The sequence below is a fragment of the Ascaphus truei genome, chromosome 8 (assembly GCF_040206685.1).
Source record: "Ascaphus truei isolate aAscTru1 chromosome 8, aAscTru1.hap1, whole genome shotgun sequence".
In the NCBI taxonomy this organism is placed as follows: Eukaryota; Metazoa; Chordata; class Amphibia; order Anura; family Ascaphidae; genus Ascaphus; species Ascaphus truei.
Genome location: NC_134490.1, coordinates 77,470,360 through 77,614,538, shown reverse-complemented (window position 1 = coordinate 77,614,538; position 144,179 = coordinate 77,470,360). Strand labels below are relative to the sequence as shown.

The window sequence follows — 144,179 nt, the reverse complement described above, 5'->3', positions numbered from 1 at the left end:
GTAATAGTGAATATGGCTCTAAACCCTGGTGAGTCCTTTGAGGGAGTATTTATGGTATACAGCCCTCACATGAATCTTGCAATGGGTGACTGTGCCTGTGTTGCTCAGTCACAGCTGCAGATTTATGAAGCAACATTTTTTTGAGCAGAGGCCTGAAACCCATTGCTGCACAATGCATGATAGGCAATTGCATGCACAATGCATGATAGGTTAACTATAGCAGTCTGCGATCCTCTTCCTCTTCCCTCCACACATCAGCTTTTCTCTGTCCTTTTGCCTAGCTGGCAATGTGTTTTTCTATAGTTAGCATTTCGGTAAACTAGCAGGGAAGTAGACTGGACCTTTAACTCCTTCGGTGGCAGGCAATACATTACTAAACAATAGGTTAGCTTTACCTTTGCCAATTAAAGTATTTAAAGATCCAGATCCTCTTTCTTTCATTTTGGATGAATTGCCTTTCTTTTTTCATAGTACATACTTATGGTATGGGAGAAGGAGCGACTCTGTGAGTTCCACTAATCCACTGAATATTGGGAGCCTGGTTCAATTCCCGGTCTCAGCACCTTGTGACCTTGGGCAAGTCACTTTGCCTCAGGCATCAAAATCATAGATTGTAAGCTCATGTGGGCAGGGGCTGTGTCTGTAACAATCCTATGTGCTGTGTACAGCGCACTATACTGTAATTGTGAACCGCTTTGAGTCCCACTGGCAGAAAAGCACTATATTAAATAACGGGTGATGTGAGGTGCAGGGGGGAGAGTGATCTGAGATGCAGGGGGGTATTGTGTCTGATGTGAAGTGGGAGTTTTGTGTGTGTTGGTGAGGGGGAGAGATGGGGGCGTGAGAGATAGAGGGGGAGTCTCACAAGTGTTGATGATGAGGGGTTCTGGGGGAGATATGAGGATGATGAGGGGTGCTGGGGGAGATATATGAGGATTATGAGGGATACTAGGGGAGATATATGAGGATGATGATGATGATGATGATGATGTGGGGTGCTGGGGAGATATATGAGGATGATGATGATGAGGGGTGCTGGGGGAGATATATGAGGATGAGGATGATGAGGGGTGCTGTGGGAGATATATGAGGATGATAATGGGGGGGTATATATGGGGATGATTATGAGATATATGGGGATGATGATGAGGGGTGCTGGGAGAGGTATATGAAGATGATGGGGATGAGGGGTGCTGGGAGAGGTATATGAGGATGACGATGAGGGGTGCTGGGGGAGATATATAGTATGAGGATGAGGATGATGAGGGGTGCTGGGGGAGATATGAGGATGATGAGGGGTGCTGGGGGAGATATGATGATGATGATGATGATTTTACCCGTGCGACCCAAATCTGTTTTCCTTGGAGCTGTTCGGCCCTTCTCACTTTACAAGTTGTGCATGCCTGATCTAGACCTACTGCCTCTTGTGTCTTGTGTCTTAACCAGCAATGCCTGGTTATAATAAATGCAGGATATATAAACCTATCCTACCACCCACCATTACCATATTGTGTCAGATACTTTATTGCATTCATTTATTCATTAGATTATTTTCTCGAGCAATATTGCCGTAAAGCATGTTTTTTTCTATAGCACTATTATGATGTTCTAAGAACTACCTTTTTCATTACAATTTTGAAATGGCTGTTATATTCCCAGCTCAGTTCGCATACACTCTTAACTAGCCCCTAATTAAAACTACATGTTTAGATTTTCAGTGCTATTCACAGTTCGGGTTCTGGAATGTCGGTTTGCCGAGCTACCTGAAACAAATCTTTTATTGTGAAAACAACCAATAGCATAATAGAGAAGTGGTTACATGGCTGACTGCTTTCACTTTAAAGCACATTATTCAGTTCAAGTTACACAAGCCTCAAACTTTAATACTTTATTATGTAACACTAGGTCGTTAAAAAAAATATGTATCAACATTTCTTGCATTCTGATGCTATTGAGGAAATGATAAATCTGAGTTGCAGAACGCAGAGTACTGAGGACTGAAATACTTAGTTAAAGTGATCGAGGGTCGGTAAGGATCTCTAGATAAACCCAATGGACATACAGTATGTTTTTGTTCAACCTCATCTACTATGTAACTATAGAACCCAGCGTGTCCATCTCTCTTGTTTGCTGGAATGTATATTATAGGAATAAACACTAGCTTTATTTCCCCTGTTCATATCTGCCTATCATTCATTTTTCATTGCTCCCGTGCCACTAGAGATGCTATCCCATGTATCCCTGAATCTCTTGTGAATTACAAAAACATTTTAAGGGAGCATGAAAGTATCCCCAACGTTATTGGTCTCGTCCCACTTTTTTGTTTTGTTCACATTTTAATTTCCAAAGGTTTGCAACATGTAATCTATTGATGGGATCCGCCCTGTAGTTTTGTAAATAGTAAGAAAATTAATTGTTTTGCCAAATTTCATAAACGCTAGACGGATAGTCTTTGAGTATCATGATTGTGAATATACAGGCTTTGATACGTTATCTACTTTTTTTTGGGGGGGGGTGAGCTTTTGTCTAGCAAGCAAAACAGAGATATCCCCAAAATATCCCAAGATATAAAGATAGAATTTTAAAATGTTCAAGTGTTGTCTATCTCTGTTTTTCCTTGGACTCCCAAGGAAGAAAAATCAACATAGAAAACCTAAACGTCCTCTTAAAAAGTAACATCAGCAAAGCTGAGCCCCAATATTTTGGATTGCAGAGACTTGTAGTGTTACATTTGACTAGGAAAAGTAAAACGAGCAGTAATAATGGAATAAAACTGAAGAAAAAAATAACGGTTGGAATAAAATATAAACTGAGATCCTGCTGCATTTCTGTTCTGGTTAATCCTTTTAAATTGAATTTTTCGGAAGTTTCAAATGCATTTTGTTGCCTCGCTACTGCGCCTTAAGTATAATTGTGCCATTGCACTTACAATAACATCACCATGGATGATCCTTTTATGGCTTCCAAGAGCTTTGCCTGCTGTGCTTCAGTGGTAAAAGAAGTGTCTTTTGCGTCACACACTCAACCTCTAAACCAGCAAATGAACCACTAAGAGACCACTTCATACCACGGGATGAAAGGCCCACATCAGCATTTATCCCAATAGCAAAAATGTTGACTGCACTATATCTGCCTCATGGAGCCACTGACTGTTTTTCCTGTGCTTTTGAGACTGTTGATGTAAAATGATATATTATTCTGTACTCACGTATATGATATGTAACCGAAAAACAGCACCAATCATCTTGCATTCCCGGTTAAAACCGATAAAAAAACGGAAATTAAGCATTTTTTTTTTAAACCAACTCTAATATAATGTAACAAGCCTTTTTTTGTTTCTATAGCAACCATTTACAAACTCACACCCCCTTCCTCTTCTGAAACAGGCTCTGGCACACCCCTTTTTGATCCCTGCCCTCTCCCTCTCTAGCAGAGCACCAATTGTATCTAGTGACTGCCTGGTCACATGATCTTCCCCACAGAACTTTGCATCTTTGGTCCTCTTCTGCTGCACTGACAGCCATTTAGTGAATTTAGCTGAATCTTCACCGATCGATCACAGGAGAACGGATCGATCAGCAACTTAGCTAATTACTTATCATTGTGTGGATTGTACTGATGCACATATTAAAGGGAAAAAAACAATTATTTAAAAAAACACGGCAGCTTGGACTGCTGCTTTAACAAACTTTTGACACAATATGGACATAAAATAAACATTGTTCCAAAATGCACTTTTCTTTATGTTGACACTTCCCTCCCTCGGTCTACCAATACATTCATTTCCTTTCGGCTGTTGAGCTCTGGACTTTACTCTTTACCTGACAGGAATTGCCTGTTTGTACCATAACATTACATTAGTTCTGTCATTGCACGTTAGGTTTTGAGGTTTGATGGAAAACAATAAACTGTCTATCAGACACGGTCTGGCTGCTGTCTGCATTACAGGAAGAATAAGCCTATGAAGTTCAGAATGCTCTGCCCAGTAGAATGTCATATATGAAATTGCTCCCCCAAGAGTTATCATAACCTACAACGAATATACATTTCTCCAGAACCAATACGTTTCTAAAACGTTGAACAAGCAATAGTGACTGCAAATTAAATAACCACCAGCACTTTCAGTAATAGTGTAACCAACATGTTCCCTTCTGGCAGACATCAGTTGTACAGAATTACACCCGAAGAAGAGACCTGTGAGGTTTTGAAAGCTCTGTACATTATAAATTAATCTGGTAAGAACTGTCATGTTGGACCTGTAAAAGTTAGTACAACCTACAAAGAACAGATCTATACTTCTCCCAGATCAATATGGCTGCTAGAACCTTGAATTACAAAAGGAATCCAACTTCTAGGCAGTTCTTTGCAGAACAAAAAAATGTCTTCAATCATTTCCCAAAATAATAGCCTTTTTTTTTCTTTCTTACATATTTGTACAATTTATGGCTGTGTTATTTCCTGCAAATAATTCTTTATAAAGAGTTTCCTTTCGACTTTGTGCATCAGGCTATTCAGGCTGCAATTAAGGGCGTTAGCCACCTTTTTCATCTTTGTTATTTCAGACTCGGGCATTGGTAGAAAGGAAACAAAACAGAATAGCTGTATTGCTAATGCCCTTCACTTCTGATAACTTGTGTGTGGAAACATACAAATAAGAATAACTTCCTGAAATATTTCATGAAACGTTTGGAAACATGTCCAATTTCACACTGAGCTGAGTTCTAGACCTATTATATATTTTTTTAAACTGTTGCACATGTGCTTTTTAGGTTTTGTTTCTGAACACAGAAATAGACATGCATGAACTCACTGCAAACTAAGGTTTTTATGTTTTAATAAATCCGTTCTGTACTATGAGAAAATACTTGTAGCATTTAAAAAAAAAAACTGAATGACATTTAAAGACAGCTTTAAAGCTGTGTTAACAGCGAGCATTAGCTTATATGGGCTCCATGTAACAATGGTTTTTCAGGCAAAAGGTGACACGGTGTGCTCATTTGCATGTCATTTCCCAGAATCCCTTGCTGCAGTGGAAAAACTGTATGCTGGGTGATAATGGTGAAAGGCAATGTTGCAGACCTGCCTAAGACATGTGAATGTGCTCACAAGTGATCGTTTTATTTGATGTATATAGATATATATATCTATATACTTATGTACTTATATACTTGATGTTGTATCTTCTTATAGGGATATGGTATACGATTTAACATTTTTGTTATGAAAAAGAGTATGCAAAAAAAAAACAGAATCCAGATCTGAAAAACCTGTCGTCGGATTTGAATGAAAAATAGAATTTATTGTGCCATAAACACCAACGTTCTTCTCCCGCTGGCCTTTCTCACGTAGCCACTTTACTTGAGAAAGGCCAGCTGGCCGAAACGTTGTTGTTTATGGCACAATAAATTCTATTTTTTTTCATTCTTTGTCCATCTATTTACATTGGATACTCTGGACGAAATAAAGGTCTTCCCGAGGACTGAAGGAGCACCGGTAAATGCACCATTTCTTTATCCGATATTTTGGTGTGACGCAAGAATTCACACGTTTGTCGGATTTGATATGAAGACGTTCCGTGGACCGGAGTTACGTTAAATCCGACAGTCCGAGCCCCATGGACAGCTCTTACAGACTCCGAGTGGGATAAAGGGGCTGAAATAAAAGTCCGGGGAAATCCGCAGGCCGGTCCTCTATACATACATGTTTGGGTTGATACATAGCAACTTAAAGGAGAAATCCCAGGGCATGGGCGTCCGCAGAATTTTTTTCGGAGGGGGGCATAATTTATAACCGCAGCGCAATGGCGGTCCCGGCAGCGGCACAGATTGGTCCCGACTTGGGAGTGAGACGGCTTTCATTGGTAGGTAGTGTTACCAATGAGAGCCGCATCACTCCCGAGTGCTACCAATGACAGTGCGCTGCGCTTCCTCCTGCGTAGCAGCATAGGCTAGCCTACCACTAGCTGCCTGCCGCGGCGCCAGGGGCACCCACCCACCTCCGTCCCGGTCCACCCAGAGTCTGTTTTTGGCGTTTATAGCACCGTTAACGTACTGTACAGCGCCATAAATGCCAAAAACAGCCCAGGACTGCGAGTGATCCAGGCAGAGCCGCCAACAGAAATCATGGGGCCCAGGACAAATGAAAGGAGCAGGCCCCCCCCGAACCCATAGCGCCCCTCCGCCCCCCGAACCCATAGCGCACCTACCACGAAAAAATATCTTTTAGCGCGCAACTTTTACTTAACTGTTTTCTTATTGTACTACAGAATAAAACATTACAATGCAACCTGTTTATTTTTATATTTTCAACAAAAGACATGTGTCTGCCTGCCTGGGTGGGTGAGTGGGTGAATGACAGTAGAATGACAGTGGGTGAGTGGGTGAGTGGGTGAATGTGGGTGAGTGGGTGAATGACAGTGGGTGGGTGAATGACAGTGGGTGGGTGAATGACAGTGGGTGGGTGAATGATAGTGGGTGGGTGAATGACAGTGGGTCGGTGGGTGAATGACAGTGGGTGGGTGGGTGAATGACGGTGGGTGGGTGAATGACGGTTGAATGACGGTGGATGGGTGGGATAATGATGGTAGGTGGGTGGATGAATGATGGTGGGTGGGTGAATGACAGTGAGTGAGTGGGTGGATAGGTGAATGACAGTGGGTGAATGACAGTGGGTGGGTGGGTGAATGTTGAATGTGGGTGGGTGAATGATGGTGGGTGGGTGAATGACGGTGGGAGAGAGTGACTGGGTGACAGTGACTGGGTGGGTGACAGTGACTAGGTGGGTGGGAGACAGTGACAGGGTGGGTGGGAGACTGTTACTGGGTGGGTGGGAGACAGTGGGTGGGTGGGAGACAGTGACTGGGTGACTGAGTGAGTGACAGTGACTGGGTGGGACAGTGACTTGACAGTGACTGGGTGGGTGATAGTGACTTGGTGAGTGACAGTCAGTGACTGGGTGGGTGACAGTGACAGTGGTTGACGTTGACAGTGGATAATGGTGACAGTGGGTAACGGTGACAGTGGATGACAGTGACAGTGGGTGACGGTGACAGTGGGTGATGGTGACAGTGGGTGAAAGTGACAGTGAGTGACAGTGACTGGGTGGGTTGACTTACCTTGACCGGGTGGGTGCAGCTTGTCGCCGGACACTTCCCCCTCCTGCCCCCGATATCCCCTTCTGCCCCCGATATCCCCGCGGCAGCTGCCAGGGACGGGAGGTGGGCTTGGGGAGGGGGCGCGGGAGGAGGGCTCGGGGGGGGCACGGGAGGTGGGCTCAAGGGGGGGGCCAAGGCCACGGGAGGTGGGCCAGGTGGCACGTGGGAGGTGGGTGCGCGGGAAGCTGGCCAAGGGGGGGAAGCGGGCCGCAGAGGAGCTGGTACTTCCCCCTCCATCCCACGTTGGGAGCGGGAGGGGGAGCGGGCCGCAGAGGAGCTTGGCTTGTACTTCCCCCTCTGTCCCACTTTGGGAGCGGGGGGAAGCGGGCCCTGCTTGACCTGCGCATGCGCGCTGGGACCGCGGGGAATCGGCGCCATTTTTTTAAACTTTTTTTTTTAAATTTATTTCATTAACTGGTGCCCGGCCGCGCAGGGGGCCCGGCCTGACCCACGGGGCCCCAGAAACAGTACCCCTTGTCCCCCCTGTACCCCCCCTGTTTGCGGCCCTGGATTCAGGGGGGGGGGCAAGCGCCCCCCTTTGCCCCCTCCTGCGGACGCCCATGTCCCAGGGGCAATTTTATTTTTTTTGCTATTTTTTTTTTAACGTAGAATTGAAGCAGGGGGTCTCCGGAGCTGAACCCCATTAATTTCAGCTCCAGGGACCCCTCTGCTTCCAGAGATACTTGGGGTGCTGGTCGCCAACTGGGCTAGCTGGGGTTTAAAGCATCCGTGTCATGCAGGCCAATAGGAAGCCGAGCCTGATGACCTCGCAGCTTCCTATTGGCCCGCAGGGCTCGGGAGTTTGCAAACTCCGCCATTACTTGAACCATGCTACCTGAGCAGAGCGGCTACCGGCACCACCTTTCGGAGGTAAATATCTCTTGAAGCAGGGGGTCCCCAGAGCTGAAATTAGTGGGGTTTCCCTGTGAAGCCCCCCTGTTTCAATCCTTTGTATAAAAAAAAAATGTTAAATATTGCACAAAAAAATGCGTCTTTAATTCTGCGCTAACACCATTACCAGTATTTTTTCAGGTTTACACCCAGTTGAGAGGTCTGATGCTGCCATGCGTTCAGGCGTGAAGCTGGATAAATGAACACCAATAGGTGTAATATAATGACAGATGGGAACAACAAATGGAGAATAAAGGGGGACCACAATTGAAGTCGGGGCTCAGGGGCACGATGCTTACCCCTGTCAGCTCATCCATCCTGGATCCTAACTCTCCTTAGTTCCAGCTCCCGCAGCGTGCGTCCGGTCCGTCTAGGACGAAGCGCTGTTGTAGCGTGACACGTGTAGAGGAGGAGGTTGTGGTGTGTAGCCTGTCGGTTTTAGTGTGTGCAACTGTTCAATAAAGACTTTGTATTATTACCGGAGTTGGAATCCAGCCTGACTGATTGCTCTGGCGCCGGATACATTCTTCTATATTGACACCCAGTTGAACTTGGGGGCCAATTTTGATTCATTTCCTTCTTTTTTTGGTACCCAGAAATATTATTTTTTAGTACATACCTTTAACATGTACGCCTAGCGCAGTCCCTTTCTGTGCTCTAAAAAAGCTAGAAAATAATTTTTCACCCCCCGCCACCACCACAGCTTGAGTAATTTCAGGTTCAGGTTCAGGAGCACATCAGCACAATTGAGATTGAGTTTTCCATGTGCCAATTGTGCGCCATTTGGGACACTTAGTACATAGGACCTTATGACTCCTGTGCTGCCACTGTGAGAGATAGATATATATATATATATATATATATATATATATATATATATATATATATACATACATACACACACACACACACACACACACACACACACACACACACACACATACACACACGTGTGTGATTGTATGTTATTTATTTTCCAACATAAAAAGTAAGGCAAATGTAGCTGCACATTGCATGCAAATGTTGAAAATGTGAGGGATGCATCTGAAAAAGGATGGGGATTTAGATGTTTTCTTGTTCTGTATACAGGCATACCCCGCTTTAAGGACACTCACTTTAAGTACACTCGCGAGTAAGTACATATCGCCCAATAGTCAAACGGCAGCTCACGCATGCGCCTGTCAGTACGTCCTGAACAGCAATACCGGCTCCCTACCTGTACCGAAGCTGTGCGCAAGCAGGGAGACTATAGAGCCTGTTACAAATGCGTTATTTACATCAGTTAAGCACGTATATGACGATTGCAGTACAGTACATGCATCAATAAGTGGGGAAAAGGTAGTGCTTCACTTTAAGTACATTTTCGCTTTACATATATGCTCCGGTCCCATTGCGTATGTTAATTCGGGGTATGCCTGTATTGTTGCTTGTTTATAATGATAGATACTGAAGCTTATATCAATATGTCTACTAAGCACACAACCTCTCTCGACTGAATGACTGTCCTTGCGCTTCTGAGGACAGGTCAAAGCTCAGGTTAAACCTCATTGATAGCACTTTAGTCTGATAAGAGCTGAAGAAACACACTGGGCACCAAAGGGATTTTCAATGTCATTTTTTGCACAGTAAGCAGTTCTCAGCTGTCCATCACTAAACCTACATTTTCCAACCTTAATTTTAACAAGTCCAACATCAGCCCGCTATTTGTATTGTGCATATAATCCACTGAGCACAAAGGCTGACCCAAATGGTCTCAGAGCCAAGGCGAGGAATAAAATGTTCTTGGAAAAATCTTTGCATTGCTACAGTATGTTTGTATATTATGCCAATAACGTATTGTCTGCTTGGTGCCAAACGTTCTCTCTGTAGCATGGGGGCATCTATATTCATTTGCAAAACATTTTGTCCATCAGATCCCAAATACCTACAACACTTCATGTGATACATATAGTAACAAAAGAGGGAGTAGCTGGTATGATACCTTTTATTGGAACAACATGTAGTTGATATGTTACAAGCTTTCTAACCCTGAGCCTGTGAGGTCCACAAGCTTGTAACATATCAACTACTTGTTAATCCAATAAAAGGTATCATACCTTCTACTTACTCACTCTCCCTCCTTTGTTACTACATGGTAGAAAGGACCAGCACGGCGACCCAGCCTTCTTTGCTGTATATGATACAGTGATAACACAGAGTACAGTGCTCTGCAATATTCTTCCCTACTACGGAAACAAGGGTTTAGGTTTAGGCACAGTAGCTACATGCGACTGTGCAGACAACACTACACATAAACATGGTACAGGGCTGAACTATTGAAAATATTCTCTGTGGAAGGTTCTTCAATTTCAGAACAGGCTTGTCATTTTTGTACAATGATTTACTATATTCAAGTCAGACTATGCCCCAGTTAACAAAAACTGTAATGTAAATGTTTTAATGTAAGTTGTATCATTTTCTAAGAAACACCTTACAACAGCCTAGAACCAACTAAATGAAAAGCAGTGCAACTTTGGAATGGTTGCAGCAGTCTTAACCCATTGAGATATGATTTGCTGTCTAGCCACAAACCTTATAGGGGTAAATGTTAGAGCACCTGGTTCTGTTTTACTAAACAGTTCTTGGGTGGGTTCTGGCTCCTGCTTTCGGGTTCAGAGCTGCTTACCAATTCTCCCATTAGAATAAAGTGTAATACACCTTAGTGCCAATCTAAACTTCACTCTCTACTGCAGAGGTGGCGAGTGTCTGTGGCTGGCAGAAATAAGAGAAATGTGTGAGTGTTATTAGTTTTCACGGGGGAATTTGTGTACAGTTTTCCTTCATAATAAAGGAACGTTGTTACTGGATTGTGCCACTTTTTAATTGCACTAAATCACAGAAAGCATTATTCTTCATTCATGTAACCCTCGAGGGCACTACCACCCATTTTACCAAGTTTAATCCATAGGACAATAAGAAATGGTATTTATTCCGTGTAGGTACCTGCTATATTTGGAGTTTACCTTGATGGGGTTAGCAGGCTTGAGTCATGTTTTGATCAAAGGGTGCAACTAAAAGCTAAATGGCTCCTTAGTAATTAGACTTAGGTGCTACATGTAGAAATGTCCCTAGTAAATTGCAAGCCACTTTGAGAGGAGGGCTAGAATGACATTTTTGTAGCCCCAAATGAAAGCGCTATCTGCTGAACATTGTGTGGACTGTATTGTGTATGCTTTGAGTGTTAGATTTTGGGCATACCGTACATTTCAAAAGGAATTAAGTGTAATGTATGGTGTGAAAAAAATCTCTTTCAAATGTTTGCAATCACACTAGTAAAAACTGATACATTATTAAGGGTTTAAAGACCAGATAAATCCAAAAGAAAGGAATTAGTAGAAACTGAAATCCACGATACTTCAGTACTTTGCAGTCTCTTTCTGTCATGGGCAACAGTGTTAATTCTTGTACCACAAGTGCAGAACATTAACAAATAAAAATAATTATAATAAGGGAAATAAGTTCCTCTTTATACAATTTGTAGATGACCAAAATATATTGTTCTCTTTAATCTAATACACTGCCACTTAAAAAAAAAAAAAAAAAACAGGAACATAATTTGCTGACTAAGCCCTCTTTACCCGTAAAATGTGTTAATCAGCTAACTCCAGCAAACCAATGTCTGAGACTTATTGTTATGGGTAGTGCACTGGTTGTGATGTCTTTTACTGAAATAAGAGGAATATTGGTGCCCCTTTAAGTGCTACAATGCCCAGTGGCACAGACATTTTGACACTTGGTGATAGCTATTACAGCGATCACACGCCTTTAGAGTCCTCCCATCTTGGCCTGAATTGAGGATGTTTTCTTCTCACGTTCTGATACTGAAGACTTTGTGCTCAGATAATCTTCACAGTTTAAAAGGTATTTTATTCCAGGGAAAATGTGATTGCCAGAGAGGATATTTTAACCTTATGAGAAATCACTGGCGTTTTTGTTCTCCTTACCCTGGTATAATGTATCAGAAGGAGTGTGGCTCAGTGACTCTGACTGTAAATAACGACACTGAGTTTGAAACCTGGTTCAATCCCCGGTGTTGGCTCCTTGTGACCTTGGGCAAGTCACTTTATCTCCCTGTGCCTCAGGCACCGAAAACATAGATTGTAAGCTCATCTGGGCAGGGGCTGTGCCTGCAAAATCCCTGTGTGCTGCGCACTATGCTGTAATTGTGAAGCACTTTGAGTCTCATTGGGAGAAAAGCACTATCTGAAATAAAATTATTACTGGTATTATTATTATTAACTATATAAATAGGATGAGTATTTTGCTAAATTAGAATTTAACAAAAGGTTGACCTCGATGCACTCTTTTTTTTTCAACCAAATCTACTATAGTACTATATATTAGACATGTAAAAACAAGAAACCGGCGCCTCCAAAAATGAATATAAATATAGCCTGACCAAATATAGGGCCTTATTCAGAAAGCCTCGATTAGGCCCTTATCGAGCACTTATCGACCAAAATGGCTACTCGTATTCAGCCTCGATAAGTGCTCGATAACGGCCTGTATCGATGCAAAATTTTATCTCCATCCAAAATTCGCAGACTGAGCAGCGATCAGCCTCTTATCTACCATTTTCTGATGGTTGATAAACTCGCGCGATTCAGAGACCCGCGAGTCAGCTGATGCGGCCTATCGCAGCCCATCGCAGCCCTAAAAGGCGTTCTTCTCCCCAAATCCAATTCACCACAAATTTGTTGGTCAATTGGTGGGGAGATGCCTCGATGAGCTGCGATGGGTCGGGACTTAGAAAAAATCAGGCCCCTTTCCTGCCTCGGATTGATGCCGGGGGTCTCTGGAGCTGATAGACATTAATAGCAGCTCCGGACCCCCCCGGCATGCATCCGAGGCAGGAAACATGCATGTACAGCAACTTCATTACCTTAGCGGCTAACCGCTAAGGCAATGAAGGGGTTAAACACCCGTGCCAGGCTTACTGTAAGAAACATACAATACAGTGGCTAGCAGGGGTGGGTGAAGGGGGAATTTGGCCCTTAGTGGCTGTTTAGGCATTGCGGGGGGATTGCGGGGGGAGTTAACCCCTTCCTTACCTTAGCGGTTAATACCGCTAAGGTAATAAAGGGGGTTAACCCAACCGCTACCCACCCGCAAGGTCTAAACACCCATCCTTCGGGCTACTACCCCCTTCACCCACCCGTGAGGCCTAAACACCCACCCCTGACTGACTATACCCACCCTATACCCATTGAGTAGTATAGTGGTACATCATACCCATATAATAATAATATGGGCATGATAAGCCTCTATAGCACTCAATGGGCACTCTAATGACAATAAATTAATACACAAGACACACAGTAATAAAATGTAACTAAACTCCAAAAAATCACACGTCACTAAATACAAACAGTAGCCAGCTAATCCAATCAATAGCAACATCAACAATTAATTAATTAAACCATTAACCAATCTAAACAATTAATTCCGAAACCAACTCAAAATGAATAGTAACAGTAACCAATGTAAACAATGAATTACTCCAACATTAATGAATATATCCATTAAAACTCCAAAAAATAAATTTAAACAATCTCTGATGTAACCATAAAACATATTAGCTAACATAATATTACATTAAGTACAAGCGAACACCAATCGCAAACCTTTAATTACATTAAGCATGAAAAACAAACAATAACATCCACATAATACATGAAATGCAAAAAAGCAACACCAATACCAATCGATAAATGCCCCCCAAATATTGTCATAATAATGTATTAATCTGTACCCTAAAGAGGTACCGATTAATATATTATCAGTCAATGTGCCTCCCCCAAAAAATCAAAAAACACATCCAAAGATTAAACCTGTAAAAATATTTACAAACATTGAATATATTACTTACCATTAGAAGCGTCACTAAATCCAAGATGGCAGCTGTGTCACAATGTAGTTCAGCCAATAAGAGTGTGGAATTTGTTCCCACGATATGATTGGCTGAAATACCATCTGACGCCGGCTTCGTGACGTCATCTTAAAGGCAAATGAAGCACTGCCATTCTGATTGGCTGGCATCATTCCCTTTAAGTGACGTCACGGCAAAAAAAAAAAATTAAAGTCTGCACATGGTTTTAACAGCCAATCAGGTGGCTGTTAACCATTTTGAGGGTAAATGTGACGTCACAAGCCATATTTAAGGCCGTGACGCCTCATTTGAGCCCAAGAAGCCGACGAGACAACATCGGCTGGGATTTAACATGAGGTATTTTGGATTGACAGATGAAGAAAGAAGATAAAGAAGAACAAGAAATGGTTACAGGTAAAGATAGAAGAAGGTGATTAAAGAAAGAAAAAAGAAGATTGGGGTACCTGAGCCGGATCTTCATGGCGGATGGCATCGGATGCTGTTGGAGGGCTTCAAGGTACGTGAGCTTCCTGTTACCCTGGGAGTCGGAGGGCCACCGCTTCTAATGGTAAGTAATATATTCAATGTTTGTAAATGTCTCTTTTTACAGGTTTAATCTTTGGATGTGTTTTTTGATTTTTGGGGGGAGGCACATTGACTGATAATATATTAATCGGTACCTCTTTAGGGTACAGATTAATACATTATTATGACAATATTTGGGGGGCATTTATCGATTGGTATTGGTGTTGCTTTTTTGCATTTCATGTATTATGTGGATGTTATTGTTTGTTTTTTCATGCTTAATGTAATTAAAAGTTTACGATTGGTGTTCGCTTGTACTTAATGTAATATTATGTTAGCTAATATGTTTTTTTGGTTACTTCAGAGATTGTTTAAATTTATTTTTTGGAGTTTTAATGCATATATTCATTAATGTTGGAGTAATTCATTGTTTACATTGGTTAGTGTTACTATTCATTTTGAGTTGGTTTCGGAATTAATTGTTTAGATTGGTTAATGGTTTAATTAATTAATTGTTGATGTTGCTATTGATTGGATTAGCTGGCTACTGTTTGTATTTAGTGACGTGTGATTTTTTGGAGTTTGGTTACATTTTATTACTGTGTGTCTTGTGTATTAATTTATTGTCATTAGGGTGCCCATTGAGTGCTATAGAGGCTTATCATGCCCATATTATTATTATATGGGTATGATGTACCACTATACTACTCAATGGATATAGGGTGGGTATAGTCAGTCAGGGTGGGTGCTTAGGCCTCCCGGGTTGGTATCGGGTCAGGGTGGGTTAACCCCTTAATGACTATAGCGGTTAGTAACCGCTAAGGTGATTAAGGGGTTAGGGGCCATTAGAATGTATTTATTTTGTATATATGCTTTCTGGCAACGGAGGACAGAGGGACCTGCTGTTGTGGTAAGTATAACTTTATTTATTTCTTTATTTATGTATGCTAATGCAGTGTTTAATAATGGGCAAATAATCTATTATCCATATCTGGATAATAGTTATTTTGCCCATTACTGTACTGTATGGGTTTGGGCGGAGGGGGGGCGTGTATTGATGTTTTTTTTAAATATTTATTAATATACATTTCTTTAATAGTGTAGAGGTGCAGGGGTGTCCGGAGCAGAAATGAATCGCCAGTTTAGGCATTTTCAGAGGCTCGATGCTCTCGCTGGCAGCAACTCGCCCTTTTTGGGCATTTTGCTATCACAGGTAATCGAGCCTTTCTGAATACCGTGATAGCAACACCCAAAAAAACGCCATTTTACATTCCCTGGCGATTTTTTTTATCAACCCTCTCTGAATAAGGCGCATAGAGTCCAATATGGCTGGGAAGAAATCCAGGGAGGGATCTCTTCCCAGCCATATTGGACTCTATATTTGGTCAGGCTATATTTATATTCATTTTTGGAGGCCCCGGTTTCTTGTTTTTATTGGCTGTATTGGTTTGTGTGAACCTTTTGTCTTGGCAGCCCCCACTTTAACTTTTAAAGTGTGTTTATTATATGTTAGTCACCCATGTGTCACTATTTTCACTTGTAGCATTAGCGCTGTTCCCACTGCCCTTCCCTTTTATATATTAGACATGTATATATGTAAATTCGGAGAATGTTTTAAATACGATTTTAGCGTTTCCTTGTGAGTTGTTTCTAATTTTTATGTAGTTTGGTAATGTCCTGGAAACTTGCATGAATTTGTCAGTGGAATTCGAAGACTGGAAAAACATGTATAATTTTTTTTTAACAAGAAAGAACATTAACATACTCAACAGATGACTAATTCAACTTCGGTTTTCTCGAATCAATGAAAACAATCGGCATTGAACAATCTTTCTGATAATATCTCTCTTCTACTTTGATTTCACCGTCCCAATGCATAATGGCAAGAACAGCCAACATCAAATGCAAGCATTGTGTTAATGATTAGTTTACTATGGTCAAGTGCTTAGGTACAGTAGCTTTTTTTTTTATGGATTTCCATTGTAGATGAATGAAGATAATTAACTGGAAACTGTTGCTAGAGAAGTTAGACAGATTAAAACTATAATATTACACAGAACATTGTAAAAAGAAAACATTAAAGTGATTAATCAAAACATCGTTGATGGCCATTTGGTAATGTGTTTTAACAATCAAACAACTGTGGAATGTAAGTTTACTGGTTGTTGACCTTGGGTAACCTGGGGCCATTATGTTGAGTTAACTTGATAAATGAGTGAATGGGAATGTTTACCTGTCATTATTGTAGCTCAAGTTGCTTTCTTAAGACCTCTCCTCTCTGACTACTGTGTATCAGATTAATCGGGATTTTAAATGATTGACATGTGGCACAAGGACCTGTATTGATTAGTAAACAATGTTACTGTGGATGAATTACTAGAGACCTATGCCTTAGTACCTCCATTGAAAATGAATGTGTCTAAAGACTGGGAGTGTATAATCATCCGTAGTATTATCATCAAACTGTCGTATGCAAATATTATACCAATGCAACTTTTCTCACTTGGAAGTCTCTGAGGCAGACTTGCCTTACATGTAGTGAAGTTGTTTTAGGAAATGCATTAAAATATTGATGTGCACCTTTTTAAATATGAATGAAATGTGCTTCACAAATAGACACAACTCATACATAAAATTATATATTGCATACATTAAACTTTCATATCCATACTCGATTTTTGGTAATCATCATGATGCACGTACAAATGGATAGACGCTAAAAGTGACATAATTGTTGTGCTCATGTGCTTGTCATTACCCAGAATCCTTATCTGTACTTGTGGCAATCAGGTGAATGAAGCAGGTCTGGAAGACCTGTGGATGATATGCACATACAGTACACTCATGTAGTCTTTATCGCTGCTATAATCAACAAGGAAATCTATTTTCTTTTTGAATACCATGGTGGTCAGTTGTCAATCTTAGTCATTCTGAAGCTTAACCCTTTCACTGGCCCATAATTACTAAGTGGTTCTATTCTACAAGACACCTTCCAGCACAGAAGAAGTCTAAGACTGCGTTCCCCGTGCCGCGGACCGCGCTCATGCTTGCGAGTGGTGACATCACCAACTCTCCAAGCATCAGCGTTGGAATGTCCTGCAACTTTTATGGTAAGCGCGAGCGGGGGGGCGTGGCCTAAACAGTGACTGCCGCTGATTGGCTGAGGAGGTCAGCGCGCCTCAAAGTCAATTTAATCTGTCCCGGCAAGCCCCCAGCGCCCGCGAGCGTACGTGCATGCTCACGGGTGCGCGCACACCATGTGAGCGTGGCCAGACAGATTTAAATGGATTGTGCTGACCGCACTGAGCACCAAGCGCGGTCAGCGGCAGCATGGACGCAGCATTATGGTGCTGAAAGGTGTCTTTAGGAATAGCACTACTTACTAAATGGGACTCCTAGTTACTTGTTTTCCCCATCAGAGCCTTGATGTGTGTCTGGGCTACAGCAGCCATGCAACTCAACTGCAATTCAGGAAAGGCTTAGGATAGGAAGAAAATGTCTTATGCTTGTGTGGTCCGGCTCCTTAATCTCATATTAAAATGGAGAGTAAATGGTTTGTTAATCAGTTGGGTTTTTTTTAATCTGTGAACACAAGATTAAATGATGCATTAAACAGCTACTTTTCCAAAAGATGCCAAACACTTCCTAATTTAATAGTGTGCAATACGATCAAATATTTAGCTACGCATTAGAACTGCGTCCAGCTAAGAGTCGGGAAGTTTCCATTCGTTAAAAGGCTCAAAATATAGACTTGATTTCATGCCCCAGTGGTCACCCATAATTAATGCCCAACATAGAGAGGCGGGTTAAACACTGCAAATGTATCAGCAAACAGACATCGGCAACACAAAAACCTGTGTGTATATTCCATTGAATCCATTTGCAGTGGCTGCTAATTTTTTTACGACTGTAGCTGTTTACAGATAATTGCCCTCCCAGGGAACAGATAGGACCCATGAAATTATAGATAAATAGTCTGATTAGATTCAGGAAGAAGTGATTAGTCAGCCAGCCACTTATACTAAGTGTGGTTGCTTCACTTAAGAATCTTCTATGATCACAGTGTTATTGTGAGATTACTTTGTTGCTCATAATATTAAACTCCATGGACATCTGTCCTTTTTCACTCTAATCCACAATGTGACCGGGTGTAATATGTTTTACTATAATCATATAGCATACATATTTTAAGGTGTTAGTGGCACCTAATGAGCCATTTTTCATCAAGGGGCATAGTAGGAAAACTTTAGCAGGGCCTCCTAACAGTGGCAGCTTTAGCTATGGTACTGAGTACTGTGGAACACAGATGAAGTATGGGAACATGTCATCCTACCAGGGGAACGTACCTTCAATTGTCAAAGGAAGCCTCAACTCGAGAGTCTTGGAGCAGCAGTGACTGAATATGGGTCACCTATAGATTGTGATACCTTTTATGGACCCAAAATACGAATTCTTCATTGGTGGAGTTACAGTGTACATAGCTGTGCTCTTGAAGACGAGACCTGAAGATTGTGACAGCTCTGTACACTAGAACTTTATCAATTAAGAACTATGTTGGTCCCATTAAAGGTATCACAACCTAAAACAAGCATACACTTCTCCAGGACCCATACGCCTACTAGAACTTTGAAATACCACAGATCACCTGTGTGATAATGATCCATAGTGCCATCTGAAGGCATGGGCTAACAGGGCTGCAGCCCAGGGACCCCAGACCTTTTAAGGACCCCGACCTTTTAGAGGCTGAACAAATACTATGGACCAACATTAAACGTTACATTCGTAGTTCTAACTGAATGCAGCAAACGTTACTTAATTATCACTTTTTTTAAATGTTATGTTTTGTTGTGATTACAACAGTATATTGCTTTTTATTTCATATAGCCTAACTTTGTATTAAAACAAAATATTCAAAGATAATGTTTCTACAATTTGTTATGGAGTAGGTAGTTTCATTGATTTGTCGGAAATGTATTTGAAAAATAACGCACAGCAAAAAACTATAACAGCGCGACAAACTGGAGCCAACGCGTCCTATCAGTGCCGGCCACAGACCGCGAAGGTGAGAGATCTTTCTCACCGGTGAAACTTAGTAAGAATCAGATTGCGCAGCTGCTGCTGCCGCTTCAACCGAGAGTGAATGCTCTCTCCTTGACGACACTCGAATCCGATCTACTTCATAAAATCGAACGTGATGTTATTTGTGACTTTGTAAATTAAACAAAAACAGAAAGAGACACATGTAGATAAATAAAATGTTTGTCTTTGTAGTAATATTTGCAGAATTTCAATAAAAGTGAAACATACTGTATTTGTATTTAAATGTGACCTTTGTGGTTGGGCCCCCCAATTTACACTTAGCCCAGGGCCCCAAAAACACTTTAGACGGCTCTGATTGACCCAGTCCAAATTCTGTATTCCCATTTGCTGGTCTATTGACAAATAGAACCTTCTAGAATATCTATCACACTGGTGACGTGGAGTCAGTTGACAAGCTTGCAAGCTCATTATCTTGCTGTGTATTACGACTTATTATTTTTAATACTGGGAGAAGATCCCCAAATGTGTGTTATCCTGCTCTATAATTTACCTGTAACTAAAACATCTGCAGTTCAGGGTCACAAGGTTTTCAATTGCATGGAAAAAAAATGATGGGAGTTTTTAGTGAATTGCTTTTTTCCAAGAAAAGCAAAACCTTCAGGCTTGGTGATATAAAACTGACACACTGCTTCTCACTGTTACCTATACAGTTTGGTTTTGGACCTATTGGGGTGGTCCTCCTGTGCTGTGCATCACTAGCAGTGCCGGACTTACGCATAAGCTAACTAAGCTACAGCTTAGGGCAGGGGAGCTCAACTCCCGTCCTCAAGCCCCCGCAGCAGGTCAGGTTTTCAAGATGCCCCAGCTTCAGCACAAATGGCTCAATCAGAGGCTCAGTCGAAGACACTTTCAAAGACTGAGCCTCTGATTGAGCCACCTGTGTTGAAGCACGGACTGATTAAGCCATATATGCTGAAGCAGGGACTGATTGAGCCACCTGTGCTGAAGCAGGGACTGATTGAAGTGTGCTTAAGCTGGGATATCCTGAAATGCTGACCTGTTGGGGGGGGGGGGGGGGTTGAGGACTGGTTTTGAGCACCCCTCACTTAGGGACTCACAATATGAGGGGCCTAAAAATAGAAAAAAAATAATGCATTTTAAGTTTTAAAATCGAATGGTAAAAAGAAGATTCTCGATAAATATGGAAATTTTTGTTCAAATATGAGGCTAAGCATCATGTGCATGGAAAGTGACAAATTTTGGTAGCTTATCATTTGAAGACATCATCAATGACTTTGCTCTCCAAAAATCACGAAAGAAAATGTTTTAATATTAAAAGGAATGTGATGTGCAAACACTGATCTTTTTAGCTTTACACCGTCACGTTTGTATATAAGGCCTGGGACATAGTACGGTGAACCTTGCTGAGCCATGCTGAGCCGCGCTGAGCAGATGCACTTACCCCCTGCATCTGTCATCAGCGCGGCTTTAGCAGCCGCTTCCGCATGTGTGCGGAGGCTCAGGTATTTTGGAGAGACAGGAAAATGTAAAATTTGCCGCTCAGGGAAGCGGAGGAGCGGTCACGTGACCACTCACATCCAATGGGAGCGAGGGACTAGCCCCGCCTCCCGCCACGCCTCCGTTCCGCCTCCCGAAATGCCTCCGGCCCGCCTCCGCCCCGCCTATGCACCGCCCCCGAAGGGCGCTCACTGCCTCGCCTGCCAGGACACAAAAAAACTCCAGTTTGAGCAGGCGAGGCAGAGCAGGAGCGCGGATCAGCGCGGCCCGAGGCACCCTGCCCGAGGCCTAACACTGCTCGTATAATGCTTTCATTTCCGTTTCATGTTTATATTTTCAATGGTCCCTACAATCAGAATAAGAAATCTATTTCTAATTTTTGGGGCCTCTTAAACGTGACATAGGTTAGGGTTTCAGAAGGTCAAAGTCCGACCCTGATAAACATTTCCATTTATAAGTGATTAGGGATAGATCTGCTGTCTGACCTACTGTATATGTTTGGAACTTCACACTATACATTATATACGTTACATCAAGTTCTTCAAATTCACTGGCAATGAGGGGTTACACTAATGGATGTTCCGGAGTTAGAACATCGAAATAAAGCCGTGCAGCACTCACCAATAATCACTGGTACTGAGCATGCTTCCCTTGACAAATACATGGAGTGATGCCCAAACCCGGTTGATGTGTTGCCTTTTTCTTAACGTTTTTGTATGTGGTGAAATAAAATGTATTTTTATTTCATATGTAAAGACTCGCTGCCTACAGTTATGCATCTTCGTACAATCCTCTACACTTAATTGGACTCAGCAGCAGCGATTGCTGGTGAGTGCTACCCTGCTGTGTTTGGTTATTTAAGTTCCGGAACATTCCCTGGTGTATTTGTGGGTTCCTTCTGGATGCTACCGGAGCCCCACATCCACCTCTCAGTTACTTCTCTGCCATTATTTTAGTAACACTGAGAGGCTCTAGAAATAAAAACAATGTTCTTTGTGGGTTCTCTTTTATGGGAGACCCTGTTGCTCCCTCTTTCCCTCTCACTTAAATAGATATCAAACACACTTACCAAAATTGGGTATAAATGGGAAAAAAAACCTCAAATGCTTAAATAACGTTTAAAAAAAAAAATTATGAGAGGATACAGTTTTTTGATATTCTATCATCAGCTATAATGTAGTATGCTCCGTCCATTTTTTACATGCGTTCTTTGTATAGTATTAATCATGTCCCCATTGCTAATGGAACTTGCTTATACAAAAGCTCATGGAACTTAGACCCCAGAAGTAAATATTTACAGTTACTATTTACCACTATAAGTCTGTTTTTCCTAATACCTGTAACAGTTTCCTATTGATAGGACATGCTTGTGCCAGAGCTGTATTTTAGTGATTTTTAAGAACCTGATGAGATCAGATAATTGACCAGTGAAGCTGCAAAATTTACATTCAATTAAGCAATCAACAACTTCATGCATCACCTATCAGCTCCCCGCAGTTACCTGCTATCAAATCATTAGTCAGGCAGCAGTTGTCCAAGAAACCACTTCTACGCCTCTAAACCAGCACTCAGGGCTCATTTTAAAAATGATTTAGTCAATTACACTGGTGTGATTTGCAAATAATTGAAAGTATGCAGTAATGCAGATTCCATAAGCAGCTAAGGAAAACTCCCGTTCTGATTTGCCATGTATTTGAGATCACTATTTACCATCCAATTACTTTTATTGCGGTGTGTTCAGTGAAATATTTCCACAATATTGTTATCTTTCTGCTTGAGTTTCCAATTTACTAATGCTTGGTTACACCTAGGAAAGGTAGGATTGGTTACAGTTAGGCGCTCACTAATGCTGCTAAGGAACGCTTGGCCGTTCTACAACGTAAAAAAAAAAGTCTGAAAGAGATACATTTGGCAATTATTGTGTTTTTTTTTTTTTAATTCACGCTGTGTATATAAATATCCAAACTGTGTATAAAAAAACTGGTATGTACTGTAATACTCAATCACACTATTTTTACACGGAATGTATTTTATACATAATATATATTTATGGTAAAAACTAATTCTTGACATTCAAAGTCAGTTGTTTGTAATTTACAATGTAGCTTTGAAAAATACAGTGTTTCTGCAGTGCAGATGTACAGTGATATTTTTTGTATGATTGAACACGTGTCAGATTTTCCAATACTGATAAATATTAATGTAATACCATTTTATATTATGGAATAACAAGTATATCTTATGCCCATGTAATCAGGCCTGCCGACAGCTTTCCCGGGGCTTAGGACTAGAGTTTCGACAGGATCCACCCTCCCCAGTGTCGGCCGCTTTCCTCTCCCCATCCCCCCCCCCCTCTTTCACATCTACTACCTCTCTCCCTCCTGTATTCCCCCCCCCCCCTTCTCCCCATTTATTTCTCTCCCCCACTCTCTCTGTCTTCCCATCCTCTCTTCCTGACTCACTCTCCCCCCTCATGCGTCTCTCTCTTCCTCACTCCCTCTCTTACACCCCCTCTCACACTCCCCCCCCTCTGCTATCACTCAATTACCCCCCTCTTACTCAATCTCGCTCCCTCAATCTCCCCATCCTCACACTCATTCCCCCCTCCCCACCTGGCCACACACACACAATCCCCGCACCCAATACCCATACAATCCCCCCCACACACACACACACACACACACATAATACCCACACAATACCCCCATCCCCAAATACATGCATCACTACCCCCATCCCCAAAAAAATGCATCACTACCCACATCCCCAAATACATGCATCACTACCCCGTCCCCAAATACATGTGTAGCCATGTGTAAAATTGGTGTACATATCTCCTTGATACTGGCAGTAATCGTGGTAAGTATGCAGGTTTGCCAGTAACCATCATGGAGGTTTGCCCTCACACCCTGGTGAGGTGTCATATGTATACAAAGGAAGTGACAACATGCTTTGTGTCCACTATTAGTGACACAGGGGTGAGTCATTTCTAGAGCCTATATAAGACACAGCACTGCCTAAAGTTAGTCTGTTAATCAAGTGTTCTGTTGGTGTTCTGACTCTGTTCAGGAGAGTCATGTGGAGGTCTACAACAGTGTTGCAGTGTAAGATGCAATAGCTGTGAGTCTGTGCAGCTCAAGTGGCAGAGAGACAAGCTGGTGAAACTCCCTTAGGCCGAGTCCATAGAAGGACAGGCCGCGCTGAGCCGTGCAGACGCTCCGCGCTGAGCCCCTGCATCCTCAATGAGGATGCCTTGAGAGGGGGCTCACGCGAGCGTCCGCAGGCATGCTGAGGCGCTGGATTTTTCAGCCGACAGCCAAGCTGTTTTTCAGAGCGCTGTCGGCTGAAAACATCCAATCAGCGCAGAGCAGCGTCAACGTCACGGCGCCGTGATGTTGACGTCGGTGCGTCGCGGGCGATTGGCCCAGCGACATCCCTGCCCCACCTCCCTCAGTCTCCCCCGTCTACGATCGCGCCCGCTGGCTCGCCTGCATGGGCATGAAATCGCGCAGATTTCAGCAGGCGAGCCTCAGCGTCAGCACGTCTCAGCCCTGCTTCCCCCTCTATGGCCCCAGCCTTAGGGGAGAGGTGGAAACAACTCAATTAGGAGAAGGAGAAACCTTCCAGATGGAGTGCAGCAAAGGAATGAGCGGCTGAGTATGACTGCTGTGAGGGGCAGGCTGCTAAAGATGCTAATAAAGATGCCCAGTTTCACAAGACCCTTGCTGTGTATGTGTGGAGTCATTACACAGAATGAGGCACCACAGAGGAGGTCCTCATCAGACACATCCCCCTAGATCCTGATGAGGTGGAGGCGCTGCATCAAATGGGAGTAGGACTCAATCCCCACTACCTCAGATGCCTGTCTTGCTGATATCCTCATACCAACCCAGGGGGAGACTCAGGAGTCCTGTAAGCCAGCAGGTGCACCACACATACATACACATAATGGGGCCAGTAGACCACAGGGGCCAATGTGAGATTGGGGGGGTCTGGAAAGACCGTTACACATGCATCACTACCCCATCCCCAAATACATGCATCACTGCCCCATCCCCAAACACATGCATCACTACCCCATCCCCAGATACATGCATCACTACCCCATCCCCAAATACATGCATCACTACCCCATCCCCAAATACATGCATCACTACCCCATCCCCACATACATGCATCACTACCCCATCCCCAGATACATGCATCACTACCCCATCCCCAGATACATGCATCACTACCCCATCCCCAAATACATGCATCACTACCCCATCCCCAAATACATGCATCACTACCCCATCCCCAAATATATGCATCACTACCCCATCCCCAAATACATGCATCACTACCCCATCCCCAAATACATGCATCACTACCCCATCCCCACATACATGCATCACTACCCCATCCCCAGATACATGCATCACTACCCCATCCCCAGATACATGCATCACTACCCCATCCCCAGATACATGCATCAATACCCCATCCCCAGATACATGCATCACTACCCCATCCCCAGATACATGCATCACTACCCCATCCCTAGGTCTAGTATATTCCCTTCCCTAAGGCCCCAGCTAGACCATGACTCACAGTAGCTTGTAGTTGCTGCAGGGAAGTCCCCTTAGATAGGGACCCTTCCTCATTGTACTGTCTGGGACCAGACCACCTCCGTTGTAAGAGACCCTGTACAGTGATATTATCTATGCCGGAATTCACCCCACGTGGAGGCAGACGCCATCGCAGACAACAACGTTGGATCAGACGGATCCCCTTGTTAATCTGCATTACCTGGGTGCTGGAGCCCTTGGCAGGTACCCAACTAAGTGCAACTAACTAAGTGCACCAACACTTCACGGGATAGCTGTATCTCCTACACTTTTGGGTGGGTCCTGGCATTGGGGGAAAAGGACATCAGCGTATTGGTGCCAAGCACCCTATGTACTTTGGGGACACTCATTGGTGGTACAGGGCTGGGCCTATTATACTTTGTGGTACAGGGTACTGTTATAGTGTGTTCAGTAAAGGTTGTGATTATATACCTGAGTGTGTGTGTGTGTTATTGGTATTGTTCCTGTAAGGGGCTTATCCCACTGTAACGGATCGGGGGACTCGCGCTTCCCAGCGTGTCCCCGTCACCTCCCGTCCCACGGCGCTTAGCCGCCCCACTTCCCTATGTTCCCGCTCTCTCTCTTCCTCCTCTTTACCCTGTCCCTCCGCGGCACGGTCCACACGTCCCAGGCACGCGTTCAGCGCACACGCGCGGTTCCCTCTCTAGGCACGCGCGTTCCCGTTTGCTTGTCACTCATCGAGTGGCACACGCCCCTCGGCGTGTCTCAGTCATCACAGCCCTTGCCATACCTGCCTCCTCCGCTTCCCCTTCCCTTCTGCCGAACACCTCCTCCGTGATGCACCCTCCACGCTCTGGTACACGCGTGGTGCGTGCGCATAACAACCTTACAGAAGGTGCGCGCACCCGTTCTAGAAATCTGCCGTCCCCACGCACTGGCTCCGCCCCCCGTCGGTTGCAGGCTATTACCTTGGATTACCTTCCTGTCTCCTCCCCTGCTCACTCTGACCTATCCTTGCAATTACCCACTCAAACCTCTGCTCCACCTCTCACCCCTATTGGCCCCTCTTCCTATATAACCTCACTCTGTCCTCTCAGTCCTTGCTCTGCATAGCTTTCCTTTAGCTCCTGTGTGTGCAGTGTCTATGCCCAGCTCCCTTGTCTGTTTCAGCTTTGGTTCCTGTCCCAGCCTGGATTCCTTTGGCTTGAACTTGAACTCTGCTTTGGATTTGACTACTCTGCTTTCTCCTGCCCTTGAACCTTGGCTTTCGGACATCACTACGCTGCTCTCTCCAACCCCTGAACTCTGGCACTTGGACATTACCCTCCGACCTCTGGCACCCCGGACTCAGCAAGTATAACGTTAACCCTTACTCACGAGGCCCGGCAACGCTATTACCACACTCTGGGCACGCCCTCACTGGTGTGGGTGCGTGTTATACCCTTACCCACCTCAGTACAGGGGACTGGCCAGGTCTGCGGGCATACAGGCGTTACACCCACCACGATGTGACCCCTTACAGGTGGAGGCGCTGCATCGAGACGAACATGTATCACCCCAGGCACTCAGCGGCGGAGGCTCAGGCCTCCTGTTTGCCAACAGGTAATAGCAGCATTGGTAGTTCCTTCCCTGGTACAGGGGAACAAGGGCTACAGTTACATGTATAATGTCAGCAATTCAATAGATTATAGAAAAATCTGTCCGTGCTGCCCAGTTTAGGATCCAGAAAGGGTAAGAGACAGAATGAATCTTGGAGCAGTGTATCCCGCGCGCTGGGATCAGCTGCTTCTAAGCATTGACCTGCCACTTCCTGGTTTGTAAGTTCCGTATGTTGCAGTCCGACGCGTCTCACTTCCAAATCTTCCGATCTCTAACTCGCAAATGGCAGCTTCACAGGCCAGCAAAATACTCTGTACCACAATGCGTTTCACACACTCATGTGCTTCGTCAGGCGGTAATTAACTTCACCCAATTCCGAATAGATATATTTTCTGCTTCAGCAGAACTCAATTCACCCTAATTGGTCAATTATCTTAATTTAGAGAAAAACACTCATCCCGATTCTGGGCACTTTACAAACATAGTAGCCACAGTAGGGATTATACAAGGGGGCATATTATAAATGTATTACCAAATATGTTAAAAGCTTAAATGGTATACGATTTATATATAGATTTATATTAAAACTATATTATTTAATCGGATATGGGTTATCGTTACAGTATATATTAAGAGCATTTAAGATTCATCAATGACAATGAAATTAAAGTTAATATATATCAAAATGGATATATCCAATTCTTAATTACATAAAATACACAATAATTTAAAAATGAGGAGAGGGGAGGGGAAGGTAATGAGAGGAGGAGGAGGATGAGGGAAAATATTGTTAAAAACCTGGGGGAGGGGGGAAGAAGGGGGGGAAGAGAAGGGGTAAAGTGAGGGGGGAGGGAAAGGAAGGAAAGATGGGCATGGAAACCGGGGGAAATGGGAAATACATGCATCACTACCCCATCCCTAAATAAATGCATCACTACCCCCCCCCCATCCCCAAATACATGCATCACAACCCCATCTCCAAATACATGCATCACTACCCCATCCCCAAATACATGCATCACTACTCCATCCCCAAATACATGCAGCACTACCCCCATCCCCAAATACATGCATCACTGCCCCATCCCCAAATACATGCATCACTACCCCCTTATCCCTAAATATATGCATCACTACCCCATCCCTAAATACATGCATCACTACCCCATCCCTAAATACATGCATCACTACCCCCTTATCCCTAAATATATGCATCACTACCCCATCCCTAAATACATGCATCACTACCCCCATCCCTAAATACATGCATCACTACCCCATCCCCAAATACATGCATCACTGACCCATCCCCAAATACATGCATCACTACCCCATCCCCAAATGCATGCATCACTACCCCCATCCCTAAATACATGCATCACTACCCCCTCATCCCTAAATACATGCATCACTACCCCCATCCCTAAATACATGCATCACTACCCCATCCCCAAATACATGCATCACTACCCCATCCCCAAATACATGCATCACTACCCCATCCCCCAAATACATGCATCACTACCCCATCCCCAAATACATGCATCAGTACCCCCATCCCTAAATACATGCATCACTACCCCATTCCCAAATACATGCATCACTGCCCCCTCATCCCTAAATACATGCATCACTACCCCATCCCTAAATACATGCATCACTACCCCCATCCCTAAATACATGCATCACTACCCCCTCATACCTAAATACATGCATCACTACCCCCTCATACCCAAATACATGCATCACTACCCCCACCCCACCATCCCTAAATACATGTAGCACTACCCCCTCATCCCTAAATACATGCATCACTACCCCTTCATCCCTAAATACATGCATCACTACCCCATCCCTAAATACATGCAGCACTACCCCCCCCCCATCCCCACATACATGCAACACTACCCCAAACCCCAAATACATACATAATTACCCCCAATACATACAAAATATCCCCCATAACATTACCTCCAAAAAAATACATACAACATTACCCGCCAAAAAAAATACATTACCTCAAAATACATACATCATCATCATCTTATCCGTTCAGTCGAGTACGACTCTCGGCCACTCTATGGATCAGTGTTCTCCATGTCTTCCGATTTCTCACGGCTTCTTTAAATTCTGCTACATTCAGTCCAGTATCTTTCTTGATGGTATCTAGCCAGCGAGTTCTTGGGCGGCCTCTTCCTCTTTTGCCACCGATCATTCCAAGCATGACGTCCTTCTCAAGCGACTTGCTTCGCATGATGTGACCAAAGTAGGAGAGCTTTTTCTTTGTTATCTTGGCCTATAATGATATTTTCGGTTTCATCTGCCGAGAACTGCTTGGTTTGTTATTCTGGCTGTCCACAGAATGCGTAGCAAACGTCTCCAGCACCACAGTTAAAATGCATCGATCTTACACCTGTCTGCCTTTCTCAGAGTCCAGGTTTCGCAGCCATATGTTGCTATTGGGAAAAAGATCGCACTGACCAATCTACATTTGGTTGACAGGCTGATGTCTTTTCTCTTCCAGATGTTGTTCATACTGACCATCGCATCTCTTCCAAGGGTCAGCCGTCTCTTGATCTCAGGGGTGCAGTCGCCATCGTGATCAATTTTGGAGCCAAGAAAGACAACATCTTTAACCACTTCAATTTCTTCATTGTTGATCTTGATATTAACGTTCGCAATGTTTGCTGTTGTCATGATCTTTATCTTCTTAATGTTCAGGCGCAGTCCAACCTTCTCACTTTCTTCTTTGACGATAAGATGTTCGAGATCCTTCTTGTTATCAGCCAGCAGGGTGGTATTGTCGGCATATCGGAGGTTGTTGATGTTTCTGCCGCCTATTTTCACGCCAATCTTGGGCTCATTTAGGCCTGTTCGCTGCATTACAGCTTCTGCATACATGTTGAAAGCTGCTGGTGATAGGATGCATCCTTGGCGTATGCGCTATCCGATCATGAACCAATCCGTGTCTCCATATGACTGTAGCTTCTTGGTCTTGATAGAGTGATCTTATGAGTTCGGTCAAGTGTGGTGATACATACATTACCCCCCAAACATTACCCCCCAAAATACAACATTACCCCCCAAAATACATACAACATTACCCCCCCAAAATACATACATCACCCCCCTGAAATACATACAACATTACCACCTCAAATACATAAATAAACCCTGCCTCCCCCCCAAAAAAATGCAACACCTTGTGGATGGTCTTAGGCCTCTGGTTCCCTGGCTCTCCCCAGCTGCTGCAGGCCTCTTTCCCATGCCTGGCTTCCTGTCGGGCCTCCATCTCTCCGATGCCATGTGCCTCTCTCCCACCCATGTGCGTCAGAAGCTGGGCCCGACTTCTGCCCCCCCCCCACCCTCCGCTCCCCATCTTGGATCTCTAAATCAGACCGTCCATGCCCTCCTATACAGCTGCCATTCTCCGCCGGACCACCACACTCCTTGGCTTCCCTTTTATGCTGCGCTACTTGTCACCGCTGGCCCGACCTGTGCTCCCTAAGAGACTGCACCAATAGAATCTGCCCCACCCACCGCCCCCTAGCTCCATCTCTGGTTGGCAGAGAACTGAAGTCTGGAAGTTTTGAGCAGAGTTCAGTACAACATTTTGGGGGAAAATCAGAGATGTAAACTCCCATAACAAATGTAATGAATATCTGAATATGGACACTTTCTAAAGTCATAGATCAAAAAATTTGCAGTTTTCCTTTAATCAATGAAAAAAATCTATTTGCCATTGCACAGTACTGTTTCTCAACTTTCTTCCCATTCCCATCGTTGAAAGGCATTGACAATAACAATAACACCATCAAAGACCACAAAACATCTCTATTCCATTGGCTAGTTACAATAAGGTCAGTAACAATGTGAAATGTACTACCGATGGAGATTGGGGTGACAGATACAATAAATATCTTTAAGAAAAGGTGGGGGGAAGGAAAGGTTTACAGGGATATACCAAATAAGTTAAACATAGGAAGAATGTTTAGCTACTGAGAAATCTGATTGCAATTACTGTCATGAAGGAATTACATTTTCCCCTTATGAGATATAATTGCCATAAGTATCAATGGGATTTTTTGTTTGCCTTCCTCTGAATCAATAAAACTAACTATAGCATCAATTGGACTTTCATTATATACATTTTAAAATGTTATGGACTAAGCATAAACGTTCTAAACTGGGTAGACGTACTATATCATCCTCCGATGGCTTGTGTAAAAATGGGAGGATACATTTCTGAGACATTCTCCGTAAACAATTGGACATGGCTAGGGTGCCCATTGTCTTCTCTCATGTTTGCATTGGTACTTGAGGCTTTGGCTGCCAGAATATCAAGAAATCCAGACTTCTCCGCGGTCAAAGTGGGGGTAAGGAGTATAGAACAGCATTATATCCAGATTATATATATATATTATATATATATATATATATATATATATATATATACGACTATAACAAAACCAAGCATTTCCTTAACCAATTTATCAAAGGAATTAGAAGCATTTGGGGGTTTAACAGGGTTTAAAGCAAATACCTCCAAATCTGAAGCAATGGGGATACATTTTTCCTTCAAGTTCAAGACCCATAGTATTAAGAATCTTTGGATAGAAAAATCTCCTAATGAATGAGAAAGAGAAAATAAGCGTTATCACCTAAACACATTTCTCAAAAGCTTATTCCCAAATCCCCCCTCCCCACTCCTTTAATATATAATTTATTTAATTATTATAAAGTGAAACAAAAAAACCTGCGCTCATAAGTGATCAGTGATGGGTGATAGTGACTTAGAAATAAGGTATAAATTACAACCTGATAAGGGTGAGGTTTTGTGCTGCTGGTCAATTAGGATGGCTCAAACACCAGGCTACATGGAAACAGAGAAAAGACAGCGCAAAAAAACCATAGTGTAGTATATTTAAAAAACTATTTATAGGGTGGGGGTGAGTGTTGCACGTACATCAATAAAAAAGGTTAACAGCATGACATGTTAGGGACATGTTACCACTCGGCGGGGACAGCAGGACACGGACAGATGTATCTTGGACGTCCTCCCTCTAGCTGCTGGTATCCAGGAGCGGTGTATGCAGCTCCACTTTAGGGAGCCTTCCCGTGTGCTGAAGGTACTCCAGCCGGTGGTTCAGAAGGGGTGATCTCCTAGTCGCTTCCTGGTTAGTCCACGCTTACGTCTGACGTCATCTAGCGGCGTCTCTCAGCCGGTCGCGTCTTTAGTGCGTCTCTCCTCAACGATAGCTTATCGAGTGGTTAGGAAAGTCCCGAACAAGTCCCACATAGAACAAGTGCAATAATATATAACCGCAATGGGAGTAGATATAGAAAATGAAGGAACGCGCCCTCTCCTACGCGTTTCGTACTTTCGTACTTCTTCAGGGAATAATGGAGGAAGTTCCAGGGGCGGTTCATATACTCTCAGCTTTACTGTGATTGGCCAAACTGATTGAGTTCAACTCCCCCCACCTGGAGAGACAAATGCTCATCCCGTGGAGGGTCTCAGTCAGCACAGGCAATCTGACATATAGAAATATAAAGGGGTAATAACACTTACAAAAACACATTTATAATCAAATTTAATAGCATGCCATGGTGCATCAAAAAGCGCTAAAAAATAAAGAAACAAGAATTAATCACAGTTCAATTACATATTAAAAAACATGAAGTGCTACTTCCCAATGGTAAAATTACCATATATATATTACTTTAAACGAGTATATATATTTTTTAACAAACTCTTCTCTCTGAACAAATTAAACTAATGTCTAAATCCCATATTTATTCCTAGACCATTTCATTATTTTTATAAAAAATGATAGATGAGGTATGACACCACTATTTTTTAACCCAGAGTTCTCCCCGGGTATGGCGGGGTCAATTTTTGAAACATGGAGATCGAGGGGGATCCATAGGACGTTATGACGTAGACGTTATGGATATGGACAAATCCAAGATCCTTTCTTTCGCCATCCTCAGAGACTGGTATGACCTCCCAAGTGGCGACATTTTCAGGTACCTTCAGATCCAGGGTTTTGTTCAAGGTGGAGGCCTAGCTCCTCCCTTGACTTTTTTCGAGATACTGTGCCCAAGGCTTCAATTTAAAGGGGGTCAACTTCGACCATTTATTCCTCAATCTTTCTCCCTTCCCTGGAAAAAGAATTCCCTTTTATAGCACAGTGGGAAAGAGACCTAAACCAAACCCTGGAACCAGAAATATGGGGGGAAATATTTGAAGCAACAGCCACAAGCTCTATATGTACACTGATCAAATAAAATGCTTACAAAGTATTATATAGATTGTACCTAACCCTGGAATGTCTGGCCAAGATGTATCCGGGAACGTCCCCTATGTGTCCTAAGGGCTGTGGTCAACGAGCCCCGTTTATTCATATGTGGTGACTGTGTCCCAGGGTGGCAGAGATCTGGAAGATGGTACATAGGCTGACGCAGAGAGTTCTGGGTTTTGACTTCCCTCTCGATCCATGGGTATGTCTTCTAAACAAAGCTCAGGAGAATACTGACAGATACCAAAACAAACTTATTAGCCATATAATGACAGCAACACGCTGTGCCATAGCAGCGGCTTGGATAAGCCCGAACCTGCCGGTTCTCAACCAAATAAAAACAAGAATCTGGTACTCTCTTAAAATGGAAAGACTTACTGGGATTCTGGTGACTCTTGCTCAAAATTTCAGAAAGTATGGCAGTCATGGCTGATTTTACAGCCGATTTAACAAAGATTGCACTCAATTGACATGTCTTTTTACAACCACATCTACTATATAACTACAGTATATAACTATTACTGTCTCTGGGAGAGAGAGTCTCCCCATTATATCATATAGGGAGGTCAAAACTACACCTTTTCACTCACTAATACACTGGCCACACCATTACGAGTTGCTACTTTGCGTCAACTGATGTTATAGCTTTAATAAATACCTTGACATTATTCTTCATAAAGAAGTATTTGAACCAGTAACCACTTAGCTTTTGTGTCATTTTTTTGAGGCGCTTTGTTGGTTTATGTCCATAATTAAACAGCATACAAGGAACCGGCAGCACTCATGCTATAAAACGAGAACCCGCTTGGGTGCTCTGTGAGGCTTTGGATAAACAGAACACGCTCACTCACAGTTAACCTCAAAAAGGGAAATTATTTTACTCCACTTTGCGACTATTATCAAGAAGCAGACAAAGGTGGGTGCATACATACGCCCTTACAGAAAACTCCTATAAAAGAGTGATGCACCTAGAAAACAGATGCACGCAGTCACAGACCTCTGGTCAGTAGCAAAGCAACCCACGTAGACACCGAAAGTGAAACCCTAATATGTATAAAAGAAAGACATGTTAACAGTTAATAGAGAAAAGAGTGGCGGAAATACTCTACTACCCAAAAATCACGAGTCAATTACTAATAATTAGCACATCACTCCATGCCATATCATCACGGACGGTGCCCCCCTGGAGTATAGATCATAACTGATACACACACGAAAATGGGATCCCCAAGAGAGATAGGGTCCCAGAAACTCCCAAAAATGGGGGCACTCACGGAAGTGTGCAAAAATATCCAAATGCAATTAATTATAATGGACAGTGGACAGGACATACACAATAAAACTCTAAAAGTACGTAAAACATACACAGCGAGTTCAAACTCTTTGCTAGTAATGATAAAGTGCCTGTGCACAGTCACAAAGTCACCAACAGAGAACCACACGTAAATAGGGTGACTGGAAGTCCCCTTCTGAGGTGTAGATGGCAGTACCCAGGTAAGGTGCCCAAAACTACCTACTGTATCTAATGAACAAAAAAATAATTCATGATACAGCACAGATCTTCAGAGACATGAAATACTGGGGAGTTCTACTTAGCGACAGGGATTTGACTTCGGCCATTGATTCACGAGTACAGATGACCACGAAGAGATCATCTAATTTAAGGGACCAACTTGTACATAGACACTTTAACAGCAAAACGGCATTTAAAAGTAAAACTGTTTGTACGCACCCCTGTGGCTCATGCAAATGTTGCCAATTTACCTCTCCTGTATAAAGCTTTATTGATAGTGGCCATAATAAGGAATATTATGTAAGGGATTTCTTCAATTGTTGTACCTCTTGGGTTATCTATGTACTTACCTGCCACTTGTTATACGTGGGTATGACGTCTAGAGAACTCAGGAAGCGTACTTTATATAGCGTAGGTCCCCCCTGGTCCCCCGTTTGTCCCCTTACCTTCCGATTGGCAGCGGAGGCTGGGGAGAGAAGCAGGGGGTGTGTGGGTGCGTCCGGAGGGGCGTGCGGGGGTGCTGCGGCTGGTGAAGGGACGACCAGTTTGACGGAGGGAACCAGTTTGACTTTGCAGGGAGCCGCCATCTTGTTGGTGTCTGCACAAGCGCAAGATGGTGTGCATGCGCAGGAGCATGTGCGGCGGCCATTACATAGGCGCGCATGCACAGTAGAACCAGTAGTGTGGCGGCCATCTTGTATTAGGATCCACAGGGGAACTACAACTCCCAGGATCCCCTGGGCTGGCCGGATGACGCAGCATGGCTCAGGCAATAGGGCTGATGCATTTAGAACAGTTAGGACAGTTAGAACAGTTAGGATAGTTGGAGACAGTTAGGACAGTTAGAGCCAGCACAGAGAAAGGGAAGGTAGGGTCTGGGTGTCAGTGGCACCCAGTCTAGGTCATATTAACCCACTTAGATCCAAGATAGTTCCCAATCACCTAATCAGATTGTAGCTGCTACAGGGAAACCCCTACATAGGGACATTTCCTCATTAACTGTATATAGTTAGTGTATAGTGCCATTGAAGAAGCCACGTTGTGAAGCATAGCCTGCGGTCTGGGACCAGATCCAGACATACATCATTAAAGACTATTTTATTGCAGCAATCTCCATCGGGAAACCCCTACGGAAAGCAACCGCCTGCGGATCATAGCGGGAGAGGATTTGTCCGAGCGTGGTGTGGGACCCCGTCGCGGTTCCATGGACTCAGCGGCTCGGATGACCTGATCTGGACTGAGACCAGGGAGGTATTATATGCATGTGCACCAATGGCCCAATACACTGTGGGTAGCGCTATCCTACACATGCTCATTGGGGAAGGACTGGTCTGTGGACACTAACAGGTTGAGTGCCCAGACAGTCCAGTACTTTGGGGGTTCCGCCTGGGAGGTGTTACTTTGGGAGATAGAATATTGTATGGCCATATACATATTGTTGTGTCTTGGCCATATACATATTGTTGTGTCTTGGCCATATACATATTGTTGTGTCTTGGCCATATACATATTGTTGTGTCTTGGCCATATACATATTGTTGTGTCTTGGCCATATACATATTGTTGTGTCTTGGCCATATACATATTGTTGTGTCTTGGCCATATACATATTGTTGTGTCTTGGCCATATACATATTGTTGTGTCTTGGCCATATACATATTGTTGTGTCTTGGCCATATACATATTGTTGTGTCTTGGCCATATACATATTGTTGTGTCTTGCTATGTGTCAGTAAATACGGTCGTTATATACCCAGTTGTGTGTGTGTAATTACTGTCTGCATTGGGTTCCTGGGAACAGCTATCCCACTGCGTTAGGATCTTTCCTGGGTGGAGGTGCTGTGTACCACAAACGTGATCACCCCAGGCACCCAGCGGCAGAGGATCAGGCCTCCTGTACACCACCGGTAAAGCACACACACTCAGTAACCTCCACATTTTCCATAGGGTGGTGGAAACTGTGTTACATTTAGAACATGCCTAATGTCAGAAATGCCTATAAAGGTCTATCAAAAAATAAACATCTAACTAGTGTAGCTACACACTTCTTTACTGCACTCAGGGCCGCTGAGAGGGAGGGACAGCTGGGACTCCTGTCCTGGGCCCGATGCATAAAGGGGCCCCGGGTCTGATCCACAGAGGTGGCTTGCTGGAAGGTGTCCTTGAAAGTGCCTGTCCATGCAGCATGCTGTAGACTGGTAGAAGGGAGGTACCCTTAAGGCACCACCGTGGGCACCTCCGTTGTGCACCTTTCAGCAGGCAGCTCGGCAGGCCCCCTCCACAATCCTCTAACATGCCCCCTTAATTCTCCAGGGCAGCCGGTAGGCAGTGCAGTACACTCAGATCCTCTTCTTCCGATATCCCTGTCCCTTCTGTCTCACTCTCACTGCTCTCTCTTCCCTCTCTCTTTTTCCTTGCCCCTCTCTTTCACCATCCCTCTCTCTTCCCCGCCCCCCTCTTTCTCATTCATCCCTCTCTCTCCTTTCCCCCTCTATGTCTCACTCTCCTTCCCCCTCTCTCCCTCCCCTTCTTTCTCCTTCCCCCTCTTTCTCTCCTTCCCCCTCTCTCTTTCCCCCCCTCTATCTTCTCTCCGCTTCTCTCTTTCCTTCCCCCTCTCTCTTTCCTTCCACCTCTCTTTCTCTTTCCCACTCTCTCTCGCCTTCCCCCTCTCTCTCCTTCCACTCTCTCTCGCCTTCCCCCTCTCTCTCCTTCCCTCTCTCTCTCCTTCCCCTCTCTTTCCCTCCCCCTCTCTCTCTCTCCTTCCCTCTCTATCTCTCCTTGCCCCTCTCTCTCCTTACCCCTCTCTTTCCACCTCTCTCTCTCCCCATCGCTCTCTCCTTCCCCCCCCTCTCTCCTTCCCCCCCTCTCTCTCTCACACACTCTATCTCTCTCCACCCCCTCTCTTTCCTCCCCCCCCCCTCTCTCTCCTGTTCCCTCTCTGCTCCCCCCCCTCTCTCTCTCCTTCCCCCTCTCTCTCCTTCCCCCTCTCTCTCTCTCGCTCTCCTCTCTCTTTCCTTCCCCTCTCTCTCTCTCTATCTCTCCTGTTCCCTCTCTCCTCCACCCTCTCTCTCTCCTTCCCCCTCTCTCTCCTTCCCCCTCTCTCTCTCCTTCCCCCTCTCTCTATCTGATTTCCCCTATCTCTCCTTCCCCCTGTCTCTCTCCTTCTCCCTCTCTCCTTCCCCCTCTCTCTCTCTCCTTCCCCTCTTGCCTTCCCCGGGCTCTCTCCTTCCCCCCTCTCTCTCTCCTTTCTCCCCTCTGTCTCTTTCCCTCTTTCTCTTCATCCCCCTTGCATTCTCTCCCCCTTCCCCCCTCTCTCTCCCTATATCTCGTTCTCCCACCCGTAAGGAACACACAATACGCTGTGCGGTGTGGGATTTAATTGGGAGTGGGGGGGGGGTGGAGGGGTGAGATTTGTGGGCATAAAAGGGGGGGTGAGATGTGGAGATTACCAGGGGGTTACCTTCCCCCTCTCACCACTTCCCCCTCCTCTCTCCTTCCCCCACTCTCTCTCCCCTCTCTCTTTCCTTCCCCCTCTATTTCTCTCCCCCATCTCTCTTTCCTTCCTCCCTCTCTCCTTCCCCCCTCTCACTCTCCCCTTCCCCCCTCTCACTCTCGCCTTCCCAGTCTCATACCTTCCCTCCTCTCTCTCCCCTTCCCCCTCTCACTCCCCTTCCCCCGCTCTCCATTTCTCCCCTCTCTCTCTCTTTCTCTCCTCTCTCTCTTTCCCTCTTTCTCATCATCCCCCCCACATTCTCTCCCCCTTCCCCCCTCTGCCCCTCTCCTCTCCCCCCCACTCCATCTTCCACCCTTTCTCTCTCCCTTCCCCCTTTCTCTCCTTCCTCCCCCTCCCCCTTCTCTCCTTCCTCCCCCCTCTCTCTCCCCATATCTCATTCTCCCATCCCTAAGGAATACACAATACACTGTGCGGTGTGGGGTTTAATGGGGGTGGGAGGGTGCGATGTGGGAATTAGAGGAGGTGGGGTGAGATGTGGAGATTACCAGGGGATTAATCAGGGGGGGCATGGTCCTTGAATTTGTCATGGGCCCCAAGATTTCTATTGGCGGCCCTGTCTGCACTGCTGGAAAGAAATCCCAATTCAGGGCGTCACTCGCTATAGTCATCTTCAGTCACCAAAGAGCAAGGCGTGACAATAAATGGGCACAATTATTTTGACGGGCCATGTCCTACTGCCCCTCCCCCCTCCTCTCTCACTCATTCCCCTCCCTCCTCCTCTCTCACTCAATCGCCCTCCTCCTCCTCTCTCACTCAATTCCCCCCATTTCCTCTCTCACTCAATTCCCACCTCTCTCACTCAATTTCCCCCTCTCTCACTCAATCTGCCCCTCCTGTCTCACTCAATTCCCCCCTCCTCTCTCACTCAATCCCCCCTTTCACTCAACCCCCCCCCCCCCTTTCACTCAATTCCCCTTCTTTCACTCAATCCTCTCCTCTTTCTCACTTAATTCCCACCTCTCTCACTCAATTCCCTCCTCTCTCACTCAATCCCCTCCCTCCTCCCCTCACTCGATTCCCCCCATTTCCTCTCTCACTCAATTTCCCCCTCTCTCGCTCAATCTGCCCCTCCTGTCTCACTAAATTCCCCCCTCCTCTCTCACTCAATCCCCCCCTTTCCCTCACCTCCCCCCCTTTCACTCAATTCCCCCCTCCTCTCTCACTCAATCCCCCCTTTCACTCAACCCCCCCCTTTCACTCAATTCCCCTTCTTTCACTCAATCCTCTCCTCTTTCTCGCTTAATTCCCCCCTCTCTCCCTCAATTCCCTCCTCTCTCACTCAATCCCCTCCCTCCTCCCCTCTCACTCGATTCCCCCCATTTCCTCTCTCACTCAATTTCCCCCTCTCTCGCTCAATTTGCCCCTCCTGTCTCACTAAATTCCCCCCTCCTCTCTCACTCAATCCCCCCCTTTCCCTCACCCCCCACCTTTCACTCAATTCCCCCCTTCTCTCTCACTCAATCCCCCCTTTCACTCAACCCCCCCCTTTCACTCAATTCCCCTTCTTTCACTCAATCCTCTCCTCTTTCTCGCTTAATTCCCCCCTCTCTCACTCAATTCCCTCCTCTCTCACTCAATCCCCTCCCTCCTCCCCTCTCACTTGATTCCCCCCATTTCCTCTCTCACTCAATTTCCCCCTCTCTCGCTCAATTTGCCCCTCCTGTCTCACTAAATTCCCCCCTCCTCTCTCACTCAATCCCCCCCTTTGCCTCACCCCCCCCCCCTTTCACTCAATTCCCCCTCTTTCACTCAATCCTCTCCTCAGGGCGTCACTCGCTATAGTCATCTTCAGTCACCAAAGAGCAAGGCGTGACAATAAATGGGCACAATTATTTTGACGGGCCATTGTCCTACTGCCCCTCCCCCTCCTCTCTCACTCAATCCCCTCCCTCCTCCTCTCTCACTCAATCGCCCTCCTCCTCCTCTCTCACTCAATTCCCCCATTTCCTCTCTCACTCAATCCCCCCTTTCACTCAACCCCCCCCCCCCTTTCACTCAATTCCCCTTCTTTCACTCAATCCTCTCCTCTTTCTCGCTTAATTCCCCCCTCTCTCACTCAATTCCCTCCTCTCTCACCCAATCCCCTCCCTCCTCCCCTCTCACTCGATTCCCCCCATTTCCTCTCTCACTCAATTTCCCCCTCTCTCACTCAATCTGCCTCTCCTGTCTCACTCAATTCCCCCCTCCTCTCTCACTCAATCCCCCCCTTTCCCTCAACCCCCCCTTTCCCTCAATTCCCCCTCTTTCACTCAATCCTCTCCTCTTTCTCGCTTAATTCCCCCCTCTCTCACTCAATTCCCTCCCTCTTTCATTCACCCCACAACCCCCCACCTTCTAAGAATTTTACCTTGGTGGGTGGGGGAAGGCCTCCAGTCCCACAGTGAGCTTCGAGCCCAACTTCCCAACCTCCAGCACTGGCTGGGTGCATGGGTGGATGGGGATGGTGTGAGGGAAGCTGAGCAGTGGCTGATACCCAAGTATCACGTGGGCCATTACAAATGCAACCGGTTGGCCATCCCTGGACTAAAGTGTTCAGGAAATAGGTTCACAAAGCTTCAAGACATAGTAGGAGGTTGGAAACACTGCAGATCTGTTGACCCCCCTCTCTGCGCGCTGTCCTGCCTGGTCTATCAGCCTACAGCATAGGGTTAACAGCTGATGACTGAACTTAAAGAAATAAATGAATACATGTAAAGGAATACATTTTAACTATATGTGTAATGTTTGATTGGGGGGTTTAACATTACCCCTTCCTCTCAAAACAAAATCATAAAGAAACAAAAAAAAGGTCAACACACTTTTTTATTATTAAAGAATAGAAAAAAAGATTACAAATGAGAGTAAATTGTAGGGTCAGCAGTGGCTTTCTGTGTCCTGGTGTTTGCTAGTGTTCCATTTGCTTTTAAGGTCACTCTCGCCAGATCTGTAGACTACACTTGATTAAACATATGGATGCTGGTGTTCATTGGGGTCCAGGAATGGAATTGCTAGTCTTGATACATGCTACATGTTGCAAAAAGACTTCTAAAATGTCATTTAGAATATGTAACTGTTTCATAAGCCTATAATATATATTTTCTCTAACTGTGCATGCAATGTCTTGTGTATAATGTATACCCTGTTCATTTATGTAACTGTATTTGTAACCATTTATTATTTGTCTTAACTCTATGCCCGGGACATACTTGAAAACGAGAGGTAATTCTCAATGTATTACTTCCTGATAAAACATTTTATAAATAAATGTGTAAAATAATTTCAATGCATATACGTAGAATGTATAAATTATAATTGTATGAGCATCAGGGGAATATTTGAATACAGTACCTCGAAATGGATGAGCTACAGAGGAATTACTTGAGCCACACACATTAATGTTACCTACAGTCTATATATGTTGGTGTCACTTGTGTTGATGGGTAACATGGCATTGGGACAGTTATAAATCATCTCCTTGATTCATAGCCACAACGTATTTCCATGGAAAAGAACAATGTAAGGTCTGTATTGATGTAAAGTATTGAGCAAAAATGTTTAACCTGAAAAGGTAAGTGGTATTTTAAAAGTCAAAGTACATTGTACAACAAAAATCAATGTCTTATTGGGTTAGAGTTTTGCATATCAAAGGCCAATGAACTCAATGACTAAATATACAAGTACATAAAGCACAAGATTGATCACCCAATGTCATGTTGAAATTGGTGCAATTCTTCCAATCATTAACGTTCTGCTTACAAAAATGTGCGTTTCTATTTGTCTTTCTGCTAAATGATAACCGTTTTCAAGTTGCATCTCCTGATAAAAGAGCAAAAAAACAAGACCCTAGTTGTTCTACAAAAGGTCATAGATGCTGATTCGACATTAAATAGTCAGCCTGCAAACAAATAGGAAGAAAAGGCCTGGATTCCAGAAATAACTAAAGTACTGAATAACAAAACAAACGCATCTACAACTGAGAGGTTCAACCCTTTGGTCTGCGATTTATTGGTTATGACAAATCACATTTGGGGCGATGGAGAGAGACAGATTTGGAAATTGACGCCAGCAGATGAGTTTTGAACCCGTGTCAATGTATTATCAGTGTATCTTGTCCCTGTTTGCCTTGCTGGGTCTGTCTGCAATCTGGGGGAGTGTTTGCAAAGAGCAATAGAGGGGTTTCAGGAGGGGTTGCAGATCCCATTATGCGAGGTATCCCAAATTGCATATAGGGTAGTTTTTTTTTGTGTATTGTATCATTTTTACACTTATTAACTTTTTTACTTAATTATATGGTATATAATATAAGAATTACTGAATAAAGTATGGGTGTACAATAATGTATATTCATACATACCTCAATAATATTAGATAATATATAGTTTTTTATTCCTGTACAATTAAAATGAAAGAAGAAAGTTCCTCCTTTATTTATTTTAATGAATAATTTTAATGAAAATAAAATAAAATATAATATTATATAAAAATAAAAATAAAATATTAATTAATATTGTTGAGGTATGTATGGATATACATTATTGTATTGTAAACCAATACTTTATACAGTTATTACATTATATACCATATTAGTTCACACAAAAATATCAGTTTAATCACTAAAAACCATAATATAGTTTATGATGTGTTTTAGACATTAATATGATCCATTTGTTTGAGAAGGTACCCGGGGCGCTATCCCTATATGGCGTATTAAAGATGTAAAGATGTAAAAAAAGGGGGATATGATACAGCCTGAGAATAGTATTCTTGTGATGTCCTCCTGTGACTCGGAACCCCAGCAGGATCTATCCGGGACCCTTGTTGGCAATGAATACAAAAAAGAATGGGGGAGCACAGTTATAGGAAACGGGCAGTTAATAATATGTCTTACTGAACTGGTGATTAATATGGTAATTGACACATCTATTGAAGTGACAGTTCATGGAGCAGACTCCAAACGCAAAGGGTATACATACATTGATGTGTGTATGTGGGTGGAAAGGTAAGAGAATAAATAACTTACACGGCCTTGTGTAAGTTCTTTCACATCAAGGTTTCTTTGGGTTTCTTGTCTTCTTAGGGTGATGTATTCTTCTGCGGTCGAGACTTTTCTCCTTGGTGCGTTTTCAGCTTTCTTCGTTCGTTGGATATGTCCCTCCAGGGGGGTTTCCTCTCATGAAAACGAAAAAGGAGGTTAGATTAAGGCAAATATACAAAGGCTGCGATATGGGGAAGGGTAATATAGCAGTAGACCATTGAAATGCAATGGTATGATCAAGCACTCACACGGGCCAGTGTGAGTGTTCTCCTATCTTGGTTTCTTATTGTTGCCCGTTAGTACAGGGCTTCAGATATTGTTGTCTGTGGATAATTTTCAAATGGTTGCAGGTAGTGATATATGTGGTGAAAAGGGAATAAAAAGCGATATAACACAATACTCACACGGGCCAGTGTGAGTGCACACTCCTAGTGGTTTCTTTACACTTCTGTTCTTTGTCGTTATATACCCCTAAAACTAATGAAGGGGTGAAGGCAGACTAAATGACACTAAGGTCTATGGGATAAAAACTTTATTTTAATAAAAAAACATACTATAAGAATAAAACAGGTAAAAACAAAGAAACCAAAGGCTTCTATAGGGAAATAAAAGCAAGGGGAGTGATAAGGTGGTTAGTGGTAGGGGGTCTCTCCTTCCGCGTCCGGATGGAGAGCTACGACTGCACCTCTGCCTCCTCTGAATATGCTGTGATAATGTCCCGAATGAAGAGCAGAGCAACGCGTTTCGTCCAGACCAGGACTTCCTCAGGCTCGATAGACTCTATCACTCCCCTTGCTTTTATTTCCCTATAGAAGCCTTTGGTTTCTTTGTTTTTACCTGTTTTATTCTTATAGTATGTTTTTTTATTAAAATAAAGTTTTTATCCCATAGACCTTAGTGTCATTTAGTCTGCCTTCACCCCTTCATTAGTTTTAGGGGTATATAACGACAAAGAACAGAAGTGTAAAGAAACCACTAGGAGTGTGCACTCACACTGGCCCGTGTGAGTATTGTGTTATATCCCTTTTCATCACATATATCACTACCTGCAACCATTTGAAAGTTATCCACAGACAACAATATCTGAAGCCCTGTACTAACGGGCAACAATAAGATACCAAGATAGGAGAAGACTCACACTGGCCCGTGTGAGTGCTTGATCATACCATTGCATTTCAATGGTCTACTGCTATATTACCCTTCCCCATATCGCAGCCTTTGTATATTTGCCTTAATCTAACCTCCTTTTTCGTTTTCATGAGAGGAAACCCCCCTGGAGGGACATATCCAACAAACGAAGAAAGCTGAAAACGCACCAAGGAGAAAAGTCTCGACCGCAGAAGAATACATCACCCTAAGAAGACAAGAAACCCAAAGAAACCTTGATGTGAAAGAACTTACACAAGGCCGTGTAAGTTATTTATTCTCTTACCTTTCCACCCACATACACACATCAATGTATGTATACCCTTTGCGTTTGGAGTCTGCTCCATGAACTGTCACTTCAATAGATGTGTCAATTACCATATTTATCACCAGTCCAGTAGGACATATTAACTGCCCGTTTCCTATAACTGTGCTCCCCCATTCTTTTTTGTATTCATTTATATGATCCATAATATATATCCAGTATAAAAAGGTTTAATTAAAAAATGTATAAAACCAGGCAACGCACAAAAGTCGCATAAATATGCGCGTTGAATAACAGTATCAAGGGCCATAGGTCGAGAGTAGAGCCAGAGATAGGAGCCGGGACCACTAACTTATGGGCAGGCGGGTGACGTAGGCGATGCTCTTCCCCAAGGGATTTAAATTAGATGCCTGGGAGCGCGCGCGAGGCCTCTGTTACTCACCTGATCTCCGGTGGCTTCTGGCGACGCATGGCCGTGGCAAGGCGACGTCAAATGACGCTGTGGGGACACATGACATCGTGATGTCAGGAAACGCTGGTGATCAGGTAAGGGGGGGCCGAGCAGGGGGGAGAGCAGACAGGGAGGCGCTGACTAAAAAGTTTGCGCACCCCTGCATAGAGTGCCTGACTTTTTTTTCTTTAACTTCCTGCCTTTTTTGTTCTGAAAATCTGATGCTCCTTTTAGGAGATATGGCCTTGAAATATTAGGTGTCCGGGAGGTTAACGTGGAACTCTCTGCAGGGCCCAGCACAGAGTAAAGTAACATTATAGGCTATAAATCATGATTTTTTAATACTAAAAAAAAAATTCAAGAGCAGGAAGTGCTCAGGGAGCAAGATGCTAACATTGTATGAGCTAAACTCGTACAGGCTTATGTGGGTTGTTTAAAAGCCACTATGTATACCAGTAATTTAGCATTCTGTCCTTCCGCATCCATGTAATGAACATTTTATAGTTTATAGGTTGTGAAGAAGAAGAATCACAGCGTGAGCTAAAACGGAAACAAACCAAATATCCACACCCCCCTCCCCCCAACAGGTCAGGTTTCCAGGACATCCCAGCTTCAGCACAGGTGGCTCAATCACTCCCTGCTTCAGCACAGGTGGCTCAATCAGTCCCTTCTTCAGCACTGGTGGCTCAGTCTTTGACTGTGCCTCTGATAGCCACCTGTGCTGAAGCCGGGATATCCTGAATGCCTGACCTGTTGGAGGGGCTTGAGGACTGTGGTTGAATACCCCTGATCTAACTTGTAGGGTACCATGTAACCCCATCCTACATCTCTTGCTGAAACAAGCTGAGCTAATTCCACACAAAGTGCCTGAGTTGCTGATATTTTACAAAAAACAGAAAAAAATGTGTTTACAGTGCTAATGCTAAAAATTATGAAAATAATAGTATATTATATTACTAAAGTGATTACAAAAATATCTTAAACATGAAAGACCAGGCTGCCTATGTTCATTTGCCCTGTAGGCAATTGTTTGCCTTTTTTTTTATTTATTTTACATATTTTTTACTATTAAATTGAGACAGTTATTTAGTTATTCATTGTTTGTGTTTAGTATAGAGGCTCTCTAGTCTGTTGTGCTGCAGTGAGATGTGTGTCAGTGTTACACTATGATTGTTCTTTGTGTTTGTTTTTATGTGCTGTGAGACTTCTTTTAAGATTCATCTCAGACACTGGAGGTTATGCACAAAGCAATGATAAATGTTTTTAAGTGAGATAAATGCCTTTATTTCTCAACATTGCGTGCAGCGCGATTCACAAAGCATTGATAACACTACAGTATAGAGCTTAAAAGGCTTTTTATCATCAAAACACAGTCATTGCTAAAAAATTTGCTCCATAAATTGCGCCATAAATCATTTATCTCACTTAAAAACACTTACCACTGCTTTGTGCATAACCCCCACTGATTGGACATTGAAAACTGGACTTTTATTTGGTCAGGATTCACCTATGCTGTTTTATTGGTCTGATATTATTACAGGCGCCGGTTCTATGTATTTTTCTTCTTGATAGTTTACAAAAGCTCATTATTAAGTACTCTCCCAATGTTGTTTTAAAGCTAAAGTACCTAGTCTGTGAGCTTGATGTACAGTATGGCTCCATGTGCTTCAGATACAACTCTCTAGTAAGCTTATGGATAAGGTTGGGAGTCCTTTCCAAACATTAAAAAGTGGTGCAAGTATCAAAGGTGGAAGACTCCTTTGAAGATGCAATACCACTCAGCTGGCCAAAACAACCCGTTTGTAAAGATTTCAAAAACATAACAATCAAATTGACTTTCTGAAACAAACATTTGCTCCAAGCAAAGATCAGTCTGCTTTTGTTTATTTGGCAATAAATGACACCAGTAAATTTCGTACATGGCTCTCAATGGGGAGGGGGGGGGGGTTGTCAGACAGGTGTTTTCTTGACCATTATCCCATCCTGTTTCCTCAGCAAACTCTTATTTAAAACACAGTGACGTCAGACAAAAGGGAGGAGCCAGAGGAAATCAACCCCCCCCCCCCAAATACTTATAGGTGTCAGATTTGAGTAAACAAAAAGTATTATCCTGCCTCATATAACTCCTTAATAATATAACTGCCACTAGTACACACTGGTCCTATGATTCATTAACACTCCAATTATAACCTATAGTAAAATGACCCCTATTGTGGTTTGTAGATGTTGCATGAATATTTGGAATTTTCTTGCATGTGTCCTTAAATGTCCAAATGCTGAATAATGCATACTTTGTCATTTTAATTTGTAATGAAAAAACAATACAGTAAAAAAAAATGTGCAGGAGACATAAACTTGTTATTTGGATATAATAATATGCAGGGTTTTACCTTACATTAGGGGTGCTCAACTCTTGTCATCAACCCCCTCACCCCCCCACCCCAAAAAGGTCAGGTTTTCAGGATATCCCAGCTTCAGCCCAGGTGGCTCAATCAGTCCCTATCACCTGGGCTGAAGCTGGAATATCCTGAAAACTTGACCTGTTGGTGGGGGGGGGGGGCGCGCTTGAGGACTGGACTTGAGCAGCCCTGCATTACATGAATCCTATACTCATATGGTTCCCACAAGTGACAGCAGTTCCATCACGTTTTTCTTCCTATACAGGTATGTGTGTATTATACACAGGGAATGACTTGGCTGTTCATTTTGAGCAGCATGTATCAGAGGATTTTTATGTGTTTTATGCAGGTAAAAGAAATTCAGTGAAATAAATACAGTACATTAATCCAATGACAACACGGTTTTTCTTTATATATTATTACAAATCTGACGTTTCCTTTTTGGGATTACAAAACTAGCATTATACTTTATTTTTTAATAGTCTTTTAACTTTTCTAAAATTAGGTCTGTGCAGGACTTTTGAATTCGTGTCACCCACTTTGCATAACTATTTATAAGGAATGTATGTTTTATCTACATATCCTCTCTATACTTCGTTTTACACATTATGTAGCCTTTTTTATTATTATGGTTATTCTATTGATAAAATGTTCACTTCTCCCAGTAGGTTCACCTGATGTTACTCTGACAATTAAATGTATCATTTGTTGTATATATTCCTAGATATAAAACTCTCAGTTTGACTTCCTCTATTATATTTAACTCATTCGCTGCCAGAAAAGAGCTGCTACATTATGCATTGCAAATTAATTATCATTCTAAAAACTGGACTTGTGCAACTTTTTCTGCTAACATTGGTCATGAAAACAAATAGGAACTCTCAACATACAGACACCAGTCCAATTTACACAAAATGTACCGTTTTCCTGGCATTTTTAGATAACGATTAAAACAGAAAATTGGTGTTTATAAGATTCATGTTTATATATATATTTTTAATTACCAGCATGATTAGAAGACAAAGAAAGATTAATAAAGAAAAAAAAACACATTCTTACCTCCTTTCCTGAAATCTTATATGAAATAATACCATTTCAGATTGTGAGTCGTTTTAAAATATGTATATTCAGCAGTAACTCTGTCATTGCTGAAGGTACCTACAAGACATTATTTTCCTGTTTGTTGGTCGGTTATTATGTAGTTAAGTGTTACAGCTAGGCAGCTTGAGCACTTAATGAGTTAAATCTCTCCCTAGCCAAATAACCTGAATGGTATAATTACTTTATTCCATATCTATCGCATGCTGAAGGGGAGAACTAGAATCCACAAAAAAAATACATTAAAATAGTCTTAACAAATAATACTAATAGGTCTTTTCTGAATATAGCATATCAGAAGATTTTGTTTCACTGCCTTTCAATACATTGAATAGAGAAAAACACTTAAATGATATGCTATGGTCCAAAATAGCATTCATTGAATAAAAGAGAAAATGTACTTAAAACACATTTTATGCTCCAAAATTGCATATATTTACATCTTCCCCTCTACATTATTTGTAGAGGGGAAGATGTATTGTTTGTTGAGGATATAATTTGTTTGTAGTTGTTGTTTTTGTAGTTTGGGTTTATTATATATATATTTAAAAAAATGAAAATGAAACAGTAGGCACTCAACTGGTAGGATAGGGTAGGTGCATGTTCTATAGAAATCAATAGAGAACCAGTGTAACCAACCCAAAGGGAAACAGAAAAACAGCACTCAGGGTATATGCAAAAATCTTGTAATAAGACAAGGTACACAGGCACAAAAATGATATAGCAAAAACAATCCTATAACAGTTAAATGTCTCATATAATAACAGTTAATCTTTTGACACGCTGAAAATATGTGTTTGGTCAACTTAAATACAGATATAAATAGTTACATGGTCCGACAAAGACCCAAGGTAAGACCGAAACGTCCATCCTGTTTGAATAAGTGTTGTATTTTTTTTACTTGCATAAGACCATAGGAGTGCCACGGCTGTTCTTTTTTCCCCATGCTATGAAACTAACACTCACACTCACTCACACACTCACATTCACTCACACACACGATAAATAAATAAAAAATATATATGTTTTAATGATGTAAAAGACAAAATAAAGTCTTACTAGAAGTCTGACTTTAAATAATGTATGTAAATTATTCTTCCATATTTGTATCATTTGATTTCATATATTTAGCTTCACTGCAAGGCAGGTCTTACAAGATTAACTCTTTCTAATCATTGGTTATGGGTCTCTATGCAGGAAATCTGTTTTTATGGAAATAAGACAGTCAGTTTATAAAGCCTGATATATACTGATCAGTGTTTTATCCAACACAAACAGTAAACAAATAACCCATAGGTCAATACCTACCACACACACACACACACACACACACACAAAGGGTTTAATCTGTGGTCAAATTTATAGATGTATTTAAAATGTGTCAACATTTATAAACATTGGGGCAACGATCTTATGTTATTTTTTTTTATTTTTTTTTTAACTATTTATACAATATATAAGCTCTAAAAGAGAAAAGGTAGAGATCCCTTTAGCAAATATATTTTTCTTTAGTGGGTGTATGTAAATAAAAGTGGTCCCTCTGGTTTTTACATTGAAAACGTAGTGCTAGTCCTGGTTTGGAAGTAAATATTGTTACTACGATACCAGTGGTTTTAATTTAGCGTTAAACAAGGAGTTTATTAATAAAAAATAATATATTGCATGCATTTTGTCCATTCAGACAGAAACAATGTCATACTTAACATCATATAAAAAGATAATTATGTGGGGGCTGTTGCCAAAACAGCTTCAATCTATATACATTTTTTACCTACTATTGAATGTTAAGCAGTAACATGTAATTTGAGGCTGAAGAACTTTGTGGATTTTTTTGTTCGTTGTAAACGAATTATCGTTATGTTTTGTTTCTTTTTAAGCTCATTTCTCAGAAGTCAAGCCATTTCAGAGAAATACGATAAACTGTATTGACCACACAGGTCAGTGACTGGCAGTTCTGCATGTTAAAAAAAAAAATCATTCTGATCCTGATTAACCAATATAACAAATGAAGTCATGTTTACATTTAGCTACATCTGTATCTTCTTCTATTGATTCTTTTTAAATAGTTCATTGGATGAGACAAGAGTGTAATACTTATCAATAAAATGGAATTCTCTATTTACCTTGCTTATTTTTAGCACCATGTAAGGATTTGGATAGAAAAGTTATTAATCATGATTTAAGCAATCACTTTTTTATCACGTATATTTAGGAATGAAGAAGTCTTTTTTTCTAACCTCCAGTTTTATTCTACAGGTTTTTCATCAAAAATTAAATATGCTTTTTGTCATAAACAATTAAAAGATATGTACACATCATATAAACAAAGTGAGAAGCATGGGTCCACTGACAAAATGAAATATATTATATATACACACACAATACAAAACTGTATTAACACCTTTTTCATATGAAAAATTTGGCTTATCCAAAGGTTGCATCACATCTCCCTTTATACAAAAAAAAATTAAGTATTCATTTTTTGACCATTTCTAAAATTCAATTGGGGCTAAAAAAAAATATGCTATTTGAAAAGTTAGTTGCACCAAACTGAAATACTTTGAGAACTAATTATAACAAAAAGGTAGATTTTAATACAGATATTCCCCATAGACCACCTACAACCTAAGTTATTGCAGGTCTACTGTCATTTATAATAAAGAATAAACAGTTATTAAAACCATAAAAAATCTTCAGTATTAGGTGATGAGGATAATTAAGGCTTTCCTCTACACCCATCTTCTGAAAACCCCTTGCTGATGTAAGCAATGTTTATATAATGTACAAACATATTACAGTCATAACTCTTAAGTTAAATACACAAACCTGAAATAAAGATTTGACCATCAGTTGACTAAACACTATATACATTGCAATCAATGTACAAGAGAATGTCCTTCCCATTTCCTTACCCCATGTTATGTTTGGGGGTGATAAGTCCAGCTTCTATTAAAGTGCAAGCTGAGTTGAAGTTCTTCATGAACACACATTATCAGTGTGTACAATTGTAATATCCTCGGTCACCTTCAATGTCCACTTCCTGGTCAGAATCCTCAGATATTTCAGATTCAATGTTTTCTTGGGAGGTTGGAGACAGGGAACAACGTGACCCATCCAGTGAGGAATCTTTGTCCTTCTGCTCAGCACTCAGACAGGTATCCTCCTGTCTCTCTTCACAACCATTCTCTACACTTTCCGTTTCTTCTTTTTTGTTTCCCTGAGGGTTCTCCTAAAATAGAAATTTCCGTTAACATTTTAAAGAACTGCTAGCCCACACAGCAAATACTAGTAAGCCCCAAACCGACAATGTAACTGCTGTGTCCAAGCATGAACAACAGGGTGCTTAAGCCAGTGAGTGCTGCCAATACTAGGGAATAGGGTACAACACAACTCCTTACACTACAGTACCAGTACATGAGTACTTCACTATCAAGTGACACATTTATACTACCAACTAATTTTTTTCCATTTACAACTTTAGAAAGACATTTTCTTTTTAAAAACAAAATTAATTTATTTTAAAGTCTAACATCTTCCTATCTTTATTTTTTTTAAACCACTTCCACCTCTTGCCTTATTTTCTTTTCTATGACCACCTCTATTACAAGGGCCATTACTTTCAGGGCAATATCTGTATATTTTGTGTTTATTTTTGTGGGCACAGATTATTTTGTGTACATCTCATAAAATGGCACATTTAGGTTGTTGTACATAAGCAGCGGTGATATAACAAGGTTCACCCAAAGGTCCCCTATTAATATATGTGACAAGTGTGACCAGCAAATAATGTCTGAAAATAGACTTGTGAATTCCCCATATGTCCTTTACAACATAAGAATTTGTAAGTATGTAAAAAAGGGGTTTGGTCAAGATTATATGTTCACATCTTTGCAGTATTCGCTTAAAGTAAAACACTTGGGGTATTTTTTTTTTAATTTGAGAAACTCCAGTTTCTATTGTTAAAATGATACAAATTATTTAGTGTAAAAGGCTTTCTTACCCCATTGATCATTTTTATGTGATTTCTAAAACCATAATCTAACTTTGTAAAAGCTTTTTTTTTTTAAGGCTGCTTCAATAAAAGTATCAACCTCCAGCAAAAACACTTCATTATTTCCCCCCAAGATAAATATTCAGTGCATGGGGTAGCCAAATTCAGTCCTCTAGGGTCACCAACAGGTCAGGTTTTCAGGATATCCCTGCTTCAGCCTTCTACTAAGGAACCTGCGCTGAAGCAGGGATGTCCTAAAAACATGACCTGCTCGTAGCCCTTGATGAGTGGAGTTGGTCACTCCTGCCCCCGTGCAAGTTCAAATCTGGATAACAAGTATTATACTGAAAATCTGAGTGCTACAAAACTGGACCGATCCTGGCACAGGCAAAAGCACAGCGATTGTTCAATAATAAAAATATACACATTGCAAGCAACTGGATGTCTTTATTGAACCCATTGGCAGTGATAGGAGCCTGGAAGCAAGGGGTTAATAAATCCGGTGCTGGTTTGGCATGAGTACAGCCCAAATTCAATTACATCATGCTTAATTACAATTCGATTTGTATAAACACATACAAATCCCCCATCATGTCAATTAGTCTAGACAAATAATTATGGGGAAATATCAACATTATACACGTGTGAAAAGGGTAAATGTGACAGCCAATCTCTGTTTACTTGTCTTCACTGAAATATCAGTTTTATCTAATTGTGTAATTAAAAGGATTAATAGATGTTCTCCCAAATCCATTCACTAACAATTACTTTATCTCTGCTGTGTTAATTAGATAAACAACATATGGGTTCACAAAACAATTAGTGCCGAGTTTTAATAGCTGCTGTGTGAAAAACACAGGGAATAGGCGATATCCCATCCTATTTAGAAGCTTTTAACATTAGTGCTGCATGGACAGCTCCTCCTGGATATCTGCATGACTATTTGCCTTTAGAATGAAGGTGAAGAGTTTAAACAGCCACCCAAATGACTTTGGCATACAACCTGGAATAGGTGATCACGTTAAAAGATAAGTTGATTACACTGGGTATCTGTATAGAAACTAAACTACGGGCAGTACCTGCTTCAGGCGCCTCCACTTAGCTCTTCTGTTCTGAAACCAGGTTTTGACCTGCAGGAAAGAATGAGGGTTATTACAGCATGGAAACATATTGGGCTCGTCTTTTCTAAATATACATCATGCTGCTACAGTGGAGCAGAAAGTGTCACCTATTAAGTGACAGATGCGGAAGTGTGTGTGTGTATTTATACATGTTGTATTACATTTGAAATCACAATACATACATAAGAATAGTATGTTATATGTATAATATTTACAATTTAATTCGGTCATTAAATATAAAGATATAAATAATTAATAATCCATTAATTACGAAATATGTTTCTTAATCTTCATATATTCTATATTATTATTGAAACCCTTGATTGCTAGGGCACAGCATTACTCCCTGCCTGAGTGTGAATGCTATGTCAGGATTACTCCCTTCATGAGTGTGAATGCGAGGACACAGCATTACTCCCTGCCGGAGTGTGAATGCTAGGACACAGCATTACTCCTTGCCTGAGCTGAATCCTAGGACAGCATTACTCCCTGCCTGAGTGTGAATGCGAGGGCACAGCATTACTCCCTGCCTGAGTGTGAATGCGAGGACACAGCATTACTCCCTGCCAGAGTGTGAATGCTAGGACACAGCATTACTCCCTGCCAGAGTGTGAATGCTAGGACACAGCATTACTCTCTGCCTGAGCTGAATGCTAGGTCAGGATTACTCCCTGCATGAGTGTGAATGCCAAGACACAGCATTACTCCCTGCCTGAGTGTGAATGCGAGAGCACACCATTACTCCCTGCCTGAGTGTCAATGTTAGGACACAGCATTACTCCCTGCCTGAGTGTGAATGCTAGGACACAGCATTACTCCCTGCCTGAGTGTGAATGCGAGAGCACAGCATTACTCCCTGCCTGAGTGTGAATGCGAGAGCACAGCATTACTCCCTGCCTGAGTGTGAATGCGAGAGCACAGCATTACACCCTGCCTGAGTGTGAATGCGAGAGCACAGCATTACTCCCTATCCAAGTGTGAATGCTAGGACACAGCATTAATCCCTGCCTGCGTGTGAATGCTAGGACACAGCATTACTCCCTGCCTGAGTGTGAATGCGAGAGCACAGCATTACTCCCTGCTTGTGAATGCTAGGACACAGCATTACTCCCTGCCTGAGTGTGAATGCTAGGACAGCTTTACTCCCTGCCTGAGTGTGAATGCGAGGACACACCATTACTCCCTGCCCGTGTGTGAATGCGAGGACACAGCATTACTCCCTGCCCGAGTGTGAATGTTATGACACAGCATTACCCCAGTGCCTGAGTGTGAATGCTAGGACACAGCATTACTCAGTGCCTGAGTGTGAATGCTAGGACACAGCATTACTCCCTGTCCGAGTGTGAATGCCAGGACACAGCATTAATCCCTGCCCGAGTGTGAATGCTAGGACACAGTATTACACCCTGCCTGAGTGTGAATGCTAGGCCACAGCATTACTCCCTGCCTGAGTGTGAATGCGAGAGCACAGCATTACTCCCTGCCTGAGTGTGAATGCGAGAGCACAGCATTACTCCCTGTCCGAGTGTGAATGCCAGGACACAGCATTAATCCCTGCCCGAGTGTGAATGCTAGGACACAGTATTACACCCTGCCTGAGTGTGAATGCTAGGCCACAGCATTACTCCCTGCCTGAGTGTGAATGCTAGGATACAGCATTACTCCCTGCCTGAGTGTGAATACGAGGGCACAGCATTACTCCCTGCATGTGAATGCGAGAGCACAGTATTACTCCCTGCCTGAGTGTGAATGCTAGGACACAGCATTACTCCCTGCCTGAGTGTGAATGCGAGGGCACAGCATTACTCCCTGCATGTGAATGCGAGAGCACAGTATTACTCCCTGCCTGAGTGTGAATGCTAGGACACAGCATTACTCCCTGCCTGAGTTGGGTTTGTACCTGTCTCTCACTCAGCTGCAGCATTTTTGCTAGTCTTTTCCTCTCTGGCGGCGACAGGTATTTTTGAGTCTCAAACTTCTTCTCCAGTTCAATCGTCTGGTCGTTTGAAAATCGCACTTGGCCTCCTTTTCTTTTGTGAAGCGGCCGCTGGATGAAAGGACTCCACAAGAGCGGTTTACCTTAAGAATAAAGATATCATCATTTCAGTTGTTATTATAAGAGGGTACTCTGCAAACCAATATACAAACAAACAGCATACTATATAACACAAGATGAAGTCCAGGGCACTGACATTCACCAATCTGTGAAAGATTTATTATATTCCAATCAACGTTTCGGCCCCCAGAAACCGTGATTGCAATATAATACGTTATACAGATTGGCGCATGTCTGTCCTCTGGACTTTAGAGTGAGTGATATATAGATATAGATAACAAAAAACATCCATCATACAGTGTAAAGTAGTAAGGCCTATCTGAGACGTGAATGTACCCACAAGTAGTATTTTTATTTGAGATAGAAATATGTATTTTCTTTTTGAGTGATATACACACACTTTTTTTTTTATTATTATTTATTTTTACTCTTTGGTATTAAATAACAAATTGAACATACGTGAAACATTTACCTAATAAACAAATGAATTAATTCGCTAATAATTATGTAATTTTAAAACCATGCATTAACATAAATAAAACACATGTACACATAGTATATGCACACTCAATGTATATAGGACATGGTTAAAACAGTTTTTGTAGCTGACTATTTTTTATTCTGCTGTTGAAAGGTATTACCTCTTTGTCTCACCACCCCTGATTTTACAGCCTATGTGCAGAAGACCAGTAAAAGCCACCCAAAGATCTATGGCCACATTTCCGTCAATGTGTTTCCTGTTGGTCTATATCACACACACACAAACGTGTTTCCTTCTGCTCTTTACAGTAATATCACACAAGCAGCCTACTGTAAGCAAATGTTTGCCTAAATTGTTTTAATTAGATATAAGCCATAATGTAATCTGATGCATTAGGGGAGCAGTGAATATTAGACAGATGATATGGCAATAAAGCAATATAACAAGGATATAAAATCTCTATTTCCTTTAGGCTCCATTCCAAAAAATATTCTGCCAGTTTACAGTTTGTAAATACCCGTGTCTCATGAACAGGCCTGATTGCTATTTTTAAACTCCATCATTTGAGTGTTTTATTTCTGGTATATCTAATTATTCTGGCTTGGTATAGCTATAAACAGGCTTTTGCATGAGGTGGAAGTTTCTGGTGCACATTTATCATTTAAGGCCTGAACAAGAGTTTAGCAAAGTTTTACTATGAGAAGGCCTGTGCACTTTCTGCTGCAAATGATAATATAACATGAATGAAGAGGCAGACGTGAAATAAAATGTTGCATCTTTAGTAAACTAAAACAGGTACAATACCCACCCAACAATATGATATAAGCTACATTTTAATTCATAATAATTTATATATTCTATATTATGTTATAAATGGGAGATAATATATATAAATATATATTATATATACACTATTAAAGTATAAAAAAACGTGCGCACACACACACACACACAAATCTATACACACGGTGAAAAATGTATTGTGTCTTGCCCAATTTTTGTTATCACATTTGAACACATTGTAATAATATTAGCTATTCGCTATTGTTATGATGAATACATTATTTTTACTATACAGTTAAAGCTTGACACAGCTTTAACCCAGGCCCTGGGGTTTGTGGTTTCCCTGGCTGCCTGTGTGAGCCTGTGACACTATGTGTGTGCAACATTGTGTCAGTGTCAGCTGGAGCAAGAACCCGCCTCAGAAAAATAGGAAGCAACTGGTGATTTTAGCCGCTGCAACGTCTCATCCCACAGAGGAAATGAACAATATCACACAAACGGATCCTGGCTATCAGAAGCCGAGTGTTTCCTGAATTTGTCTGTATTGAGGATGTCGATAAAATAATCAGCAGTGTGCACGGTTCCCGAGGAAGAGGCAGCCAGGAAAACCCTCAGCAGCTTCTGAGACCAGATTTACTCATATCAAGAGCTCAAGATTTCCTGTATGAACGGAAAGGGGTCAGCCTGCATCTCCCAGACCAGGTCCAGCCTGTTATCAGCAAGTGCCCAAACCCCAGCACTGCTTGTTCTGCATCATCCCGAGGGACAGCACAACATAATGATCAGGGCATACATGCATGGCCTCAAACAAATGACACTGTCAGTGTACGTCACCAGCTGCATGAGAGAGATATATGAGCATACAAATGTGTATGTGTGTGTATATATATATATATATATATATATATATATATATATATATATATATATATATATATATATATATATATATATATATATATATATATATATATATATATATATATATATATATATATATCATACATACCATTTGAATAGTAAATCAATAAAGTTATTATTTATTATAGTATACACACACGTCACCACCTGCATGGTATAGAGACACATATGCATCATACATATGTCATCACCTGCATGTATATACATTACACAAATATCTACACCTACGTTGACATCCAGTGACAGTTTCATTGCAGCCTGCGTTGCACTATGACAAGCTCTCATGCATTCCGCAAGTTATTATCATGTGAAACCATCTGAAATACTTTCTGATTGCTAAGAGGCAACTGTTGAAAGCAGTTTGCATGTTCTCATGTGGTGCAGAACTGTGAAGAATAACTAGGTAGAGATGTCAGATTTGAGAACTCTGTCACCGGACAGCAGCATTTCATAGGAAAGGGTTTTTTTTGAGCAGCTACAGGCTGCGGTCTCTCTAAGTTCAGTGCTAAGAAAACTGTCTAAACCAAAACAGCCACAGAAAATTTTCAATTCACAGAAACCAACAGCCCTGAATATACTAAAAAAAAACTGCATGGTATTAGACAAGAAAAAGCAGTGATTCATCACAACAGGTAATTAAGGAAATGCGGTTGATTGCAGAGAAAGTTAAGACAAGGGTAGGTACTGTATGTGTAACTTACCCATTGGGTCGTGCCTGATGAGGGCATGAGTGTATTCACCCATGGGCCTGGGGAAGGAATACAGAGGGCTTTGGAAGGGGCTGGCCCCATACGATGCAGCCAGGGCAGCTTGGTGGGAGAATGCAGGGTGGATGGGTGTGGGTTCATAGATCGGCGTCCTGTAGGTAGCTACCAAGCTGGTGAAAGAGGAGTTGGGAGAAGGCATGGTAGGGGTGGGCATGGCTGGGCTCCCATGGGCTGTGGCATTCCTCCCCAAAATGTCATCGATGTAGAAAGGCGTGGGGTGCACCGGCTGCAGGGGAGTGGGTGCATACAGGGGCACGCTGACACTCATCGCAGAAGAAGTAGGGTGCTGGTATTGCATGATCCCCTTCTTCTCTCTCTCACTCTCCCCTCTACTCGTGTTGCCAACGTGATCCTCTCCCCGGAGACTTTAACCCCCACCAGGGCGCTGGAGATCTGGCTCTGGGAGCAGCCAGGCTGGCCCTTAAGAAGAGGAGATAGCCCTGCACTGCCCGCGCGCACTCACCCAGAGCCACAGTCCCCCTCCATGGGCTACTGCTGCAGCTGCTGCTGGCGGTGGGAGGCGCCCTCGTGGTCTCCAGCCACTTCCTGCCCTGTCCTGCCCGGGATCTGATAGGCGGGGAGCGGGAGCCACGCCCCCTTCTTGGCACAGTGCGGGTGCAAGTCAATTCCCCAGGGCGCCAATCAGCAGCGAATCTGCAACGTGATCTGCTGGGGAGAGCTGGGAGATCGCAATCAGCGGCCTGCATTTAGGTATCCAATCTGTCAATTAATTACTGGAGGCTGAAGAACAACGCAATGCATGCAAATTGTGTGTGTACATATATGTATATATTCATTTTTTATTATATATATATATATATATATATATATATATATATATATATATATATATATATATATATATATATATATAATCTGTTTTATTTGTGGTTTATGTGTACAGATCAATGTTTGCCTTTATTTCCGTTATTTGTAAAAAAAAAAAAAAAAGTATATATTTACATATGTTCAGTACCATGTCGTCAGATACACCTCCTTTAACCCACATGTGCTGTTATCTCTCCTGCACCTACATCCCATGCTATGTAATGTATTCTTTCGAGTGTCAACTCTTTGGTACAATTATTCCGTTTTCCCAATGCACTTACATCTGTGACCTCTGTCGTGCATAAGTATTAGCCTGCATCTTTGTACTCCCAGTGTGCTTATACTGTGTTTGTGGTTGGAAATGTATACTGTAATGATGAAATAGAAACACATGAGGTTATATGCCCATGTTTAATGACTATATTGCTTTTAATGATGTGTTCTATCACAGGCATATGCTAACAGTATGCCAAGGCAGGAGTGCAGGCAGACAATGATTGAATTGTAAGTGAATCTGGAGTCATAGTCTCCTTGGTTATAGTGGTCAAAGGTATAGTTTATGCTTTGCAAACAGTCTCAGCAATAAAGTTGTAAAAGGAAGAATAATTGTTATATGCTTTTTCAAGCAAAGTGCACAATTAACAGTGGCCTCCTTTCAAGTTCAGTGTCAATTGTCTCACCCATCTCTTTCTGTAAAATAACACAGATTATTTAAAGCACTCACTATATTTAGCCCTGAGAACATATATTCTTTTTTATATTTTAATCCTAATGTTAGATGTTTAGAAGGTAATGGAGATTGTTCATCTTGGTCTCCCGGTTGCAGAACTGGGGCAAAAAAAACCCAGCTTTATTAAGAAAAAACGTTATTTGAAACCAATGGAATTTTCCTTTTACATTTGGTTTTGCAGCCGGGAGACTTGATAAGCGGCCCCATGTGTTCTGATTGTGTAGTCATTGTCATCAATTAATTGGAAGGTCATTTCATATCTTGAACCAATAACTACAATGGGTAATAATTATCATTAGTAATAATATTATTATTATTATTATACCTATTACAATTGCTTCGATCTAAGTTCTACAAAATAAATCGATAAAATCATAGAAATTAACATTCCAGAAACGTACAAAAAGAATGGGTCAGTTCTATGAATGTTTCAAAACTCTGTAATTATATCTATTGTATTACAAAATAAATAAAAGTACAAAGTTTAAAAAAAAGAATGGGTCAAATTTGCTATAATTTGACGTGTATGTTCAGGATAAAAACAGTTGGAGAGTGTGTATGTGTATATATATATATATATAGCAACTGTAAATTTTCCTGTATATTCATTGGCATGTCTATATGCGTGTGTGTGTGTGTGTGTGTGTGTGTGTGTGTGTGTGTGTGTGTGTGTGTGTGTGTGTGTGTGTGTGTGTGTGTGTGTGTGTGTGTGTGTGTGTGTGTGTGTGTGTGTGTGTGTGTGTGTGTGTGTGTTTTTTTATATATATATATATATATATATAGCAGAAAATAGCCGTGTTAGTCTAGTTGCGATAGTGCAGAATAAATGAGTTCTTCAGTATTAGGTGATACCTTTTTTATTGGACTAACAATTCATGTCATAGGACAAGCTTTCGAGAGTTCTCCTCTCTTCTTCAGGTCAAGCAATACTGATATAATATATATATATATATATATATATATATATATATATATATATATATATATATATATATATATATATATATATATATATATATATATATATATACACACACACACACACACACACACACCTCTTTCATTTGGTAATTCTCTGGCATTATGTTATGTGAATGATACCCCACAAACGATAAGCAGGACTGGGGGGGGGGGGGGGGAGGAGTACCAGATTTAACAAATATACTATTTCTCTTTGAAAGCAATGTGGTCTTTTTCTTTCAGAAATCTGGTACCAGTGTATTTTCATATTTGCTCCACTTTTTAACCCGGGAGATTTTAGTAGATGAATCCATAAGAGTTAATTTGATTTTGGACCATTTCAACAGTTTAAGTAAAAGTAGAAGTGATAAGACATTATTTGATTGAAATCAGCATACATTAAATTGCATTTCTGACCAATCTGTCATGTCACATCTCTCATTAATTATTTATATGAGTTTTACATTAAATGTGGCGTTACCCCTAGACATAAAACTGGTTCACTAATCCAAAAAGGCAAATGTTTTCAAAACACATCCTTGGAAGATGAAAGATGTCTATTTTGTGACAACAAGTCTTCTGAAGTATGTGTTGATGTTGGGACATTAACAAACTTTCCACTAATTGATTACAATGAGGCACCCAGAAGACAGAAGTAAACCTTGGTGAAGTGGCCTCTTCAAACATTTTATTCAAAAGGACTTGAAGATCTTACATAGGAACAATTTTGTGAAGCCCAAACCACATTGTCTAATTGGACTGTTAATAGGTGGCCATGGAGTGTCTGAATGAAGCATCATCATCAAAAGGGTATTATACATGCAGTATTTATTTCGTGTTAACTGTTTTATGGCTGCACCAGACAATGATGTCTATACATGCTTATATGGGTTGAAGTGTTGATCAAACTATTTAGCTGCTGCTCATTAGAGTCTGGAGATAGCAGGAGAAAAGGCAGATAGTAGAAATGGTGCAATTAAGACACTGGAATTGAGCAGACAAACTTCATTTAATTAATATCTGAACTATGTTGGACTTCTAAACACTTATTCAAACAATACACATGACATATAAAACACATCTTCATACCTACTATTTACACATGATGTTTCATTAAATGTGTCTTATAACTAGAAACATAATTGTTATATGATCTTTCACGTGTATAGCAAGATCGGTGTTGAATCTAAATAATATATAGAGTGAATTTCTTATTTAGGTCCTTAACTTTCTTTAGAGTAGAAATGTAGAAGTCGTTAATCTTCCATTGATTCTGTTGTTATTGATACCATATTTATTCATCTATTGTTTATGCATATATAAATAGGTATAGGTATATAAAGTAGGTATTGATTAAGACAAAGTCATAAACCATGCTATGGGTATATTAATTAAAAAATATATGTTGTAGATGGTGGAATATCATAAACTGTCTTCATGTGTTATTAGTGTTCACAGGGTGATGCACTCAGCGGACTTGTGGAAAAAGGGAATAAAGATGCATTTGGTGATCGTTTCGGTCCCCTTGCAGTTATGCTGAGAAAGGCCCGGACCGAAACGTCATCTCCAAATACATCTCTATACCCTATTCACAAGTCCACTGAGAGACACTGCTTCTCTTCGTCTGCATTTCATATGTTATTATGCAGATGAGATTTCCATACTTTAAACACTTCTGCGTTATCTGAGCCATTCGAAATTATTGACATGAAACAGTTTACCAGTAGTAATATTTTAGTGCTGGGATTTCCCATCTTCTGAGTTCCATTAAATTAAAATATAACCCATGGCAGCTTTCTAATACTAATAGCTGATTTAGTAACTTTTGAGACCTAAAGTTGAGTCATAAAGGTGCAGTTCTTAGACTATATGTCTCCCTCTCTCCCTCTCTCCCGAAGAGTACTTGCACTCACAGGTCTTGAAAAGTGTAACTGCACGTAGGTTCTATGCTTCGGACCACAACAGGGACCTTTAAAAAAATATATATATATATATTTTTTAAATATACACACACACACACACACACACACACACACACACACACACACACACACACACACACACACACACACACACACACACAAACACACACACACACACACACACACACACACACACACACATCTCATGTTATATCATTAGGCGTACATGAATCATGATACCCTTTGCTGTGATGAGATTAAGATTGATCTGCAATGTGGATTTCTAGCTATACAGACAGCGAGAGGTGGCTTTATTTCAACGCTTTTCTAAAGGCAATAACCATTTCACTGGAAATTTTAACAGCCCAGTTGTTACATTCCAGCACCAATGCATAATCCGTTCAACAACAAGAATGGAGCGTTTAATTTCGCAGCGCCAGTAACACCTGCTTTCAAGTGGGTTGTGAGACCCCAGTGTTCACTTCTCTCTATTTGAAACCTATAAAATCTATATGCATGCAATGTCACAGTTATTGAACTACATATATTTTTAATATTGCTCGAGTTGGTTTTGTAGTTAATTGTATTATGTTTATAGCCATACTGGGCTCTATATTTTTTCTTCCACATTTCTCTTTATGATTTTTCTGTTCACAGAGTCACAACTAATAAAATACACCAGTTGTGCCCTTTTATATACAGGGTGAGGCAGTTCCAATATTTTCACTCTGCTGGATACTGGAACCAATAAAATGCATGAAATTGTAATTATTTTTTTGGATTAGGTAGACGTTTTTTTCCGGCAAAACTTGTTTGCCCTTTCTATTGTAAAGGAGTGTAACAAAGGAAATTGTTAGGCATTTTCTGCAAGTGACATTTTTTATTAACTTGTTTGCCCTTTCTATTGTAAAGGAGTGTAACAAAGGAAATTGTTAGGCATTTTCTGCAAGTGACATTTTTTATTGAGTGAAATGGATGCATTTTATGGCTATTCAAAATTATTTTTATCCTACCGGCATACTGGATTGAAAGTGGAAATACATTTAAATAGGTGAGACTGTTTTATTATAAAGCGTATATACAGAACAATAAACATCCATTCATTTTCATGCTTTAAGGAACGAACTCCATATGGGACTTCGTGTTTGGTATACACAGCAAGGGCCTCTTGTAATTAATAAAAGGACACTTTAGGGTATCCATACAGTGAAGTGATATATTATTTAATCTAAATATTTATATAACCATGCTGTTAATGTGTTATACGTTTGAGAGTGTCAGTCATAATGATTTCATGCATGTACACATTCAAATGTTTTATGGAATGGAGACGTATCTCTCATGGTGTATGCATGTCGTGTGTGTGTGTGTGTGTGTGTGTGTGTGTGTGTGTGTGTGTGTGTGTGTGTGTGTGTGTGTGTGTGTGTGTGTGTGTGTGTGTGTGTGTGTGTGTGTGTGTGTATATATATATATATTATATATATATAAATATATATATAATACATATATATATATATATATATATATATATATATATATATATATATATATATATATATATATATATATATAATATTATTGTGGCACACCACTGAGACTGTCCAGATGCATTGACTGCAAAAAGATTAGGAATAAAGAAAAATAATAGCAGCTACTCCAGGACTTGTTGAAAAAGTGACAAATATTTATTACAAAGGGTCAATTTTTCTGCCCTCCAAGGAGCCTTTTTCAACTATGGTTGGCACATGCATATACATATTCCTACACTTATAGGATGCTCTATTATATTGGACATAGGTGTGTGTTTGAAACTTATGGAAATAGACAGACGAATAGCTTTAGTAAGAGGGAGTATTATGAACCTAAGCTTCCCCACAGTAAATCGGATGCAATACTGATGCAAAACACAGCATCAGATTTATGGGGGGACTGGGGGGGACAATTCTAAGAAAATTAGCTTTTTCCTTTAAGAACAAGCTGTTTTTAGAGAGAATGCATGTAACTCCATGATCCATCTGAGGCACATTGAATTATCTTCATAAATCTGATGCTGATTTTAAGAACAAAGTTATATTGCAGTTAATGAACAGGACCAGCTATTGCTGTGTAGTACTTGAGTACAGTATATTTTCTGTAAGGAACATGATGTTGAGTTTGCACCAGCCGTGCAACATATGCAGTGGGGATGCTTTGATATATGACCCTTTACTTGTTATAACGCCCTTGCTGGGTCCCAGAGACCAGTGGGTAATTTGTACTTTATAATAGAAATGATATAAGGGATGGGGACTGGAACTATACATACCCCAGCCCCCCATGGATTTATACATTGTGACATTATGGTAATGTATGTTGCTGATTTCGTACCTATAACCAGCTGATCTTTTAAAGAGCTTGGGGTGGTGACAAGTATCTTTTTTTGATTCTAGACATCTTTAGTACATATAGTAATTCCTTATGCCCCAGCTCCATATTAGCTTCCCATCTAAACATACGCTGTTACTGTTCATTCATCTGAGACGTTAATTCTATTGTGAAAAGTTTACAACAATACCAGTATTTTATCTTTTGTAGATGCTGTTTCTTCCCATGGTGATTGCCCAATCGTGTGTACATGTTAATAAAACATTATGCTTGGACTCCAGAAATGTAATTGGTCATAAGAGGAGGACAGGACTAAATGGGCCAAGCAGCTGTTCTGCACACCATTCTCATGCTGAGCCAATAACCTGCAGCCCTTGTTACTGCTTCTGCCTATACAGATGTAATGAAGTCTTATGTAAAACACCCAATAAGCACCTCACCCAATCTCAGTGCCTCATTTAGCCAACTCACACTGCTGCAGCACAGGTGCAAAAAACATCAGTATTCTTTATTAAGGAACATGTTCAATTGAAAGCAGTGTAACATTTCCTTTTATAAATCTAATACTGTTTCATACCAGTATTGCACAAAGTCTGCAGCAACAGGAAGTCTTTATAATCAATTAGCCTAACCCTATCAGGTACACACATTTCAGCCAGTACAAACCTGAGTGGCACATGGTGGGATTTGTCAGTATCCCATTCTCCCTATTTAGTGATGTATATTATAATATTTTTTTTAAAGCATTATATGCATTTGATTATACTTATTAAAATAAGGAAACTGGGCTCCCTTAAAACTTTAAAAAAAAAAAAAAAAGGTAAAACAGGATAGCCTATTTCTAATAAACATGGGTGAAAATACATTGATATATTTGGATCTCTAAAAATAACTGCTTCCGTTATTGTCATTGTATTGGTATTATTTACAATTAGAGCATACAGTATAGATGTAGAATTATAATAGGAGACACTTTTAAGAGAAATTCAGTATTTTACTATTGGAATCCATGGTACCCAGAACTTGCAATCTGAGAGTGTGATTAAGTGTTTATGAGAGAGAGAGAGAGAGAGAGAGAGAGAGAGAGAGAGAGAGAGAGAGAGAGAGGAGAGAGAGAGAGAGGAGAGAGAGAGAGAGAGAGAGAGAGAGAGAGAGAGAGAGAGAGAGAGAGAGGAGAGAGAGAGTGAGAGAGAGAGAGAGAGAGAGAGAGAGAGAGAGAGAGAGAGAGAGAGAGAGAGAGAGAGAGAGAGAGAGAGAGAGAGAGAGAGAGAGAGCGAGAGAGAGCGAGAGCGAGCGAGAGAGAGCGTGTGTGTGTGTGTGTGTGTGTGTGTGTGTGTGTGTGTGTGTGTGTGTGTGTGTGTGTGTGTGTGTGTGTGTGTGTGTGTGTGTGTAATACCGGTTACGCAATTGATTTAATGTTGCAATAAATAATTATGAAACTGATGTACAATAACACATTAGATTGTGCAACCTTTTTTTCTCATGAGGTAAAATGATATGCGGCAACATTTTATTCAAATCTTCCTGGGGGGAGGGGGGATAAAAAAAAATATATATATATATATATATATATATATATACATACATACATATATATATATATATACACATTTATATATTCCCATTTTATACTCACTCTCTCTCTCTCTCTCTCTCTCTCTCTCTCTCTCTCTCTCTCTCTCTCTATATATATATATATATATATATTGAGACAGTATAAAATTTGATTACCTTGTTGGTAGAGAATTACCCATGTGTTTACATCACGTTTTATTACAGTTCTCGTGGTATTGCTCATGTATATAATCCCCTCTCTTCCTCACAGAGGTGTCTTGTTTGTTTCAAGGGGGATCTTATCCATTTCTGGTCTGTGCCAGGTAAATACACAAACAGTACACATACTGTATAGTATCGACTTGTTTTAATACTGAAGTCAGATGAATGTCAGGTGTAGTGCTGCTTTTCAGATGGTAGAAAGCACGAAATAGTTCTGAACTATTATGAGGACTAACTGTGGTCTAACAAGGATGAATTCTGTATTAAAGTATCGCATTGTACATTATTTTATTATGATCATGATTATACCAGTCCCAATTATAACACAGCACATATCAACCCTGTTAACACTATTGGACCTGCTTAAAGCTCATATCAATTTCGATGGCTGCCCAAAGTGCATTTCTTACAACATTTAGATATGTTGAAAACAAGATTCTTTTGAAAGAAACAGCATCCATTCCTACATATAAAATGATCCATATATCATATGACATTTCATTTCCTCCCCCCCCCCCGTATTTGTTCCCATCTCCCTCTCTTAAAGATATGTATTTATTTACGTTTATTTATTTCGTCTGAAATGCATCACATCACCACAGAGTTAAAAGTACTTTAACTTGCCATTAATGTTGGAGTCATGAACAGATCAAAAGCCCCCAGTTAATGTGTACCTTTTAATTTAGTTTATTAACATGCTAAGAATGTCTGGGGTGTATAAGAGTTCTGGATGCTATTCTACACGTTTTGTAAATGGACCTCATTTGAACAAAACCACCCTTGGTTAGTATCTGCTGTATTAGTGAAAGTATGGCATGTTCTAATGGCTGGACTTGTGCTGGAGTTATTGTAGGTTTACGACGAGTTCCACTGTATGGTGGATGGAGAAAGCTGTTTATCTGGCTGTGAAAGGAACACTTGAGGACCGTCTTACTCCATCTCTAATGATGTTGGACAATACATCTTCTTTGTCTGGCTGGCGCCGTTTCTTGTAACCTTGTTGACTTTGTTCTTTAATTGCTGTTTTATCTCAGTCTAACAAGAATGAATAAAACAAAACAAACACACAGACACCACATCAAGGGAGATTACAGCGCTGGCTAGACCAGGTTTGGCCATTTTGGGCATCTATGAGGACATCAATGAGCCTTAATGCTTTTAGGTGATGTCAGTCACTAATCATGATTCATGTTGAAATGGAAATTATCAGTCTCTAAATACAGCCATCGCTAGATTTCTTAGCTGAATTTTACATTTATAGCACTTCACAAAACCGAATTAAAAAATATCATCTCACCTTTGATTATTCAAGGCTACTAGGTGAGTATTACCTTATATACCCTGACTGCGCCCTCTGCATGGTTTGGTTTCTGAATAACAAACACATCATTATTCCTCATTATCCAATATAATCTTTAGTATAGCAAGAAAGTATTGCATTGCTGAATACACATTCCTGTGCCTTGTTTAATAATTGATCAACTTCACTGTCTACCAGTGGAAAAATATGAAATTGTATGGCCAATCAGCATGCTGTGAAGTCGTTTACGTTATAATAACTGTTATCTCACTATATATTAAAAGTGGAAATCGTTTTGGATATACCATAATTACCAACAGATTAGTCAGCAATGGTATCATGGAACGTTTGAGTGTTCTGTATCAGTTCTTTGACTCAATCTCCTAAAGTAAACTGATCCGTTTAGCATTCCCCTATTGAGTTCCTCCTCCCTACAGATAAATTCAGCTTTGGAAATAATAGTCTAAGACAAACAAGTAACTCCAGGTGTGCCAGACTGAAATCATGGACATCGGATGAGGAAGAGTGGTCACTGAAAATAATAGGATTGTGCTCTGATAATCAGAAAAAGAACTAACATATACAATCAGTGGATCGTTAGAATAAATTGATTACACTCTACCTGGCGTCCTAATTTCTACCTGAAAGCTCCAGTTAAATATGAATAACTTGCCAGTTATCTCACTGTCTGCATGTGTTATCTGAGCTCTGTGATACAGCCTGGGATGGCAAGAGCCCCGTTTGTTAACTTAGATCCATTTGGAGAAGACCTTTTAAAATGAGGATAACTAAAGATTATTATGTAAACAACTCTATCTCGTAACATTGGATATATTCACAAATGCAGTTTACAAGATAAAACTGCAATGACAAGAACATTTGGCAATAGGTTATTTTATAGGATTACAATTGTGTTTCCTATTTAAAACAAGCGGATATTGATTTTCCCCTACACAAATAAAATAGCCAAAATAAATACACTTTATATGTCATCCATTGCTGCTGCATATGTTTACAGTTGGGTTCATGGAAGTCATCTCAATTTAATTATCCTTATCATCATATTAAATAATACATTATTTTACGCTACAATGAATATCCCTTGTAAAAATAAAAGCCTTCAATAAAACCAAGCATGCTAAACGTTTAAATAATAATATTGGTTACAATGTGCAAAACGATGAAACAGCTTCAGCAGATTTGTTATAACACACACACACACACACACACACACACACACACACACACACACACACACACACACACACACACACACACACACACACACACACACACACACACACACACACACACACACACACACACACACACACACACACACACACCAGAAATTGGATTTTGTGTAACATTGTAACATTGTATACTGTGTATTTCCCCCACATACTTATGATTTGATCTGATATAAAAAGTGGCTTGTTTTTCAAGTTATTTGAGATAATGGTTAGAGACATTGTAAATGTGGATGCTATATGTTATTTTGTTGGTGGGGGGAAAACCAGAGTTGAAGCCTATAAAGTAGAGATGAAATATATACATGGTGAAAATTGTGTTAAGTAGTATCCCTACTTTTTCTATATTTAGAATAAAACAACAATGTCCTATGAAATAAAACATATTACAGATGTGACAGCTGACAACATTGGCTAAATTATTCAATATATTTATTGTAATACAATAATCAATAAATGTACTAAACACTTAATACACTGCATTAAAACTAATTCATACGTTAATAATGGACCTCTATGCTTTTGGTATTTGCTTAATAAATGATTGGATAATTCACTATTGTATAATTACTAAATTCATGGTCCTATTTTTCTTGTAGAACCAAATGCTGCCACCTAGAGACAGCTAATAAAAGCTGTTCCACCCAAGTTCTGTAATAACTTTATTATATTATGAAGAATTGAACATTGTCTTGGAGTTGCAAAATAAATATTGAACCAATATTTACTTATGTAAAGAGGATAGGTTTGAACCCGCATCCACAGGACATACAAATAAAGGTAACAAAGAAGCTGACAAATCATATTCACATCAATAATGTCAGCGGTGCTACTGGGCAAATGGAAATATGTAAGAACAAGAAAAGAAACCCAAATTGTTGCACTCTGGTTTACCATCAATCAATCAATCAATATTTTCTTATATTGTAAATGTTGTGTAGCCCTGTGTAATTTTGGGGTTACATGCCTCTCTCCTCCTGTGCAATAATCCCTGTTAAAAGGGCAGGTTTGCCAGGAGTAATCATGAGGTCTGCCCTCATCCCCAGTGATGTGTATTTTGTAGTGAAGGAAGTGACATCATGCTCTGTGTCCACTTACAGTGACACAGGGGTGGTGCCTACTGGAGCTATATAATATGCATCACTTCCTGAATTTAGTGTGTGTGAGTGTCTCATCCCACTTGAATGAGACTGTCTGACCCAACACAGTGCCAGGGCTCTGGCAAGGATTGCGGCCCTCCTATGGGGGAGAGGTGGGCAGTCTATTCCTCTTACTCTTTTAGAGAGTAAGGGAAGAGCAAGGACAGCTTCTAGGGCCCTGACTAGGAGTGGTGTCCAGGGACTTCCTTGAGGTGGGTAACCTTTATGATGAGCGTCTAGAGACCGGCCGCAATGATGGGCAGTCTGCCACTAAAGATGACAATAAAGAATGTCCAAGTTGAAAGAACCTTCTTGCCTGAGAGTGGAGTAATTCAGGGAGAAGCTGCACCCAGAGGTTCTCTTCCAGAGACTCCTCCCTGCTGTCGTGGGGACCTGGAAGAGATGGAGGCACTGTACCAGAAGTGAGTAGTTCTCAGAATTACCTCACGAGCCAGTCCTGATGTATTTCTCCATATCACCGCAGAAGACTTAGGAGTTCTGTAAGCCAGCAGGTGCACCACACTATAGTACATGTAACATGGGGCAGTTTCCTCACGTAAGGGGCCAATATGAGATTGGGGGAGGGGGGAGGGAAACACCGTTACATTTTTGGAGGCGCTGCTGAGATCATCAGGACTGGCTTTAGCTAGGCGAATGTAGGAAAGGAACATGTATGCTACCAGGAAAGTGATGCGGAATGGAAGGGAGCCTAGGGGTAGTCAGGGGTGGGATGTCTGCTCGCAAAGCACACCCTAGGGCCCTGTATGGTGTAAATTAGATCTGGAGACAGGGCTATTGCTGTTCTACTCACCTTGAGGCAGCTAGTCGTAGGATGTATTAGGGCAGCGTTTCCCAAACTTTTTTTTCCGTGACCCGGTTATTTTTGAACTTCTCCTTCGTGACCCACAAAAATGTTATCGCCTATACTGGCCTATAGGTAAAATAAAACAGTTATGAATGTCCATACAGATTTCATATATTCTCCCAATCCCCTCTATTCTCTCTCCCCCCCCCATTCTCTCTCTGACCTGCACAGACGCACACAGTCACTGGCCTACAGACACTCACACAGACAGACCCACACAGACACAGACACTGCTGGCCTGCACAGACACACACACACAGCCACTGATACACACACATACACAGCCACTGATACACACACTCGCTGCGACCCGGCAATTTTGGTTCCGTGGCCCGGTGCCGGGTCGCGACCCACCATTTGGGAAACGCTGCATTAGGGGGTAGCCTGGTTAACGCGGGTCAGGAACTCCTGGGAGGGTCTGCGCTAGGTGTAGCCAACAGTAGGTGACGCCCTAAGTATTGCATAGAGAAGCCCAGAGTACTCTAGCCAGTAACCAGACTACTAACCACAGAGCACACATACTGGACTGATACCGTGTACAGCATACACCAGAAAGAGTTAGCCTAGCCTGAGGTAGTGCAACACAACTGAGTAAGACACACTTGAGATACATGTAGAGGTGCGCTGGCATACTTTATTGCATCGAAATGGCAACTGCCCAGCAGAGGAGCACCATGTGCGATTGCAAAGAAAAAGTAAAGATGGCGACTATAAGTGATGATGTCCCGCGCGGTGTGGAGAGTCCAAAATGGCGGTTCGCGCCAGAGATAGGAAGCGCACATGCTGTGTGGACAGCGGAGGAACCGTGTGCGGAGACGCCTATACTGAGTAGGCTGTGGAGTGGCGTGAAAGCTGTGGCCGCACCTTTGTTGTCCTGCCTGAATTCCCGGGGTGCAACCCTGGAGGATAGCTGTGTGGACATTGCAATTATGTGTGAGGAGGCTGATGGAGTATCTGATTGCCAGATGGTGATTACTACTCAAGTCACAATTGCTGTTAGTAGGGATTGCAGAGCGATCCAAAATGGCGTCTCCCGCTTCCCTGGGAGACCGCGTGGGCTGTGTGCAGAAAATGATTTTGCAAGAACTTGGTCGGGAGTGGCGCGAAAAAGAGAACCCCAACCTGATCGGGGAAGTGGCGCGAAAGTTGTGACCGCGCCCTCCTGGGATGTGACAGGCTCAGAGCCGATTCTGGGTTATGACGTGAAGCTGTGGGACCCTCCTCTAATCTCCACCAGAGGGAGGGGTCCCTGCATCTGCCAATGGAAGACTGAACTGACTGAGGGAGGAGCCGGATGTGCGCTTCCTGTCCCTCAGTTGCGAAGAACTGGTGAGCAAGAGAGACTGTTGTGCCGTGTGTCTCCCTTAACCAGTGCAACTACTAACTGTGTCATGGCGGACTTTGACATACACCCTTATCAACTTCCAGGAGGCTTCCTGGTAGTGAAGACGGGTGATAGAGAGATTCTGCGGTGCCTATGTATGCAGTGTAGGCTACCGGGCGGAGAAGCCAGCACCACGGCCAGATGCCCTCAATGCGGCATCCATTACTTGTGGGCCGTGGAGCCGTTCGTGCCTGGGCACGCGGAGGTGGGAGGAGATACAGCCACGCTGACGGCTGGGGCCTTGCCAAAAATCAAGAAAGAGGAAGTTGATCCCGGAGAATGGGGATCGCTATTAATGATGGTGCCCAAGAAGGATGGCGCTGAGGCCTGCAACCGCAGAGAGAACCTGGAACCTCGCTGTCAGTCCCCTGCGGAGGTACCCTTACCGTCATCAGCGTCCACCTCATCGGACGATGAGAACGGAAGCCGTGCATCGGTGGTGATGTGCCTACCGGCGGGCCACTACAGCGGTGCTGAAAAGAAGGAAGAGCTACTTACCAGTGATCTCGAGGAGTTGAGTATAGAAATTCCCCGACAGCACGCGCTGGTGCGACCGGAGCAGCGAAAGAGTCCCACGGCCGTGGCGACTCCCAGCGTGTCGGAAGAAGAGGATCCCATCGCAAGCCAGCGGAGTGGTGAGATACCCTCTTACCTCCCACAGGCTCCGATGGAGGCGGCCGAAGTGAAAGGCCCGACCAAGGCCCAAGTGGAGCTGAAGGGCGACGTCGAATATCCAGCGCTAGACGTCGAGATGGAGGAGGAAGTTCAGGTGGGGGACCCCACCCAAGATGGCGTGCCCTCACGAGGGAATGATGACGTCACTTCCGGTGGCCACAGCGGAGCCGACCGGGAGCATCCGTCATCACAGCTGATCAGTACCAGTCTGTCCCAGCAAGAAATGGACAGGTATCGGCAAGCGGTGAAGAATCGAGGCAACAAGAAGAGTGGTGAGCCTGCTCTGCCCAACGTCACAACAGGTCGCGGCATAGCCAAGCTGTTAATTATGATACAACAACATAAGAACACTTCCCCATTCCCTTTGCCCAAGGCCACTGCCCCTATCCCTGCCCCTGTCACGTCTCCCTCTGGGTCCCGATCGATCCAAGGGTAGTCTGGGGAGTCACGGGACACGTCGGAGGAACGGCCTGGGTCGGCCATGGACTGGGGGGACTGTTTTACGTCTGATGAGGGGTCGGGGAGGGAAGGAATACCTGCTGTGACACCCCCGAAAATGAATCCCACAAATTATACCCATATTGTAAGGGTAAGGCCAAAACGTTATGGGACTGCCACCCATTCAAATACTACATCTGGTATCTCTTCTGGTGGAGAGACCGAGGAGTCTGAGACTGCGTTAGCAGTAAAGAAGCAGTCCTCGGAGCATAGCACCAAGTGGTGGGCTCCGTTGTATGAGGGGTATTCTGAGTGGTTGGACCGCACCAGATTTATCTTAATGCGGGGAGATGTAGTTGATCACTGGTGGGATGTGGGTGAATACTCGGCTGAGGAAAGCCATGAGGAGTTAGTGAGGAGGTGGGATGAAATCCAGAAGGGAATAGTCATCCCAAAGGGGTCATCTATACTATATGATCTCATTGCACCTGAGGAACCACTGTCATGGGTCCTGCCAGGCAAAGCTGGGAATAAGAAGCTAGTGAGGATAAGCAGGGCTGAGAGGGCTATAGTAGTGAGATATAAGCAGTCTCATGGATTGGAGTATCCTTATGTTCCCGAGCCTCTAATGCAGGAGATAGAGGACAATAGGGGTACCTGGCTAAGGGAAGCAGTGGAGGACTACCTCAAGTCAAAGTCTAGTTACTCTGAACACAGAACAGTGTCTAGGATATGTTATTTGATGAGGGTTTGGAGTGTTGGGCGCAACATTTACATGCATAAGATGGAGTATAGACCAGAAAATGGGCCGCCTAGATCATACAGTATTACAATTATTGATCACAACGGGCGAGGTAAAGAAGCCTGACCCCAGACATTACTATTGAAGTTTGGATTCTCCTAGGTAGTAATCCTAGTAGTATCCTATCTGTAGTAATATGAGTGTTCTGAATACAGTAATGCGGTTATGGTGATTAGGTATTATGTTGAATTATGTATGGTGTGTGCCAATGTATTTTTGTATTGATGGTATTGTTGTTTCCTGTATGTTTTGCAGTTGCCGTTTGAAGGAAGGCCCCGCAAATTTAGGACCAAGTGGGGACCATTGGATCCACCAGAGGGAGATTGTAGCCCTGTGTAATTTTGGGGTTACATGCCTCTCTCCTTCTGTGCAATAATCCCTGTTAAAAGGGCAGGTTTGCCAGGAGTAATCATGAGGTTTGCCCTCATCCCCAGTGATGTGTATTGTGTAGTGAAGGAAGTGACATCATGCTCTGTGTCCACTTACAGTGACACAGGGGTGGTGCCTACTGGAGCTATATAGTATGCATCACTTCCTGAATTTAGTGTGTGTGAGTGTCTCATCCCACTTGAATGAGACTGTCTGACCCAACACAGTGCCAGGGCTCTGGCAAGGATTGTGGCCCTCCCTTATGGGAGAGGTGGGCAGACTATTCCTCTTACTCTATTAGAGAGTAAGGGAAGAGCAAGGACAGTATCTAGGGCCCTGACTAGGAGTGGTGTCCAGGGACTTCCTTGAGGTGGGCAACCTTTATGAAGAGCAGCTAGAGACCAGCCGCAATGATGGGCAGTCTGCCACTAAAGATGACAATAAAGAATGTCCAAGTTGAAAGAACCTTCTTGCCTGAGAGTGGAGTAATTCAGGGAGAAGCTGCACCCAGAGGTTCTCTTCCAGAGACTCCTCCCTGCTGTCGTGGGGACCTGGAAGAGATGGAGGCGCTGTACCAGAAGTGAGTAGTTCTCAGCATTACCTCACGAGCCAGTCCTGATGTATTTCCCCATATTACCGCGGAAGACTCAGGAGTTCTGTAAGCCAGCAGGTGCACCACACTATAGTACATGTAACATGGGGCAGTTTCCTCACGTAAAGGGCCAATATGAGATGGGGGGAGAGGAACACTGTTACAGTTGTTTCCAAAGTAAATACATGTTTGTTTGTTTGTTTTTTTCTAATACCAGAAGCTCACTGCTAGGCATCACTGGATGAATTATCATTTTGCTGCAGGAATATTAACTTTGTATTGATCAGAATACAATAAAAAGCTATTTTTTGTTCTGAAAAATCACAAAATGTGATAATTCCCAATAAGTATAGTTATCAATGTCATCCAAGGGGGAAAATAAAAAGCTGTGATAATACTGGAGAAAGTCCCAGGACCAGCAATATTACAGAAAATAACTGTCCCAAATATCTCAGTTTACTATACCATTTAATGTATTAATTCCTTCACTGCCAGAGGCCTGCAACTCCTTGAGCTGCAGTGCCCGGTAGGCCCCTCTGGTAGCAGAAGGGTTAATGCTATAATTACTAGAGCCCATACACTTAGATCCGCTTTAGTGGATTTTCAAGTATGAATGGAGCTGGAATCTTTCCAAACAAGGGGAAACACGGTTTTACAGGTTATTGCAGGGCTCATAGACTGGAGGCCCATGACGGACTTTATTGGAGCTCTTGAACTCTCTGCTCCTGCTAATTTCATAATAGTTGCTTAGGGGGCTAAGTACAGTCTTACACACTGAAACCCACTCGTACTTTCAGATAATCTAAATAAACATGGTTCCGGTTATATATGCATGCAAAATGTTGAAAAATAATCATTTTCAAGTCTTTAAACGAATCTAAGATGACATTACAATACGCTTGTGGTCCTTCTACTCCTACATGTCTTCTGATCTGGCCCCTTTGGGAAACTAGTTGAGCCCTGCTGTATTGAGTAGGGAGTGTATATCACTATGGACCAGAGTCACAGAGCTCCGTTAAGTGAGTTCACGCTACATCAACCTAACTTAAGGCATAACGCGTCTTCGAAGTTAAATAACGGTAGGTTAAGTCCTGTTTTTCATCCGGAAAGGGCATTGCATTAACTATAACAGACGTCAGGGATAATTATATGCACAAGACACGTTTCCTCTAACAATGTCTATCCGCAAAGGTCCTTCAGGGTTACCGCAGGGATTTAACATATCATTAGTTATCATAAGTAAAGGGCATAACGCCCATCCAGACCCTGAAATGCGTTGGAGATAGATGGATAGATAAATAGAGAGAGACTTATATACATTGCCAGAACTCTCTCTCGTGTTTCAGGGTCTGAATGGGAATAATGCCCCCTTTAGGTAAGATGTTCAGTGCCATGTTATTTGAAGATAACACAAGGTTGTGCTAAATTAACTGATGTTAAGCATGTGTTAATAAGATGTAAAATGAATACAATATAATTTGCTGTATTGAGATATATGTCCACCTTAGGGGAAATAACACCTGTTACTGATTTGGGTAACATGATGTGATGAGTCCTGAGTTAATGCGCCTCTGACCATATAAGTCTTATTCACACAATATTTTTTGGACTGTTGTTTAGAGCAGCAATTTACACTTTTTTATTTGGTGAGATAGTGGATAGGGGGAGTTTTACTCGCTTGAATCAGGGGGTTCCCCAAAAGTTGATCTGTGGTCCTTACCATAGCTGCACTATACAAGAACATATTATTATTATATTCCTATTGTTTTAAACTTGGATTGTGCTCTCTTTCTATCAAGGACAGTAAAACTGCTTTTCTAAGTAAAACAACATGCTTTTGTTTTGCAGTAAGTTCACGTGGTTGCTAAGACAACATGTTTAATCAATAGCTTTCCCCAACTCAAGGAACCTTCAAAAATAAAATGCACTTGTCCCAATCTAAAGCCAACACTTTGCATTCCCTGCGCCTGTTTTATGCTGGATGGGTTGGAATCAAAGCCCCGACTGCCTATTTCTTTCAGGATAGATGTATCACCCTTCCCTATAACGTTTATAGGTTGGCAATTGGTGCTGGAAGTAATATCTTATGTTCCACATAGAAATCTCAGTGTGTACATGCTGTTGAACTTGACTAATGGTGGCTTGATGATTAGGTACCTCTTGTCTTCCACCTGATTACATCACCTATTGGGGCAATCCACATCTCTTTGTCTGATCCAGACAAACATTCTCTCTTTTCTAATTATTACTATATATATTTTTATATTATGTGGCGCAAACCATATATGCCGTGCTTTACAATGGGAGCATACCGATGAATTAAAAATGCAGGGGTTACATATACAATTAAGTATAGGAGCATTAAACATGAGTGTAACACAAGGAAAAGAGAATACAATTGAATGGGGCAGAATCCTTTTTTTTAATTATTAGATAGTTACATAGTTACATAGTAGAAAAGGTTGAAAAAAGACGTACGTCCATCAAGTTCAACCTATGCTAATTTAAGACAACAGATACTTTATCCTATATCTATTCCTACTTATTGATCTAGAGGAAGGCAAACAAAAAAACCCAGATATCTAATGATATCTCATAAGGGGAAAATAAATTCCTTCCTGACTCCAAGAATTGGCAATCAGATTAATCCCTGGATCAACATCCTTCCCATGTTTACTTATTAGGTATATCCCTGTATACCATACCTTTCTAAAAAGATGTCCAAGTTTATTTTGAGCAAATCTATTGTATCTGCCATCACAGTCTCCATGGGTAATGAATTCTACATTTTAACTGCACTTACTGTAAAGAACCCTTTCCTTTGTTGCTGGTGAAATCTCCTTTACTCCAACCTTAAGGGATGGCCCCGAGTCCTTTGTACTGCTCGTGGGATGAATAGTTCTTTTGAAAGCTCCTTGTATTGTCCCCGAATATATTTGTATATAGTTATCATATCCCCTCTTAGACACCTCTTTTCTAATGTAAATAAATCTAATTTAGCAAGCCTCTCCTCATAAATTAGATTGTCCATCCTCTTTATTAGTTTGGTGGCTCTTCTCTGCACTCTATCTAGTTCCATAATGTATTTTCTAAGTAGTGGTGCCCAAAATTGTACTCCATATTCAAGGTTTGGTCTTACTAATGCTTTGTAAAGGGGCATAATTATGTTTGCTTCCCTTCCAACTATTGCCCGTTTAATGCAAGATAAGATCTTGTTTGCCTTTGCAGCTACTGCATGACTTTGGGCACTATTGCTAATCCTTCTGTCTACAAGCACTCCTAAATGCTTCTCCATCAAGGATTTCCCCAATTTATCCCATTTAATTTATGTCACCTGTTTATTCTTGCATCCCAAATACATAAATAAATATATTCATGTGTGGTGCTAAAGACTGTATACAGGATAATAAATGTAGTATGATGATGATTATTCATGTGGGATGCCTGGAGTATGTATCTTGATTAGGGTATGGTACTGGGTGTGGTATCCCGGTTGGTAAACCAGCATAAGCGGCACTCAATAAATCCAGGAACCAAAGTGCTAATTGTCACCCCAATTGAATACCCAAATACCTTTAAGGAACATAATAACCATGTAGCAAGCAAAAACTCACAGGTCTGCTGCAGCGTCCATGATAATCCATGTTCCAGGCAATCTTGGTGTGCCTCCATCCGTGTAGGTTAGATGCAATAGAAAAGAGAAATGGCAGAGCATAACCGGAAATATCGAAAAAAGTTAGGAGGAAAGTGCGTTATCCATAAATGGCAAGGCCCTGATAAAGTGCTCTGTGTAGCACGAAACATGTTGGTAGGGTAATGCCTTGCCATTTTTTCCATTCTTGACCATTAAATATTTTTATGGATAACGCATTTTCCTCTTAACTTTTTTGGATATTTCCGGTTGTTCTCTGCCATTTCTCTCTTCAATTGCATCCCAAATGCATAACCTTACATTTATCTGTATTAAACCTCATCTGCCATTTACCTGCCCACGTTTCCAGTCTCTCCAAGTCCTTCTGAAGAAAAATTACATCCTGCTCTGATTCTATTACCTTACACATTTTAGTATCATCAGCAAAGATGGAGACTTTGCTCTCGATGCCAACCTCAAGGTCATTAATAAACAAGTTAAAAAGCAGGGGCACCAGATCCGATCCCTGAGGTACTCCACTCACGACTTTAGCCAAATCTGAAAAAGTTCCATTTATGACAACCCTCTGTTGTCTGTCCTTCAACCAGTTTTCAATCCAGGTGCATATATTATTACTGAGTCCAATTTTCTTTATTTTGTACACCAACCTCTTGTGTGAAACCGTATCAAAAGCCTTTGCAAAATCTAAGTAGACCACATCAACTGCATTACCCAGGTCTAAATTCCCACTTACCTCCTCAAGGAAACTAATAAGGTTAGTTTGGCATGATCTATCTTCATAAATCCATGCTGACTATTACTAATAATTTTGTTTTCCATTAGGTATTCCTGAATATTATCCCGTATTAAACCTTCAAGTAGTTTCCCCACTATTGAAGTCAGACTTACAGGTCTGTAATTCCTCGGTTGTGATCTAGCTCCCTTTTTAAATATAGGCACCACATCTGCTTTACGCCTGTAACGCTCAGGCTGCCCGCAAACCAGATAAGACCCCGGTACTGAGGTGGAAGGGGATGATACCACACACCCACAGTAGCGGAGAGTAGCCCGGAGTGTGGTAAGGAGCTTAGCTGGACCGGGGGCAAGAAAAGAGAGTAGTGGTACTTGCCAAATCCTGGGTAGAATGGTCGTGTCCATAAGCCAAAGGTCTGGGAGTGGAGAGAGTTGCGTGGTCAAGTGTCCGTGTGCCTGGTCCGGGGATAGGGAAGACAGCGTAGTCAAAGTTCGTATAGCCAAGTCCGAGGGGTGGAAAGTGCAGCGTCGTAGAAAAGTCCGTATGCCAAGTCCGAGGGGTAGAGAAGTCCGCAACGTCGAAATCCAAAGCCAAGGTCAAGATCCAGAGGGGGTACGCAGACAATCCAAGGTCAGGAACATCAAGGGCTGAAACCACAAGAGAAGAGCCTAGCAGAAGCAGACAACACAAAGGGCACAGGAGCTATGCAGAGCACTGAGAGAATGGAGAGTCAGTGCTAAATAGTAGGCAGGCAACTATCAGAAGGAGGGTGGCGTGGGGGCGCGACCCGGGGGCTGGTCCTGATAGGAGGCAGGGACCTGGGAGGCTGTAGTGACCCAGGGACTGGGGAGCGCGCCATATGCAGGCACGATAGGTGGGGCGGAGCTATCTTCTGCGTGCTGGGGGTAAGTAGCGCGGACTGATGCGCGCGACCCGGAAGAGGAGGGGGAGCCATACTGGAGAAACCGGTAAGTGCGGGGGACCGCGGGGGTCCGGAGCGGCGGCGTCGGCATCTCAGGGAGCACCAGGTAAGGGGACACCGCGGGTGGTAGAACGTGACCCGCGGCTCCTTACAACGCCAATCTTGTGGTACTGAGCCTGTGGAAATGGAGCCCTTGAATATTAAATATAATGGTTTTGCTATTACTGAGCTTAACTCCTTGAGAACTCTTGGATGTATGCCATCGGGGCCAGGTGCCTTATTTACTTTAATTTTTTCAAGCCGCTTATGAACTTCTTCCTCAGTTAACCAATTTGTCATTAATATGGAGGTTGTGGCTTCCTCCTGCGGCACTACTATTTAAATTGATTCTTCCCTGGTAAACACAGAGGCAAATAATTTGTTTAATACCTCAATTTTTCCCTAATCTCCAATAATCTGCCTACCCATCTCACACTGAAAGTGTCCTATATTTTCTTTTCTCATTGTTTTGTTATTAAGGTACTTAAAGAACTTCTTAGGGTTGATCTTACTTTCTATTGCAATCCTTTTTTCATTATCCATTTTTGATCATTTGAGTGCCCTTTTGCAATTTTTGTTACATTCCTTATAATTCTGATACGATGTCTCTGTCCCTTTTGACTTAAAGAATCTAAACGCCTTCCTCTTCTTGTCCATTTCCTCCCCTACCTGTTTATTTAGCCACATTGGTTTTGACTTATTACCCAAGGGTATACACTGATGAGTGTGCTTTTCTAACAATGTTTTAAAGACTGCCCATTTATCTTCTACATTTTTCCCTGCAAAAACATCATCCCAGTGTATTACTTGTAGATTATACCTCAGTTTATTAAAATCTGCCTTTCTAAAGTTTAAGGTCTTTGTTGAACCCAAGTAATCCCTTTTTTGATAATTTATTTCAAATTAGACCATGCTATGATCACTGTTACCCAAATGTTCCAGGACTTGAATATTTGTTATTACTTCTACATTGTTTGATATTACCAAATCCAGTATTGCCCCTCTCCTGGTTGGTTCCTCAATAATTTGGGTCATATAATTGTCTTTAAGCACCCCCAAAAACCTGTTTCCTTTTGTTGTAATGCTAATCTCATTTCCCCAGTCTATGTCTGGATAGTTAAAATCCCCCATTATGCAAACATGACCCAGTTTTGATGCCTTCTCCATTTGCAAAAGTATTTTAGCTTCCTCAATCTCACAGATATTTGGTGGTTTATAGCATATCCCTACAAGCATTTTCTTTATACTTTTACCTCAACTGCTAATTTCTATCCACAAGGTCTCTACATTTTCCTAATTCCTTCATGAATATCGTCCCTTATAATAGGCTTTAGATCCGGTTTAACATATAAACATACTCCACCTCCCCTTCTATTTCTTCGATCCGTCCGAAAAAGGGAATAACCCTCTAAATTAACTGTCCAGTCATGAGTTTCATCCCACCATGTTTCAGTAATGCCTATGATATCATACTGCTCCCTTGCAGCTATTAATTCAAGCTCCCCCATTTTATCTGTCAGGCTTTAGCATTAGCAAGCATGCATTTAAGTTTTTTTTCAGCCTATACAATTATCTTATCTGCTCCTTCTTTTCTGCGCCCACTTGGTTTAGTCTTTAGAAGTTTTCTAGTATTATCTGTATTTACTATGGGTGTCTCACTGCTTGTCAAACTCGCACTTGCCCCCATTCTACCTCCATACCACCTTGTATCCTCCTCTATTCTATTTAGTTTATCTGTTTCATTCCCCTCCCCCCTCCATCCTAGTTTAAAATCTGAGATGATCCTCAGTAAAGCAGAATCATCCACAGCTGCAACAATGTAAGGCAGTGTGCAGGATACCAATAAGGAACGTGAAATAAGAGTGCAAACAAGCACTTGAACCAGCACAAAACATATAAAGTGGTAAGGGAAAGTACATATGTGTACCAGTGATGCAAAAAGTGATAGAAAAAAGGAATAATATAACCCATATGGGACCAAAGTTTAGCTCCTTCAAGGGTTTATGGCAATACCTTCCAGCAGGTACAAGAAAGATGTTGGAGCGCAAAAATGGCCCTGATATGAAAAAATATAAAAACATACAGTGCAACACAGTATATCGGTGAACTGTGAATCCAAAAAATAAAATCAAAATATTGATATATACCGTTTGGTACAAAAATGACCTACTGCACAAGTTTCAAGTTGCTTTACAAGCTAAATGACCTGAACACGCGAGGAGGACTATTTAATCTGGTAAGGCCTGATTGGCCAATCAGATCAACAGGTAACTCACTGGTCCTTAAAGGACGCAGTGAGAAAAAAATACCAGACTAACAAAAATATAACATAAACCGGTATCAAGTGCAACAGTAAATTAAAATAATGTGCACTAAAATATGGGAGTTAATGTAAAAAAATCCAAATGGGGGGATACCGAGCAGAGCCCCCCGCCTGGCGCCCACTGGGAGGCAAACTCTGAAACCGTCCCAGTGGACTCGGTGTGCGTGTACTCTGCCCGGATACAGGAGTGCACCAGCACCTGGAACATGGCCACGATGTTTGTTGGGACCTCCCTCTCCAAACACTGCTTCCTGGTCTTAGAAATGGCTAGCTTAGCCAATGCCAGGAGCAGGTTGATGAGGAGATCCCCAGGCTTATTGTCCCGGGACACTGGGCACCCAAAAATAAAAAGGTGAAGGGAAAAGTGCAGCCAGAACTGCAGGAGAAGGCCCCTCAAGGAGGATAAGAGGGGCTGCAGTCTGGCGCAGCTAAAATAAATATGGTACATGGACTCCCGCTCGCCACAGATGGGGCAGGTGGCGGGGGAGTCCGTGAAGTGGGCCAAGTACTCTCCCATGCTCAGTGCACCGTGGAGGACTCTCCAACTCAAATCCCCAGCGGGGCGGGGAACCAACTCCGAAAAGAGTTCCATCCACCTGGGCCTCTCGCCCTCGTTTGCAGGAAGTATCCACCTCCAGATGGTATCGGGGCGGGCAACGAGGGCGAGGTAGTACACTGTATGGAGCATGAGAGAGTACAGGCCTTTCCTCGGCATGCCGCGGAAAACATGAAGGGGACATGTCCCTCCCCCAAACTGCTGAGGTTGGGGAGAGAGAAACCTGAGGGGGTTGCCGTGGCTTTGGTCCCACGCAAAGATCCGGAGAGCTGGGGGTGATAGGTGGGCAGGGCTCTGCAGTCTGCAATTCCCCCTCGATGAAGGAGCATGCGTCGGAGTGGATGGCATCTGTAATCTCCTGGATCAGACGACGAGGGACGCGGCAGTAGGCAGACCCATAAGGTGCATGAGCACCTCTGCCCCTACCAGTCCCATCGCTCGTAGTCCAGGAGATCCCCTACTCTGGTCACCCGCGCCAGGAGGAGGAGCAGAAGGAGGAGGAGCAGGGAGAGCAGGAGGAGAAGCAGGAGGAGGTACCTGAGGTACCATGGAAGATATGCTAATGTCTAAACAAAGTATATTTAAATGAGTTACACATCTTAAAATATATCCTTAAAACCAATCAGTTTAAATATCCTTGTGATGAAGGGGGTACCAACATCTGGTTTAGTTCCATGCTGGAGCTGCTGCCATTAATGATAGTGTTGTGGGTTCTAATCCTGTTGGGTCTGACACTGGTACCCCCTTAATTACAAGGGTATATAAACTGATTGGTTATAAGGATATACTTTAGAATGTGTGACTCATTTAAATATACTTTGTATAGCCATTTGCATATCTCCCAGGTTACCAGCACAGCCATCTCTCCTTAATTTATTTGGAGTGAGGTGTGAAAGGACGTAAATACAACTGGAGATATCTATCAGGTTAGGAAGTTGTCATCCTTGTCCTCGTCACAAACAAATCAGTAATAACACGCACAATCTGGCCAAAGCGCAGCTTAGACGCACATTTTTGAGTGTGCAGGATACTACTAGAGAGAAATGGAATGTTATGTTTTCTTAGTCGTTGATTTAAATGGATCGTCCCACTTTGCTCATAAAAATAAATATTTTGTAACTAACTGTCTTAAAAAAAATCTACAATTTTTTTTAAGATTGTCACTTTTTCTTTTCAGCCACTATTGTCTCCACTGTAGAACTATGTAACCCTGCCCCTCAAGATATCTCTATCATTGTTATTCTTCCCCCCACTCCCCTCAATCTGAGGCGCACCAAACAGGAAACCTTAGAAGAAGAAGAGGGGAACACATTTTGCTTGTGACTGTGAAGGGCAAGTTATCCTGAGCCACAGTTGTTTTCCAACTAATATTACAACGGCAATTACTGTAAAATGATTGTAGTTGTCTGCTTTAAAATGTACATCAGTCACCAATATTATACATTTAAACCTGTCACTGTCATTAATTTATTCTCGGGTTGGAACGAGATTTTCATCCTTGTCTTTTAAAATGAAAACAATTTAATAATGTTAATAAAGGTTTGTATTTACCTGTGTAGAACAAATAAAAACCCCACTCGTGGGCACATTCCCACGTCTCAGACAGGTCTGCAGCCCTGCCTTTCCCCCGTTATCTCTTAGCATACAGTGCTTCCACTGCAGCCAAGGATTCTGGGTAATGACACGCAAATGAGTATTTACCTGCGCAAATAGTAACCTGTTGTTGTCAAAGAGGCCAGCAATTCATTAGCTTGCATTGGTTTGCTATCCCATATGCAAGCAGAGTCGTTAAACCAAATACCAGCCGGGCGCGGTCATGTGCTGGGTTCTGCTGAAGTGATCACATGAGCGCAAATACTGGAGCTCTGGTCTGTGGCCGCCGGACCTACGGCACTGAAATATCCATGAGGTTACATCCTAGCGACTGTCCATACTTCACCTGAACCATTATTGTAGAACAGTCTGGTTTATCATTTAGTCCGCAAACTGGGGGGGCGCAATATTTTCTGGGCGGGGGGAGGGGTGCGGAGGTTACAGAGGCCCTGCGCTCTACCCCAAAGCATTTAAATGAAATGCTGGGGGAGCGCGCGCGAGGCCTCTGTAACTCAGTCACCTGGTCTCCGGCGACTCCTGGCGACGCATCGCCATGGCAACGTGGCATCAAGCTACGCCATGGGGTCACATGATGTCGTTCACGTGATGTCGTGATGTCAGAACAACAGGTAAGGAGGGGGGTGCGAGCAGGGGGGAGCAGACTGAAAGGTTTCCGCACCTCTGTTCTAGTACATGGAAAGCAGGTTCATGCAGCAGCACATTTGGTTCTGAATTTACTAAGCTCCGATACCAGGTATCACAGCACGGCCCCACGTTACCTGCCACGGACTTGCATGGGGGATTGCGATTGGGAACCTGGTACTGGAGCTTAGTGAACCCCAATCCTAGAGGCAGAAACTATTTGTAAGCTTTTTTTTCTTTTAGCTGACAGGGGTGAAATGTTGTTCCCTGGTGGAAGTTTCTGTATTAGAAGGTGCACATCCATTTTCTAAGCCATCAGCCTGGCTTTCTTTAACACACTTGGGTCGATGTACTTAGGCAATTTTGGAGAAAAATTGGTACAAATTGAGACATTTTTGCGTTACGTTCTTTATGTTGTAAGGACATTGCGCAAGATTTTGTGCCGTGTGCCTCCAGCATTTGGGGAGGAATTAGGGAGGGGTTACATGACGCACAGATTATGAGACGCATCAAATTGTGTGCCTCTGTGCTTCACTCATTTCTTATTCAAACTCCTTTACAATAATAGGTTGTAAAATAGGAACCCTATCCCCAGAAATCCTCTAGGGAAGCTCACAACAGCGTAGTCAGGGGAGTTTCAACAAGCTTCCCTTAGGTTGCGACTATACACAAAAACGCCCGGGAGTTCCAGAAGACGGGAGTTCCAGAAGGACGGTACAGCAGTTTTACCATACGGGACCAGTGCTCTACTGTCTCACGATACCTCTATGTGTACATAGATTATGTACTAATTGTAAGTACATTTCTAACTTTGTTTCTGTGTGATAAATACCGTTATTGCGATCTATACCATTGGTCCGTTTCTATCTTCCATGCACATCAAACTTCATCCAGACCTGAGTTTATGTCATCTGCATGATTTCCTTATGAAGTTCCCCCTGATCTCGAGTCTACCGCTCTGTTGAAGATCCATTTTCACCCACACGTACAGTGTCAGACATTTGCCTTTTTATATTCTGCTTGCTGTAAGTAGGAATTTCTACAGAGCCAAGATATTCAGTACATTCCACGATGTGTTAATATACTGCACCATTATTGTTTTATCTTTTATTTCTGGTGTGTTCCCGAAATCATCGCTCCCTTCCCACCCCGGACCAAGACTGCTTTCCTCATAGTTATACATATGTTAGTATAATATTAAAATATTATACTTCCTCAATACCAATCAAATCAATCCCTTCCTGGTTTCACAGTCATTGGCCAGAGAGCATGTCCATCATCACACCTTAGGTCAAGGGTTCTCAACTCCAGCCCTCAAGCAGGTCAGGTTTTCAGGATATCCCAGCTTCAGCACAGGTGGCTCAATCAGTCCCAGCTTCTGCACAGGTGGCTCAATCAGTCTCAGCTTCAGCACAGGTGGCTCAATCGGTAGCTCAGACAAAGAATGAGACACTGATTGAACCTCTGTGCTGATGCAGGGACTGATTGAGCCACCTGTGCTGAAGCAGGGATATCCTTAAAACCAGATCTGCTGGGGGGTCTTGACGACTGGAGTTGAGAACCCCTGCATTAGTTATCCCTGAAAGGGGGGGTTACACCTATATAGAGTACTAATATTTGTACTATCTTTAGACTGACTTATGTTATATGCTTATGTATATTAAAATTGTATATATATATATTTTATCTAGCTTATAATATACGTACATTCTCTTTTAGACTCTAGTGGAGTCTGTTTAATTTATCGTGTGCTGAAGACCCTTAGTTTTGTTGATCAAATTTAGTTATAACTCTAATTAGGAAGATTACAACTTAGAATAGCGTAATAGACAGCTCAGAATCTCTGTATAGCAGCAACAACGGAAAGGGCAAAAATGAGAGATGGACAGGACAGTCCAAATCCGTCCCCCTTTATTTTCCCGGATATTTTAGGCCAAATCCGTTCCCCCCACCAAAAACCTCCCACGAATTTGTCGGATTGTTAATAATCCGGACTGATTCCAAAATCCTTTCTTTTCCCCAAATAGATTTGAAACAGGGGGTTTCTGGAGCTGAACCCCATTAGTTTCAGCTCTGGGGACCCCCTGCTTCCCGAGACACACACCTCTGGTGTAGGTGCTGCCGGTATCTCTCTGCCGTTTAACTGTCCCAGTTACGGCTTCCTGTTGGCCCACCTGACCGGGACATTTAAACTGAATAGAGATACCGGGCCCACCTATGGAGGTAAGTATCCCAAGAAGTAGGGGGTTCCCGTAGCTGATATGAATGGGGTTCAGCTCAGACCCCCTGCTTCAAACCTATGGGGGGGGGGAAACAGGAACATTTTAAGCCGCCATTACGGATATCCTTATTTGGGACTAATTCGTGGCCAAAGGAACTGGGCGATCTGGGATGGGTACAAATCCGCGAAAAAGCTCGCGCCAATATCTAGCAATAATCTTTTTTTTTTCCAACTTCAAATTTTTATTGAATTTTTTCATATCAAATAAAACATTGCAAATTTAGAACTTTCAAACGTGGAATAAAAAATATTCTTATCAAAATTGTAACATGTTATCTGTTTGTAAACAAGCAACAACAAAAAAAAGGGGGGAGGGGGATAACAGGTGTGAGATCTCTGCTTCTGTTATTTTACTATTACTCTTATGGGAACTTTCTTCAATTCTTGTGTAGATGACTAACGTTCTTATTATTTCTTATATTTCTGGTTAGTCTTATTAAAAGGTGACCTATAGCTCATTCTTACTCATATTCTCACCCATACTTCCAAAGAGAACGCATTTATCTCCATCATTGCCAGATTGTGGTTCTCTCTAGTCCTGGGATGTCTGTCTGGGCCAACCACGGCGTCCAGACTTTTATAAATTTGGCGCCAGTGTCATTAACCAAACTCGTTAATTTTTCCATCTGGCAAATATACCACATTCTATTCCTAATCTGGGGGATGTAGCAATAATCCTAAAGCTCAAGTATGTGATCAGATATACTCATGCAACACTGGTATTATTATGGTTGTGAGATTTTATGTTTGATTTTGTTGTTGATGTATTTTTCATGAAGGCTGTGTTCGTGTAATTATATATATATATATATATATATATATATATATATATATATATATATATATATATATATATATATATGTAGAATTGCAAGTAGAAAAAATTGGGTGTTTGTCCCATAAAGCAATAATAAACCATACAATACCGTTTGAAGCCCGAGATCAGGAGACAGCACTCTGGTAAGTTTGATCACAAGTTTTTGTATTGAAAAAGACACATAAACCGACGTTTCGGTCCCCCAGTGGGACCTTTCTCAAGGTGGTGGAGAAAAGGTCCCACTGGGGGACCGAAATGTCGGTTTATGTGTCTGTAACAGGGGACTTATCCCTGTTCAGTAATGTTCCTTTAATCTAGCAGTGTGGTAGTTAATTACTAAACATCACCTGCCTGATTAGATTGTTTACAAAAAGCCTGCCTTTGAGACAGGAAGTGACTCTCTTTAGCTCTGACTGAGAGCTGACCTTTGGAGACACCACAATGTCTTGAGTTCTGCCAGCCACACAGCAGAGCTGATTGCAAGACACCCAATAAGACTTCTAAACCTGGATGCTGATATTTTTCTGTGCACGCACGGGTGCGGTTCCTGGTGAGCAGAGAAGCTTACTCTACAGCTGATAAACAGATAAGACTTTCATTATTAAGAGACTGCTTATATCTGCTTATTTTCATGCTATGTGTTTGGGAGGGGAGAAATGCTTAACTAATGGAGATGTGAACTAATTGCAAGGATTTCACTAGAAATACTCCCAAGTGAATGGAAGCTTTGTTCCCCCCTGTGTTTGGATAATTTCCTGATGAAAAGGAAAAGGCACAATAAAGCCTATTATAATGACTCCAATTGTGTACCTCTGTGAACGTCCGTCTAGTGTCTTTTTCAATACAAAAACTTGTGATCAAACTTACCAGAGTGCTGTCTCCTGATCTCGTGCTTCAAGCGGCCTATATATATAAATATATATATATATTATAATATATACTCCCTAATAATAACAGTGTACGATCGAAAAGAGACTACAGTCGTAATTTGTCATCTGTAATGTAAAAGTTCTATGCATATGAATAAATGTATGACAAATAAGTGTTTATAACAATGAAAAAATAAACAATTTACCAAAAACAGAAAAGAAGTTGTTTTTGTAATTTTTTCTGCATTTCCCTATTTCTTATGTGACATTCGATCTGAGTTTTATGAGCTTATTTTGGCCCCTGTGACTTAAATGTACTAAATATAAATGTTGTATTTGTTGTACTTTATTTGTTTCCATGAATGCAGATTTGTGGTCACAGATTAATGCGTGATAGAAATAAACACTTTTACCAAACCGCCAATAATGATGTGCCTGCGGGTTTACATTTTTGATATTTCTTAACTTGGCGTTTGAAATGTGGGCCCCTGTACCCTACACTGAATGGGTTAAAGTTTGTGTTAAAGTAATTAAACCCCTTTTTATTATGAGCATTCACTTCTAGATGGCTCACTGTCCGTATAAAGTCCTTCTAATGAAGACGAAATGCAGTGTGTAAGGTGGTCTTATGATTTTAAATGGGGGGAAATCCTTGGTTACGTTCACACATTTTGGACATTTGTGGCTGATGAAAACGTGTAAAAAGGTATGAAAAGTTACCACACTATTTCCTAGCAGGGAATTTTCATGAAAATGATTTTTATGGGCAAAGTTTAAAAAAAAATGGATTCCAAACCCCCCCAAAAAAAGGTAGTAATTTTTTTGGGCTCTGCAAAATGGCAAATAGCATTAATTCAAAAATGTTTGCAATCTTGAGCATAACAAAAAAAAATGAAGCTCTCTCATCACGCTGCATGTTCCATTTGATATACTGTAAGTGTGAGGAGGGACATTGTTAAAGAGTTTCTCTACGGGAAGTATAAGAACTCATTTTTGTGATCAAAATTACCTCCAACTGTTACCTCTGCATTGTATTGGGATCCCATGTATTTGCCATTGTGTATGTAACATTTACAACCTAATATGCACTCTGCAAAGGCCAGCATTCATCTAGAACAGCGGTGCGCAAACTGGGGGGGCGGGAGATTTTGCTGGGGGCCCCGCGCTCTTCCCCACGGCATTTAAATTAAATGCCGGGAGAGGCTCGAAGCCTCTATAACTCACTTACCTGCTGCCAGCCGGGTCTTCGGCAACGCGTCGCCATGGCAACGCGGCATCAAAAGACGCCGCTGGGTGATGGCGTGACATCACATGACCCCCACACGATGGACAGGAGGAAAGGAAGTGGGGGGGGGGGGGCAAAAGCACCGGGGGGAGTAGGCTGCGGGGGGGGAGCCGCACAAATAGTTTGCACCCCCCTGATCTAGAACATTAAACGAGAATGGTCTCTGGGTAGAATACCAGTAGAAATTTATAGTGGCTGCAGTGACACCTTGTGGCAACATTCAGGTTATTCTGTATTGAGGAATTATACAGTTAGTTGCAATACCTAATACTTTACCTGTCTACAACAGTGCAGACTAATTATTTGGTGGAATTTATTAAAAGTTACCGACTCCAAAGTATCAAAGAAGAGCACCATGACCCTTAATTAATAGACGATGAAGCTGTATTTCCAATGCTAGAAAAGATTTTAGATAATTTTATTAGGATGGACCTGAAATCTCCTCCAGCACGGGAAAATTACACCCCTGCATATTATACAGGGGCTTTGTCTGACCTGCCAGTGAGTACTTGTGCTGCTGCTTCTGGGTTCCCCTGTAGTACTAGCACACGTACCCCAAAGTATAGCGGGCTAGTATTTGGTAGTGAAAGGTTTTTTTTAAACTTATACTTTATTTGAGTTTTTGTAAACGGGGATTGGGGTACAAAAAATAAGAGGGGGACGGGGGAGGGGAGAAACAAAACATGACATTCCAGCCATCAATCAAAGGTCTCCAGTGGTTCACTGTTGCATAATTTTTGGCCAAAGGGATGAACTAAACAAATTGCTAAACAGTTATATAGATTGTCTAAGCCAGGGGTGAGCAAACTTTTTACGTCGAGCTCCCCTATTCACCCTTGATATTAGTGGGGCCCCCTCTGCCTGAAGTAATCTAAATCACATGAAAAAAAATAACTTTATTAATAGTTATACGATACAAACGTGAATACAAATACGTAACAATACTTGCATATTTCAACATTTTTAAAAGAGCAAAACATGACAAATTGTATTTGAGTTATTTTTAAATAAATCAGTGTAGTAGTATAATAATATAATACTGACTGCAATTATTTTGTTATTATTTCAACTCCTAATGCAGTGGTTTTCAACCTTTTTTTGGTTAAGGAATCCCAGAATGAGATTGTCAAATTCTTGGGAACCCCAATCCTCGCCCCCACATCCCATCTCTCACCCCCACGCCCCATCTCTCGTGTCTGTCCCCACTCACACGCTCCGCCTCTATCTTCTATACACACACGCACAACACACACTCTCTCTCTCTTTTTAAGGGAGCTGCTGGCGTGCACCAAATATCCCTGCAGTGAGAACGCGCGCTCTTATCTGATCCTTCCTCTCCCTTCTGTCAGACAGAAGTTCAACGTGACTTCTGGCTCTGACAGGAGTATGGAGAGGAAGGATAGCAGTGACCGGGTGGCTGCTGCTGCTGAGCCACCGGGCCTTGAACAGCTGGGAGAGTAGTCCCAGCTCTCCCCCCTGGTGACCGCGGAACCCCTGAGTGCTCGTGGATCCCCAGTTGAAAATCACTATTCTAATGCATCCTCTTTCTGCCCCCCCCCTCCTCACCCACTTCAGACCCGTCTTCACCCCGTTTTCCCCCCTCCTTCCTCATCCCCTTTCTCCCCCACCCTCCTCATTCCCTTTCTCCCCCACCCTCCTCATTCCCTTTATCCCCCACCCTCCTCATCCCCTTTCTCCCCCACCCTCCTCATTCCCTTTCTCCCCCACCCTCCTCATCCTCTTTCTCCCCCACCCTCCTCATTCCCTTTCTCCCCCACCCTCCTCATTCCCTTTCTCCCCCACCCTCCTCATTCCCTTTCTCCCCCACCCTCCTCATTCCCTTTCTCCCCCACCCTCCTCATTCCCTTTCTCCCCCACCCTCCTCATTCCCTTTCTCCCCATCCTCTTTCTCCCCCTGTGTAGTAATTTTTTTAGGTTCATATTCCAAACCTTTTGTAGAAGCAACAGTGATCTCACCCCACCCTCAAACCCCTCACATCACACAAACCAGTTTGAAGCCAAACAAGCACAGCAGCTTCCTATGGGCCTGTATGATGTGGGAGGTTTAAACCACTATTTTGTTTCCACAGGAGAGGATGGTACCTGTGCTACCTTTATCGTCAAGTGTCTCTGGAACCAGGGGGCTCACCCACAGCTGCAAATAGCACGGTTCAGCCCCAGAGACCTTTTGCTTCAAGTCCAGGTTGGAGGTAAAATATTTATTTTTATTGAAAAAGGTTTCGACTTTTTTTTTTGACCTGCTGTTTGGGGACTTTAACCTTTCAAACACTGTCCTTAGCAGAACAGAATTTTCTTATCCACAGGCTCAGACCATTTCAACCAATTAGAGAACATACAATAGAGATAATATTTATTATGTATCAACAATGTAGATCAATAAATTCATTGCAAAATTACTTTTTTTCCCCCCAAGCTGCTCACATTAAAACTATGGAAATTCATGTAACCAAAAATTAAGTGTTTATATAAAAAAAAAAGGTTTTTATAGTTTAACATAAAGGTGACCGGTAAAAAGAAAACAATGATCCCACGTGCTTAAAATAACCAACATTTCAAAGTATCAACATACAAAAAAAAAAAAAAAAAAACTTAACACAAAAAAAAAAAAGTTGAGCGAGGAAGACAAAAAAACAAACAAAATAACATGAAAAAGAGTATTCTACAGAAGCACCAGCTGCAAATGTTCAGTTCTGTGATCTCAACGGGAGTTTAGATTTGGGTAATGACTGATCTGATTCGTCCATGATTTTAGAGCGATCCAAAACAGTCGAATTTCCTTTGTTTTCTTTTTCTTTTTTGTGTCCTCTCTTTTGCTAAAATCGGGGGGGGTTGGGAAATAAAAAAAATTGTCAAAGTTAATGTGAGATCATTGGTTTCCATTAACACCAACAGAAACATCCTACGACTATTACACATTATTACAAGTCTTATATGCTACATTCCTTTTAAAATAAGTTACAGCAGCAGAACAAGCTGTGCCGGTTTTACATGTCCAGCGGGCCAATAGGAAGCAGTGATGTCATCCGTTGTGTCTTCCTATTGGCCAGCATGATCGGGACATTGCACTGTGATACCGGCACCGCTACAGGTAGTAAGTATCTCTGGAAGCAGGGGGTCCCGCAGTTGAAATTAACAGTTCAGCTCTGGAGACCCCCCCCCCCCCCCGCTTCAATCCTGTACTTAAAGAATTAATTAAAACAAAAACTCAATGCAGCCTGTTATCCAGCTTTAAGAAAAGCATAGATCAGCAAAGCCCCTATAGATTCAGTTATGATAAAATAATAATCCTTCAACTCCATCCCTGCAACACATTGGTCACTGGGACGAAGGGGTTAAGTCAGTATTTCACGTTGGAAATGATGGTTTTACAACCTTTTTTTGCTCTATTTCCATGCACTGGATATCAGGTAATACAGGTAAGAGACATATGGACAAAACCAAGAGCTGCTCTCCTGTTTCATCATTTTTACTAAACGCAAAGCTCAAGTTTACTTTTTCGCATATATTGAGAAACAGGAGGATACAGTCCCAAACCAGCACCTTCTTCAGGCTTCCCACACCCCGTCACGTTAAAATCGACTATGTAACAAAGGACAAAGCTGCGATGCACACCCGAGTGATGGAGGAGGGTTACTTGGACACAAAAATAGCTTTATTGGATCGCAGGCAAAAAGAACACGCTTCGCGCTTACGACGCTTTCCTCAAGGTCCCTTCTGAGCTGCCTCTGTCAGGACTTTAAATACCCTGCTTTCCCGGCAAAGCAGACCGGTCTCCATGTCATCACTCATCAGCTGGTGAGTCATCACTCGGGGTATACAGCAGCATAAAAAAAAACCGTAAACAACTTTATTAACAAGTTACATATAAACAGACAGGAGTTGGCAAATCCTTCTTTATTAGGCCTCGTCCACGGTGACGCTGAGCGGGCACTTGCGCTGGCCACGATGAAACACATTGTTGCAATGTGTGTGGCCAGCGTGAGCGAGCGCCTGCGCGGCGCTTAGCTGCTTGCCGAAGCAAGCACATTTGAATTTGCCGCGTCACATGAGCGGTTCTCCCAATGAGGGCGAACCAGCTCAGTGATGCGTACCTAGCTGGCCACAAAATCGTCTGGCCGAGCAGAGCGCGTGATGTCACCGCGCACGAGCGCCGGCTCCCTGCCTGGCCGCAGCCTTACTCACACATTGAAACAAAGTAGCTGGGAGATGGCAACACACTGTCCCATGACAGATAAAAGCATTAAAAAAACAAAAAAAGGCATAGCTTCTTGAAAAAACTGTGTAGAACTGAAAACAGCCTAAAAAATATATAAAGTAAACTAAAAGAACCATCAAATATTAATTAACTATCATGAATAAACATATGGATGAACAAAAATAAGATGCATTAGATCAATCTGTAACTCAATATAATACCAATACGGTGAAAATAATAGTTAATGCAAATACATAAATCAAAAATTCTTCACAATTTACAATGTCACAAGCATATTAAAAGGTACAGTATATATAGTGCTACACTTATTATATGCTTGTGACAGACTTTGGCACTATTGTGATATAATCTACACTTATCCATGAAAAATGTTGTAAAACAAGTAGCTGATCATAAATCTAAATTCATAGACAAGATATATAGACCTTGGACCGTAGAGAATGTAGGACTCTCAATTAACCGATTAAAAATAATTCAATTTAACAACCCAGAATAAATAAGGGGGGAAAAGAAGAAGGAAGGGGGGGGGAGGGAGAAGGGGGGGGGGGGGAGGGGGAAGGGGGGGGGGAGGGGGAAGGAGGAGGTGTTGTGGGAAAGGAAGAGACAAAAAAAAAAAGCTAAATAAATCACAATTTGAAAAATATATAATAGTCAAAGCAAAAACAAAGAAACCAAAAATAATATTATAAAAAACATATACTAATAAATAGAACTGAAAATCATAAAAAGTGCTAATGTCCCCGTCAGAATGGAGTCCCTTCTGAGCATCCTAGTTCACAAAGTAAAAATCCAATACATTTCTCTACGGTCCCGTTTGCTAACCCTATTACCTACTCTGCTTAATGGTGGAAACACACACACACACACACACACACACACACACACTTCTGGACTATCTTGGGGACATTGTGACATGTTTAGAAACTGGATGATTTATTAAATCACCCTTTTTGATAAGCCAAACATGTTCTTGAATCCTGTTTTTTGGATACCCCCAAACCCATGCTCCACATGAATATTTATGGGCCTGATCCCATCCTAAACTTCATAAAGAATGTGTAAAAGTAAGGAGACCCCAACAGTCTCTTGTTGCTAAAAATATTTTTGAGCCCCAGTTCACTGAACTTTTTCTAAATGGACTATGCAACAGTGACATAGTGATACTTTATCCATATCTATCCCTTTGGGGACTGTCAGGCACATGGAGGCATCAGTAGAATTACCGGTGTAATGTTACAGGTTGATGAATATACCTCATTGTATAGCATGGACATTCTGCATTCCCCAACTCGGATAACTCAGAGTAGTAATATTTCACCCAACTAGATAAATGGCCATACATCTTTCCACCGGTGCCAACTCCAGCAGCCCAAAAAAATTATAATACCTGGAAAAAGGGAACGCCTCCATTTTGTAGACAGGTAACATTGAGATCTACGGACGATGTCTCACAGAAGACATTGTCATCGACAGCTGGCTCTTCTTCCAGAGAATCCTAAGGCAATAAGACATTTAAAAAGAAATAAAGTACACCCGTATTGGAATACACATACAGCACATACCTCAGTTACCTCTGAGACTGGAGGGGGTTCACTAGACAGAATTGTTCAAATAAAAATCGCTGCCCATGTAGTAGACAATATTCCCCTTCGGTGCAAGTAACGTACGCATCTCTTGCAATATAAAGAATGATTACACTGCTAACAAGCTCATTGCTCCTGGAAACAAATTAGAATGGGAACACCATCATTCCGTCTTCAGATAGCCACAACCCTAGTACCCTCCCAAGCCAAGTGCCCTAAAAACTCCAAAAGAAACAAATGCAGGGGGGGGGAAACTAACAGAGACACTGCGTTGAAACTAGTCATCTTTTTTGAAGAGAGAATGTTTCACATTGTTCTCCCACGAGCCCAAAGCTTGGCTGCAAGTAGTGGGTGTAGGGTTGTCACCATGTTAAGCATTTTCTCTGACCATCGCTGTCCCCCACACCAGTAACCCTGAGCATTAGTTTACCTGATCGACCAGCTCTTCTACCACAGACACAATGCTACAGACTGGGGCCTGGAACTCTTGCTGCTGTTTTCTAAACTGCTCCAGAAGGAGGTCTCTCGGCTTTGTTCTTATTAGCGAAGATGGGTATGAATAATCTCTTCTCTGAGGAGTTGTGCCTTTTAAAAAAAAAAAAGGAGGACATTTTACAGAATTTGTTATTTAACAGTTATTGTGCGATAGGTACAGAATGTCAGCCACTCCAATTACTAGACATTTCCATGCTGAAGCGGGAAGACGTAGAGTCAGCTCAAAGTAGTGTATGTTGATAAACTGAAGTTACAGGACACAAAAGTCCGGTTGAATAAATAACCTTACCCATCCCATTATTGTAAGTTTCACTTGTTCCCATCAACAAACCATTTATAATTTAGGAGGGATAGTTAATGTAATGCCTTTAACATTAAATATGCATATATCTACCTATCACAAGTTACCGCAAGGTTTCTCACCTGTGGGGACGTCACTTCTGAGCTCTTCCGTGAGGTAGGAGTACACTTTATTTAGACCCAACTCTGCATGCTCATGGAGCTCCAGTTTCTGATCTCCAAGCATCTCCATGTCATCCTTGACCTGCTCCACCAGGGTAGTCAAAGCCTTCTCCTCAGCATGGCACTGTTTGGTCACTTGGCCAGTAATTTCAGCCACTGACGAACCACAGCTGTCTTCTACATTCTGTGAAGGAAGGGCAAGTAAGATTAAGAAATAATGCCACAGCACGTGCTTGTGTTAACCAGTTGAACATAGAAAGGAGTATCCCCGCCAAAATTAGTGGAAGGATTACAGCACTGAATAGTCAAATAGTCTCAAAAGAATGGTCAACTTGGTCTGCTTTTTAAGAGAGAAAGAGGACGATTGGGATACTATGAATTCAAGAAGACCAGGTAGGTAAATCTGGTGTAGGGAGGAGCGAGAATAGAAGGTGGTCATGTGCAGAGCAGAGATGGCATGAGCGAGTATCAGTACGCAAGGTCTGAGATGTACAGAGGGAAGCTGAAGGTTTTTATTCATACAGTACATATCCTACTGCATGGATACTGAAAGCAGCTGTACACTCACCTTCTGTAAGCTCTGGAACTGTGCTTTGCTGGCATGTAAATAGCACACCTGGTGCTCTGTGAGGGAAAGCACCTTGTTGCTGGCCGTTTCACACCAACGCTCTGTCCCCTGAGATATCGCAGCAATGCCGCTGCTGAGCTCCTCACACTGCCTGGTGGACTCCTCCAGGGTGCTCATGTTAAATCTGGCCAACTGCCTGATATTCACAGCCATGTCCTGAGACTCGCTCACAAACTTCTTGTGATGGGATGAAGTGCGCTCCATCGCGTCTGCAGAAAGCCTTAGGAGGAGAGAAAGGTTTCACTTGCACATCTTATCCACAAGTATTCCCTCTCTCCAAGCAGCAGCAGCTTGGCTCTTCACTCTGGATAAAGATAGTGCCATCCAGTAGTCGTCACCCTTGCCAGGGAATGCTGAAGCCCAAGTCCTATGTACAGTATAATAAGTGGGGTCCCTGGGGTTTACTCACCATTCACTTAAATACGTTGTTTTCTTCCTTCTGTAGCGCGGACAAAGTAGGTAGCAATGTACAAATAATTTTACGGGAACAATGATGTTAAGAGCACAAGTTATTTTATTAAGCCTGGGAAGACTACACTGAATACACCTCTTGGTGGCAGGCTGCCACTTCTAAGTGGAGCTTTAATGCTATTTAAACAATGGATAGGAAGATGTAATGACAGCCTTGTTGATCATATGCAATAAAGCAACATTTTGGGAATATCTTGATCCCGGGGCAGACCTTCATCAAGACACGGCCATGTGAGGGCCATCTATACACCTCCATATACAGCTCTTCCTACATTGATATGCACCCGCGGCAGGAAGATTTACAGTTATTGTGCTCTGTCCCCATAGCAAATATTAAAACAATGTAGGCAATGTTAAGGCATACAATATTACATGTAAAATGACCATCACAACATGGCAAAATGTTACAAATGGCCCTGCTCCCTACATCTACTGAAACAAATTAAACGGTTAAAGACGTAAGTGATAAACAAATAATTTGTGCATAAATCAGTGCAAAAACGATAATGTCTCTATACAAACAATGTGACATCCAGTGTAACACTTTTGTGCACAAAGTAAAAATGTAAGAGAACACAAACAAAACAATGAAAGAAACAAAAATCAAGAGAACATCGGTTGCCGCTCAAACCTTCCCAAGGAATGTTCCCGCGGATCAAAGACGGGGTTTCTACCACATCAGGGGAGCGCAACTAGGTGACGCAAAATAAATAAAAAAGAAAGGCAAACAAATAGTATACCTACAGCACACGGGAATGTGCAGTTGGGGGTAATAAATCCTACTCGCATCTTTCCCCCCAAAAAACAGGCGTATCCAAAACGGTGGCAAATTATTCCATTGCAGGCTGAAGTATATAGAGGCAAACCCCGGTTTAAGGACACTCCCTTTAAGTACACTCGCGAGTAAGGACATATCGCTCAATAGGCAAACAGCAGCTCACGCATGCACCAGTCAGCACATCCTGAACAGCAATACCGGCTCCCTACCTGTACCGAAACTGTGCGCAAGCGGGGAGACTATAGAGCCTGTTACACATGTGTTATTTACATCAGTTATGCACATATATGACGATTACAGCACATGCATCGATAAGTGGGAAAAGGTAGTGCTTCACTTTAAGTACATTTTCACTTTACATACATGCTCCGGTCCCATTGTGTACGTTAATGTGGGGTATGCCTGTAGTACCTTGCAGGGAAGTGAGGAACGGAGAGCAATAGTGCAGACGGTAAAAGTATTTAAGATTAGTAAAAAAAAATTAAAAAAAAGAAGAAAAAAAAGCTTTGAACACTTGCAATAAGATTTTTCAAACACAAATGAGCAAACGATGCACTCCATAGGATTGGAGGCTTTCCTCTCTCCGCCTCTCCTCTCGTGGATGCCGGCGTCTGGTGGTCAAGCCTCCGCACTTTCGGGTACGAGTCCCAGATGCTTCTCCCTCTCTGGTGTAGACGCGTCTCTCTCCTCCCTTCTCCGATTTGGACGAGGGCCACTCATCGCTTTCCAGCTCCGGCAGGAAAACACTCCTGACTAAACTGTAAAGCGGTGAAACGCGTTGCGTGGCTCTCGCCCAGCTCGACGCGCGAGAGAGCGCAACATCCAGACCCAGAAGTGCAGAGGCTTGACCACCGACGCCAGCACCCACGAGAGGGGCGGCGAGAGATTTAAAAGACTTTAGTAGCAATATAAAATACTTTTACCGTGCTCTTCTTTCCTCACTTCCCTGCAAGGTACTATATACTTACAGCTGCAATGAAATAATTTGCCACCGTTTTGAATACTTCTGGTTTTTTTTGGGGAAAGAGGCGGGTAGGATTTATTACCCCCAACCACACATTACTTTGTGCTGCAGGCATACTACACTATTTGCCTTTGTTTTTATTTTGGGTCATCGTATCACAAGTTATACAAATATTAGGAGGTTCCATGGCATTAAATTCTTTTTAGTGATGTCCTTTGCCTAGGAAGGGAGCAGGCAGCTTACTTACGAAGCAGCAAGTGTGAGGATTGTGCCATTGGGACCACTACGGAGGAGCAACAATACACGGCAGCCTCTCGTACACGCAATGCCACAAACAGTCCCAGGGCACAGTAATGAACAGCAACATATTAGATTAACTAGAGAAAGACCATTCTTACATTTCCAGATCGTCTTGCAGCCGACCCACAGAGGTCTGCATCTTCCCTCCATCCACCAGAAGCCCAGAAAAGTTCTGATGAGTCTCCATCGCCAGCAGATTCAACTGGTTTTGTAGAGAACCGATGATGTTATTCACTCCCTAAACAAATATAAATTAAAGTTAAACGTACTGGAACAAAATCACATATACACATATTTATTTATTATTATTATTATTATTTTTTTTAATGGTCTCAATGCAGTTAATATAAAAATGCTCAAGTAAAAAAATCATTTGTGCATTTTTTTTGTTTAAGGTAAACAACTTTACGTATTGTCATTTATAGTTAATCAAAGTTAACGTAAACAGAAGTGTATACAAGGATGGCATATGTGCAGAGGCGGGAGGACACCGTGGTTTGCCGATGAAAACCATCCAAGTACGTAACCAAGGGCTTATAACCAAGATTGAATCAGCCTCCAGTGGTCTGGATCTGGTTACCTCCGAATGCGCAGCCTGTGCTCGCTGCAACTCCTGCTTTACACACTCATACTCCGAGCGAATGCCAGACAGAGCGGTACGAGAATCCAGGTGCAGCTTATGTAACATGATGGAGTGCTCCGTGAAAAAGGAATTAGCTTCTTCTTTATGAGAATCAACCTGAATGGAGAAAAAAGGGTTTTAAATTAAAAAAAAAAAAGCACACACAAAAAAAAAAAAAAAACACTTGACAAATATATCAACCATAACACACATGCACAAAGGACAATGTTGTAGAATTTCCCAGGCACACTGGCTCAGATTGTTTGTTATAAGAACGAATGCCTTTGGTGACACTTGTGGTTTGGAAACAAAGGCACCAAACGTCAAATTGTGAGGTGTGTTATTTTGATTTAGACCACATACTAAAAAAAAAATGAGAATTAAAATCAGTGAAGGGACGACATTAATCGTGGTCGTCATTAACCAAATGTAGGGGATCTGAAGGTCACATTTTAAATTATAACTGAAAGTGTTAAGATTAGTTACAATGAGTCAATCATTAATTCACCTGATCAGCGAAAGCCGAAAAATTCTGCAAGCAGGAGCTTAGATGTGAGTTTAAATCCAGTACAGATGTGACAATGGGCAGCAGATCTCGTGTCAGCGCGCGCTCCAGTTCACACTTATGTTCGGCCTGTTAGGGAAGATAACATTGTACACAAGCGAATATGTTTGTCATTAAAGGCCTCTGGGACATGTAAACCACATGGCATCATAGAATCGGCAGTGGCATTAAACAGCTTTGTATAGCGCTTATTCCAATAGCGGACCCTTTGAGCAGACAAAAAGCCAGCGAAAAACGCAGTATAAAACGTTAGATAACATACGTGGATGCCCAGGCCCTCATCCTGCAGCAATATTACTAGAACGGTTTAAATGTACTTTTTTAAAAAAAAAATTAAGTCACATGAAACTATTTTGAATAGTTCACTTAAAGACAGCTCAGTAGTCAGTGCTTATAGGCTATAGGGGATACGAGACTTGAGTGAGAGGAGTCAATCTAAGCGTGGGTTAGAAACAATTTGTATGGTTGATCTCCAACTTCCAGGTGAGTCCTGCTCACTTTATTACTATAAGATCACATCCATTTCATTCATCCTGGAGGGTTATAAACTACATTAGAAAAAAAAAAAAAAGATGGCAGCCTCCTGGCGGTGTGTTAAATGGACCGTGTGTAATCTGCCTTTAAGTGTATAGGCAGCAAATTACTGTGACCAAGGAGAGAGAAAACAGAAAAGAACCCACCATCAGCTTCTGCAAATCATCTTTAGCCCGAGTGGACAGAGATTCCTGCTTCAATATTTCATCAACACTCCGGCACACCTGTCTACATACAGTTTCCTTTACGGATTCAAAGGATGTGGCAACAGTTGTAGCAGTGACATTTAAGGCTGAGGAACTGGCAGAGAGGAGATCACCTGAAGAACATAAAAACGGGGAAGAGTTCATTCCTATTGCAACCAGTTATGTAGGACAGGGAAACATGCTACCAACACTAACACACGTACACACACACACAAACATGCTACCAACACTAACACACGTACACACACACACAAACATGCTACCAACACTAAATATCCACATGTATCGGGATTAAAAGAAACTGCCGTAAACAAGCTTCAAATGCTCCGAGCAACATTTACTTAGTTGTGTGCGCACGTATGTGTATGTATGTGCACACACGTACACACACACACACACACACACACACACAAAATTCTGGATACCAATAAATACTCCCGATGCCCGAAGCACTTTATTTAGTAACAGAACACATATGCCTATTGTTCCCGCAGCAGTAACAATCAGGAGAATGTTTCCTCATAGTAGGGCTGTTGCAATTTGAAGCATTTTACTAAACATTAATAAAAAACATATTTTGTGAATCAATGATAGATATAGATCACCTTCTCCATACATCCAAGTCTCTGGTTAAAGGAAAGAACGTCTAGGGCCCCAATTCAATATACTGGGGAACGGTTTCTCTGTGCTGGGAAAGATTTTAGTACCATTATTTTGGATGGAGCTGATCTCTTCAGATTACTGAATACCAGCACGAGACAGGTCTGAATACTCCAATACCACTTTGCATTAACCCTACCATGCTGCAAGTTTCACCATAAGCAAATGCTGCACTATATATAGTCCCTTGGCAGAAAATGGGTTAAATATATTTGCCAAAAAGCAGGCCTTCTTACCCACAGAAGCGGTGTAGAGGTTCAGCATTCCCTGCTGTTTCACACTATACTCATCCACCGACTTCTGAATTCTGCTGAACATTTTCTCCATCTGTTCTGCAAACGACTCATGAACGTGAGCATTGTGCTGATCCACAACCTTCTTGCGATCCAGCTTCTTGTGAAGACCAGACACATCATTTGTCGTCTCTTTAACTGTACTGAGTAACTAAAACACAGGAGGGGGAAATACATTTTTTTTTTAAACTCATAAATGTACCAGCTGATATACCCAGCGTTGCCCGGGATTTACCCCCCTTCACAGATGGGTCCCCCCCCTCCTTCACAGCTGCGATCTCCCCTCCCTGCACCACACAAAACTGCCCCCCCTGCACCCCACATCACTCTCCCCTCCCCCTGCACCCCACATCACTGTCCACCTCCTGCACCACACATCGCTCGTCACCCCCCTGCACCCCACATCTGTCCCTCCCCCCTGCACCCCACATCTGTCTCTCCCCCCTGCACCCCACATCTGTCTCTCCCCCCCTGCACCCCACATCTGTCTCTCCCCCCCTGCACCTCACATTATTCCCCCCCTGAACCGCACATCATTGCCCCCCCCCCCCCCCCCCATGCATGACCCCCCCGGTCCTCGCTAGCAGCGGTTTCGGATGTCGCTCTCCTCGAAATGTAAGGTAAGGGATTCAGGGAGGAGAGGGACTCCGTGGTGTGGTCTGGCCGGCCCCGTCCTCCATCTGCGGCCGTAGTGCAGCATGGAGCAATCGGTGCCCGGGCAGGAGTGAGAGAGGGCCGGGACTCCCGTTGGTCTCCCGTGTGGCGCCGCCTCCCGCCCCCCACACCGCTGGCTGCAAGCGGGGAAGCCAGGGGGAGAGTGTGCTCGGAAGGAGCAGCTGTTAGTGTTGTGACCGGGGGAAGGGGGGTTTGTGGTGGGGGAGAGGTGAGGCCTGCGCCGAGGAGCGGCGGCTGTTTGTGGTGTGGCCGGGGGGAGGTGTGTGGGGAGAGGTGAGGAGTGTGGGTTCGCCAAGTTGTTCTCGTAGCAAGTAAGGTTCCAACTGCAAGTGAGATGGTCCTGCTAAGTGAGGTTCCAAATCCAAGTGAGGGCGAGAGGCGCAATGTGCGTCTGTGACCAATGACACAGGGGGAATACACACAAACATTATTTCAGTCTTATAGATATAGATGACAACTATTAGCGTTAAAGGTAGATTCTGTATACTCTGAAATGGCCATTATCGGCCAATAATTCTCATTGTCTGAAAACGGCTCGAATGGCCACTTCAGTGAATACAAACTCCCCCTTAAGAGGGTTGAGGGCCATATGCAAATGATCCGGGCGCTATTATAACTGTTACAGAGTAAAAGTATATCTATCTGGCACGAGACGCCTGAAGTCCTGAATTGCTATTGAGATAACTGCACTGACAAATACTTCCGACAGAAGCTAAAACAATTTCAAAATTCTTCCATACAATGGTCATTGGTTTTTCGCGTGGAGGTCTTGAAAGCACAAAAATGTATTGTTTAAAATGCTAATGAAAGAAATGGTCCAGTAACTAATTTCAGTAAAGCAGGATTCTAATAAGAAGACCTAATTTCCAAAAGGGTTATGCGATACTACGAAGAGAGGTGGGCAGAGATTTAAATCAAAAAAGGGGACAGTGAAGGTTTCAAATGATGATACATAGAAGATACTGTTCGTGGGTAAAGTTATACAAAATATAAAAAGCAGCCAAGTGCTAGTCTCAAAACAGCCTGGTCTAAAAATAGCCACAAATTGAAAACACAAGATAAGGCCTCGGACATGGTGCAGGGAGCGGCGCTGACCTGTGCTGAGGCGCGCTGGCGCTTACCAGTGAGCCCCTGCAGCCGCAATGAGAGAGGCTTTAGCAGGGGCTCGCGCACGCGTGTCTAACCAAATCTATAGTTTCGGCGCTCACGGGAGCGCAGGGCCGGTAACGTGAGCGGTTCGCACCGCTTTCCCTCAGCCTCAGCGCGCCTCCGCACGGCTTCAGTGTCTATGGACTAAGCCTAAGACAGCACTCACGGAGCAGGGGGGTGGGGGTGGCATGGCATCACATGGCTGGTTCGCCCTCATTGGCAGTACCGCCGCCGTGACCAATGCTCGGCCGCCGCACCGAAAAACAAAAATCTGGTCTTTTGGCCAAGGCTGTCGCGCGAACACACACCGCGGCCACTGGGGACCTGGCTTTACAAGGATCAAGAAAGCTTCAATGCAAATGTAAATCTTCATTTATTTAAATACAGTAACAGACGTTTCAGGCCAACATGGCCGTTCCTCAAGGTGGCCACATCTACCCGAGGAAAGGTCACACTGGCCCGAAGCGTCTTGCTTCTTTCTGCCCTATTTAAATAAATGCAGATTTTACATTTGAATTGAGGCCTTCTTGATTCAGTAAGGAGCAGAACGTCACTTTTTGATAGAGTCGTGTTTTACGTTGTTTTTATAATTTAAGGTTTAAAATGGGGAATGCAGCGTTACTCTGTGCAAAACTGGCGGAAGCATCATGGGAATAAGGTTGTGGATGGGGAGTTGCTGGGAGGTGGTAACCAAAAATATATTTATTTTTAGGTTTTTATTATTTACAGTTGAGTTTGCCATGGACGGCAAAACAGAGGACTATGAAGGATTACTTTGTAAAGTCAAGTTTTAATATGAAAGTATAAGTATTAAGAAACGGTGCGCTTGCCGCTTGTAGTAACATATGGATACAGGGCTCCTCAAAGATGGAGTTACCTTGTTAGCCGTATTGTGCAACTTCTGCTCTGTGGTCTCCAAGGCAGACACCATAAACTCCTCCTGAGCCAGCTGCAGCTTGGACTTCTGTAGGTTTCTGTGAGTTTCCTCTAGCACCTGCTCTTTGAACTGAAGCACAGAGGTACATTCTTCCAGCTCCTTCTTATTGTCTGTGAATAGCTCTGTGATCTACCAAAAGAAAGACATGGCACACAGCAATGAAACCACCAATCTGGTGTCAAAATCAAGAGTCAACTGCACAACAGCCAGGAACAATAAGCAGCTTTAATGAGCTTCATTATACATCTCTGCAATAGGGACCACTATGTACAAGCTCTATATCCATCATTGCAAAGGCATGTGATGTGCTGCTGTAGAGAAGTTAGTAAATGCTGCTCGGATTAGTGCAATTAAACAGGTCGGACAACTTACTCTCTTCAGCTCTTCTTCCATAACTGCAATTTTTTCAGTATATTCGTGGATTTGCTCTTCTTGACTTACAAGTTTCCCCTGCATCTGCCTGGTGTTACAGAAAGAATGGGGTTAAGCATTTGGACGTATGGATAAATGTTTGACACAAGCTGTGGTGAACAGCAACTTACTCGTAGTTTTCGGAAGAAAGGTAGACTCCGTTCTTCTCTCTAGCTGCCGCCAGGTCCCTCTTGAGCCGCTCAATATCTTCAGTGTACTCCTGCAAGCAACACAACATAGGCCTTCACGTGTTGGCATTTCACAGATTTCTGCTCACAATTTCTCCCTGCCACTAATACTCCGTGTGATTTGGAGTAACCCACAATCTGTACCTCTGCTGATCCATCAGCTTATGGGTAATAAAAACCATATTACTTCTGAAGGTTATGAATAGGGCCAGGCAGGGATGGAACCAAGCGACGGGGCCCAACCTGTGCAGCGGGTGCGGCAATGGTGGAAGCCCACACAGGTAGCGATTGCGGAAGTTGTGCCCGACTTCCTGTGGGACCTAACGTCCGTGAAAGGACCACCTGGTTGGGCTCTTTCAGGTGTTGCCTGGCAAGGCAACCCACCACAGGTAGGAGCCTTTAAAAAAAAGCCAGAACCCAATTCTGGCTTTTAAACTAAGTGTTGGAAAAGCGTTCCAGTGTATGGAGCATGGGCCCCTAAAGGGTGGAGCCGAAAAGGTAGTTACGCCACTGGGGTAAGGACCATGCAACTAGTATTTTCACTCCATGTGTGCCTGCAGAGGTTAATTGTAAAGCACAAATTCTATACAAACCTATAAGTCGCCGCATTGGTCCTTTAAATGGTGTCACAACTGTCAAACCGGCACTTCACCAGAACCTACATGAATGTGCTTCATGGATACCAGATACCAAGAAAGATTGTGGTGGTAGGGGGACTCCATTATTAGGAAGGAAGATGGGTCAATCTGTTGCCATGACCGCATGAACTGAACAGTGTGTTGCCTCCCGGGTGCTCGGGTTCGGCACACTGTGTATCGGGCAGACAGATTGTTGGGGGGGGGCTGGGATTGACTCCGTAGTCTTGGTACATGTTGGCACCAATGACAAAATTAGAGAAAGATGGAGGGTCCTAAAATTTATTTCAGGGATCTAGGCCAAAAGCTTAAGGCAAGGACCTCCAAGGTAGTATTTTCTAAAATACTACCAGTGCCATGCGCTATCGCAGGGAGACAGTCAGAGATCAGGGAGGTTAATGCATGGCTAAGAAAGTGGTGCAGGAACGAGGGGTTTGGGTTTTTTAGAGCACTGGGACTCCTTTTCCGAGAAGTGCCATCTATATTCTAGGGACGGATTGCACCTCAATGAAGAGGGATCTTCTGTGCTAGGGGGGAGAATGCTAAAAAGGTTGGATGAAATTTTAAACTAGGATGGAGGGGAATGAAACAGATAACGAACTAAATAGAATAGATGTGGAATTAAGGGGTTTTGTAGATAGAATGGGGCAAGTGAGAGTTTGACAAACAGCAAAACACCCATTGCAAATACAGATAATACTAGAAAACTTCTAAAGACTAAACCAAGTGGGCGCAGAAAGGAAGGAGCAGATAAGATAATAGTACAGGCTGAAGAAAAACTGAAATGCATGCTTGCTAATGCAAGAAGTCTGACAGATAAAATGGGGGAGCTTGAAATAAAAGCTGCAAGGGAGCAGTATGATTTAGAGGGTTATTCCCTTTTTCGGAAGGATCGAACAAATAGAAGGGGAGGTGGAGTATGTTTATATGTTAAACCGGATCTAAAGCCTATTATAAGGGACGATATTTATGAAGGGAATTAGGAAAATGTAGAGACTTTGTGGATAGAAATTAGCAGTGGAGGTAAAAGTATAAAGAAAATGTTTGTAGGGATATGCTATAAACCATCAAATATCTGTGAGATTGAGGAAGCTAAAATACTTTTGCAAATGGAGAAGGCTTCAAAACTGGGTCATATTTGCATAATGGGGGATTTTAATTATCCAGACATAGACTGGGGCAAAGAGATTAGCGTTACAGCAAAAAGGAAACAGGTTTTGGGGGTGCTTAAAGACAATTATATGACCCAAATGATTGAGGAACCAACCAAGAGAGGGGCAGTACTAGATTTGGTAATATCAAACAATGTAGAAGTAATAACAAATATTCAAGTCCTGGAACATTTGGGTAACAGTGATCATAGCATGTCTAATTTGAAATAAATTATCAAAAAACAGATTACTTGGGTTCAACAAAGACCTTAAACTTTAGAAAAGCAGATTTTAATAAACTGAGGACTAATCTACAAGTAATACACTGGGGTGATGTTTTTGCAGGGAAAAATGTAGAAGATAAATGGACAGTCTTTAAAACATTGTTAGAAAAGCACACTCATCAGTGTATACCCTTGGGTAATGAGTATAAAAGAAATAAGTCAAAACCAATGTGGCTAAATAAACAGGTAGGGGAGGAAAGGGACAAGAAGAGGAAGGCATTTACATTCTTTAAGTCAGAAGGGACGGAGACATCGTATCAGAATTATAAGGAATGTAACAAAAAATGCAAAAGGGCACTCAAATTAGCAAAAATGGATAATGAAAAAAGGATTGCAATAGAAAGTAAGATCAACCTTAAAGTTCTTTAAGTAACTTAACAAAAAAAAAAAGAGAAAAGAAAAGAAAATATAGGATTTTTTTCAGTGTGAGATGAGCAGGCAGATTATTGGAGATAAGGAAAAAGCTGAGGTATTAAACAAAATTATTTGCCTTTGTGTTTACCAGGGAAGAATCCATTTCAATAGTAGTGCCGCAGGAGGAAGCCACAACCTCCATATTAATGAACAATTGGTTAACTGAGGAAGAAGTTAGTAGGCGGCTTGAAAAAAATTAAAGTAAATAAGGCACCTGGCCCCGATGGCATACATCCAAGAGTTCTCAAGGAGTTAAGCTCAGTAATAGCCAAACCATTACATTTAAAATTCAATGACTCCATTTCCATAGGCTCAGTACCACAAGATTGGTGTAAAGCAGATGTGGTGCCTATATTTAAAAAGGGAGCTAGATCACAACCGGGGACTTACAGACCTGTAAGCCTGACTTCAATAGTGGGGAAGCTACTGAAGGTTTAATACGGGATAATATTCAGGAATACCCAATGCAAAATAAAATTATTAGTAATAGTCAGCATGGATTTATGAAGGATAGATCATGCCAAACGAACCAGATTAGTTCCCTTGAGGAGGTAAGTAGGAATTTAGACCTGGGTAATGCAGTTGATGTGGTCTACTTAGATTTTGCAAAGGCTTTTGATACGGTTTCACACAAGAGGTTGGTGTACAAAACAAAGCAAATTGGACTCAGAAAAAATATATGCACCTGGATAGAAAACTGGTTGAAGGATAGACAACAGAGGGTTGTCATAAATGGAACTTTTTCAGGTTGGGCTAGGGTCGTGAGTGGAGTACCTCAGGGATCGGTACTGGGACCCCTGCTTTTTAACTTGTTTATTAATGACCTTGAGGTTGGGATCGAGAGCAAAGTCTCCATCTCTGCTGATACTAAATTGTGTAAGGTAGTAGAATCAGAGCAGGATGTAATTTCTCTCCAGAAGGACTTGGACAGAGTAGAAAATGGGCAGGTAAATGGCAGATGAGGAAACTAGAAACTAGGGCAGGTAAATGGCAGATGAGGTTTAACAGATAAATGTAAGGTTATGCATTTGGGATGCAAGAATAAGCAGGCGACTTACAAATTAAATGGGGATAAATTGGGGGAATCCTTGATGAAGAATGATTTAGGAGTGCTTGTAGACAGCAGGCTTAGCAATAGTGCCCAAAGTCATGCAGTAGCTGCAAAAGCAAACAAGATCTTATCTTGCATTAAATGGGCAATGGATGGAACGGAAGTAAACATAATTATGCCCCTTTACAAAGCATTAGTAAGACCACACACCTTGAATATGGAGTACAATTTTTGGGCACCACTCCTTAGAAAAGACATTATGGAACTAGAGAGAGTGCAGAGAAGAGCCACCAAATTAATAAAGGGTGTGGACAATCCAACGTATGAGGAGAGGCTACCTAAATTTGATTTATTTACATTAGAAAATGGGTGTAAAAGAGGGGATATGATAACTATATACAAATATATACATATATACAATATATACAAACTATATGTACAAGGAGCTTTCAAAAGAACTATTCATCCCAAGGACAGTACAAAGGACTTGGGGTCATCCCTTAAGGTTGGAGAAGAGGAGATTGCACCAGTAACAAAAGGAAAGGGTTCTTTACAGTAAGGGCAGTTACAATGTGGAATTCATTACCCATGGAGACAGTGATGGCAGATATAATAGATTTATTAAAAAAAAAAAAAAAAAAAAAAAAAAAGGGTTGGACATCTTATTAAAAAGGAAAGGTATACAGGAATATACTAAATAATTATATATGGGAAGGATGTTAATTCAGGGAATAATCCGATTGCCAATTCTTGGAGTCAGGAAGGAATTTATTTTTCCCCTTGTGAGATATCATTGGATGATCTGACACTGGGGGTTATTGTTTGCCTTACTCTGGATCAATAAGTATAGATATAGGATAAAATGCCTGAGGTCTAAATTTAGCATAAATTGAACTTGGACATATGTCTTTTTACAACCTCATCTACTATGTAACTATGGATGAAATGAGTGTGCAAAGCGCAACAACATTGCAGTTCTCCTCAAGTGTACAAAATAATGTGGGTCGGGCTAACCAGGAGAAAGTACTCAGTTATCGGCTGCTTAGTGGTTACAAGTCCCCACTGGCAGACTACCAAATGCTCTCAGTGCCAAAGCAGCCATCACCTTGTGGAGAATAAAACCACGAGAGGCGCTGCTACATATATGAACGGATCTTGAGAACACCTTGGGGGCGAGCTTCATTACCATTTTATTTATGGCGTGACAGCACCAGTCTTAATCTGATCGGTAAGAAATCCTCCACACCGAACGGATACCCCGAGGTGTTCCAAAACAAGTCCGACAGGTGAAGGCAGCAAGTATAAGCCATACTAAAAGAGTAACAGTACACAGAACCCGTCTACCAGATCAAAGGTAATGAGCGCAGCAGAACATGGCTAATTATGGATGCCATTTAAAGAGTGACATTAAAATACTGTTAACAGTGATCATTTCAGCGATGTTACAGTTATTGCAGAAATTACATCTCAGCAAGAATCGTTGTCCAATATCTTACATCTAATGGTTTACAAATGCCAACCCGCGGGAAGACAAAATGCTTACCTTTATAAGTGCCCTTTTGGTAAGTTTCTGATTAACTTCAGGCTTGTTCATTATATTCTTCGCTCTGTGGGCATATTCCAAAGTGCTCACTGTTTCCTGTAAACAGAAACCAGATGGTAAATATAATCCTGTAACATTAACTATGCTTCTAGCAGCAAGAGATTAGGGAATAAATATATCAGCACATTGTCATTTAGAGTGAATAGGATGCCTGATTTTCCAAATCTGAGCCTCACTTGTAATAATTACAGCCGGTCCTCGCTTAGCCGACGGAAGGAGTCTTGCAAACCGCAGTGTGATAACAGACTGTCGGACTGCGGGTCCATGTTAATACGCAGCGGTGAGCGCCGGATAAGCGGCTCAGACGTCGTATAATGTGGCGCCGGATAAGGCATTCAACGGAAAACGGGCCGTCGGATACAGAGTACATTGAATTAAACCCATAATTACCTACATCCTGACTTTGCTAGGGTAGATTGAAAATTATTTTATTTTCAAATCCCCACCATGTCCGGCCCATTTACACATCATCTACCACTTGTGTTTTTTTTAAATATATATATATATATATATATATGTTGCTTCCCAAAACTAAAAATTGTTCTCACGGTTCGGAGGCTCTCAGTTAGCATTGCCTTATTTAAGCAAACTTAAAAATAAATCAGAAGACAAGGCTGTCATTCGTTTTCACCAAAACACGTTAAAGTATCACCCAACACCAGTTTGCCCTCAATATAATCAGTTTTCAAAACGTTAGCGGCGTGGTGGGCAAGCTCTTTATACGTCGACCAAATTACGTACCTAAAACCCCCAGTTTTAATGAATTAAAACAAGTGATCAGGCTGCTAAAAGCCTGCACAAGTAATAAGAAAGGGTTGGCAATTATGAAGTGTGTGTTGCTCGCGTTTCTCTGCAGGTAAAACCAACCTCCAGATTAATGGATGCAGGAGAAACAGTGGCGATGATCGAGGTTTTCGTTCGTCCCCCAAGAGAGTCCTGCAGAATCCTGGTGAGTTTGGATTCTCTGTACGGGATGTGAGGTGCTCTTTCCACCAGAGCGGTGATCACTCTGCCCAAAGTTAACAGAGACTGGTTGATATTTCCAGCTTCACGGGCTCTTTTGTCCACAGCTCCAGAACGGCCAATGTTTTCACTTCCTGCCAGATCCACCTGGGAGGAGAGCAGAAGAGACAACGTGAGGATCAACGTTTGGTCATAATGGTATTTTCATTGAGTACAGGTACTCCAGTGATGCTGGGAAACGAGCCTGAACTTGCCGAGGTTTATCATTCAGTACATTGGACAAGTTACGCTTTTCACATTCTAGTTTAAAGTCTTGGGATTGGCATCCAAGAGGTGATTAGGAGCATTAGTCAAATGTGTCAAGTGAACGATCAATAGTTCTCATCAACACGCAAAAAACTCGATACATTTTAATTGTCTTGGTAAACCCGCTGCTGCAGGACATAACATTGCCCCGAACAGATGGCTCGTCAAAGTGTCACATGATGCCTGACCGGTGATTATAGTTCTGGGTATTTTGGCCAAAGGGTTACACTAAATGACCCTTTTTCAAGAGAATATACAAGTATTTTACTGTGTCTGTCATGTTGAATGTAGCATTGGGCTTCTCTGTCGTCTGTTGTATACATATGCCACGCTCAATAGCTCTCCTTTTTGGACACATATACATATATATTTTGTGGGGGCTCAGGGGTACCCAAAAAGAGCTTGCAGGGGTTGTGTGTGTTTTGTTAACCAGTTCTGGGTATTTAACTGCAATAGCAATAAAAGAGCAACATATTAACCTGTCAATAAAGAACAATGTTTTTGTTCCATTGAAAAACAGATAGATATCGGCGAAAAATAATAAAATGTATGCCGCAAATATCCCACAATGCAATCCATGCGTGGTCAGTGGAAGCTATAGAATAACGGCCTTCTCTTCACTAAAGGGATTAACCTGGTATGAATAGTTGCATGACAGTTGTGATCCACATGCAAAAGCCGATCCATTTTATTGGCCATGGTAAAACGGTTCACGAGAAACAGTCGTAAACCCGCTGTTTCTGGACAGAACTTTGCATTAAACCGACGGCTCATCCAACACCAACATTATGAACTCTCCAACCACTCACTAAAGTTCGGAGCAGACAGGCTTCCAGAGATTAAAGTGAAATACGCACAGCAAGACCGGACAGTGCAACACAACTTACCAAATTCAGCTTTCCGATCTTAACAAGCTCTTCTCCGTCAACTGTCGTTTCCTTCATGTGGATTGTAACAGAAAACACAGAGTGGGATCGGCTGTGAAGGGAAGATTTTCAAAAATTGAAACACCCACTTTAGTTCATTTAAGAGCGGGATTTTGCAGAACTATATTAGGGTAAATCCAGGTCGGTTGAATGAGGAATAGAAAAAGAATGAGGAACACACACACACGCATAAATAAAGTGGGTGGTGCCCCACCTCCTATACACAGATGTAGCAGGTGTAATTGCTGTTTGAAATCCTTCAAACTTATGACAACCGGTCACGGTTTGTGGCGGTTTCATCAGTGCAGTCGCACCAAGCCCCGCGCTTAAAGCTGCAGTTCAGTCAATATCCTGCATGTGTGTGTTTTTTTTTTTAATAAATCAGTTCTGTAGTAAGAAAAAATACTTTTAGCATTTTCTGTTTTAAAAAAACAACAACTTTTAAAGACCAATTTTCTTGTATTCTATTTTAACAGCCATTTGCTAAGGCACTGCCCCTTCATGTCCTGTCACAAGCCCTGGCACACCCCTTTGTCAGCCCTGCCCTCCCTCTAGCACTTGTCAGTGCAGGAGTGCTCATGAATATTCATGAGCTTCCACTGACAGACAAGCAGAATATAAACAGATCCCTTCACTAATTATGTCACCAAATTTCGACCTATCAATACATGGAGAACGAACTGACCTGCAGCTATACAGTTCTTTAGGTAATTAGAGATTGCACACATAAAACTATTGAAGTAAAAAAATAAATAAAAAAATAAAAATAAAAAAAGACTGAACTGCAGCTTTAAAGAGGCCTTGCGCTCATCCTCCACAACATTTAAACGGATTCCCGGGCACAGCACGGGGCATCCAATTGCCTCTTACCTGCTCTCCGGCATTTCCTCCATGACGTAACCCCGCAGATGAGGAGTGGGAGGAGATACCGGAGAGAAGGCAAGAGGCACCGAGCCCTGCTAAATTCCAAGGCAGCCCTGCGCTAACTTCCACCAATCATTTATGAACAATCATTAAAAATGGGTAAAAGAATACAGAGATTTTGTTTTGTTTTTTTTAGGTAATATTTATAGAAGTGAGACATGTAAGCAAGCCTGGTTTTTTTTTGTACCACATCACACTGAAAATAAGCAATAGAAGGAACAGCAAGTCTATTATGTCCCGCTCATTCGGAATATAATTTGTTGTACATGTCGAAAGGGAGCATCAAGATACATAGTACCCAAACATAGTATGCTGCATTACCATGCATCTATACAACAAGCAACAGAGAAGCCCAATGCTACTTCCCATATGAAAAATACACAGTAAAATACTTATTTATTCTCTTGAAAAAGGGTCATTTAGTTTAACCCTTTGGCCAATGCATTGTAAACCTGTGAGCTGCGACAAGGCAGACCCTGTTTGCAAGTCCCAACACTACCAGATAAAATACTCATTTACCTCTATTAGGATTAAAATTCTCATTTACCTCTATTAGGAGGGAGAAAGACCAACATTGGATCTATATCCAGTAAAATGAAAAGGAACCTGCTGACTTGGGAAGTGGGGAGGGGCGGGCTTAAAACCTGGGAGGGACGGGCCACTAACCTCCAAACAGCTGAAAATACGTTAACACAGAACCCCAGTAAGCTCATTTGGGGAACCCCTGAGCCCCCACAAAATATATATTTATATAAGTGTCAAAAAAGAGTGCTATTGAGTGTGGCAAATGTATACTACAAGCGACAGAGAAGCCCAATGCTACATCCAACATGACAAAAATACAGTAAACCTGTGAGCCACGACAAGGCAGTCCCGGCACAGGGGTTCCCCAAATCAGCTTGCTGGGGTTCTGTGTGTGTTTGTTAACTTATTTTCAGCTGACTCAGCTGTTGGAGGTTAGTGGCCCCTCCTTCCCAGGTTTTAATCCCGCCCCTCCCCAAGTCAGCAGGTCTCATTCTACTGGATATAGATCCAAGGTTTGTCTTTTTCCCGCCTAATCGATGTAAATTATCATTTTAATCCTAATAGAGGTATATTAGTATTTAATCTGGTAGTGTTGGGACTTGCAAACAGGGTCTGCCTTGTCATGGTTCCCAGGCTTATAATGCTTTGGCCAAAGGGTTAAACTAAATGACCCTTTTTCAAGAGAATATATAAGTATTTTACTGTATTTTTGTCGTATTGGATGTAGCACTGGGCTTCTCTGTCGCTTGTAGTATACATTTGCCACGCTCAATAGCTCTCCTTTTTGATACTTACATACATATATATTTTGTGGGGGCTCAGGGGTTCCCCAAATGAGCTTGCTGGGGTTGTGTGTGTTTGTTACCATGCATCCAAGCAGAAGTTAAGCAGAACATTAGTTAGCTGTTAACACAAGAAAAATGTCCGCTGTATATCAGCTGCATTGGATAAACAATTTAGCTTCCAACGCTTCTATCAAAGGGTGCACGGTCTTAATATAAAAATAATGACCTGGAAACCACGCACGGCATCAAACAGGCAAGATCAGGGTGATTTGCAAGTGGCAAACAAGGAGGAGCTTTTCCTGCATCTCCAAGTTAAAGCTTGTACCTGAAACAGTGTGCTCCTGTGAGCAGATAAAAGCAATTATGTCCTAAACTTAAAACGACTTACAAGGTTCAGGTGTTTCTACGCATTCAGCATTCAGAGAGAAATGTATTGTTATTCAGTGTCACAGAGACAAACAAAAAAACAAAGCACAGTTGATAAAAGCAGAGCAGGAATTGTAGTTGACGCCCGACCTGGAGTATGCATTCATTAGGGTCGAAGCGGTGGTCCTCTTGGCTGCCCCTCTTTCCAAGATCAGATACACTTCATCTTTGTTATGCACAGTGACTTCTTCCAATCCCTTTATAATGACTCCTCTCTGCCAGGAAAAGAACACAGAAATGCAATCTATTAATAGTTAGTCTATGAGGCCCGACTCACCGGTTGCTGAGGCTTTATTGCAGAGAGGTTCCTATTTAATATGCAGTGTTAGCTGGCAGCTTGTTAATGAAGAAGTGTTACCTTTCACTTCAGAAAGGAGTTTAACACTTTGCTGACAAGAGGTAATGACTTTGCCACATATTGAATAGGCGCCAAACAGAATAAAGAACTGAAATGCAGGTTACTATCTATAGCCCTCTGGCCAATAAGAAATTCCATGTCAATAAAATGGTTGCTGCAAGTGAATAGACCGACATCTCCATGATTCACTGCTTCCCCCTTACTCATTGGCCAGTAGGAAATGTAGTTTAAAGCACATGGGCAGGACGTTAGTGGGAATATCTTATGAGCGGCACAGATCCCAATAGTTAGAACGGCTCGGCCCTTCTTCAGGAGTATTCTTGTTTCAAGAACCATTCAACCCAGAGGTCGCACTAATCCCCCCCCCCCCTTTTTTTATGGCTTAAAAATACACATCCGAAGATTTTGTAGGAGTATGGAACACACACACGTCATCGCTCAGCTCTCCGAGATCACATCCCCACAATGCACTGCACAGAACTACTCAGTGCATTGTGGAGACAGATTTCAGCAGAGCGGTGGCCTACATCTCTGCCCCTGTGCTGGCTGCAAGCCTGCGGTCTGTTCTCCACACACAGTAGCCAGCCCTGTGCGGAAATATACAGACAAGGCTAGTTTAAAGGGGGCCCAGGCATGTTACGGGCTTATACATACGTTAATGTGACCTGACTCAGCCAGCTACATAACTAAGGCCGCGTCCATAGTACGACGCGCACGCTGAAAACAAGAGGCCGCAAGGCAATGCGCACGGACAGAGCGCACGTGCACGAGAGCGACTGATGCTCAGCGAGACAAATTTTTTTCTTTATACCGCGCGGCGGCCTGGTCACGCGCGTGGTTCAGCCAATGAGGGCGAACCGCTCACGTGACGTCACAGGCATGCCCTCAATCGCGCAATCCTACAGACCACGGATCGCTTCTAGCACAGGCGTGCGTGACGTCATGCGTTCTGTCTCACGTGCATGTGCTATATCCGAGGCCACCACAGACCAGCAAAGTGTAATGACTGCAATGCAACAATCCGGATTTACCTTGTTCCGAGGATCATCAAACATTTGCAGCCTCTCGCCAACATCAGGAGATGTGCTCAGGAGATCAAACAGCTCTTCATTGTAGATCTCCAACAGAGAGACTTTCACAGAGAACTCGGTGCCGTTCTCCGAAAGCTTCTCAAAAATCTGATGCAGGGTTCGAGGAATTACACCGGCCAGAGGATCCTGCGAAGAAGCATCAATGTGAACAAAGAGTCAGTCAGTCAGTCACACACACACACACACACACACACACACACCACCACAGCTACACACACACACACACACCACCACAGCTACACACACACACACACACCACCACAGCTACACACACACACACACACCACCACAGCTACACACACACACACACACACCACCACAGCTACACACACACACACACACACCACCACAGCTACACACACCACCACAGCTACACACACCACCACAGCTACACACACCACCACAGCTACACACACCACCACAGCTACACACACACACACACCACCACAGCTACACACACCACCACACACACACACACACACACACACACACACACACACACACACACACACACACACGAAACTGGATCTACAAATAATGTTCTTCAATAAGTATGTAGAGTTACATATACACAGTATGTTTATCATGGTCAACTACATGCTACCAAAGTTTTGTAGCAAGGTGGGATTGCAGTAATTTGGCTAGTGTCAGATTGCAAATAACTAACGGAGCAAGAGTGTGTCCATTGAACACAGATGCAATACACGTAGCAGTGGGAGTATATTTACATTTAAGAAAAGGTACACTAGAGCAGTGGTGTAAAAACTACATTCCTTAGGTTTATGAATTGTTAATATGGCAACAAAATGATTTTGTGTTACAATAATGTAAAAATAAATGCAGCAGTACATGCACTAGCTGCAGCATCACGTATCGCCTCAACTTGTAACCCGTACCCCAAGACTGATTGGCACTTAAATACATTGGCACCAATAGTCAGATTTACAAGCCCGACCAACAAAAAGTATTTTTAATCTTGGAAACATACCTGCTCCCAGGTAAATTCTCCATCAGGGGATCTTTCTCCTTCCATAGTGAAGGTCTTTCCAGTGCCAGTCTGTCCGTACCTAAAGATGAAGATGGGTTTTGAGACATTGATAATATGCTCATTTTAAATAAACAGTGCGTTACTTTAGAGTAAGGCTAAGTCCCCGCTAGCGCTGATCGGGCAGCGCCGACTTACATATTTATATATAGATATATGCAAGTCCCCGCTCACGCGATGCTCGTGCGCGGGCACACACGCTCACCCGCGATCAGGTAAACAAAAAAACTATACTTTCCCGCGCACTCAACTACCCGCAATGCCCCGCGCGCACAAGCAGGACACCCAGCGCGCATGAGTGCGCTCAGCGCCGGCAGGGACTCAGACTAATGCTTTGCAGGGCTAGTAAACTATGGCAACGGTTAAATCAAGATCTGCCTTGTTCGGTACTTACGCAAAGACTGTACAGTTGTAACCCATTATAACTTCATCCAAAATTGGGCACACCACACTTCTGTATACCTCGATTTGTTTAGCTGAAGGGCCAAAAACCTGCAAAATAGCAAAAAAAAATTATACTTACTTCAAATCTTTAATCACTATTCCAAAGTAAGGTAAAGCAAGAAACCTAAGGCCGAGTCCATGGTGACTACAGCCGTGCGGAGTCACGCTGAGGGAAAGCGGGTGCTTTCCCTGGCCTTAGTTTGCGCGCCGTCCGGGGGCGTGTCGGGGGGCGGGCCAGTGACGTCACGGAGCTGGTTCACCCTCATTGGGCGAACCGCTCCCGTGACCGGCCCTGCGCTCCTGTGAGCGCCAAAACTAAAATTGGATTGTCGGCTACGCTTCCGCAAGCCTGCGGGCGCGTGCCCGAGCCCCTGCTAATGCCGCTCTCATTGCGGCTGCAGGGGCTCACTGCTGAGCGTCAGCGCGGGTCAGCACCTAAGCGCTGACCATGCCCGCGGCCCAACCCTTTATATCTATATCTGAGGGGCATTTTTAACACTGGTTGTAATAAATTAAACGCAATCCTACCCCAGAGTCAGTGAACACCAGATATGATGCACGTTACGAAGTCTGACAATAGTGAAAGGATTGTCAAATAGTCGTAAACCTGATTTTACGTATTTAAAAACAGAAAAAGGTAATAAATGTTTTTAAAAAATGCACTTTTCTTTGCAAAAAGTAATGCAGCTATAGCCGCTCAAACCATCACATCTCAGCCACGGCTCACTGACATGAACAAAACTGAAGCATTGTACCAAATACAAAACACGTAAGCGCCATTCAGATCACAGCCAACAAGGTGAAGGACAATATAAGCTGGACTACGGCTGCAGTCCTCCTCACAGTGAAATGACGGATATGTTAGAGCAGTCGTCATCTACTTGCAACCTATTAATCATCATTTTAATAAACAAGATACTGGACGTCCTTATATGATAAATGGACAAGCGGGAAAGGGGGCAGGTTGAGAGACAAATAAAAGCCACCCTGAACATTTGATTCCCAAATGTATTCACGTCCAAGAATATACCATTAAAGGCATAAATAACCAAATGTTATCCCACTGTACCTCTGGCACAAGTTCAATGTGAGACTAAAGGGGCCTGCAGAACCATAACATGATGACAGACCAGGGAAGCTATGGGACATATTATAAACAGACGAGGCGACGGGTGCCCAGGACGTAGTCACTATGTCACAGGCCCTCCAGGGACACCATGACAGTGTAATGCCTAGGGAGGGTGTTTTCAGCTAAGATCCCGTCCTGCGTTTCCATGGGAGAACAAGACACCATCTAACCAGTAAGGAAGACCGCTCCTCTTCCTCCTAAAGGGCCGCCGGCACTACAGGTAAAGTAAGCAGACAATCCTTCACAGTGAGCTCTTCCCGATCCGAGCTCATTGGCGCGAGTGCGAGATTTATAGTTACCATGTCGAACGCATAGTTTTTCTTCCCCAGCTTGTCATTTATTCCTCCTGTCCGGACGGAGACTTCTTTCCGCTGGGTCTCAAACTCTAACACGGAGTGGGAGCTGGCTTTCCGCTCGGCTAAATTAAAGGGCCTGATGGGAGAAAATAACCTGTGTTACACGGCCTCTTTCCAGAATCCCCCCCCCCCTATTTTAGTATTAAAATTGGAAATACAAAAAATTATTAATTGAATTTAAAAAAGTAAAGTGCAAATTAATAAAATAACTAGTAGGATTAGTCAGTTAAATTACATATACACACACTATATACCAGAGTGGGTAGAATGAAGACAAAAACTGTAACGATTGTCTTTAAATACAATCTTTTGCATAATTGTATTATTGTATGTAGAAGGATTACTAAAACTTTACTGGAGCCTCGTGATCCAAGGCCTTATATTGGCAATTCAACATTCAATTCAGCCCTGCATAAGGCCGGTTCTATAGTGCGCGCGCGGCAGTTTTAGTTGACCGAGGTTGGTCAGCCATTCTATAAATGGTGCCGCGCGCGCACGGTAGGGAGCGTGAAACTGGCCGACGGCAGGGGGGGGGGGGGGGGGGAGGCGGGAGGGAGAAGATGAGAAAAATTAAGAATTTGCGCCGCTACCGCCGTTGAAAAATGTGTGTACAAGGTTATTAAAAAAAAGTTTTTAAAGGATTCATTTATTTATTTGAACACACACACTATATAACAGCCCTAAAGCTACATTTCTGAAAGGCTCAACCAGAGCCCATTAATACGACCCAGTAATATGTTGGAGATGGAGCATGGGGCTGACCCAAAAAATGTAACCAATTAGATTTTGTTTAACCCTTTCACTGCCGGAGGCGCCTACAGTCTTAACCCTTTAATGCCACCTTCGGTTATTCCTGTACACTGACATCAGATCCACTAGTGATTATTTCAAGTGTAAATTGAGAATCTTATATTGCGCCGACAAATTGATTTTTAAGCAGGCTCTCCCTGTGCTTGTCTCTCGATTGTATACAGTTATTCCGGACTTATTTTGGGCTTTTCTGCACACCTGGGTTAATCAGGACATTTTGTACCTTTAACCATGCAGTTTGCTGTGCAGTGAATGGGAAAATATGATTTAGACTGTTTTTTAGAGACTCGTGCATAACTGGGAAACGTGCTGTATTCTTCCCCTAGATAGGCATAAGCAGTCAACAGCTTGAGCTGCATATTGTCATCGTGCCATCTGTGCTTAGGCTTTCAGACCAAAATGTTCAGGGCTGTCAGAGATACAATAATTTCTGAAAGTGGTAGGGGATGTTACATGGGCGAAAGAAAGATTTAGCAAACAAACAGTCCCCTGTGAGTATTTATGTAACTGGGACAGTCGTGCTAGCTGAAGGAAGACGGCATACGGATGCAAGAGTCAAGTACGTCACAAGACGAGTGTCAGGTGATGGTGGAGTCTTGTTTACATCTCTGTAAAAAAAACATGTTTTTCAGAAGAGATCTTGGATTTTTTCCTCTCCTCCCTAAATTCAGTCTAGTTTTCCATTCTAAAAAGGTTTATTTTTAATTTTTTTTTAGCTTTCATTTCTTCTTTAATAATAATAAAAAAAAAAAAAAAAAAAACATTATTTCCACCAAGACATTGATTTCATTGAAGATCACATATTTCGTGGTGGGCAAGCACAGGTTGTCAACATATCCCACGTGTTTCACCATACAAGTGAAGAGCTTAATAGAAGTGACCGCCCGTCCTCTTGCTGCTCCTATTCGCGAAGGCACCCCTCCTCCACCAATGTTCACCACAAGGATACCTCCAGCAGCAGACCACTCACTTGCAGAATTAGCTCAGTCCTTACAGGCTCTCTGACATCCAGTGGCTGCCATAGCCCTGTGTGCGTCGGACACATAGCTAGCTGTGCCGGGAGGTTTGTAGAGGTGGGGGAACGAGGGGGACTGCCGGACGCAAGTGCGCGACGCAGTGATACGCGACACCCGGAAGCAGTGCAGAACCCTGCCGTGTCAGTGTCCCAGCGCGCGGGACAGACACACACCAACTGAGGACTCACCTCCAGACCCCAAGCAGACGGTGATGAGATCAGAACTTTATCTTTTAACTGGACTACTAATCTTCACCCATATATGCAAGTTACAACTTGCACTTTTATTGCACTTTTATTGTATTTTTCAATACATGCTCTTCATCTTTGGCGAGCTTCTTTGCTTTTTTCTGACCGTCAATAGTACCTGGTCCCACATTATTTTCCATACACGTCAGCCATGAAGAAAATGCGTAGGGCGGACTGAGCCAACGGTAGAGGAACTGTCCGATACGTTCCGCGGTACACAGCGATTCCCATGCAAAAAAACATCACAGCTGTGTACCAGTTAGGCACAGTCTTTCCAGTGCCGCTCCTGCTGCTTCTACCAACGTTCATATGTGTGAAACACACAGGTAGCTCCATGAACCCACCATAACCTCCTGTATGTAACTGGGGAGGAGGCATCTCCCTGCCACACTTGTTGACCACCTTAAAATAAGTGAACTCATAAAAGGAAAGAATAGCATGGGGTCCGAGAACGGCAGTAGAGGATGAAAGGACAATGAATAGCAGGAAAGGACTGAGAGTTGGGCAAGACCTTGGGGGGCTTAAAGGTTCTTTAATATAGTCCACCACTGAAAACGACCACGGGGTAAATACTATATAGTCTGAGATGGCCGTTGAGGACCTGAATAGGGATGTTCTGATGGAAAATCAGCTCTGCGTGGCTGCTTTGGGCTATATAGAATTTGCCCCTAAATCCACACACATTTTGCATGCAGTACAGAAAATCCAGGCTTGAGAATTGGCATAATTTCACTGCAAAGCTTTGATTTTTAAAGCACCAACACAAAGGGACTTCTATGGCACCAAGTAAAATACATGCACTGTCATCAATAAAACGGTAATAGCACAGAATGGTAAGACTGCAGTTTCTCTTTCAAATACATAACAGAAGCTGAACATTAAACACAATTTGTATAGATCACAAACCCCTGTAATCGGATACGAGGACACATACCTGCATCTTACAACAACCTGGATATTTTTCCCTTTGTCGTCTTTCTTGCTGGACACAGCTGAGCTTTGGGAAGACATTGTCACTTCAAATGTGACCTGTAATACAAATCAGAGAAAAGGTTAAGCTTTTTAGAAGTATTTAGAAGTATAGCACAAAATGGGTGTGTTGCGTAAATACGGAAATCTTTGCCAAGACAGATGGGGCTGTTTACGGACCATCAATAATTGTTGATGACCAAAAACTTTTGCTGCTTGGTGGATCTTATAAAAATGACGGGGGATATGGAGTATTTTAATCAAGCTGGTACTGCAGGGGTTAACATTGGTTAGAAATTGTGTTAATACAATATTTTTCTCATGACAGGTCAAGACCATTCCTATGGCTGTGCTGATCTACAAAGAGGGCTTAATTGGGGGACTATCACTGATGGCCCAGTAAAGGTGAAATATGTAGTTTAGAAGGCTGTGGACGATAGCCAGATCCTAGGCTATCAGCCTGAAAGAAATCCTTACATTCTTGAAATATCCCCTGTGCACCACAGAGAGAGGCGACAAACAAGTCACCACTTAGCTGGAGAGCTATATTAAAAATAGGATATCATGGGATGACATCTATTCTGAAGAATAAGGTACAGATATTCAAAACATTTACAATTAGACTGGTTCAATAAGGCACTTCACGTGTAGGTGGTGGCAAGGGACATTAATTTGCCGCTCAAATTTAGGAATTGCTACATTCAGGCGCCAGATTTTCCAGAGGGGGGGTGGGGGGGGGGGGGGGAAGAGAGACAGCGCGGAGGTTACACACTCTTCCCAAAAGCATTTCAATTAAATGCCGGGGGATCGCGTGAGGACTCTGTAAAATTCCTTGCATGTAAATTGCCATAGCAACGTGATGTAATTTGACGTCAGAGCCGAGGGAAAGGGGGGGGGGGGGCAAGTTTGCGCACCTCTGCACGAGAGGACTACGTTTTGAAGGCTATCTGCAGTATAAATAAATCTATGAATTCTCATGTTCCACTAAAGGCATCACAACCTACAATAAACCTGTAATGTCAAACAAGTACTTTTGTAATGATCAAAGTTTGGAAACACTGTTTCTGATTTATAGCCTGCAGACTATACAACATATTTCTCCACTTGTACCAGACACACCAGCCCTGCCTTATGATGCAGCTTATTAGTCTATTAACAAACAATGCTATTATAATTAAGCCCATTAAATTATTATTTAGTCCGCCTTTGCCTCCACAGAGACCTGCACAATACTGCAATGTACTGTAGCAGCTCCAATTTAGCAATTAAAATATGAAAAGGTACAAACCTAGGGACTTAAAGCAGAAAAATGTAAAGATTCCTATATTATTTTATATTTATTTTTTATATAAATCTGTTCTTTTTTTGTAATGGTTTTGTTAATGTACCGATTATTCTTTGGTTGCTACAGCAACCATTTAGAAAGTCAGATCCACTTCCTCTTTTGAAACCGGCACACACATCTTTTTAATCTTTGCCTTTTGGCAACAAAAGGATAACAAACAGATCTGCTGCTGTGTTCCTAACAACAGTCTGTCTGTTACTCCAAAACTGTAACAATAATGTGCTTTACACACTTCGGCTGTGGCCAGGCAGGGAGCGGGTGCGCTGGTGCTGCGCCCTGCCGGGCGTTTTGAGGCCGGCTAGGTGCGCGCTCGTCTGGGGGCGCGGCCACGACGTCACAGAGCTGGTTCGCCCTCATTGGGCGAACTGCTCACATGACGCGATTGCGAGCGGCAAAATCAAATTTGCTTGCTCTGCAAGCATCTAAGCGCCGCACAGGCGCTTGCTCACACTGGCCACACACATTGCCTCAATGTGTTTGTGAGCGACCAGCGTGAGCGCACCCGCCCGCTCAGCGCCACCGTGGCCTTAGACCTCATCCAGGCAGAGTGCTTGCTCTCGAGTGATCACAACAATTAAAATAAATTGGGTCCAAGCTGCACGGCGCTCAGCTGCTTGGCGACACAAATCAATTTGATTTGGCCGCATCACATGAGCGGTTTGCCCAATGAGGGTGAGCCAGCTCCATAACATCATAGCCGTGCCCCCGCGCATTTAGCGGGCCAGGAATTGCCCAGCGACTGACGTCACGACGCTTGAGCGCCTTCCCACCCTGGATGAGGCTTTACCTTGCTGCGCGATTGGAGCAGAAGTGATCCCTGCTCATAGTGCTGGCGGCGATACGGGGGGCATCACTAAGCTGGTTCGCCGTTGGCGGAACCAGCTCACGTGAAATGCAGCCGCGTCAACGCGCTACACCGCCGCCAGGAGCACACGCACGAAGCAAAGCCGCCACCATAAACTCAGCCTTAATAATACAATGTTACATAACAGCTGCAGCACAAAATTGGAAGGCGGACATTATGTTAGGCACAACACCAGGATTTTGTCCGATTGATAACAGAAGCACCAAACAATTGGCAGCTTAAGTAAGAATGTACAATTATACATCGTCACATGCTTTTCACATTAAAAAAATAAAGATAAAACAAAAAGGGGGGGTGGGAATATAGTATTGCTGCTTTAAACATGAGACGTCTGACAGACAGTAATAATTTTACACACGAAGAACCAAAGGTTTCTGGACACTGGCAGTGGTCATCACAAGTCCTTACATAAGGGCAAGGGCTGACAGCAGCAGGAATTATTCTTTAACACAGGCTGTGTATGTATGTCTTTATTTATATAGCACCAAAAGTGTACTCAGCGCTTCACAGAGACAATACAGAGAATTATAATACAGTTGTGCTGAAAAGCTGTGTAATGCGGCAGGCATACACTTATAGGGGGTCCATGTTAAAAAATGGACAAGAAGCAAAAAGTCGCACACGAAGTGCTCATTTGCATGTCATTACCCAGAATCCCAGGCTGCAGTGGAAGCACTGTTTGCCAAGCGATAATTGGGAAAGGGAGGGTTGCAGACCTGTCAGACATGTGAATGTACCAAAAGTGATATTTGTATTTGCTGTAGAAAAAGCTACAGGCCCTCTTGGGCAACACACATTTAGGACGAATACTGTAGACGTCTTGTTCAGCAGCTTTATTTTCCCACACTCCTTACTTGTAAATGGGGCTGTGTGTAATGTACAGCTATGAAACCAACTAAACAGCAGCAAAGTGATATAAGTATATACTGGGATGTGCTGGCTAGGCAGGTTCATGCACAGAGATGTATGCAGTCGGCAGAGATTAATGTGAAATACTCGATGGGAAAAAGTGCTATAAAGAGTTCACATTATAAACTCAGATAGTGAACAACAAATGTAATTAAAACGTACATTCCAAGCTGAAATGTGCACGGTACTTAGCACGGTAACAGACTTTCGCAAATAAATACTCTTTACCTCCCAAGAGATACAAGTGTAATATAAATAACAGTGTTGGCCTAAGGGCTAATAAGTCAAAAACACCCTTTAACACATCAGTTGTAGCATCAAATGCAATAGGGTCACTTCTACTAAACAGGGAAATGTCACTCAGATTAATTCAGGAGTACTCTAAATCCCATCAATGTAAGGTCACAACACAAGAGTAGGGCCCACACAGCTTCTCCAGTTGCCCACATGTATTTACAGCGCTTTACAAAATTATAACACGGGAAATAAAGTACAAACAGGGATAAGTGCAGCAAGTAAAGATAACATAAGCAAAGAGATCCTGTCCCAGAGAGCTTACAAATCATTCACTGATTGTAGGGCTACATCACTCATTGTCCTATAAAAAGGTTACTTAGACACACTAACCATGGAACTGTACTATTCATTAGGCTGATTTCCCTGTGCTGCTGACCGCACTCGTGCTTGGAGAGCGGTGACGTCACCAACTCTCAAAGCATGCGCACCAACGGGTGTCTGCGCTATTTCGCAAGCGCGCGCAGGGGGGGGGGGGGGCGCGTTGCAGGTAAGCTCAGCACGGATCAAAGTCAGATTTTTTTTGTTTACGCAAGCGCGGGTGAGTGTGCCCACACTCCGCGTGAGTGGGGACATCAAAATTGAAATAGCCAGAAGCAACCTCGCCAAACACCGCGCTGTCAGCGCACTCAGCCTTAGGCACCTGATCAGCTATAATTTATAACAGGGCCAGTGTAAGAGAGTTCAATGCATTTTAACAATTTATCCGTAAAATCTCCATTACATGGGTTCTAGGGTCTTTGCATTCATTTCTGTGTATGAAAAAATAAGTTGCATTGTGCTCTAAACAAAAATATCAGCAAACATAGATGGTGACTATAAATGTATAGCAGATTACCCCTCCAGAGAAAGCAAAAATAAGGCTGGAATGTAAGGTAGCACCCATATACCTGTTAGATGTGTAAATGGGAAATAAAGCCCCACATGCAATGAAGTAAGGACAGTATACACCTGCCGGTGTCCAGCGTTAGTACAACATCATGGTATAAACATGGGGTTTCGTTTTTGTTTCTCTCCCTGTTCGCATTCATTTCTGTGGACTGACATTGCACTTTACATGTCCTTAAGGCATTGATCGCGCCCAGGGACCCTGTGGGAGCGCGCGTTACGCGAGTAATCAGTTGAAACTGATTTCTCGACCGGACATGCACGTTAATGCGAACCAGCTCCGTGACATCAGACACGCCCCTCCACAGCACGTCTACCATGTCCACAAAACGCACCCGCTTCACGCGGGTGACATCACAGATGCGCACGCCTCCGCACGAACAAAGCAATAACATGAGGAACGGAGAAACACAGCTGAAGTTTAAAATGTGCCTTCAAATAAAAATATTACACACATACATATATATATATATATATATATACACACACACACACACACACACATATATATATATATTTTTAAACAAACCGAACTTCCTGAAAATCATTAGATGATTACTAGTCTATGATTACTAACGGTCTCAGCTCTAGTTCAGCGTGTGCCTCAACCCCCAGGACTATCCGGACCCGATGCTATCCTATTGTCACGATAGTGAGTGGTACACCGAGATAAGACACAGCGTCCCGCATGGTAACAGGAGGGCTTATCTGATGCACCCGCTTCCCGCTGAGCCGTGTCTCCGGCACTTCACCTCTGCAAACCTCCATGTAATCGCCGGTGACCCCCACAGCAGGCGCTCCTACCTCTCGATGGCGGCCGCCCGGTCACTCAGACACGATATCCCCGGCTTGCTGAATCCCAGCCCACGGCACCGTATTACTGAGCCTCTGTAGCCGCCACTTTCCCCTCCGCTGCTGAAAATTTTGAAAAGCGCGCTTCCGTCCGGCAGCAGCCAATCACAGCGCCGCAGCCTGACATCCTCGGCGAGGATTGGCTGACCCCGTGCAGCACGTGACCATTTTTTAAAAAATCGGGTGGCTCGACAGCGCAGTGACGTGCGTGTGCGTGTGCGTGTGCGTGTGCGTGTGCGTGTGCGTGTGCGTGTGCGTGTGCGTGTGCGTGTGCGTGTGCGTGTGCGTGTGCGTGTGCGTGTGCGTGTGCGTGTGCGTGTGCGTGTGCGTGTGCGTGTGCCTCTGTAGGTCCCATGACACATGCAAAGTTCATGTTATTATTAAAACACCCTGCACCTATTTAGCAGGTACACATGTTTTTGGGTCCTGTAAGACCAACTGTACCTACTAAACAGAAAGGTTTTGTGTGTGTGTGTGTGATAAACCGCTTCAGTTATGGGACTTCCATGCACATACCTGTGTCCTGCATGTGTAGAAGAACTGCAGTGGTGCCTGTTTCTATGTGCAACATACTGGAGGGTCTGCGCTTTAATTTATTGATTTGCTGTATATCTAGGTTCTAATAGCTAAATAAAATAGATATAACCTGCTGATCACAAATCAGTCATCAATCTTCAAGCTGTTGTCATTAGCTGAAGGTTCTGAGCTTGAATCAATGACACGGGCAGTGAAACACTCCTCTGCAGGAATAGGTACAATAGGTCCGTTGCTAAATATTATTGTTTGTAAAGTGCTAACATATTCCGCAGTGGGGGTCCAACATCGCTGCACCACATCCCGTGACGCCCGTTGCCATTACAGCGAGACGCTCCATGAGGTCACAACATCAAGGTGCCATGACAAGGGATGCCTTATGGCGCCGAGCATTTTAACCCTTTGTTTTGCAACATTTTAACATCCTGGCCATTTCTGCAAATCATGCCATTGGACTTCTTTTTTTTTGCTTTACAGAGACAGCCCAAAGTTCAGCGCTCGAAAGATTTGATCGGAGTCATCATTACCTGTGCTGTTTTTGTAAGAGAATAGGTGCCGGTACGTGGGGAAAGCGCGGGGCCTCTTACCTTCTCCTGCTCCTCGTCTCATCCAGCGATGGAATGTTGTCATGGCAACATGTCTCACAAAGAGAAGATGCAGGGGGAGAAGGTACGAGAGAAAGGAGCCGGTACACTGTACAGTCACAAAATAAGCCCTGGTTATTACAAAGGAGAAATGTAGTGCGTAACAGGTCTTTCAGTGTCTGATGGCTCTCTTTGTACAATGATAATATGTTGTATGCCATTTTAAGCAGCATCCTGTGCTAAAGGTCATTGTTTTTTGCAATTTATTTCTTTCCTTATTTTAAGAGATCTCTTCTTGCCCCTTCCAAAGCTGTTTTAATCTGATGCTCTGAGATATAAAAGTTTGACATATTAAGTGTCCGGGAGGTTAAAATTAAGCTCTCACCACAGCCCAGTGCAGTCTACCGGTTACCATGGTAACCTCAGAAGCTAGAGATTAAAAACAATTTTTTTAACACTAGAAAAACATTTGTTTGTTTTTTAAGAAAAGCAAAACTCGTAGTCTTGTGGGGATCGATGCTTTAAAGCTGCAGTTCAGTCAATATCCTGCATGTTTGTTTGTTTTAATAAATCAGTTCTATAGTAAGAAAAAATACTTTTAGCATTTTCTGTTTTTAAAAAAACAACTTTGAAAGACCAATTTTCTTGTATTCTATTTTAACAGCCATTTGCTAAGGCACTGCCCCTTCATGCCCTGGCACACCCCTTTGTCAGCCCTGCCCTCCCTCTAGCACATGTCAGTGCAGGAATGCTCATGAATATTCATGAGCTTCCACTGACAGACAAGCAGATTATAAACAAATCCCAGCTTTTAATATGTCACCAAATTTCGCCTATCAATACATGGAGAACGAATTGACCTGCAGCTATACAGTTCTTTAGGTAATTAGAGATTGCACACATGAAACTATTGAAGTAAAAAAATAAATGTAAAAAAAAAAGACTGAACTGCAGCTTTAATGAAGAAGTGAAGAATTGTCCTCTATAACATGTACCCCTATAAATTCCCCTCTAAAAAGTGCTCATTTAAATTGTCTTCCTTAAAAAGATTAAAATGATCCATAAACGTATTTGTGTCCTTGATTGGTAAATGATTATTTCACTGTTCTTCGGGCCCTCTGAAATCCAGGCTTATCAGATATTTGCCTTTCTTTCCCTTTTATCTGTGAGTGCTAATGATGAGGAAATCATTCATTTGCAAAGAGTGAAGGAGAAACAATTTCAATCGATAATTTGATTGTAAAAAAAAAAATATGTCAAAATGTAAATACTTGTACCTTTGGCTCCAATCACCCACAAATGTAGCAACCATTATTAGTACACAGATTTCTCCCAAAACGTTGTGTTATATTTGAGTGAAGCCGCTCCCAAATATTGTGTTAATGGGATAATAATGGCTGTTACATCTCTACTTATAACCTATTAAACATGCCACTGCCATTAGTTCAGTTTGCTTCTCGGTGGGACTGTCCTATGCGCTCTCTGACCATCTCTTCTTGTATCATAACTTTCAATGCCCCTTAATTCCATCATACTGTACCTGTCTATGCCTCTCTGCCCTCCCTTCTATATGAACCCCAATGATTGCTCCAGCCCCTATATGCCCCCCTTGGGGGACCACGCCCAGGCTCTCTCCTGAATCAGCTGAGATATTGTTGACGCATGGTGTTCACCCAGCATCTTCCCATTCTCAAAGAACCTCTGAATGCGCATAGCTTGCTTGTTATTCTGGTGTCGCATTACTCCTCCCAATAATGACATACATGAAACTGGGATGTTGTCATCTTTACAGGTACCCCAAGCCAGGGCCATCTTAACAACATTAGGGGCCCCAGGGCAAAGCAGTGCACGGGGCTCTGCCTACACTGTCGCTCCCAGCCTCCCACACGCTCACTAGCAGCAGCAGGCACCGGAAGTGCTGCACTGCTAGGCTGCGAGCGGTTGTGACGCGAGCTGGGGTGCCGGGCGGGCGGAGAGCGTGCGGAGCAGGGGTGCTGGGCAGGGGGAGAGCGAGCGGTGCCGGGCAGGGGGAGAGCGAGTAGGGTTGCCAGGTGGCTTGTCCAAAAATACTGGACACAATGGTGAAAGGTGCGACGCACGCAAGAATCGTTGGTGGGAAGAATGTTATTTATAAATGACCTGACTGTTATGTCATTTGTTCTAAATTTAACTCCAAGTATTCATCAATTTGCACCAATTTATATTCTATTTCGTAAAAAATCTGGGGAGGAGTCTTGGGAGGGAGCGCCCTTCCGAGGATTGTTTTAGGAAATAGAATATGAAATAGTGCAAATTGGTGCATACTTGGAGTGAAATTTAGAACAAATTACGTAATGGTCAGATCATTTATAAATAACTGACCTGCAGTTATACTGTACATGGCGAGCAATACTGATCTTACTGCTCCTCCCACAAATTCCAAGATTGTTCCACCCCTTCTCATCCTCTCTCTCCCCCCTTGTCCTCTCACCCTCCCACCCCCCTTGTCCTCCCACCCTCCCTTGTCCTCTCACCCTCCCACCCCCCCTTGTCCTCTCACCCCCACCCCACCTTGTCCTCTCAACCCCCCCCTTGTCCTCTCACCCCCCTTTGTCCTCTCACCCCCCCTTGTCCTCTCACCCCTTCCCTTCATCCTCTCTCATCCCTCCATGCCCCCCCCTTCATCCTCTCTCACCCCATCCCTTCATCCTCTCTCATCCCCCCACCCCCCCCTTCATCCTCTCTCACCCCCTCCCTTCATCCTCTGTTACCCCCCATCCCTTCATCCTCTCACCCCCTCCCCCCCTGTCATTATCAGTACAGTAGCTTTCAAATTTAGACTTCAAAATCCAGCTTTAAATTGCATATTAAATCATGCCATTGAATAAGTAACCTGCTCTGCCTTCTTGGGGATGATCTGTAAGTAAGTAGAGTGCTGCAGAGATTGCAATGCTGCTGTGATGAGAGCTGAGTTATGGAGCCTTTCTGAGAATTTACAATGCTGGTTATTTTTTAATAGATCTTGAAAATGGGAAGAGTGTTAGTATAGTTAAAGAAAAGTAAGGGTGAGTGAACAATTAAACAAAGTTGCCAGTACTGTATGTACTGTCTGTCGTCACCACACACACACACACACACTGAGATACACACACACACTGAGATACACACACACACACACACACACACACACACACACACACACACACTGAGACACTCACTCACACACTCACACTGAGGCACACACACAAACAGACAGGACACAGACAGAAAGACACACACACACAGACACACACACAGATAGACAGACACACACATATACAGACAGGACACAGATAGACAGACACACACTGAGACACACACACAGGCAGGACATTGAGACACACACATATACAGACAGGACACAGATAGACAGACACACACACACACTGAGACACAGACATACACACACAGATACACACACACTGAGACACACATATACAGACAGGACACAGATAAGACAGACAGACACACACATAGACGGACACAGATAGACACACACTGAGACACATACACGCACAGATACACACTGAGATACACACACACACATATATACAGACAGGACACAGATAGACAGACACACACATAGACGGACACAGATTGACAGACACACACTAAGGCCTTGTTCAGGGTGCTGGCTTCGGAGGGAGGGCGTGCTGCCGTGCGTGCTGCCATGAGAAACAAAGTATTCAATTTGAATACTGGTTGTCAGGGTAGCAGCTGCCCTGTCTCCGAAGCCAGGAGTTGAAGCTGACTACAGTTTCAATTAACGAAAATTTCGTTTTTTGGAGCTGCAGCAGCGTCACAGGGACCTAGGCAGCCAATGAAATCATTCTTCAGAATGATTTCATGACTGCAACCTCGATACCCTGCTGTGTGTAACCCCGCCCCCTCCCCAACGCTGAAAAGTCTGCTGGGGGATAAACACAGATCACCCAGCAAACTGCAGCACTGCCTCCCTCCCGCCCTCCCTCCGAGTCCTGCAGCTGGCACCCTGAACGAGGCCTAAGACACACACACACACACTGAGACACACACACATATACAGACAGGACACAGATAGACAGACACACACTGAGACACACACACACATACATACGCTCACACACTGAGATACACACACACACACACACACACACACAGAGACAGACACACACATACAGAGATAGACAGACACACACAGGCAGGACACTGAGACACACACACAGGCAGGACACTGAGACACAAATATACAGACAGGACACATATAGACAGACACACACACACACACTGAGACACACTGAGACACACACACAGGCAGGACACTGAGACACAGACATACACACACAGCCTCACCTCTCTGCTGCATGCTTTTCCTCCGCTCTTTGGCCCCACCCCCCAGGCTCCTGCCACCTCCTGATTGGCTGAATTACACAGCAGCAACCAATCAGAAGCTGCCCAGCCCCCTAGCAGCAGCAGCCCTGCTCTATCCCATGTCCGTATTATCTCTCATATTTATCTCTCATATTTTACCGGACAGGGGAACCAAATACCGGACACCTGGCAACCCTAAGAGCGAGCCGGGGTGCCGGGCGGGGGGAGAGCGAGCGGAGCCGGGGTGCCGGGCGGGGGGAGAGCGAGCGGAGCCGGGGTGGCGAGCGGGGGGAGAGCGAGCGGAGCCGGGGTGGCGGGCGGGGGGAGAGCGAGCGGAGCCGGGGTGCCGGGCGGGGGGAGAGCGAGCGGAGCCGGGGTGGCGGGCAGGGGGAGAGCATTGGTGGGCACGCATGGGCCGGGCTTGTGGGGCCCCCCTATGCTGTGGGTCCCCCAGGCAACTGCTCAGCGTGCCCATACGTTAAGACGGCCCTGCCCTAAGCATTCTGGAAAACTTGCTATTGCTTTGCTCATCCCTATGGACGTGAAGCGGTTAGGATTACTATATTGTTTGGGTGGAACGGAAATAAAATGGCTTCAGTCATGTGTAAATCTCCCATACCGGAAGAAACTGATGTCAACAAGCTGTTGCAACATGTAGAAGTGATGTTATAATACATTCAGTGCAAGCTATGTTTCCTTTGAAATTAACTGACAAGACAAGTTCTGAGCTTTCAAAACACCACAAGTCAGATGTACTTAAGGAGAAATGAGAAGTGAAAAGCTTGTGTACAGCTACATTTATGAGTAATCATGTTTGTTCATTAAAAAGTACAATATCCACTTTTCCAGGACACACACGGTTTAAGGTATGTATATGTAGCCAGGTCCCCCTCTGCGTGTCGGAACTCCCCTCTCCAGGTACTCACCGCGGTGGTTGGGAGTAGAGCAGCCGGTTGGTAGGAGGTGCGGGAGTGTGTGCGCGCTTCCGGTGTGCGTGAGGCGGTTGTTGGAGGTACGGGAGGCAGCCGGAGACTCCCGGCGGCTCCAGTGCAGGGCGCTGCCATCTTGCGCGAAGTCGCGCATGCGCAATTAGAGCTCCGGTGGCCCTTACGAGTTGCGCATGCGCGAGTACAGCCCGCGAAGCACTAGCCTACCAGGGAAGGCTCTTGGACGGGACTACAAGTCCCATGAGCCTCGGGAGCGCCCCACATGACGCCAGGGAGCCAATAGGGCTGCAGTATCTCCTTGCTCTGAGGGATAGATACATTTTCCGCGCTGAGCCCACGCTAGCAGGCAGGACCAGGAAGAGCTAGGGGTAGGAGGTGAGTGCAGGGGTCTGTGACCCACTGCAGTAGGCCAGCAGCCCCCTAGTGTCACGCTGCGCTCACCACAAACAGGACTGAAGACCGCGGGGCTGAGGTGGGGATGGAAAGACACCGACCCACAACCACGCAGTCCTGTCCGGAATGCGTAGTCCAAGTCGTTCAGCGTCGTAGGGTTGGAGAAGTCAGGGTAGTCAGGGTACTTGCCGTAATTCAGGGTTGGAGAGTGGAGGATGGTAGATTTCCGTAGCCAAGGTCCAGGGTAATAGAAGGTAGAATGGTCAAGGGACGAAGCCGGGGTCAAAGCGCAGGAGAGTGTAGGAATCCGAAGAACAGCCAGGATCAGGACAGGAGAGAACAGACAGGTAAGGCCAAGCAGGGATCAAGACACAACTAAACAGCAGCAGTGAGCACAATGTATAAACAGGGGTTTATGCTCAGCAAGGAATGACAGACAGGAGCAGGTATATAAGTAGGAAGGATCCAATTACCTTGCAGGGGTGTGATCCGGTCCTCCAATGGTGTCAGGAAGGTACTAATATGAAACAGCCTGCAGGTCAGGCTTCCCTGGTGATTACTTTGGTTGCCGGGCAACCCGCGTGCGTGCGCGGCGCGGAGCGCTGACAACACGCGGACGTGCGGTCGAGTTTCCTCCCTGTGGGAGGCGCCGACGGCTCCCTTCAGAGCGTGCGCGTACCGGCTTGGCAGTGCGCGGGCACGTGGGTCTGCCGTGTGACGCGTCAGCCGGGCGGTTTCCGGCAGAAGTTGCGGCGGATGTTACAGTATCCCCCCCTTGAGGGGAGACCTCCGGGCGACCCATGGATGGTTTATCAGGATGCCTACGGTGGAAGGCATGAATGAGACGGTTAGCATGTACCTGACGATGAGGAATCCACTCTCTCTCCTCCGGGCCGTAGCCCTTCCAGTGTACGAGATATTGCAATCCTCCTCTGGACATTCTGGAGTTGAGGATGGTCTGTACCTCGTATTCTTGTTGACCCTCTACCAGTATGGTTTGTGGAGGTTTAGGTTGTCCTTTGGAGGATGAGTCTTGTAGACAGGGTTTCAGATGGGAGGAGTGAAAGACGGAGGGAATTCTCATAGTCTTAGGCAGTTCTAGCCGGGAGGCTACCGAGTTGATCATTTTAGTGATGCGGAAAGGTCCGATAAAGCGCAGTGCCAGTTTGGGTGAGGTTACCTTTAAACTAATGTTTTTAGTGGATAACCAGACCCTTTGTCCTACAGAGTACCCTGGGACCTCGCTACGGTGACGGTCCGCTTGTCTCTTCTGTAGTTTACCAGCGTGCTGTAGGTTAAGATGGATCTTCTGCCATAAGTCCTGTAAGTGGAGGATCCTGTCCTCTGCGGCCAGGACTCCAGACTTCGAGATAAGAGAAGGGAGTGCAGAAGGGTGGAAGCCATAGTTGACCATGAACGGTGACTGTTGGGACGATTCATTCCGAAGATTGTTATGGGAGAATTCTGCCCTCGGGAGAAGTTCCGCCCAAGAAGTCTTGAGTATCAGCAACAAAACACCTTAAAAATTGTTCAAGAGACTGATTGGTGCGTTCCGTTTGCCCATTGGTCTGGGGGTGATAGCCTGACGAAAAGTGTATTGTGATGTCCAGACTCTTACAAAACGCCCTCCAGAACCGGGAGATGAATTGGGATCCTCTGTCAGATACTATGATCTGGGGGGTCGCATGGAACCTGAAGATCTCCCTGATGAAAACGTCGGACAACATAGGTGCAGGGGATGAAGTGTGCCTGTTTTGAAAACCTGTCCACCACTACAAGTATGGTATCCTTGCCTCTAGATTTAGGCAACTCAATGATAAAGTCCATAGATATGTGTGTCAATGGACGTTCCGGGATGGGTAATGGTTGAAGGAGACCCGCAGGTCTGTTGCATGGAGTTTTGTTCCGTGCACAAGTAGAGCATGTAGCTACAAAAGCTTGTATGTCTCTCCGCATGTTGGGCCACCAGAACGTGCGTTCAATGAACTCGGTAGTTCTCTTGGTGCTAGGATGACCAGCTGTCTTGGACGAATGCTCCCACTCCATGACTCTCCTCTTGTAAAGAAGGGGAGTGAAGAAATGATCCTCCGGAACCTTGAGTCCTGCTGGGATGTTGCTCTGAGCCTTGGTAATATCAGACAATGCACTGAAAGTATTGGCTGCCACAATGCAAGTGGATGGGAGAATGGTCTCCTGCTGTTCCACCTTGTTATCCTCTACCAGGAACTGTCGAGACAAGGCGTCGGCTTTTAGGTTCTTAGACCCTGGGATATAGGAGATAAGGAAGTTGAACTGTGTAAAGAATAAGGACCATCTTGCCTGGCGAGACCCGAGTCGCCGTGCTCCCTCAATGTATAGTAGGTTTTTATGGTCTATTAATATCGTGACTGGCGTTTCCGTGCCCTCCAGTAAGTGTCTCCACTCCTCTAAGGCCAATTTGATCGCGAGGAGCTCACGGTTACCCACGTCATAATTCCTTTGGGCGGAGGAATTTTTTTTAGAAAAATACGCACAGGGGTGAAGTGGGGCTTGAGGATTCTTTCTCCTGGAGATTATAGCACCTGCTCCTACATCGGAGGCGTCAACCTCTAAAGAAAAAGGTAATGAAGGGTCTGGGTGTATCAAGATGGGCGCTGAGGCGAATGCTGTCTTTATCCTCTCGCAGGCCTGGAGGGCTTCGTTAGACTAATTCGTAGGGTCAGCTCCCTTCTGGGTGAGCGCCGTGATGGGTGCTACTACCGATGAGAATCCTTGAATGAACCTCTGGTAGTAGTTGGCGAAGCCGAGGAACCTTTGGATAGCCTTGAGGGAGAGAGGACAGGGCCATTCGAGTACAGCTTTGACCTTGGTAGGGTCCATAGCGAGACCGGTGTCAGATATGATGTAGCTGAGAAAGGAGGTAGATTTTTGGTGGAAATTGCATTTCTCGAGCTTAGCAAACTGGTTCCCTCTTAAGCGCAGTAAGACTTGCCTGTCGCGAGTATTGAATGCAGTCTTCCATTCGTCTCCTTGTCTGATTCTAACCAGATTATAGGCGCCTCTGAGATCCAGTTTGGTGAAGATCCTTGCTCCTTGGAGTTTGTCAAATAATTCTGCTATCAACGGAAGGGGGTAGCGTTTTTTTATGGTGAGTTTGTTGAGACCGCGATAGTCTATGCAAGGTCTGAGGGTTCCGACCTTCTTCTTGACGAAGAAGAAGCCTGCCCCAGCAGGTGATGAGGATTTTTGAATGAACCCTCTCTGGAGATTCTCCTGGATATATTGTCTCATAGCCTGGGTCTCAGGTATAGATAATGGGTAAGATCCTCCTCTCAGAGGAATGGCGCCGGGTAGAAGATCGATCGGACAATCGTACGCACGATGTGGCGGAAGTTCCTCTGCCTGGCGTTTATCGAACACGTCGCGAAAGTCTTCATATATCACCGGCAGCTGTATCCTGTCAGGATCCGTGACCTCCAGACCTGCCACTGCCTTAGGAGCAGACATGCAATGTTCCAAGCAATAGGAACTCTAACGTAGAGGCGTGAACTCTGTCCAGTCAACGACCGGATTCTGGATCCGGAGCCACGGAAGTCCCAGAATAATGTCCGTGGAGGGAGTGTGGATAACATCCAGTGTTATGGTCTCGGAGTGGAAGTCACCGGTCGAGATCTTTAGGGGCACAGTTTGCAGGGAAATAAACGCGGGCTGCAAGGGTCGTCCGTCGATGGCTTCAAGGCCTACCGGTCGATCTTTGGAGGGCGATTGTATACCTCGAGGGTGTTTGTTTCTCTCCATCTCTCTCTCTTGGAGACGCTGATCTATGCGCTTGCACAGGGTTATCAGATCTTCAAATCCAGATGGGCGATCGAGAGATGCCAGTTCGTCCTTCAGACGTTCGGACAGGCCCTGCCAGAAGACTGCGGATAGGGCCTCATCATTCCAGCCGGTTTCCGTAGCCACCGTCCGAAAATCCAGGGCATAGCGAGCCACAGTACGGTCTCCCTGGGAAATATTAAGCAGAGTAGATGCGGCGGTAACCTTACGCCCTGGGGTGTCAAACACACTTCTGAACTCGGCGATGAAGAGGGCGAGATCTGACGTCAGATCGGGGCGTTGCTCCCAGATGGGAGAGGCCCAGGCTAGAGCGGAGTCAGTCATCAAGGAGAGTATGTACGCGACCTTTGATCGTGAGGTAGGGAAGTGAGAGGGAAGCAGCTCAAACTGTATTGAGCACTGGTTCAGAAACCCCCGACAACCGGTGGGATCCCCTGCATACCGGTTGGGCGTTGGTAGTCGTGGCTCAGAGGTAGGCGTTGTGGGAACGGGAGCGGTTGCGAGTGGGACGGTGTTGTCTGTAGATAAGGTCAGGCGTCTAACTTGCTCGGTAAGGGTATCAACGTCTCGTTTAAGTTGGGAGACTAGTTGTTCCTTAAGAGTGAATGATCCGGTAGTTGCTGGAAGCATTCCTCATGTGTGTCTAAATGTCGGGCCACCTCAGCGGGGTCCATGTTTGTTGGGCTGAGCATATTGTCACGTTGCGCTCACCACAAACAGGACTGAAGACCGCGGGCTGAGGTGGGGATGGAAAGACACCGACCCACAACCACGCAGTCCTGTCCGGAATGCGTAGTCCAAGTCGTTCAGCGTCGTAGGGTTGGAGAGGTCAGGGTAGTAAGGGTACTTGCAGTAATTCAGGGTTGGAGAGTGGAGGATGGTAGATTTCTGTAGCCAAGGTCCAGGGTCAGAGAAGGTAGAATGGTCAAGGGACGAAGCCAGGGTCAAAGCGTAGGAGAGTGTAGGAATCCGAAGAACAGCCAGGATGAGGACAGGAGAGAACAGACAGGTAAGGCCAAGCAGGGATCAAGACACAACTAAACAGCAGCAGTGAGCACAATGTATAAACAGGGGTTTATGCTCAGCAAGGAATGACAGACAGGAGCAGGTATATAAGTAGGAAGGATCCAATTACCTTGCAGGGGTGTGATCCGGTCCTCCAATGGTGTCAGGAAGGTACTAATATGAAACAGCCTGCAGGTCAGGCTTCCCTGGTGATTACTTTGGTTGCCGGGCAACCCGCGCGCGTGTGCGATGCGCGGCGCGGTGCGCTGACGTCACGCGGACGTGCGGTCGAGTTTCCTCCCTGTGGGAGGCGCCGACGGCTCCCTTCAGAGCGTGCGCGTACCGGCTTGGCAGTGCGCGGGCGCGTGGGTCTGCCGTGTGACGCGTCAGCCAGGCGGTTTCCGGCAGAAGTTGCGGCGGATGTTACACCTAGGCCCCAGTCAGGTCCTGAGCCACATTACAGTTTGTTGTACTACAGGGACAGGCCCTAGGTTAGGGACCTTGCCCATTAGTGATATTGTCAGTTAGGGACACAGCGGACGCTGAGCTTCCCCCGAAGAGGCTTGGGCTCAAGCCTACTCTACAGAGAGAGCAGAACTATCTCCAGGGTGAGATCGCCCCTGACGGATCCACGTGCTAGGAAAGGCAGGATATCGCAGACGGGATCGCTGAGCGGCGGATCCTTTTCGAAGTTGTCGGCGGGCCCGGGTGCAGGATCACCCGGCAGGTACCTTAATAAGCGCACCAACAATATACCTCTATATACTATCACACTAGGGGGCCGTGCGGTCACCACACACTTGGGGTTGGTTGTGGTACATTGGACACGGTGGAGGGTTGCGTCCTGCGTGACGCGTTGGCCAGTGGTACTCCTAGTGAGAAAGGGGATACATATATTACGTTATCTGTGATGCTATGGTTATGTTGCATATACAGTAAACTGTTCATATATATATACTTCGGTGTATGTACTTATTGTGTATGTGGGTCCTGTGTAGGCAACCTTCTACACTCCTAGAATCCTACACAGGTGGAGGCGCTGTAAACCAGATCGTTCCTGAAGATTCACCCCAGATTCCCAGCAAGCGGAGGCTCAGGCCTCTTGTGAACCTGCAGGTATATGCACCACACCTGGTAACATATCGGTTCTCCCTCACATGCACTCTATCTGCGATTGGGGTAGGGGGAATACCCGTTACATATATATAAAGTTTATTTGTCCACACATTGTCCTACCCTCAGACACCAAACATAACCCAAAATGCATCTCCACTGAACAGTATTAGCATTGATCATAAACAGTAGATTACATCAACTCTCATTGATATTAACGTGAGAGACCTCACACGTTAGGATTTATCAAGCTCTGATGGTCAAGTTGATGGCAGTTACCGCCAGATCTGCTGCAATACCCTGCATCAGAGCTTCATGAATCTGCCCCATAAAAGGTAAATAGAGTCTCATCGATAAAAAACAAATAACTTTGCATTACAATTACCATTTTTTTCTTTAACCCAGAACCACAAAATCTCACCGATTTTAGTCTGTAACGGTGTTTCCCCCACCCGGTGGGAGATTTGGCCATTACTATGGTGTATGGTGCATATACCTGCTGGTAACAGGAGGGC

The 144,179-nt window shown here is 43.2% G+C and overlaps 2 protein-coding genes across 3 annotated transcripts; both read right to left on the bottom strand.

Moving 5' to 3' along the window:
* Positions 1-47,975: 47,975 nt before the first annotated feature.
* HHEX (hematopoietically expressed homeobox) lies at positions 47,976-59,551 on the bottom strand. Its single transcript, XM_075612771.1, has 4 exons — positions 58,963-59,551; positions 55,921-56,099; positions 53,979-54,029; positions 47,976-52,137 (listed from the first exon to the last, which is right to left on the bottom strand). Exons 1-4 carry the CDS (start codon positions 59,324-59,326, stop codon positions 51,901-51,903), a joined length of 831 nt encoding a protein of 276 aa, XP_075468886.1. The 5' UTR covers positions 59,327-59,551; the 3' UTR covers positions 47,976-51,900.
* Positions 59,552-94,493: 34,942 nt separating this feature from the next.
* Positions 94,494-131,019, bottom strand: KIF11 (kinesin family member 11). 2 transcript variants are annotated; one of them, XM_075612769.1, is made up of 23 exons: positions 130,857-131,019; positions 125,717-125,811; positions 122,652-122,784; positions 121,174-121,271; positions 120,723-120,801; positions 119,675-119,860; positions 118,376-118,500; positions 115,587-115,677; positions 114,298-114,540; positions 113,371-113,466; positions 108,236-108,324; positions 108,066-108,153; positions 107,634-107,822; positions 104,876-105,083; positions 103,920-104,092; positions 103,183-103,308; positions 102,633-102,791; positions 102,151-102,290; positions 99,480-99,759; positions 98,873-99,095; positions 98,385-98,539; positions 97,759-97,866; positions 94,494-94,968 (listed from the first exon to the last, which is right to left on the bottom strand). In XM_075612769.1, the coding sequence occupies exons 2-23, from the start codon at positions 125,791-125,793 to the stop codon at positions 94,840-94,842; spliced, it is 3,195 nt and encodes a 1,064-aa protein (XP_075468884.1). In that variant the 5' UTR covers positions 125,794-125,811; positions 130,857-131,019; the 3' UTR covers positions 94,494-94,839. The 2 variants fall into 2 exon arrangements, with proteins under 2 accessions (XP_075468884.1, XP_075468885.1); XM_075612770.1 differs by lacking the exon at positions 130,857-131,019 and adding an exon at positions 130,055-130,288.
* Between the last annotated feature and the right edge of the window lie 13,160 nt (positions 131,020-144,179).

Excerpts from the sequence above, each read along its gene's own strand:
- HHEX (XM_075612771.1), bottom strand. The coding sequence starts at position 59,326 with ATGCAATACCAGCACCCTACTTCTTCTGCGATGAGTGTCAGCGTGCCC. Across the intron at positions 56,100-58,962 it reads CATCAGGCACGACCCAATGG|GTAAACCGCTCTTGTGGAGT; the intron begins GTAAGTTACACA and ends TTTATTCTTAAG. Across the intron at positions 54,030-55,920 it reads TGCAGCTGAGTGAGAGACAG|GTCAAAACCTGGTTTCAGAA; the intron begins GTACAAACCCAA and ends TCTTTCCTGCAG.
- KIF11 (XM_075612769.1), bottom strand. The coding sequence starts at position 125,793 with ATGTCTTCCCAAAGCTCAGCTGTGTCCAGCAAGAAAGACGACAAAGGG. Across the intron at positions 108,325-113,370 it reads CCAAAAGGGCACTTATAAAG|GAGTACACTGAAGATATTGA; the intron begins GTAAGCATTTTG and ends TGTTGCTTGCAG. Across the intron at positions 104,093-104,875 it reads CCTCTACACCGCTTCTGTGG|GTGATCTCCTCTCTGCCAGT; the intron begins GTAAGAAGGCCT and ends TATGTTCTTCAG.